Here is a 130,010-nt window from a genome sequence, read left to right on the forward strand (position 1 = left end):
TCAGGCCTATAAGATATTATCAGAAGATCAACTAAAGGATTTTGAGAATAAAAACCCAGAACTCTGCTGCACCAAGAACGAAGAAAAGGAGGAGCCGGAGGGGGGGGGGGAGGAGGAGAGCATCGCAACAGCAGTTGCACAGAGAGAATTGCGTCCGGGACCTAGAAGGGGGAGGAAAGTTTAACCAGAATTTGAAATGTTTATTCTCTGTATGATTAACCACTCCATCATTATTTTATGGAGCTATTTTTGTACTGACAGTATGAAGGGAAACATTGAAGTGTAGTGTTTAGTGTTTGTAGTTCATTTCCCTCCTTTTCTTTTTCCACCCCCCCCTTTGTCCCTTCCCTCTCCCCTTTCCTTGTGATAGTTTTGTGTAGTGTTTTGTAGTTATGAAAAATAAAAAAATATAAAAAAAAAAAAAAAAAAAAAAAAAAAAGTACTGGTTTCTTTGAAGTCAGATGCCCTTGGGCTGCATCCTCCAGGTCCTTTTCCAAGCAGACAGTCACCAGAGCCTTTGTTTGTTTGTTTGTTTGTTTGTTTGTTTGTTTGTTTGTTTGTTTGTTTGTTTGTTTGTTTGTTTGTTTGTTTGTTTGTTTGTTTGTTTGTCTGACTTCCTCCCTGAGACTCAAGGCAGATTACACAGGGCACAGGCTTTCTCTGTGGTGGCCCCTATCCTGTGGAATGACCTGCCTGAGGAAGTCAGAAGAGCCCCCACTCTCCTGGCTTTTTGTAAATGATGCAAAACCAAACTATTCAAGAAGGCTTTTTACTCAAATGGGAGGGCTGTATTGTAGGGATGGAGTCTCAAATGCTTCGCTAATGAGTTAGGGACCATAGACTTCATCACTATATTGCCTTACATATTATCTGTTGCTTTAAATATGTACTCCTATGTACCACCAGTGCTCCATGTTGTCTAATGTTAGTCCTAGAATTGATTATGTTCTTCAGTATTTTTTCTACTCTGTATTGGATTCTTGCTATTACTATGTCTTTTAAACTTGTATCTATTTACTCTATGGCATTTATGGAAATGTCCTTGATACTGTATTGAAATGTACCTGATACAGATTGTACTAATCTCATACTGTTTAATTTGCCTTAATTCATAAGACAGATAATAAATAAATAAATAAATAAATAAATAAATAAATAAATAAATAAATAAATAAATAAATAAATAAATATCAACGGCTGGGTCATTCAATAAACAATACAATAGAAATTTGAAAACTAACAGAAATCTGCTACAGGGCTGAAACAATGCTGAAACTAAACTTAAGGAAATCAGCTGGGCTCAGCCATTCCCTGGTTTTTGGGGATGGGCGGATCTTTGAATCCTTTTCTCCCCTTAGCAAATGCAAAAAGAGGCAGGAAGTAAGCCCGAAACAGGAGCAGAAACCTCTACACCCCACTCCAATACTGAAGAAGAAGAGGAAAGTCCGGCCAGCACAAGGCACTATAAGAACATGAACTATCCAGTCTGAATTAAGAAGTTTTTTCATCATTTCTCTTATTTTACATAATTTTGCTAAAACTTTCACTATTTTATATATTATTTATTTTAACTTTGCCATTCATGGGAAGGAGCAACAAGCTATCCAAAGAAAAGAAAGTGTGATTCAGCAGACATTGCCCACACCACTTATTCATCCATAAGAAATAGAAACAGAAATAAAGACATTCCTTGCACTTAAAAAATATAAGTTACACAATAAAAAGATACTAGGCTGAATTCTTTACCACATAATTAGTTCTAATTGCCTATTGGATTTGTGCTCGGGTTAAATGGCAGCACGCCATTCTGCATGGCAAACTTCCTTTTGAAACTGAGCGGAGTTTCATTAAGTGATGATAACCTATGGTTTTAAAATGTCCTAAGTCCCACTTCACATCCCCAAGATATTTGTCGTAAATAAAGTAGTTCGTTCTTTGGGTTCTGTGATTTTTTTTTATACTCCTAAATGTTGGAATACAGGCTGCAAGGTCAGACATTCAGTCATTATGGGGTTAATGTGTTTACTCAGAGCCAAGCTACAAGTGATGCCTGACACAGGTTGGACAACTGTCAGCTTCCTTCAAGTTTTGAAGGGAAATGTCTTGCAGCTTGGCTCTCCGACTGCTGTCCAATGGACTTTGCAACTGTCACTTGTCCAACGTTCCACCAAGCTTCCTACATTTCCCATCAAAACTTGAGGGAAGCTGATAAGTGTCCAATCTGTGTCAGGTGTCACTTGTAGTTTGGCTCTGTGTTCTATTGTTTTTAATGACCTGGAAGGGAAACCTGACAGAGTCAATAGCCTTAGCTATATCAAAGCTAGGGAAAATAAGATGTGTTCATTGGTCAATAGGTCAGGTGATTTCCTCTCTGAGATCAAGAAGAAGGACAAGAATTTCCATTACTCATGCTGTTTAAGTTTGTACTCCATAGTGTTAAGATGTAGGGGATAGAGTTCTTTGTTTTGTAGGAACTCCATGCGCCTTTTTTCCTTTAGAGTAAATGTTTTCTTAAAAAGCAAACAATCTTCTGACTCTCTATTGATTCAAGATCCATTGCAATTCTGTATTTAAACTATTTTAAACCCTTTTCCCAACACTAAAGACTCACACAAAGGCTGGTCTCTCTGTATGTTTTACTATGATGTTAAGATCAAAAGCAGTGGCTTATCTCATTTTCTTTTTGCATGTATATTCCTCAAGTTTACCTCCTGGAATTCTGTTCAGGGTCAGGTAATAGCCATCAGCTGTAAGCACTTCATATTCTTCACAAGGATAACCCCAGTACTGGATTCTCTCACTCTGTAACAACACCAAGACAAAGATCAAAGCTACTTCTGTTCACAAAGTTTAAAGAACTTGGTGGAAGCTGAAGGACTGTTGCCCCTGATGTCCAGTTTTCAGTGTGATTCAGAAAAAAATCCAGATTTGACAACCCAATGAGCTAACTGCTGTTTCCTGTAGGGCAATACATGCAAACCAATATACATACATACATACATTCTCAAGTATTTGAATCTTTGGGGCTCTCTAAGTTGGTCAGCAAAAAGATGACAGCACAAAACAAGGGGGGAAATGGGATCTCAAAATTATGTGGTTTTGTTTTCATATGGCAATTCATTTTAATAGTTTTTAAAAAATTGATGAGGTCAATCCAGTCTCTGTGTGGATCAACCCCAAACATACTGTTCATTCATATGACAAGAACTATCAGCTCACAACAATTTATTGTGTGTATATATGCAGAGGTCCAACATGTCTCGACTGTTTGAACACCCAGTCACAAAAACTTGAGACAGCTCACATGTTCAAGTCTAGCAGCACCTTAAAGACTAAAAAAAAAAAATTCCAGGGTACGGGCTTTCACGAGTCAAAGTTTACTTTGCCAGATACAGAAAGCACAGGAAGTATCTTTTGTATCTAACAAAGTGAGCTTTAACACATGAAAGCTTAGACATTGGAAAAAGTAGGTTTTTAATGTGTTACTGGACTTGAATTTTGTTCTGTGACTATATACTAACATGGCAACCCACATGAAACCACCTTATATATTTGCTCCCCAAAGAGTGGAAATCCCAGTTCACATTCAATGCTAGCTGCGTGGTTGAAGGGAACAACTCACAATTGTTCTCTACTGCATTTCTCCTCCTCCTCAACCCCCAACTGAATCTTTAAACTGGTGCCAAATCATCAGTGCTTTTATAGTGTGCGTTTGCGTGAGCATTTCACTTACAATGTTCATAAACTTTTCAGGATTCACTTTTGCTTCATTTTTAATTTCTTCCAGACTCACAACTCCTTGTATAAACATCATGATAAACAGTACTAGCCACATTCTCAATAACCTGCAAGACAACAGAACATTTCAGGTGTACGAAAGAAACACTGAAAGTTTCAAAGAAAAATGACACCTCAAAACAATGTGCTCTCAAAGGAGGATCCTTAAAAGAAATTCTTTTCATTCTTTATCCAGTTTCTCCTTGAAGGCCAACAATCCTTTTCTTTTTGACTTTTTATTAATTCAGAATTAGTTTCTAATCAATTCCTTTTTAAAAGAGATATTTGGAGTGAAGGAGGGGCAGAAAGGGATGTTCTCCAAAATTTCAGAATTTTACTCTGTAGGTGCTCAGAGGCAGGCAAAGTCTTCCCAAGACTTCCTGTCTTCCTGCTAGAGCACCACCCTGGGGCGTATAACATAAATCAAGTACAGGGACTGAAGTTACAAAAGGGAGCCTTGATTTCTCTTCAAAGAGAAATGAAAGAGAAATCCCGCTCTTCAAAGAGAAAAAAAGACAGTAAGAGGAATCAATAACTATATCTAAAAGAGTGAATTTTAGAAAAAGACACACACACCCCAATAACAAAGCATCATGTAGAAGTAGAGAAAGGAACTTTGGACAACTGTGAATGCGTACTCTAAAGAGGAACTAAAGTAATGTGTTTGTTGCTGTTTTCCTTAGCTATTTTCTTGCCCTACATAATTACACACAGTGACTTAGATCTAAATGTCAAAGGACATGTGCTTGTCCCCAACAAGACAAGGAAACTCTTGCTAGAATTTCTGTTTCTCAAGCAACTGTCCATGATGCCACATGGCAAACCACTTTTTGAAAAGGATGAGACTTAAAAAAATGTTTGTGATTAGATTTTCACAAATAAGTTTTTCACAAATTTGATCTTACTTTGCCCACAATACGAATTTCCTATCAAGCCAAGCAGTCCATACAATTACATCAATGATTTGCTCAGAAGGTGTCAGCATGGCAGCTAGCCAAGTAGCCACGAATGGCACTTGGTTACAATTTGCTGCCTTCCTAGGGTCATTATAGATAGCTCATGAATTTTTAAAAACCAAATACATTTCAAGTGCAAGTCCTGCTTTTGTGCTTGCAACACCAGCAGCATTCCCACGGTGGGACGTGCCTAGAACTTCCGGGATTAAAACAGAGCTTTTCTGTCCAAGCTCTACTTCCTCACCTGTGACTGCCATCTGCTCTTCCTTCCATTTCCTACCAGCCCCGTCATAAGGCTTAGAGAAGGCTGCTTCTCAAACTATCTAATATGGCAGACTGGCACCATATTTGTGCCATATTACTATCATATGTGCGTAAGCCAGTAGCACATCAGATCAGAAAAACTAACATTCTTCACTGTATTAATTGGAATGGAAGAGAACATGCCAAGTAGTATAAAGCTGTTCCCATTTAAATATATCTGTGCAGATAGTATGAAATGACTATTATTATGAATAAAGACATTAACCAAAATATTTACTTTATAATAATATAAGTACTTATAGTCTCAGATCAGTGGGTTCAGATGGGTTCCCAAATGACAGAACGCACAAATGTGAATGCAAGCAGGGTCCCACAACAAAATGTTACTGATTGTGAAGAAAGTTGTCTCCACAGTTATCCCAGCCCCCCTTCCTTGTTACACAGACCCCCCCCCTTCCCTGTTGCTTGGCTCTTCTTTCCCAAGCACCCTTCATTGTTACTCTTGTTACTTCCCAAATTCTTTGGTGCTTTACCCCCTCCCTGCCAAAGAAACTTACCCTTCACCCCCCTTCATCTCTAAAGAACCTTTCCCTTTACTCTTGTCCCTGCCAAAGAGCCTTAACCCTTCCCCCCCCCCCCGCTTCCCTGGCAAAGACTCTTACCCTTTGCCTCCTTCCTCCAAAACACCCTTCACTGCCTCCTCCAGAACACCTCGCCCCATAAGTCTTAAGTCATAAGTTTTATTATTACGGCACTGTGTCAGTATAACATGCATCTAAAAATCGACAGACAATAATATTAATAAAATAGATAGATAAAAATAGATTAAAATTATATGATTATATTCAGAAAAAAGGGTAGGTACATACATCCAGATGTGCTAAAATACCCAGAAGAGAGTTGCAGCTAGGCCTCATCCATTAGCAAACATGAGGGAATTTACATAATCTTTTTGAGTTATGTAACAAGCAGTCAGAATTTGGCTACATTAATGGTAATAATCTGAGATAGATAACAAGTAATTGATATAATTTGATTTTGACCAGCCTGGCCATGCCTTTGTTAGCAGTGAAATATGTTTGACACAAGCAAACTGATACAAGGAGCACCTAAAAAACATGTGCTCTATGGTTTCGACTTCCCCTGTGTCACACTGGTACATCCTCTGCACCCATAGGATCCCCTTGTACTGACCCTCTAGCACTGCCGAGGGAAGTGCTGAGCATCTAGCTAGTGTAAAAGCTCTCCTGAGCTTACAGTCCTCAATATGGGTTAAGTAAGCAAGGGGAGTCAAGCGAAATCTAGTTTTCTCAGGAGCTACAAAGGCCAGGTATCTAGCCAGATCAGCCTGTCTCACTATATCAAATAGTCTTTGTTTCAGGACAGACTTGGCCTGGTCCCAGTTCATAGCCAAAATAGCTTGGGGCGAAAAACCAAGAAGGTGTAATTTATTATGGACTGCCTTCCGCCATTTGGACTGGAAACTGTCCAGTAGAATCAAGTGGATCAGACGCTGAGAGTTGAAATTGATACTGAACTAGTATCTGAGTAAGGCAAGGGTAATTCTGGCTCCAATCATTATTGAACCAGTTTCCAAGCAAATCAGAGCATTTGGGACCCCCCTCGGAACTTGGAGGGCAGCTCTTAAAAATTTAGACTGAACCCTCTTCCGTGGGGAAAAACTTGATGCAGGGGAGCCCAGAAAGGTGCCAGGTAGCAATTATGATATTACTTTCACCTGAAACAATTTTTGAGCTGCCTGGACAAAATGAGCCCCTTTTGTATGTAAGACTTTAAGTATAGTGTTTGCAGCTCTTTCTCCTTGTGCCACCACGGATTTATTATGGGCATTCCTTGCCCCAGAGGCTTGTAGAACCATGCCCAGGTACCTAAAGCTAGTTACCTGCTCAAGAGAGTAACCATTAATGAGCAATAATGACCCAGGAACTCTTCTTTTGGTGTTTTCCAGAAGCCATGACCTTGGTCTTGGGATAGTTTATCTCTAGCTGGTTCATGTTACAAAATTCTGCAAACTTTGAGAGAGCTCTCCTGAGGCCTATTGAGGCTAATAAAACCGCATCGTCCACATAAATGAGGATGGAGATGTGCCGATGCTGGATTTTAAGGGGGTGTAAATCAGACAAACCAAGATAGGCCACCACATCATTTATATAGAAGTTAAATAGCATTGGAGCCAGCAAACATCCTTGCCTGACTCCTTTGTGGGTGCTAATTGGTTCAGAAAGGCAACCTCTAGCATTATACCTGACTCTTAAAAAGGTCTTCTCATGAAGTGCTCTCATTAGTAAGAGCAGTCTTCTGTCTTATTATCAGGTTGCACAACAAATTGTATACAACCGTGCCCAACTAACTAGGTAGTATATATTGTACTAGTTTGTATCATCCAATTTTCACAAGTGCAATTTATTCCAACCACTAGGATATATTGTTTCTCAGTGCAAAATCGCATACAATAACATTTCACAATTACAAATCCTTATTATAATAACATTCCACGTAACTGCTGACGGGTACGCCAGCAAAAGGTTCCCGTTCCGGATGCCCCTTTCTCAAAGCAGTTACTGAAAACCACCTTATTGGGTCCTTTTTGTCACAAAAGTTAATGTAATCAATTTAAGAGTCAAAATTCAAAGTGCATAATGGCTATACGCTCAATGGCGTCAGTTCCTTTGCATCATTCCTCCCCACCCCCTCAGTCCAATGCTCCTCTGATGGACTCAGCTTCAGATGCTGAGATTTCCAGAAGTGAAAGTATGATTGACATGTTTCCTTCCCCCCACCCACCTATGTGGCTAGCCTGAAATGGCAGTTGGGGGTGGAATGTTGGGGAAGCTGTCAATTGGAGTTGGAGAGTAAACAAGAGACTGAAAAGGGAGTTGGAGCCTGGCTTTTGACCAGAGAGGGTCAGCCAGAAAATCCTCTGTGTGAAGAAACGTTTGTGAAGCACTGTTCATCCTCCGACTAAAGTGGGAAAAACCAGCACTAACTTCTGCTTAGACTTGAGAGATCTGGGAATTATAGTGGGCCAAGGAAGTCGGGAGAAAGGAGTCTCCCCTTCAGTGCCAGCTCATAACTATAACACCTGCCCAGTATCTAGTAAGAGTTTGTCTCACCCTTAAGTCTGGAGAGGAGGGGAAGTCGTGCTATGTCTGTGCTTTAAAGGGGAAACATTTGTGAAGCGGTGTCAACCTCAGAAAGAAGCCTGCAACCTAGTGTTAAACCAAGTGTTTTGTACCTCACACCAGTGAAGTTGCTGTATAAAAACCTTTCTGTTACTTAAGTTCAAACACCTGCCTTTTGATTTTAACCTTCCATAAATAAACCTTCAGTTACATTTTGAACCTCCCCAAGCCTTGTGTGCCAGTTCCTGCTAAAGGAAAATGCAAACCCCTGATCTGTCCCCTACTAAGACTTGGCTGGGTAACCATTTTTAATATTTCTTAAGAGTGGGACAAGAAGGAAAGTTGAAGCTTAACATCAACCACGCTACCAGAGGCTTCCCAGCCCAGTATACAGCTCCATAGGCTTAAAGAGGAGAAGTTTTACCTCAGGGTAGGCAGGGCTGAATCAAGGGGGGCAGGGGGTAGTCTGCCCTGGCACCGCCAAGGAGGGGGTGGAGAGTGCAGCTGCCAGCCACCAGGAACACGCGGGCGGCCTCCCAGCCCCCCATGCTGTCTTTTGCCTGCCCCGCAGGACAGAGGGCAGCCAGCTTGCCGCGCACCTCCTGTCCTGTGGGGCAGGCAAAAGGCAGCACGGGGGGCTGGGAGGCTGCCCACACCATTCGCCTGCCCCACAGGACGGGGCGGCTGGCCACCCCGTCCTGCAGGGCAGGCAAATGATGTGGGCAGCTTCCCAGCCCCTCGTGCTGCCTCCGCCAACTCCGCAGTGTGCTGGGGCACCCAGCTTGCCGTGTGGGCGGCATGCTCCGCCCTGCCTGATGATGTCATGGACTAGATCCGGCCCTGACAGTAAGGGAAGGTAAGCCTAAGCCTGAGTTGGACGTGGGTTTGTAGCAGCTCCAGTATCTCAGAGTTACCAAGAGATTATTTAGGGGGTTATTTTCATGCTCTGTAGTTTTCCCTTGCAGAGTTGAACCTGGTCAAATTAAGGAGTGTTAAAGTGGAAGAGGCTTCTTGGCAAGATTGGTGGCTAGTATCTGCTTTCTCTCCTAAGTGTCCGAACCACACTAACAAGGCAAGCAATAAATTACTGTAACTATCTGGCTTGCAAAAACCAAATACGACCTTGCAAGTATGTGCAAAAGGCTTGGATTTCTAATTGGCCATCCTTGTACTTAGGTTATCAAAAGACCAGGCTTTTCAGGACTCTGTCAAGTCAGTAGGAAGTAATTAGCCTTCCTGCTGCTGCTTAGGGAAGAAAAAAGAAAACTGTCCACCTGGCCAGCTGTTCAAGTTAAAAATTACATTAGCAAGGTCTTTAGGCACAAGATAACAGGTTCAAAGATAGCAGTTCTCAAGACAGGAAAGTTATTTAGTTGTTAAAAACCTTTAAAACTTTAATATCATCAGAGCTCCTGAGCAGCTGTCCTCCTGCCCTCTCTGGAAGGAGGAAGCCCCTGCATCCTTAACTTTCTCCTGGACCAACACCTTGTTATGGTTCGCACTGACCAGGTCTCACTGCAGCTCCGAGTTGCCCTGACATAGCTCTCCTCACCTCACCATTGCAGTGGCTGGACCTAGGGTGGATCACCTTACTGAGGTGTGGTGTTGGGCAGCCCAGAACAGCTTGTCTTGCTGAGGTGTGGTGATGTCTGACATCAGAAGCCAGGCCTGGGGCAGCTCACCGAAACATGATGTTGGCTTGCCCTAGAGAAGCTTGCCAAGTCACAGTGCTGGTTCAGCATGGAGTTGCTTGCCATGGTGCAGCACTGGCTGCTCCCATGATAGGGATCCCATTCCCCTGATGGTGGGGGTGGGGGAATCCCTCATTCCCAGCCTCCATCCCCTGCCACTGCTCACCTGGCCTGCTGGAGGGAAAATTCACAAGGAATGGGCCCAGGAGACCTGCAGTGCCCTCCCTTGCACTCTGGAGCACTTTCTTGTCATGCCAAGAATGACCATTCCCGGTAGAACGATCGAAGGATTCCACACCGGGCTGATTTGGTAAAAATTAGTCCTCTGTCGACATTTTGATCAGCATCTTAATGAGTCCTATTAATCTTCTCTGCATCAGATATCCATACATAAATTCAGCTGCATCAGTCCCCCAAATGAATTCTCACCAGTTCCAGTGTTTGTAATGGACGAAAAGGGAAACTTGTTTTCAAAAATGCTATAAACTAGGGATGTGCATAATGGAACTCCTGAGCCAAAGATATACATGGAAATTACTCTTTTAAATCATTGCCTTGATTTTCTGGAACAACAACACAAATCCAAAATCCTTGAGAATAATGAAACCTCCTCATTGAAAAGATTCATTGCTTTTTTCAAGTTCCAATGCTTACCAGTCATGCAGCATGCAGCTTACCAGTCATGTAGAGCAGGTGTATGTGTGTATACAGAGCAGGTACATTTGTAATTTATACATAATAGTTGGGACAGCATGCAACATGTGTATGCAGAGCAGGTACATATTGAATTACTGCCTAATAGTTGGGGCTCACCTCTTAATTATATCTGCTTTAGAGGGCATGTTCTTATCTGATGTACAGCCCAAGCCTATTCATTACTCCGATTTCAGAAAGCTCAATTAAACTTACATCCTAGTGTAGGATAGTTTCTACTGATGGCTTCCCCTAGATGTTCATCCAAGAATGTCTCATGTATCCCATACAACATCACATTCTGTTGCTGTTAAATATTTTGGTAATGTTTCTTAACAATGCCTAGGCAGAGATTTGGTGGAATAATGGATCCCCAGAAAGTTCTCCACTAACCAGCCAGACTTAGTCATGTTCATGTTGTCATGGATGAGAGCAGCAGAAAACATTTCATCTTAAGAAGGGCACTCATTTACAGAGATAAGCTATTGTTGTTAGAAACAATCAGACTGAGAAATCCTCATTACTCCTAAATTCATATGTTTGTTTTGTTTTATTTTATTTCTCTGCAATAGGGGCACAAGTTGGCTTACATCATTTTCCTCTCCTCCATTTCATCCTCAGCCACAACCCTGTGAGGTATGTTAGGTTGAGAGTGTGTGACTAGTTCAAGGTCACCTAGTGAGCTTCCATGGCAGACAGGGAATTCAAACCTGGGTCTGCCAGATCCGAGTCCAACACTCGAACCCCTGTGCATCCAGTGGGGAAAATATAAATCCCTCAGAGGTGAATAGCACCTGGCTATTGGCTACAGTGTTGTCGCAGGATTCTGGAACTAAACCACACAAGATGAATTACACAAAGACACTCAAGCGAAGGGAGACATGACGTTAGCCGGGAAGCGTAGTTTGAATTTCACCTCACTCTACAGAGTTGCCTATATCACTCTTCAGAGGGTTTGTTAATTTCTTCTTTGCCTCCCCAAAGCTCTGTCAATTATTAACAAACTCTCTGAAAAGGATTTTTGCTGGCTCTGTAGAGAAGTGAAATTAACAAGAAGTGAAATGACTATCTCAATAAAGAGATAGAGACTAACCTGATTCCTATCTACAAGCCCTGCCACCTCCAGTTTAGCAAGCAGTCTGATTTGATGGCCTCCTGGCATCAAACTGGTGAGAGGGTTGGACTCCAAGAGATGGTGGTGGCTACTGAAGTGGTAGTCTCCCCCCAAAAACTCCTAAGAGAGTTGGGAAACAATGAAAAATCCTGCTGGGAAGGTTGGGTTTCCCTCAAACGAAATTAATTCCCTCCTGGCTTCTGGTTGTCGTTTTGGGTGGGAAACATTGCACATGCCACCTCATAGGTAATCTCCTCACCCTGCTATTTCCAGCTACTCATGAATTTACATGTAAACTTTCTAGTCACTTTTTTTTGAGAGACAAGGCTGTGAATCAATTTCTGAAAAGGAGAGCTCTAAGTTGGAAGAAATCTCCTAATAAGAAAGGAAAGTTTAACCTAACAGGGTCAGAAGCTGGGTGGACATCGTCTTCTTGCATGTAGGGAAGGCCTACAGCTTGGTTGGTGGGAAGCAAGCTTGCTGTGAAGGGTCTGCTGCCTGATTCAGAAAACTGCAACCCCCTTATGGAATGGCCTGCCTAAAGAGAACAAGAAAGTTCCCCCCCTCTCTTTTTTTAAAAAATATTTTGTATTATTTTCACACATACATATACAGACATGAGACAATTATCATTTTACTTGTTGATATCTGTTGTCTATTTCTTTACCTCTTATATTTCATCTTGTTACATCTTTAATTGTGAGTTCTATTATGTCATTATACAGTTAGTCTTAGTATCATATTTATGTTTACACATTGTAATTATTTGCCATCCATTTGTAGAAGGGATCCCATGGTACCGAGATGTTTTCTTCCATTTGCCCTTTCATTAACAATGTTAATTTATCCATTTCCGCCGTCTCCATTACTTTTGTTATTAATTCTTCTTGCTGAGGGATTCTTTGTTGTTTCCAATAGATTGCTAGTAAGATTCTAGCCGCTGTTACTATATTGATTACCAAGATGCATTTCGCACTAGGAGCTTACCGCGCCTTTTTTGCGCAGCAAATGCGATCGCGTCTGCATCGCATTTGCACCTGCGCTCTTCACACTTATACAAAGTTTCGAGTTGGCGTTTGACAAATCTTCTCACCCACCGCTTTCACACCCGCCTCAATTGCCTCGCATTTGTTGCGCTCTTTTTTGGCCGGCATGCTCAGTGTTCCGATGGGAGGGGAATGTTCCCTTTATTTTTTTTTTTTAATTTTGCGCAAGCGTGGTAACGTTTATGCGTTTCCGCGTCTCGAAATTGTGCAACGATGTTTGCTGTGAAAGCTCTGATTTTGGCCTGGCTTCAAATAATCCTCATTTATCTGAGGCGGTCGATTGAAGCCACGAACAGCTTTTGGCTCCGTGTGGTCAAAAGAAGGAGGACAAAGCATTCCTCGTGGGCTCTGCATGACATACACCAACAACCACAGCGAGTCCACCGAAGCAGCAGAGCACGAGCACGATGGATCGCGCTGGCAGGTATCCGTGTTCCAAGACGCTACTGGGTCTATCCCAGAAGCAATGATTGGTGGGACAATTTTGTCACCGCTATATGGGATGACGAATTATGGATACAGAACTTTCGCATGGCCCGGGCCACCTTCAATGAGCTGGTGGCATGCATTGGCCCAAGACTGGCAAGGCAGGATACCAGACTTCGCCGTGCAATCCCCGTGGAGAAGAGAGTGGCCATTGCTATCTGGTACCTGGCCAACTGCTACCACTACCGGGGCTGCATGAACCAGTTCGGCGTGGGACTGTCTACAGTCGCAGGGATAGTTCTGGAGGTTTGTTTTGCTATCGAGGCAGAGCTGCTCAGCAAACTAGTCTGCTTGGGACAAGATGTGGCAAAGGTAAGTTTCCCCCTGTCTCATGCCTGGACCTTGGCGGCATGTTTTGACCTGTTTAAGTTTCGCCTGTTTAAAACAAGGAATATGAATATGATATGATGACTTTTAAATTTATAAATATGATTGAAAACAATACTTGAGTTTAGATTTTCATGATTCTGTCTGACTGTCTGTGTGCTGATTGAAACTTTCTAGATGCTTTAAACTTAACTTTCTTTACAGATCATGTCTGGGTTTCAGCAGCTTGGATTTCCACACTGCATTGGGGCAGTGGATGGCACGCACATCGCCATTTGCCAATTCAAGGGAAGAGGTCATGAGTATAGCAACAGAAAAAAATTCAACTCAATCCTGATACAGGGAACAGTGGACCATACAGGGCGATTCATTGATGTGGAGGTCGGTTGGAGTGGCCGCAACCATGACGCCTTTGTTTTTGCCAATTCCGCCATCTGTGAAGCCATGGATGCTGGGGCATTTGTGCCTGGGAACCCATGTCTTACTTTGGAAGGGGTTGCTGTTCCTCCACTAATAATATCGGATGCGGCATATCCCATGAGAAGATGGCTGATGAAGCCTTACGGCACACCATCCACCCTTGCGGAGCGGCACTTCAACAAATGTTTGACCCGCTCCAGAAATGTGGTTGAACATGCTTTCGGTAGGCTGAAGGGCCGTTGGAGGTGTCTCAGATCATGCCTGCTGGTTGCAGAGGAGAATGTCACCAGCATTGCCGTAGCATGCGTTGTCCTCCACAATCTGTGCGAGCAAAAGGGACATGGCTATGTAGAGGACGATGCACCATTGCAGCAGGTGCAACTCACAGAGGACCAACCACCAGTCCCTGTGTGGCCTAGACGTCACCTGGAGCAGGGAAAGGTGGTTCGCGATGTCCTAGCCAGGCATATGTTGAGTCAAGTGCAGCATCAGTAATTCACTTGCCATTGCATGTTCCCCAGGTGTGCTTTGTGTTTTTCTGGATTGGTGCACCACTGAAGCGTCGGATGTCATGTGTGCAATCTCAATTCCTCTTATAACCAAAATTGTTTTTACAGCCATTTATGTTTGTGTGGCTGAGCTTTAGTTTGTTTAAGAGCATCTTGTGCCACCTCCAGGTTTGCTCCGCATGCTTGGATGAGGGCTTCAGTTTGTGACATTCGAGTGATTAATGTTCGCCAAGACATCACGCTGTGGTGCTGAGCAATCATCAAGAAATCGATTACAGCAATAAATGTTGACTCGTGCTCCTGTGAAGTGTTGAATTCATGTACTTTAACCTCACCAAGAAATGACAAATAAATTTGATTTGAACATTTTAATTCATGAGCAATCTGGTCTGGTTCTTTCAGTTTAATGTTGATTGAATTGAGTGTGTGGTTTTTCTCTCACATGCAAAGATTGGCAGGAGTGATGTTGAACAGTTTTTCAAAACTGTTTGCTGTTTTTGAGTTCCCACCACTGAATGCACGTTCTCCTCAACAATCAGGACAAAGCAAAAAGTTTCAAATGACGCTTGAACAGCAGGTGGATTGAGCGGAGGGCAAGTGAACTGGGAGAAACACACTTGCCCTTCAAGTGTCATTTGTCAATTGTGGCTTAGCAGTGGCAGACACGTGAACAAACTTGAATGGGTTGCCAAGTTTCTTAAACTGGTCACCTGCCCACCAATACACACACCGAACCTGCCTAAATGCGGTGGCAAGCAGAGGTGATTGATAATTGTGGGTGACAATTTGCAGCTTGCCCAAGAGGCAGTTTAAATGGACTGCAGCAGTCACCCCAAATTTGCTTTTCAGGGCAGCATTACTGCACTGCTACAAAGATACATTTTGGGGAGGGGACCATAGCAATACGGTCCTAAATGTGATAAGAAAAAGAAAAACCGCATGTCAAGAGTATTCCTTGCCACGAAAAAATGCTTTGTCCATCCAGACTGCCTGTAGTTGTTATTTGATCTTGATATTCAACAAATTGGTACACTGTGTTGGGCGGTTTTTTGGGCCACCAGCGGTGGCCTTCAACAAAGCAGTGGCAGCATGAGAATATCAGGTTTGGATTGACAGTTGGCCTTGTCACCCAAGGTTGCTGAGCAATCACCTGTGTGGTTTCCTCCATTCCCCACTGCTCAAGTTTTGCCCCATAGTTCCCGCAATGTTCATGGTTTTTTCCCCTACGATCGCACCCCTGTCTGCATGACATATTTTCTGGGTGTATTTGGACTTGTATGAACCATCTCTTTTTTAAATCTAAAGGGATAAACGTTGAAACGTTTAGTCTCAAGGCCAGGGAGGTAAGAAAATGCCTGTCGACGTGTCCACGCCCAGATCCTGGACGGCCAATGACTTTCGGCCCAATGTTCTGTGCGTGCGTGCGTTACTTCCTGCGGGTGATCGGTAATCGATACTCGAGGGAGTGTCCCCTCCAGATCCTTGCTGGCAGAAACTGTTTTCGGGGAAGGGGCAAGGAAACGTCGAAGGAGCCCTCTGCAGAGACGTTTCAGCGTTGCTCTCTTCGGTTTCAGGGACGTGAGAATGCCGTACAGGAGAGGAAGGGGAACCTTCTGGCAGCACGAAGAGGTGTGCTTGCTGCTGGATATTGTGCTCCGTCTGGGCTTCGCGCCCAACCTCATGTCTAGCACGCATCAGAGGAATAGATCAGCATACGCTGCCATTGCGAGGGAGCTCCGGGCAGAAGGCTATGCTAGGACACCAGACCAGTGCCGCACCAAATTTAAACGACTGAAGTGCGACTTCTACGACTCACTCGAGGCTTGGCAAGGTCTGCCGCGCCGGAGCAGGCAGATACCTCATCACCGTTCCCTGATGCGGCTCTGGGTGGCTGCTGGCCGTCCTCGTTGGGAGGACCGCCATCATGAGGGTAGGTATCATCATATGTTGGAACATTGCTTAATTTTTTTTTGAAAAAAAAAAAACCAAATCAGGAAAAGTGGTAATGTTGCAATGCTGGCAACCCTCCCTCCTTTTTTGGAGGTTGAAGTCTTCTTGGCAATGTAGGAGGAAAGTGATGGCAGAGTTGTTTGGGGGGATATGTGCCAAAGTCCTACCCTGGCAAGTAGTGCATATTTGCTGATGAATCCCCTCCCTTTAAGCAGACCCTTGTTTCCCATATAGAGGGGTTGGATTCCAGACACATGCAAACCCACTGAAATCGCAGCCACCAACTGCTGGTCGAGAACAGTGATTGCATTGTTGGATGGATGATTTCATAACTTCGCCCATTCATTTTGGGGGCTGACCCACACCACACATTTTTTTTCTGCAGCAACATCATACTGCAGAGAGGATGAGGTGACCATCGTGGCCAGCGAAACACACCAGCATGAGGGGCACGAGGAAGAGGAAAATCAATCGATGGAGGAGGAAACCAGCAGTGAAGGTGCGATGATGGGAGGTCCTTCTGAGGTTTCATCGTCTGAGGACCAAGGTGGGCCATCAATTATGCTTGGTGTTACCATTGTTTCTCTCATGCGTGGAGGGTGTATGTTTCCTCTCACCCACAATTACAGCCATTGCTTACAGATCCAGAGGAGTTAGCCGTGTTAGTCTGTGGTAGCAAAACCAAAAAGAGTCCAGTGGCACCTTTAAGACCAACAAATTTTATTGCTGCATAAGCTTTCTAGGACCACAGCTCTCTTCATCAGATGCCTGATAAAAACAGTTTTGATCTGGCATCTGATGAAGAGAGCTGTGGTTCTCAAAAGCTTATTCAACAATAAAATTGGTTAGACTTGAAGGTGCCACTGGACTCTTTTAGACGTTGCTTGCTTTTTCTCCCCCACACAGAGCAATGCAGAACCACTGACGCGAGAGAAAGCCCGTCAGAGGGCAGCCCGTCCTCCCACAGCATTGATGCATTCATAGATCTCACTGTGGAGCCCCAAACCACCGTGGCAGCAGATAGCCCTTCAGAAGGGACTTCCTCCACCCACGGAATGGAACCCTTCATTGACCTTACAGAGGATTCCCGCAATGATGATGCCGGGGACAGCCCTTCTTATGGAGCCACCTCCTCCCACAGAGTGGAACAGCTAGCCGTGCAAGCGGAGGAACCCCGAACCACTGCACTCAGAGATAGTCCCTCAGAAGGCACCATATTCTCCCGCATAGCTGAACAGTTCATGGAGCTTGCTGAGTGTCCCCAAACCACAAGGGCCAGAGACAGCCCTTCTGAAGGCACTTCAGCAGCCCACAGAGTCAAACATCTTCCCGAGCTTTCTGAACAACCACAAGCTTCGGGTGCCAGATGTGACACATCAGAGGTCACTTCATCCTCCCACAGAGCGGTAGAGGTCACAAACCTTTCTGAGGAACCTCAAACCACCACTGGCAGAGATAGCCCCGGTGAAGGCACCTCATCATCCCACACAGTGGATCCGGTAACCTTGCTTGCAGAGGCACCCCAAACTTCCGCTTCAGATGGAACCTCATCACAGCACAGAGTGGCCGAGCTCGGTGACCTTCCCGAGGAACCCCAAACGACCACAGACAGCCCGTCTGCGGGCGCTTCCTCCTCCCTCAGAGTGGATCATGTTGTCGAGCTTGCTGGGAAAGTGAAGCAGGTGGTGGCAACATGTCTCCGTGTGTGTGAGTTTTTATTTTAAAGTTAAAAAAAAATTTAAAGGCACCATAACAACCATGACTTATCCAATGTGTTGGGCATTGTTTGCCAGATTTAAATTGGGGAGGAAAGGGAAATGGCTGGGGAAGAGTAGAATTTTTTCCTCGCCTTAGGAACAACCACAAATTTCCCCTGACACATGCCATTTCAGTCAAAGGATTGCACTGCAATGGTGTTTGCTTTCGGCAGTAGTTGCCATGACAAAAAGACCAGCTACTACAAATTACTGTGCTGGACACCCTCCAAAGACAGGGTTCAATGGGAGGTGATGGTTAGTGATCTACCTTTCAGTGACTGTAATTTTTTTTTTCCCAGTGAAAAAGACCTACAGGAGGATTGACGGCCTTGAGAGGCAGCTGAGGATTTTGAGACAGGAGACCAAGGAGGATATTGGCAAGCTGAGGAATGACCTGGACAAAATAATCCATCAGTCAAAGGAACAGTGATCATGTTTTAATGATTAACAGTAAAAAGTTTTAAACGGCACAAACAATAAATAGTTTGGTTATGTTATAACAGTTAACAGTAAAAACTTTTCAAAAAACACACACAATAGATATGGTAGTCTTGATTTGAAATTTCTCAGACCAAAAAATACCTATCCACAGTCAAACTGTAAAGCCTATCAGAAATGTTTATTTGTTGCCGAAGTCAACTTTCACATGAAGTGACTGGGACCAAACAATCTCCCTTTTCTGATGACCCAATGCTATTGAGTTGTTCTTTCCCCCCGCCTCTCCTCCTCTTCTCTCCTCCAATTTTGTGTCCCTGTGGCTGTGATGGGTTGATCCTGGCAATTCCACACTCTCAGCGGGTGTGGGGGAGAGTGAAAAAAGGTAAATGGGAAATGGATTTGGTCGTGGCCCATGCCCTGTTCAACTTTCCCAGAAAGGAGTAATATTTCAAATTTCAAAGGTTTATCACAAATCAAATCTCTTGCTGGGTTTAATCACACGGCACCTCTTTCTGGGTGGGTTCTCCTGTGGAGATCTATGCACACTTCCCCTTCCAGATGATTGTCCAGGCACGGCTTGGTGTCTCAGCTCCCGGTTTCCCCCCAGCAATATTTCGGTTAGGGAGCTCAAGGCACTGACCGCTCTGTTGATGCCCTCACAGTTCTGCTGCTGCGCCTCAATGAAAGCCTTTCTGTCTTCTTGTGCCTCCCTCATTGTGTCTTCATGCCTTCTCTGCTCCGCTTCCAGAAACTGCATGCGCCACTCTCGACTCTCCGTCAATGTCTGTTTTCTCTCCTTGGCATTGTTGTTCTCCTCTCTCTCTGCCTGAGACAACATCTTTTCTGCCACGGTGCTAAGCAAGGCCACACGTCTGCTTCGGGTTCTGGCTTTTTCCAGCCTAGATGCAGGCGACATCTGTGCCGTGGTTTTTGGTGCGGTTTCAACGGGCTGATTTTCAGCGACTGAAACCAGGAATTGAGAAATTGGTATGATTGTAAGAGAGAAATTTGTTTCTAGAAAGGGTTGAAGGAATCGCGACTGCAACAGCTCACTCACCCACATTTGGACGACTGCCGTCCTCATGCTCCTCCGTGATTTCATCCACCTGAGTCAAGTCCGAATCTGTGGGAATTAAAAGGAAAAAAATTTTTATGATGACTGTGTCAGAATGGAGATGCCAGAGGTTGAATCTGGTTTTTCAGTTGAGAGCGGCAACCAGAGAGAACAGACAAAACTAGAGCGAGGTGGACTGAAAGGGCACGTGCGGAGGCGAGTCTCACAGTGTGTGGATGATGCCACAAATCAGGCCAAATTTTTATAGTTAATGCTGCACATGTGAAAGGTTCCAGATCCTATCCCTGGCATCTCCAGATAAAGATTCTTGTAGACATAATTTGGGGCAGACGTTTCTCTGCCTAAGAACCTCAAGATATGTCACCAGCCCAGAAAGCAAAATAACTAGTGACAGGACTTGGGGTTATGCCACTTCACATGTCAATGAACCAGCATTTGTGGTTTCCGGGGACACCGTCCGCACTCAGAAGAGGGAACATCACGAAGTTAGTGTACATGTTCTCAAAGGCAATGCAAGATATATTCAAGCAATAAAACATGCATGTTTGGCCCAAGCAATAGTTCTTTGATTATGAAAAAGCAGGTTTTTTTCCCCCCCAAAAAAGGTGGGATTGGCAAGCCACCCAATTCCGCCTACGGTCTATTTTCTTAAAAAATGAGGCTGTGATGTAATCAAAGAAATTATTGCTTTTGCCAAACCTTCATGTGTGGTTGCCAGCTCTGGTTTGCGAAATCCATAAAGATTAGGGAGCAGTGCCTGTGCATGGCAGAAGCTCAGCCACAGCATGCGATGTTATGCCATAGAATCTGTCCTACTTAGATGCCATAGTGCCCAGGGAAAACCCCCTTTGCAGTCCCGAGATCGGCTGTAATTCTTGGAAGATTCCTAGCCCATCTGGAGACTGGCAACTTTAAATGCTTGAACAGTTGAAGTGGCATACAAGTAAGAGCAAGGTAATAGAAAACAATTCAGTTCTTTGACAATGAAGAACTTGAGTTATGTGCTTTGTCGGTGCCCAACCTTCCACTGTGAATGTTGGGTGCACCCATGTGCACCGTCAAGCGAGAGATAGTTTTGAGGCTTTCTTTCTGTAATGACTTTGGCAAACATCATTTTTTAGCTGACTGTCTTCTCTACGGTGGAGGCCCTCTAAATCAATCACCCAAAGTAATTTAAATCAATTAAGTTAATTTATTGACAGCATGATCCTAATGCCCTTCTAAGACCACCTTCAGCTAGAAAGAACAGAAATCCTCATGCCAACGGTGTCTCTGCCTTATGCACCCCGTCCACTCTGCCAAATAGGATCATGGCACTCGATCTTACCTTCTTCTCCCACCTCTCCCCCGTCACATGCTTCCATCAATTGTTCCTGGTCAGATGCAGCCCCTGGAAGAAACATAAGCGTAAGTAATATTTTGGAAAATTTGGATATGCGAGTATGAATGGAAGACCCTTGTCAGAATAACATGTATTGTCCAGTGATGTGAACTCCCAAGTGGCTTGACGATGTCACAGGATAACAGGTTCCCACACGTCTAATGTCACCGGTGCATGTCCAAACTTGTAGATTACTCTGACTTCAGGGTTGCTCCTGCTTGAGTTGTTTTTCACGGAATGAATCTGCAGGTGAGCAAATGATCACTTGAAAACTCCATACCCACCACATCCCCCCACCCCAGGCCCCTCTTCACACACCCACCATTAAAAGTGCCAACACAGATAGATTGCTTTGCCGGCATGACACCGGCAAAGTTCATAGGAAGAATGGGCATTATCTATCTGCAACGTTATAACGTTTAGCCTAGTGGTCACATCTCTCCTCAGGATTCCGCCGCTTGACCCACAACAGCAGGAAACATACTTACCTTGATCGTTTGCTGTGACATCCACAGATTGTAGATTCAGGGTCACCATCGGGTGGCTAAACAGTTCCTCAGACCCCTCAAATTGAACTGGTCTCGGTGTGTCGGCGCGCGGAAGGGAGAGGCTTCTGGCCACCCGTTGTGGCCTGATGCTGGCATCGCCCCTGAAGATACGATGTAGCTGGGCATAATATGGGCACGTTGTGGGTGCATTTCCGGATTTGGAGTTGTGTGCCACCACTCGTTTGTATTCTTGGCGCATTGCTTTGGTCTTCGTCCGACATTCCAAAGCCGTGCGCTTGTGCCCTCTTGCCGCCATCTGCTCCGCGATCTTTTCGAAGACGTCTATGTTTCTGTGGCACATTGACAGCGACTCCTGGACCTTCTCCTCTCCCCAGAAGTCGATGAGATCCAGTGTCTCCCTCTCCCTCCACGACACTCCTCGTCCAGCCATTTTCTGCATCGCCATCTGAGCCGTTAGGTAGACCAGGAATGAACTTCTCCCGCCCAGCAGTGCTCGAGCTCTCAATGGTCAGGCCTGGTCACATGACCCAATTTCCGTGTCTCGCAGCACACAACCCCCTCTCCTGATGACGTTTCTGTTGTGTGATGAACGTTTAAACGTTAAAATGTTCAGTTTAAAGGGCAAGAAAAAAAAAGGGATTTTGAGGCCATCGGGAGTTTGATTGTTGGAAAAAACATGTGCGCACTATCACGACATGAACAACTCTCCCGCCAAGCATTGCTCGAGCTCTCACTGGTCCGCCTCGGTCAAATGACCCGATTTTCGGTTCTCGAGCAATGCCCCTCAGCAAAAAAACCCCCCGAGAAAATGGGATTTGTGGCTGTGCTGGAAGGCTGCTAATCGGAAAGAGCACAATCGTAGCATCAGGGAAAATAGGTCAGGACTGGAATGAAGTAAACGCTTAAACGTTACTGCCCCCACTGAACCGGAAAAAAAAAATGGCGGAATAAAATTTTTGAGAGCTGCGGCTGGTGGGAGTGGCTAGACCGGCAGACTGTCCAATCGGGGGTTAGGGAAGCAAAAAAGGGACAAACGCTTTCACACTAGCATACTGCGGACCAGGAACCGTTTTGCAGCGAATGAACGTTAACTTCGCAGTATGTCCGCAGGAGGAAAAATCGGGGAAACCACTGACATGCTGCGGATTGGCATTCCATGACTCCTTCCTGAGTGTGAAATCCACAGAAACATGGGATGAAATACAGGTGCAAATGCGATCTAAAAACTGAGTGCGAAATGTACCCAAGTGTTCTTGCTCTCTCTTTATATCCGGCATACAGTTTAATTTTAAAAAATTCTGGTTTCAAAGGAATTGATATCTGTAAGATACTTTGTAATAGGAAATGTAAAGAAAGTATAGGGACATTTTTCCACATTTACATTTCCAACACTTATTTGATATATTTTTAAACATTTTTGCCAGTCTATCTGGCGTTAGATACCATCTATGGAATATCTTATATAAATTCTCTTTAAACACAGCAGATTTAGTTATTTTGATATTAACTTTCTATATCTTATTCCACTGTACTTGGTCAATATCATTACCTAAGTTCTATATCCATAGAAATTACAAAAAAATTACAAAGGAAGGGTAGAAGTATTAAAAATATTCCATAGGTTAGTAAACCTTACAAATAAAAAGTTCATAAATCCTTTCCCATGCTTGCAATACCCAGTAGGATAAGAAGTATGAGAATTACATTTTACTTTTTTAAAACAGATATTTAAAATCCAATCCAATTGTAGCAACAAATCAAAGAAATTGAACAGCAGAAATCACTGAGATATTTGCATAAAAAGATTTCAGCATTTATGACTCACAATGAAACTTTAATTTAGAAAAGGGAGGAGGAATCAAGCACCAAAAAAAATGTGTATTTCTCTCTTCAGGGGAGTTTTCTGTTTAATATTAGGATTTCAAAACAAATGAATGGCAATGAAAACAAGACAAATGGCCAGGGTGGGAATGAATATGTCAACACAGAGAGAAGAAGGGGGGTGAACCAGAGGCCACTACCCTCCAGCCTTGGATAGATGCTTCCCTCAAGCAGCTGGCTCAAGCAGAAAGACTTTTGAATTTCCTCACCACCATTTGATTTACATCCAGAAGAGTCAACATTTTCTAACTCAAATAAAAGTTAATTCTATCAACAGAAAATCACTGAATGTTGAAATATGAGAGAGATCTGTTTAAAGACAAGCTTCAAAATGGACAGATGACAAAATACAGCAGCGATGGAAAATAATTATTCATTTCTCTTCATCATAATAATAACAACAACATTCAATTTATATACCGCCCTTCAGAACAACTTAATGCCCACTCAGAGCGGTTTACAAAGTATGTCATTATTATCCCCACAGCAAAAAGGAGAGACGCCGAAAAACGAGTCAACAGACCGTATAGAACAGCTTCAACTGTAATTGTATTTGTTAGAGGCACAAAAAAAGCCTTGGGCAAAGAAAACAAAGGGAGAGTGCCTGGATTTCCCGGCTGCTCTCAACAGCAATTAAGCGAGGACAAAACAACACAGGGAGAGTACTTAATTTTCTCAGCTACTCCCACAGGAATTAGATAAAGAAAACAGAAAGCAAGGGGAGAGCACTGGGGTTTCTCGGCTACTCCCGACGGGAAAATGGCAACGGGCTTGCCAGGCTATACTTTATCCCGTTTCGCACAAAATTAAGCTTCTTCAGCAGCCAAAATCATAAGTTCCTGAAAACACACAAAACACAGTACTTTACATAGTGAGCCTCAATTAAACAGTAAGAATATAACAACATCATGAAATTATTTTGTGTACATATTTACCATTACATCATATGGTACTTCATAACAAATAAAAGTTGCTGGCCGGCAGACAGGAAATAAACGTTTCTTCTCAATTTCAAAACAGCTGTAGTTTCTCCCATCCATCTGCAAGCCCTAGTACGTGGGTGTAACCTAAATAGAACGCCCAGCATACCTAATAGAGACTGCCCCAACAAATTAAAGGGCACATAGCACCAATACACAAAACTTAATGAAGAAGTTGGACAGGAACCAAAAATCAACAAAGCCAGTGAAAGATCCCATCATGCCAGAAATGGAGAAAAATCTATCTCCTGATTGAGACCGCTGGGTGCCACAGTCCTAAGGTTAAAAATCCATTTGGCTTCCAAACGAAGGAGAGTTTTACGATCTACATTGCTCCCTCTCATGTCTAAAACTTGGAGTACAGTGTAACAAAATTCACGCTCATTTTTATGATGTGCCATAAAATGTTCGGGAGTTTGGTAATATCAAATTTTACTAGGTAAAATTCCATATTTGTAACTGAATACTGAACCTGAATCACACACCCCTACTGATCAACATCTGATTTTTCAGGCAGGAGTAGAGATAAGTGCAGCTGCACAGAGAGGGACCTACTTTGGGGGGGGTCTGTAAATTTGACCCCTTTGTTCGATCTGCTTGAAATTTAGAAGGTCTTTTGATTAGAGGGAAGGCCATGTTTTGTGCAAATTTGGTTCTTTTAACTTTATTTATTTATTTTTGTTTCAACTTCAATTCCGCCCTCCCCGCACAGGCAGGCTCAGGGCAGATTACCCTTATAAGACATTTCAATAAAATTTATGAATAACAATTTAAAACACAATATCAAACAGCTGACCCAGGCCCTTGAATAGATTTCACATTGAAAATAATCCCAAAGGGGGGGACCATGGATTTAACTCTCTAACTTTATCTAGTCAACTCATGTTCCTTAAACAAATTCTAAATATGAACTACATGGGCTGAATTCACTTATCTTTTCACTTTTCTTTAAAATATTCCTGTTAAATCGTCAGGGGTATGTGTGATTGTATATGATAAAATAAAGCCAGTTTCATCAGGCTTTATTTTACCGGTGCAATACCGTGCTATGCTACAGGTCTGGGAGGGAATTAGTTGAGAGATATCAACAGTATGCATTCAAATTCTGCATCATTCAGTTCTGAAACAACTGGGTGTGCAGCTTTTAATGCCCCGTGTTAAAAGTAAAAAAGAAATGCTTCATCATATTACATTAATCTAATAGAACTTAACATTGACACAATGTACATTCCTGCCAACAAATTCCTTGCAGAGACTTTTAATCAACATCTTTAGTAAAACAATAACATGGGTTGTTCAACTGACATGGTAACTTTTCATACTAACATCAACTCAGAGACAAATTTCATGTTGCTATTAAAGTTACATGTGTTTTAGTCTTTGATTTATATACATAGTAATACAAGAGGAGTGAGTTCTATCAGTGAACGCAGAATGTGGGTTACAGTGCCTATTTCTAGTAGCCAAAATGATGACCTTGAAGAAGTGGAAGCTAAAATTACTCAACCTGGAACTCTAACTACTATACTACAATGTTTTTGTTGGGTGGCTGCTGTTGAAGCACGCACGTCATATGATATTGGAGTTGCCTGGTGATTGCTGCCAAACCAAACCCTACTGAGTCTTCCTACTCAGAGGCCAAAACAGTCCTGGAAAGGGCCGTTCGCTGTACCTGCGTGTTTTACTGACAAGCTTGAAAGCTGGCAGTACTCTTGGAATTGCCTAGCAACCCCCACAATGGCCACTGAGAGGATATTATTTTCTTAATCTTGCTTCTATTATTGAGAGGGTAACTGCCCCTTTTTTAATTTCAGTTTTTTTCTGCAAACTTAGGGGGCTTTTTCACTTTGCAGAAAGATCTGTTCATGGCTTCAGTCTATGGATTTAACTATCCACAGATCTAGGTATGTTGCGATTTAGATAAAAGTGATACTAAAAACTTATTGGGGTTGATTTTTTTAGCACTATTTTAGTCTGGGAATTGTTCTTTTAAGCTGTTTGTGGCCTGTCTTTGTGATCTATGTTTTATGGTGGGCAGAGGCTTTTTTAAACGCTGGATTTTAATTAATCTTTTAATTTTAAAAAAAATATATTTTATGTTCAGCCTCGAGTGGATTTCTGTAAAGGTGGCATAAAATGTTCTAAATAATTATTATTATACCAAAATGCACTTGAAATTATGTATTTTTTTTTAGTTGTTATAAAAATACTACACTTTTCAAAGTAGCAGCTTCTTTCAAAAACCAGAAGAATCACCAAAAGAATCAGGGGAGGATAGCAACACACAAACACACCCTGCCTTGAGTTCTATAAAGGAAGAGAGGTGAAACATAAACGTAGCACACATAGACCAAAAAGAAATACCCAGGGACTGATCTTTCATGTGTAACAGAATTAGCCCATAATTATTAGTCCACTTCATAACTTCCCAAACATGAGGTAGAGTCACACTTTATCTGCTGGAATGTAAACTGTGACCTTGACTATAAATAGCTTCTGTGACATAATTTAGTGTTAGAATAAAAAGGCTTCTGAGAGTCCATAGCCTTGAATACACATACAGAAAAATAGCTTTTAAAAAGCTTTTGATAAGGGTGACATCTGGTGGTTTTAAAATTAACTGCAGTTACTAGTTTTTTAATTTCTATTTTTTCTAATTTTTAAAAGTGTTTATATTATTATATTATATTTAGTTAATTTTTATTGTCATTTATTGTTATTATTGGGCTAGAAGAATAGTTAATACAATATCTAAATGGGCTTTTGAAGGGTTATAGCAAATTAGTTTTTTAAGTAGTAAAAAAAAATTCAATTCCTGTTATATTGCATTATTACTGTGAGGTGTTGAAATATTAGAGGTGAATGGTGTAGAAATTATATTCAAACTTATATCCAATGAGAAAAAACATATAATATTTTTAAAGAAAGAAGAAAAGACAGGAAGAATAAGATGACAACAAAAGGGACACAAAATGACACCAAAAAGTTAAGGGAGCAACAAGCAATATTGAGGGTGAGGAAATGGATTTATCTCATCACTGAATAAAATATCAAATGATTTATCAAAGAAGATTGAATCAATAGCAAAACAATTACGACAGTGAAAAGACTGATTCAACATTCAAAGGAAAGGATACAGAAGAGTTTAAGACAAGAAATAACAATCAGACTACAAGAAGTTAAAAGTGAGCTATTAACTGGGAGTACAGAAATTAATAAAGCTATACAAAGCAACACAATTGAGACTGAAAGGATTAGGGAAAACCAAAAAGAAACCAATATATGTTTAGATATGCATCAACTGGGAAAAACAAGACAGAGATTGGAAATTCTAGAATTGCAAAATAAAAATGCCAGACCCCTACTTACCTGGGGGATCCATTTGCGGGCCTTCAGTGAGTGGAATCAGGGTGCATGGTGGCCACCATATTCCGTGGGGCGGGGAGGCTCCTGGCAGTGCTTGCCACACTCCAATTAAAATTCCCTACCAGCCAATCGGGGCTAGGCTGATTGGGGAGGAGAAGGCAGGGACAGGTGACTGACCTGAGAGGCACAGTTCCCTTGCAATGACTGTGCCTTTTTGGACAAGACTTACCTTGAAACAGGATATCAAGGATCTAGACAACTCATTAGAGGATACAGGATTAATCACAGCCCCTCCATGAGAATCACCATGTCAAGATTTATTTATGGACTCTCTGCTACTACTGGGATACGGTGCTTATGAGGATCCTTTGAGGATACAGACAGTAAACAAGAAAATGCCACTGCAAGTGATGGCATATGTATTGAAGACGAGGAAGGTTTTCACCAGTCCTTTTATCTATCCTAACAACACAGGAGCAAAAGGACAAATCTCCCAGCCCTTCAGGGAAATTAACCATAAAGTCCACTCCACAAAGTTGGTTTGCAAGTATACTTTCTCAACAAAGTTTCACCTGGGCCATTTCCAGACGGCTTACCTGCCTCCGGAACGTCACGCCATCTTGTGGGGAAAACGTGAAATATCGCGTTTTCCCCGCAAGATGGCGCGACGTTCCGGAGGCAGGTAAGCCGTCTGGAAACGGCCCTGGTAAGAGTTTTTGTGTCAAGACACTGTCTTCAGCCTTTTGAGGTTTAGGTGTCAAGAACCACAACAAGTTAAAAAAATATAATTATTTATTTGGTGAAAAGATATTCAAAAAGACAAGACAAACTGTGGGGAGACATAACAAAGGCTTAGCAGTTAACTCTAAGTAAACACTCCACAGTAATTCAGAAGGCAGTCACAATTAGGCACAGGTTCAGATTCTCTTCCATAGAGACAAACCGGACCATTGCTCCAAGTCCAAAACAGCAAACAAGAGGATGGCTGCATTGGGGTAGCCATCTTCAAAAGGAAGCTGGATTCTCTATCTGCTTAGCTTCTCCTAACCTCTAATTTCTGGTATTGCTAACTAACTTTAAGTGTAAGGGTTTCAATTGGCTCAGGCCTGTTTAGCCAATAAGAACCTCAGAAATTGATGTCACTGTTGCTAGCATAAAACATGTGAGTGGGAAGAAAATGAGCCTATTTGCAGCTTAGGTCCACCCTTTTCCCACAGGTGCAAACGATATGTGTTCTGTTCTCAGGAATGTTAATTGGTGCTCAGAAAGCCTCCCCAATGAGCAATCTCTTATCTCCAAGGTCACTTTGTACTTGTCTTTTAACAAGCTCTGTAAACTAGGTCTTTCCCATGAACCAAAGATTCTAAGATGGTTACAGTTTGAAATTAAGAGGGCAAATGCACAAAAACCCACATACAGCACACATAGGAGGCTAGCTAAAGGGAAATTAGGGAGGAAAGGGGTAAAACATTTTCGGGGCAGGCTATAGTTGCCATTCTCAAAAACAGAGGTCCAAGGAGGCAGCAGCAAAATGACCAACATTTCACGGCGAGGGCTCAAATGGATTTGGGGACATAGGGATGGATCCAGAGCGCACCTGGGTGACTAGGGAGTCCAGATACAGGGCAAAATGCTCCCTGGGGTTAGCTGACATCTTTGACCCCAAAACAATAACTTGGTGGTTTTCTCTGGAAGTGCACAATGGAGTTAGGCTTAATGGATCTACCTGAGGGGGACTATAGTTGTAAATGGTACTTGATAACCCTGTAAGTATCAGATGGAAAAAGCTATCAGGTTTCTTCAATAGCATTGCTAGTTTAGGGGCCTACATGCTCCAGGGGTCTACACAATGATGTCCCTTCCGGAAGTGATGTCATCACATCATGCTGGGAGCATGTGCATGCTTTGCATGTACATGAAGACGATCTAGAGAAGAGGGCTGGATTCCCCCCCACCCACCCACCCCACTGGAAAGGTAAGGGACCTGGAAAACCTGGTTTCCTCTGCTATGCAACAGTGTACTCACTGACTGGAAGAGTATCCTCTGTTAGTAAATAACTACTCTGCAGTTTCTTAAATTTGGGCTATATATACTTTTATATGTGATGTGGCTGAATAAAACTGCACTGTACCCTTTCCTCATGTGCTCCCAATTTCTCTTGCACTTACACAGTTCTTTGAATATTGAAATAAGCATGTTTCACACAGTTAGATAAGGCACTGAGATAAAGGATTACCTCCTTAATCTGAGTACTAAGTTTCTGCAAAAAAATATACCTCAATGCAGCATATGGCAGGCTAGAATAACACATGATCAGGTCCTCAGGGCAGCCACTGGGCCAGGAGAAAGATATAATCTTTATCATTTCTCACCCTGCCCTTGAGGGTGTGGCCATGTCTCTCTATCTTTGGGCTGGATCTAGCAATGTGTAAGTGGAAAGGAAAATATGCAAAGAGAAATTCTGCTTGCTTAAGCAGCAGTGCAAAGGCTGCAGCAACACAGTTTGTTTTATTAAAATATTTTTACCCAATCTTTCCTCTTGTACACCATCTTGCAGTTATGGAACCATCAAGTCATAGAAACATGAATCAGTGTGGCCAAATTGGCTACATCTAGGCAATGAGTCAGTGAACCAGATACAGCTGATAGAAGCCACTCATGGTCACCATGCCAAACTGCTTTTTTAAAGAACAAGGTAGGGTCCATGAACACTTCCAAGCTCTTGACCTGCTCTGAAAAAGCCAACTTCACTCCATCAAGGACAAGTGAATTCAGAACCTCTAGAATATCAGTCTTTCAATTCATCATGACCTCTGGATTCAGATTCAGCTTGTTCTTCTTTAGGCACCTGCCCACAGCCTTGAAGCATCATTTCAAAACCAAGACAAACTCATCTGGAGGCTTTGATAATGACAAACAGAGCTGAGCCTCATCCAGGGCCAGAGCTTTTTCAGTTCTGGCACCAGCCTGGTGTAACATGCTCCCAGCGGAGATCCAGCCCCTTTGAAACTTACTGCAGTTCTGCAGGGTCTGTAAAATGGAGATATTCCATTGGGCCAATGGCCGGGGCGATCTGTCCTTCCTGGCCTCCCTTGCTCTGCCCTGCTTGCCCTAGATTTCTTTGGCAAATATATTTATGCATTGTTTGTCTTCTTTCCAGCCATGTTATTTAGATATGTTAGCAGACACCTTCAGCTGGTTGTATTTAATAGCTTATTTATATTGTAGATTATTGCTTTGATGTAATTTTATGCTGCAATTTATATTATTCTTTGTATAACATTTGACATTGTTGTAACCCACCCTAAGCCTGCTTGTGGAGAGGGCAGGCTATAAGTTGAAACAAACAAAAAACAAATGTGAAAAGAGCACAGTTAATAGATTAGAATCCTGTGGCACTCCACAAAACAAATCCTACTGAGTTGATTCTGCACTTCTTGTGGAGACTCTTGGTATCCAGTCAGACAAAAAAGCGTGAACACCAATCCATATTCAAGCCAGTGGATGAGAATGGAGAGGTCAACTATGTTAAAGGTCTAGTAGTATTACCCGTCCCCTGTCCAAATTTAAACAAATATCATCCATCAGTGCAACTAAACCTCTTTCAGTACCAAACCCTGGGCAGAAACCAGACTGAAATGGGTCAAGGGCAGATATGTCATCCAGAAAGCCCTGGAGCTGTTCCTCCACCACACACTCTATCACCTTTCCTAGAAAGGTAAATTGGAGAAGGGCCTGCAATTAGTACCCTCATCCCTAGCCAATGAAGGTTTTTTTGAGCAGATTGCTCTAATATAATATAAAAGAAAACAATAAAGTGCATATGGAGCAATGAAATGTGCAGTACAATATGTTTACATTCAACTTAGTTTTGAAATTTCTGGCAAACCAGAGCATTCCAGTCATGCTAAGTGACCCCAGGGTAAGGATCCCATTCCCCCGGTGGGGTGGAGAATCCCCTGCTTTCACCCCCCACTCCCCACTCCCCACCTCCACTTACCAGATTGGCGAGGGAGGAAGGTATGGGAACTGGCCTCCTGGGCTCACTCCCAATGCAGCGCAACAGTGTCACTGATATTATCATGCGACCACAAGCTGATTTGGGCCCCAAACAGGCCAAATTGGGCCCATTTGAGGCACAAATTGGCCCGCTATAAAGTGCACGTGAACTCCTGCACCTGCATGGTGACATCACCAGAAATGACATTACTGGAACTGGCATCATCGTGCAGCCATGGGGAGAAGAGGGGAAGAAGAAGGTAAGACCCAGGTCTTACCTTCCAGGGTACGGGCTTTCACGAGTCAAAGTTTACTTTGCCAGATACAGAAAGCACAGGAAGTATCTTTTGTATCTAACAAAGTGAGCTTTAACACATGAAAGCTTAGACATTGGAAAAAGTAGGTTTTTAATGTGTTACTGGACTTGAATTTTGTTCTGTGACTATATACTAACATGGCAACCCACATGAAGCCACCTTATATATTTGCTCCCCAAAGAGTGGAAATCCCAGTTCACATTCAATGCTAGCTGCGTGGTTGAAGGGAACAACTCACAATTGTTCTCTACTGCATTTCTGCAGCAGCCCCTCCTCAACCCCCAACTGAATCTTTAAACTGGTGCCAAATCATCAGTGCTTTTATAGTGTGCGTTTGCGTAGGCATTTCACTTACAATGTTCATAAACTTTTCAGGATTCACTTTTGCTTCATTTTTAATTTCTTCCAGACTCACAACTCCTTGTATAAACATCATGATAAACAGTACTAGCCACATTCTCAATAACCTGCAAGACAACAGAACATTTCAGGTGTACGAAAGAAACACTGAAAGTTTCAAAGAAAAATGACACCTCAAAACAATGTGCTCTCAAAGGAGGATCCTTAAAAGAAATTCTTTTCATTCTTTATCCAGTTTCTCCTTGAAGGCCAACAATCCTTTTCTTTTTGACTTTTTATTAATTCAGAATTAGTTTCTAATCAATTCCTTTTTAAAAGAGATATTTGGAGTGAAGGAGGGGCAGAAAGGGATGTTCTCCAAAATTTCAGAATTTTACTCTGTAGGTGCTCAGAGGCAGGCAAAGTCTTCCCAAGACTTCCTGTCTTCCTGCTAGAGCACCACCCTGGGGCGTATAACATAAATCAAGTACAGGGACTGAAGTTACAAAAGGGAGCCTTGATTTCTCTTCAAAGAGAAATGAAAGAGAAATCCCGCTCTTCAAAGAGAAAAAAAGACAGTAAGAGGAATCAATAACTATATCTAAAAGAGTGAATTTTAGAAAAAGACCCCCCCCCCATAACAAAGCATCATGTAGAAGTAGAGAAAGGAACTTTGGACAACTGTGAATGCGTACTCTAAAGAGGAACTAAAGTAATGTGTTTGTTGCTGTTTTCCTTAGCTATTTTCTTGCCCTACATAATTACACACAGTGACTTAGATCTAAATGTCAAAGGGCATGTGCTTGTCCCCAACAAGACAAGGAAACTCTTGCTAGAATTTCTGTTTCTCAAGCAACTGTCCATGATGCCACATGGCAAACCACTTTTTGAAAAGGATGAGACTTAAAAAAAATGTTTGTGATTAGATTTTCACAAATAAGTTTTTCACAAATTTGATCTTACTTTGCCCACAATACGAATTTCCTATCAAGCCAAGCAGTCCATACAATTACATCAATGATTTGCTCAGAAGGTGTCAGCATGGCAGCTAGCCAAGTAGCCACGAATGGCACTTGGTTACAATTTGCTGCCTTCCTAGGGTCATTATAGATAGCTCATGAATTTTTAAAAACCAAATACATTTCAAGTGCAAGTCCTGCTTTTGTGCTTGCAACACCAGCAGCATTCCCACGGTGGGACGTGCCTAGAACTTCCGGGATTAAAACAGAGCTTTTCTGTCCAAGCTCTACTTCCTCACCTGTGACTGCCATCTGCTCTTCCTTCCATTTCCTACCAGCCCCGTCATAAGGCTTAGAGAAGGCTGCTTCTCAAACTATCTAATATGGCAGACTGGCACCATATTTGTGCCATATTACTATCATATGTGCATAAGCCAGTAGCACATCAGATCAGAAAAACTAACATTCTTCACTGTATTAATTGGAATGGAAGAGAACATGCCAAGTAGTATAAAGCTGTTCCCATTTAAATATATCTGTGCAGATAGTATGAAATGACTATTATTATGAATAAAGACATTAACCAAAATATTTACTTTATAATAATATAAGTACTTATAGTCTCAGATCAGTGGGTTCAGATGGGTTCCCAAATGACAGAACGCACAAATGTGAATGCAAGCAGGGTCCCACAACAAAATGTTACTGATTGTGAAGAAAGTTGTCTCCACAGTTATCCCAGCCCCCCTTCCTTGTTACACAGACCCCCCCCTTCCCTGTTGCTTGGCTCTTCTTTCCCAAGCACCCTTCATTGTTACTCTTGTTACTTCCCAAATTCTTTGGTGCTTTACCCCCTCCCTGCCAAAGAAACTTACCCTTCATCCCCCTTCATCTCTAAAGAACCTTTCCCTTTACTCTTGTCCCTGCCAAAGAGCCTTAACCCTTCCCCCCCCCCCCCGCTTCCCTGGCAAAGACTCTTACCCTTTGCCTCCTTCCTCCAAAACACCCTTCACTGCCTCCTCCAGAACACCTCGCCCCATAAGTCTTAAGTCATAAGTTTTATTATTACGGCACTGTGTCAGTATAACATGCATCTAAAAATAATATTAATAAAATAGATAGATAAAAATAGATTAAAATTATATGATTATATTCAGAAAAAAGGGTAGGTACATACATCCAGATGTGCTAAAATACCCAGAAGAGAGTTGCAGCTAGGCCTCATCCATTAGCAAACATGAGGGAATTTACATAATCTTTTTGAGTTATGTAACAAGCAGTCAGAATTTGGCTACATTAATGGTAATAATCTGAGATAGATAACAAGTAATTGATATAATTTGATTTTGACCAGCCTGGCCATGCCTTTGTTAGCAGTGAAATATGTTTGACACAAGCAAACTGATACAAGGAGCACCTAAAAAACATGTGCTCTATGGTTTCGACTTCCCCTGTGTCACACTGGTACATCCTCTGCACCCATAGGATCCCCTTGTACTGACCCTCTAGCACTGCCGAGGGAAGTGCTGAGCATCTAGCTAGTGTAAAAGCTCTCCTGAGCTTACAGTCCTCAATATGGGTTAAGTAAGCAAGGGGAGTCAAGCGAAATCTAGTTTTCTCAGGAGCTACAAAGGCCAGGTATCTAGCCAGATCAGCCTGTCTCACTATATCAAATAGTCTTTGTTTCAGGACAGACTTGGCCTGGTCCCAGTTCATAGCCAAAATAGCTTGGGGCGAAAAACCAAGAAGGTGTAATTTATTATGGACTGCCTTCCGCCATTTGGACTGGAAACTGTCCAGTAGAATCAAGTGGATCAGACGCTGAGAGTTGAAATTGATACTGAACTAGTAGTATCTGAGTAAGGCAAGGGTAATTCTGGCTCCAATCATTATTGAACCAGTTTCCAAGCAAATCAGAGCATTTGGGACCCCCCTCGGAACTTGGAGGGCAGCTCTTAAAAATTTAGACTGAACCCTCTTCCGTGGGGAAAAACTTGATGCAGGGGAGCCCAGAAAGGTGCCAGGTAGCAATTATGATATTACTTTCACCTGAAACAATTTTTGAGCTGCCTGGACAAAATGAGCCCCTTTTGTATGTAAGACTTTGAGTATAGTGTTTGCAGCTCTTTCTCCTTGTGCCACCACGGATTTATTATGGGCATTCCTTGCCCCAGAGGCTTGTAGAACCATGCCCAGGTACCTAAAGCTAGTTACCTGCTCAAGAGAGTAACCATTAATGAGCAATAATGACCCAGGAACTCTTCTTTTGGTGTTTTCCAGAAGCCATGACCTTGGTCTTGGGATAGTTTATCTCTAGCTGGTTCATGTTACAAAATTCTGCAAACTTTGAGAGAGCTCTCCTGAGGCCTATTGAGGCTAATAAAACCGCATCGTCCACATAAATGAGGATGGAGATGTGCCGATGCTGGATTTTAAGGGGGTGTAAATCAGACAAACCAAGATAGGCCACCACATCATTTATATAGAAGTTAAATAGCATTGGAGCCAGCAAACATCCTTGCCTGACTCCTTTGTGGGTGCTAATTGGTTCAGAAAGGCAACCTCTAGCATTATACCTGACTCTTAAAAAGGTCTTCTCATGAAGTGCTCTCATTAGTAAGAGCAGTCTTCTGTCTTATTATCAGGTTGCACAACAAATTGTATACAACCGTGCCCAACTAACTAGGTAGTATATATTGTACTAGTTTGTATCATCCAATTTTCACAAGTGCAATTTATTCCAACCACTAGGATATATTGTTTCTCAGTGCAAAATCGCATACAATAACATTTCACAATTACAAATCCTTATTATAATAACATTCCACGTAACTGCTGACGGGTACGCCAGCAAAAGGTTCCCGTTCCGGATGCCCCTTTCTCAAAGCAGTTACTGAAAACCACCTTATTGGGTCCTTTTTGTCACAAAAGTTAATGTAATCAATTTAAGAGTCAAAATTCAAAGTGCATAGTGGCTATACGCTCAATGGCGTCAGTTCCTTTGCATCATTCCTCCCCACCCCCTCAGTCCAATGCTCCTCTGATGGACTCAGCTTCAGATGCTGAGATTTCCAGAAGTGAAAGTATGATTGACATGTTTCCTTCCCCCCCCCCCCCACCTATGTGGCTAGCCTGAAATGGCAGTTGGGGGTGGAATGTTGGGGAAGCTGTCAGTTGGAGTTGGAGAGTAAACAAGAGACTGAAAAGGGAGTTGGAGCCTGGCTTTTGACCAGAGAGGGTCAGCCAGAAAATCCTCTGTGTGAAGAAACGTTTGTGAAGCACTGTTCATCCTCCGACTAAAGTGGGAAAAACCAGCACTAACTTCTGCTTAGACTTGAGAGATCTGGGAATTATAGTGGGCCAAGGAAGTCGGGAGAAAGGAGTCTCCCCTTCAGTGCCAGCTCATAACTATAACACCTGCCCAGTATCTAGTAAGAGTTTGTCTCACCCTTAAGTCTGGAGAGGAGGGGAAGTCGTGCTATGTCTGTGCTTTAAAGGGGAAACATTTGTGAAGCGGTGTCAACCTCAGAAAGAAGCCTGCAACCTAGTGTTAAACCAAGTGTTTTGTACCTCACACCAGTGAAGTTGCTGTATAAAAACCTTTCTGTTACTTAAGTTCAAACACCTGCCTTTTGATTTTAACCTTCCATAAATAAACCTTCAGTTACATTTTGAACCTCCCCAAGCCTTGTGTGCCAGTTCCTGCTAAAGGAAAATGCAAACCCCTGATCTGTCCCCTAAGACTTGGCTGGGTAACCATTTTTAATATTTCTTAAGAGTGGGACAAGAAGAAAAGTTGAAGCTTAACATCAAGCACGCTACCAGAGGCTTCCCAGCCCAGTATACAGCTCCATAGGCTTAAAGAGGAGAAGTTTTACCTCAGGGTAGGCAGGGCTGAATCAAGGGGGGCAGGGGGTAGTCTGCCCTGGCACCGCCAAGGAGGGGGTGGAGAGTGCAGCTGCCAGCCACCAGGAACACGCGGGCGGCCTCCCAGCCCCCCATGCTGTCTTTTGCCTGCCCCGCAGGACAGAGGGCAGCCAGCTTGCCGCGCACCTCCTGTCCTGTGGGGCAGGCAAAAGGCAGCACGGGGGGCTGGGAGGCTGCCCACACCATTCGCCTGCCCCACAGGACGGGGCGGCTGGCCACCCCATCCTGCAGGGCAGGCAAATGATGTGGGCAGCTTCCCAGCCCCTCATGCTGCCTCCGCCAACTCCGCAGTGTGCTGGGGCACCCAGCTTGCCGTGTGGGCGGCATGCTCCACCCTGCCTGATGATGTCATGGACTAGATCCGGCCCTGACAGTAAGGGAAGGTAAGCCTAAGCCTGAGTTGGACGTGGGTTTGTAGCAGCTCCAGTATCTCAGAGTTACCAAGAGGTTATTTAGGGGGTTATTTTCATGCTCTGTAGTTTTCCCTTGCAGAGTTGAACCTGGTCAAATTAAGGAGTGTTAAAGTGGAAGAGGCTTCTTGGCAAGCTTGGTGGCTAGTATCTGCTTTCTCTCCTAAGTGTCCAAACCACACTAACAAGGCAAGCAATAAATTACTGTAACTATCTGGCTTGCAAAAACCAAATACGACCTTGCAAGTATGTGCAAAAGGCTTGGATTTCTAATTGGCCATCCTTGTACTTAGGTTATCAAAAGACCAGGCTTTTCAGGACTCTGTCAGTCAGTAGGAAGTAATTAGCCTTCCTGCTGCTGCTTAGGGAAGAAAAAAGAAAACTGTCCACCTGGCCAGCTGTTCAAGTTAAGAATTACATTAGCAAGGTCTTTAGGCACAAGATAACAGGTTCAAAGATAGCAGTTCTCAAGACAGGAAAGTTATTTAGTTGTTAAAAACCTTTAAAACTTTAATATCATCAGAGCTCCTGAGCAGCTGTCCTCCTGCCCTCTCTGGAAGGAGGAAGCCCCTGCATCCTTAACTTTCTCCTGGACCAACACCTTGTTATGGTTCGCACGGACCAGGTCTCACTGCAGCTCCGAGTTGCCCTGACATAGCTCTCCTCACCTCACCATTGCAGTGGCTGGACCTAGGGTGGATCACCTCACTGAGGTGTGGTGTTGGGCAGCCCAGAACAGCTTGTCTTGCTGAGGTGTGGTGATGTCTGACATCAGAAGCCAGGCCTGGGGCAGCTCACCGAAACATGATGTTGGCTTGCCCTAGAGAAGCTTGCCAAGTCACAGTGCTGGTTCAGCATGGAGTTGCTTGCCATGGTGCAGCACTGGCTGCTCCCATGATAGGGATCCCGTTCCCCTGATGGTGGGGGTGGGGGAATCCCTCATTCCCAGCCTCCATCCCCTGCCACTGCTCACCTGGCCTGCTGGAGGGAAAATTCACAAGGAATGGGCCCAGGAGACCTGCAGTGCCCTCCCTTGCACTCTGGAGCACTTTCTTGTCATGCCAAGAATGACATCATTCCCGGTAGAACGATCGAAGGATTCCACACCGGGCTGATTTGGTAAAAATTAGTCCTCTGTCGACATTTTGATCAGCATCTTAATGAGTCCTATTAATCTTCTCTGCATCAGATATCCATACATAAATTCAGCTGCATCAGTCCCCCAAATGAATTCTCACCAGTTCCAGTGTTTGTAATGGATGAAAAGGGTAACTTGTTTTAAAAAATGCTGTAAACTAGGCATGTGCATAATGGAACTCCTGAGCCAAAGATATACATGGAAATTACTCTTTTAAATCATTGCCTTGATTTTCTGGAACAACAACACAAATCCAAAATCCTTGAGAATAATGAAACCTCCTCATTGAAAAGATTCATTGCTTTTTTCAAGTTCCAATGCTTACCAGTCATGCAGCATGCAGCTTACCAGTCATGTAGAGCAGGTGTATGTGTGTATACAGAGCAGGTACATTTGTAATTTATACATAATAGTTGGGACAGCATGCAACATGTGTATGCAGAGCAGGTACATATTGAATTACTGCCTAATAGTTGGGGCTCACCTCTTAATTATATCTGCTTTAGAGGGCATGTTCTTATCTGATGCACAGGCCAAACCTATTCATTACTCCGATTTCAGAAAGCTCAATTAAACTTACATCCTAGTGTAGGATAGTTTCTACTGATGGCTTCCCCTAGATGTTCATCCAAGAATGTCTCACGTATCCCGTACATCACATTCTGTTGCTGTTAAATATTTTGGTAATGTTTCTTAACAATGCCTAGGCATTGTTTGGTGATTTGGTGGAATAATGGATCCCCAGAAAGTTCTCCACTAACCAGCCAGACTTAGTCATGTTCATGTTGTCATGGATGAGAGCAGCAGAAAACATTTCATCTTAAGAAGGGCACTCATTTACAGAGATAAGCTATTGTTGTTAGAAACAATCAGACTGAGAAATCCTCATTACTCCTAAATTCATATGTTTGTTTTGTTTTGTTTTATTTCTCTGCAATAGGGGCACAAGTTGGCTTACATCATTTTCCTCTCCTCCATTTCATCCTCAGCCACAACCCTGTGAGGTATGTTAGGTTGAGAGTGTGTGACTAGTTCAAGGTCACCTAGTGAGCTTCCATGGCAGACAGGGAATTCAAACCTGGGTCTGCCAGATCCGAGTCCAACACTCGAACCCCTGTGCATCCAGTGGGGAAAATATAAATCCCTCAGAGGTGAATAGCACCTGGCTATTGGCTACAGTGTTGTCGCAGGATTCTGGAACTAAACCACACAAGATGAATTACACAAAGACACTCAAGCGAAGGGAGACATGACGTTAGCCGGGAAGCGTAGTTTGAATTTCACCTCACTCTACAGAGTTGCCTATATCACTCTTCAGAGGGTTTGTTAATTTCTTCTTTGCCTCCCCAAAGCTCTGTCAATTATTAACAAACTCTCTGAAAAGGATTTTTGCTGGCTCTGTAGAGAAGTGAAATTAACAAGAAGTGAAATGACTATCTCAATAAAGAGATAGAGACTAACCTGATTCCTATCTACAAGCCCTGCCACCTCCAGTTTAGCAAGCAGTCTGATTTGATGGCCTCCTGGCATCAAACTGGTGAGAGGGTTGGACTCCAAGAGATGGTGGTGGCTACTGAAGTGGTAGTCTCCCCCCAAAAACTCCTAAGAGAGTTGGGAAACAATGAAAAATCCTGCTGGGAATGGCCTGCCTAAAGAGAACAAGAAAGTTCCCCCCTCTCTTTTTTTAAAAAATATTTTGTATTATTTTCACACATACATATACAGACATGAGACAATTATCATTTTACTTGTTGATATCTGTTGTCTATTTCTTTACCTCTTATATTTCATCTTGTTACATCTTTAATTGTGAGTTCTATTATGTCATTATACAGTTAGTCTTAGTATCATATTTATGTTTACACATTGTAATTATTTGCCATCCATTTGTAGAAGGGATCCCATGGTACCGAGATGTTTTCTTCCATTTGCCCTTTCATTAACAATGTTAATTTATCCATTTCCGCCGTCTCCATTACTTTTGTTATTAATTCTTCTTGCTGAGGGATTCTTTGTTGTTTCCAATAGATTGCTAGTAAGATTCTAGCCACTGTTACTATATGGATTACCAAGTGTTCTTGCTCTCTCTTTATATCCGGCATACAGTTTAATTTTAAAAAATTCTGGTTTCAAAGGAATTGATATCTGTAAGATACTTTGTAATAGGAAATGTAAAGAAAGTATAGGGACATTTTTCCACATTTACATTTCCAACACTTATTTGATATATTTTTAAACATTTTCGCCAGTCTATCTGGCGTTAGATACCATCTATGGAATAGCTTATATAAATTCTTTTTAAACACAGCAGATTTAGTTATTTTGATATTAACTTTCCATATCTTATTCCACTGTACTTGGTCAATATCATTACCTAAGTTCTATATCCATAGAAATTACAAAAAAATTACAAAGGAAGGGTAGAAGTATTAAAAATATTCCATAGGTTAGTAAACCTTACAAATAAAAAGTTCATAAATCCTTTCCCATGCTTGCAATACCCAGTAGGATAAGAAGTATGAGAATTACATTTTACTTTTTTAAAACAGATATTTAAAATCCAATTCAATTGTAGCAACAAATCAAAGAAATTGAACAGCAGAAATCACTGAGATATTTGCATAAAAAGATTTCAGCATTTATGACTCACAATGAAACTTTAATTTAGAAAAAGGAGGAGGAATCAAGCACCCCAAAAATGTGGATTTCTCTCTTCAGGGGAGTTTTCTGTTTAATTTTAGGATTTCAAAACAAATGAATGGCAATGAAAACAAGACAAATGGCCAGGGTGGGAATGAATATGTCAACACAGAGAGAAGAAGGGGGGTGAACCAGAGGCCACTACTCTCCAGCCTTGGATAGATGCTTCCCTCGAGCAGCTGGCTCAAGCAGAAAGACTTTTGAATTTCCTCATCACCATTTGATTTACATCCAGAAGAGTCAACATTTTCTAACTCAAATAAAAGTTAATTCTATCAACAGAAAATCACTGAATGTTGAAATATGAGAGAGATCTGTTTAAAGACAAGCTTCAAAATGGACAAATGACAAAATACAGCAGCGATGGAAAATAATTATTCATTTCTCTTCATCATCATAATAACAACAACATTCAATTTATATACCGCCCTTCAGGACAACTTAATGCCCACTCAGAGAGGTTTACAAATATGTCATTATTATCCCCACAACAAAGCACCCTGTGAGGTGGGTGGGGTTGAGAGAGATCCAGGGAGCTGTGACTAGCCCAAGGTCACCCAGCTGGCTTCAAGTGGAGGAGTGGGGAATCAAACCCGGCTCTCCAGATTAGAGTCCTGTGCTCTTAACCCTTTTAAGTTTGGTAATATCAAATTTTACTGGGTAAAATTCCGTATTTGTAACTGAATACTGAACCTGAATCACACACCCCTACTGATCAACATCTGATTTTTCAGGCAGGAGTAGAGATAAGTGCAGCTGCACAGAGAGGGACCTACTTTGGGGGGGGGGTCTGTAAATTTGACCCCTTTGTTCGATCTGCTTGAAATTTAGAAGGTCTTTTGATTAGAGGGAAGGCCATGTTTTGTGCAAATTTGGTTCTTTTAACTTTATTTATTTATTTTTGTTTCAACTTCAATTCCGCCCTCCCCGCACAGGCAGGCTCAGGGCAGATTACCCTTATAAGACATTTCAATAAAATTTATGTATAACAATTTAAAACACAATATCAAACAGCTGACCCAGGCCCTTGAATAGATTTCACATTGAAAATAATCCCAAAGGGGGGGACCATGGATTTAACTCTCTAACTTTATCTAGTCAACTCATGTTCCTTAAACAAATTCTAAATATGAACTACATGGGCTGAATTCACTTATCTTTTCACTTTTCTTTAAAATATTCCTGTTAAATCGTCAGGGGTATGTGTGATTGTATATGATAAAATAAAGCCAGTTTCATCAGGCTTTATTTTACCGGTGCAATACCGTGCTATGCTACAGGTCTGGGAGGGAATTAGTTGAGAGATACCAACAGTATGCATTCAAATTCTGCATCATTCAGTTCTGAAACAACTGGGTGTGCAGCTTTTAATGCCCCGTGTTAAAAGTAAAAAAGAAATGCTTCATCATATTACATTAATCTAATAGAACTTAACATTGACACAATGTACATTCCTGCCAACAAATTCCTTGCAGAGACTTTTAATCAACATCTTTAGTAAAACAATAACATGGGTTGTTCAACTGACATGGTAACTTTTCATACTAACATCAACTCAGAGACAAATTTCATGTTGCTATTAAAGTTACATGTGTTTTAGTCTTTGATTTATATACACAGTAATACAAGAGGAGTTCTATCAGTGAACGCAGAATGTGGGTTACAGTGCCTATTTCTAGTAGCCAAAATGATGACCTTGAAGAAGTGGAAGCTAAAATTACTCAACCTGGAACTCTAACTACTATACTACAATGTTTTTGTTGGGTGGCTGCTGTTGAAGCACGCACGTCATATGATATTGGAGTTGCCTGGTGATTGCTGCCAAACCAAACCCTACTGAGTCTTCCTACTCAGAGGCCAAAACAGTCCTGGAAAGGGCCGTTCGCTGTACCTGCGTGTTTTACTGACAAGCTTGAAAGCTGGCAGTACTCTTGGAATTGCCTAGCAACCCCCACAATGGCCACTGAGAGGATATTATTTTCTTAATCTTGCTTCTATTATTGAGAGGGTAACTGCCCCTTTTTTAATTTCAGTTTTTTTCTGCAAACTTAGGGGGCTTTTTCACTTTGCAGAAAGATCTGTTCATGGCTTCAGTCTATGGATTTAAGTATCCACAGATCTAGGTATGTTGAGATTTAGATAAAAGTGATACTAAAAACTTATTGGGGTTGATTTTTTTAGCACTATTTTAGTCTGGGAATTGTTCTTTTAAGCTGTTTGTGGCCTGTCTTTGTGATCTATGTTTTATGGTGGGCAGAGGCTTTTTTAAACGCTGGATTTTAATTAATCTTTTAATTTTAAAAAAAATATATTTTATGTTCTGCCTCGAGTGGATTTCTGTAAAGGTAGCATAAAATGTTCTAAATAATTATTATTATACCAAAATGCACTTGAAATTATGTATTTTTTTTTAGTTGTTATAAAAATACTACACTTTTCAAAGTAGCAGCTTCTTTCAAAAACCAGAAGAATCACCAAAAGAATCAGGGGAGGATAGCAACACACAAACACACCCTGCCTTGAGTTCTATAAAGGAAGAGAGGTGAAACATAAACGTAGCACACATAGAAATGTAGCACACAAAAAGAAATACCCAGGGACTGATCTTTCATGTGTAACAGAATTAGCCCATAATTATTAGTCCACTTCATAACTTTCCAAACATGAGGTAGAGTCACACTTTATCTGCTGGAATGTAAACTGTGACCTTGACTATAAATAGCTTCTGTGACATAATTTAGTGTTAGAATAAAAAGGCTTCTGAGAGTCCATAGCCTTGAATACACATACAGAAAAATAGCTTTTAAAAAGCTTTTGATAAGGGTGACATCTGGTGGTTTTAAAATTAACTGCAGTTACTAGTTTTTTAATTTCTATTTTTTCTAATTTTAAAAAGTATTTATATTATTATATTATGTTTAGTTAATTTTTATTGTCATTTATTGTTATTATTGGGCTAGAAGAATAGTTAATACAATATCTAAATGGGCTTTTGAAGGGTTATAGCAAATTAGTTTTTTAAGTAGTAAAAAAAATTTCAATTCCTGTTATATTGCATTATTACTGTGAGGTGTTGAAATATTAGAGGTGAATGGTGTAGAAATTATATTCAAACTTATATCCATTGAGAAAAAACATATAGTATTTTTAAAGAAAGAAGAAAAGACAGGAAGAATAAGATGACAACAAAAGGGACACAAAATGACACCAAAAAGTTAAGGGAGCAACAAGCAATATTGAGGGTGAGGAAATGGATTTATCTCATCACTGAATAAAATATCAAATGATTTATCAAAGAAGATTGAATCAATAGCAAATCAATTACGACAGTGAAAAGACTGATTCAACATTCAAAGGAAAGGATACAGAAGAGTTTAAGACAAGAAATAACAATCAGACTGCAAGAAGTTAAAAGTGAGCTATTAACTGGGAGTACAGAAATTAATAAAGCTATACAAAGCAACACAATTGAGACTGAAAGGATTAGGGAAAACCAAAAAGAAACCAATATATGTTTATATATACATCAACTGGGAAAAACAAGACAGAGATTGGAAATTCTAGAATTGCAAAATAAAAATGCCAGACCCCTACTTACCTGGGGGATCCATTTGCGGGCCTTCAGTGAGTGGAATCAGGGTGCATGGTGGCCACCATATTCCGTGGGGCGGGGAGGCTCCTGGCAGTGCTTGCCACACTCCAATTAAAATTCCCTACCAGCCAATCGGGGCTAGGCTGATTGGGGAGGAGAAGGCAGGGACAGGTGACTGACCTGAGAGGCACAGTTCCCTTGCAATGACTGTGCCTTTTTGGACAAGACTTACCTTGAAACAGGATATCAAGGATCTAGACAACTCATTAGAGGATACAGGATTAATCACAGCCCCTCCATGAGAATCACCATGTCAAGATTTATTTATGGACTCTCTGCTACTACTGGGATATGGTGCTTATGAGGATCCTTTGAGGATACAGACAGTAAACAAGAAAATGCCACTGCAAGTGATGGCATATGTATTGAAGACGAGGAAGGTTTTCACCAGTCCTTTTAACTATCCTAACAACACAGGAGCAAAAGGACAAATCTCCCAGCCCTTCAGGGAAATTAACCATAAAGTCCACTCCACAAAGTTGGTTTGCAAGTATACTTTCTCAACAAAGTTTCACCTGGGCCGTTTCCCGACGGCTTGCCTGCCTCCGGAACGTCGCGCCATCTTGCGGGGAAAACGTGAAATATCGCGTTTTCCCCGCAAGATGGCGCGACGTTCCGGAGGCAGGTAAGCCGTCTGGAAACGGCCCTGGTAAGAGTTTTTGTGTCAAGACACTGTCTTCAGCCTTTTGAGGTTTAGGTGTCAAGAACCACAACAAGTTAAAAAAATATAATTATTTATTTGGTGAAAAGATATTCAAAAAGACAAGACAAACTGTGGGGAGACATAACAAAGGCTTAGCAGTTAACTCTATTAACAATTAGGCACAGGTTCAGATTCTCTTCCATAGAGACAAACCGGACCATTGCTCCAAGTCCAAAACAGCAAACAAGAGGATGGCTGCATTGGGGTAGCCATCTTCAAAAGGAAGCTGGATTCTCTATCTGCTTAGCTTCTCCTAACCTCTAATTTCTGGTATTGCTAACTAACTTTAAGTGTAAGGGTTTCAATTGGCTCAGGCCTGTTTAGCCAATAAGAACCTCAGAAATTGATGTCACTGTTGCTAGCATAAAACATGTGAGTGGGAAGAAAATGAGCCTATTTGCAGCTTAGGTCCACCCTTTTCCCATAGGTGCAAACGATATGTGTTCTGTTCTCAGGAATGTTAATTGGTGCTCAGAAAGCCTCCCCAATGAGCAATCTCTTATCTCCAAGGTCACTTTGTACTTGTCTTTTAACAAGCTCTGTAAACTAGGTCTTTCCCATGAACCAAAGATTCTAAGATGGTTACAGTTTGAAATTAAGAGGGCAAATGCACAAAAACCCACATACAGCACACATAGGAGGCTAGCTAAAGGGAAATTAGGGAGGAAAGGGGTAAAACATTTTCGGGGCAGGCTATAGTTGCCAGTCTCGAAAACAGAGGTCCAAGGAGGCAGCAGCAAAATGACCAACATTTCACGGCGAGGGCTCAAATGGATTTGGGGACATATGGATGGATCCAGAGCGCACCTGGGTGACTAGGGAGTCCAGATACAGGGCAAAATGCTCCCTGGGGTTAGCTGACATCTTTGACCCCAAAACAATAACTTGGTGGTTTTCTCTGGAAGTGCACAATGGAGTTAGGCTTAATGGATCTACCTGAGGGGGACTATAGTTGTAAATGGTACTTGATAACCCTGTAAGTATCAGATGGAAAAAGCTATCAGGTTTCTTCAATAGCATTGCTAGTTTAGGGGCCTACATGCTCCAGGGGTCTACACAATGATGTCCCTTCCGGAAGTGATGTCATCACATCATGCTGGGAGCATGTGCATGCTTTGCATGTACATGAAGACGATCTAGAGAAGAGGGCTGGATTCCCCCCCACCCCCCCCACTGGAAAGGTAAGGGACCTGGAAAACCTGGTTTCCTCTGCTATGCAACAGTGTACTCACTGACTGGAAGAGCATCCTCTGTTAGTAAATAACTACTCTGCAGTTTCTTAAGTTTGGGCTATATATACTTTTATATGTGATGTGGCTGAATAAAACTGCACTGTACCCTTTCCTCATGTGCTCCCAATTTCTCTTGCACTTACACAGTTCTTTGAATCTTGAAATAAGCATGTTTCACACAGTTAGATAAGGCACTGAGATAAAGGATTACCTCCTTAATCTGAGTACTAAGTTTCTGCAAAAAAATATACCTCAATGCAGCATATGGCAGGCTAGAATAACACATGATCAGGTCCTCAGGGCAGCCACTGGGCCAGGAGAAAGATATAATCTTTATCATTTCTCACCCTGCCCTTGAGGGTGTGGCCATGTCTCTCTATCTTTGGGCTGGATCTAGCAATGTGTAAGTGGAAAGGAAAATATGCAAAGAGAAATTCTGCTTGCTTAAGCAGCAGTGCAAAGGCTGCAGCAACACAGTTTGTTTTATTAAAATATTTTTACCCAATCTTTCCTCTTGTACACCATCTTGCAGTTATGGAACCATCAAGTCATAGAAACATGAATCAGTGTGGCCAAATTGGCTACATCTAGGCAATGAGTCAGTGAACCAGATACAGCTGATAGAAGCCACTCATGGTCACCATGCCAAACTGCTTTTTTAAAGAACAAGGTAGGGTCCATGAACACTTCCAAGCTCTTGACCTGCTCTGAAAAAGCCAACTTCACTCCATCAAGGACAAGTGAATTCAGAACCTCTAGAATATCAGTCTTTCAATTCATCATGACCTCTGGATTCAGATTCAGCTTGTTCTTCTTTAGGCACCTGCCCACAGCCTTGAAGCATCATTTCAAAACCAAGACAAACTCATCTGGAGGCTTTGATAATGACAAACAGAGCTGAGCCTCATCCAGGGCCAGAGCTTTTTCAGTTCTGGCACCAGCCTGGTGTAACATGCTCCCAGCGGAGATCCAGCCCCTTTGAAACTTACTGCAGTTCTGCAGGGTCTGTAAAATGGAGATATTCCATTGGGCCAATGGCCGGGGCGATCTGTCCTTCCTGGCCTCCCTTGCTCTGCCCTGCTTGCCCTAGATTTCTTTGGCAAATATATTTATGCATTGTTTGTCTTCTTTCCAGCCATGTTATTTAGATATGTTAGCAGACACCTTCAGCTGGTTGTATTTAATAGCTTATTTATATTGTAGATTATTGCTTTGATGTAATTTTATGCTGCAATTTATATTATTCTTTGTATAACATTTGACATTGTTGTAACCCACCCTAAGCCTGCTTGTGGAGAGGGCAGGCTATAAGTTGAAACAAACAAAAAACAAATGTGAAAAGAGCACAGTTAATAGATTAGAATCCTGTGGCACTCCACAAAACAAATCCTACTGAGTTGATTCTGCACTTCTTGTGGAGACTCTTGGTATCCAGTCAGACAAAAAAGCGTGAACACCAATCCATATTCAAGCCAGTGGATGAGAATGGAGAGGTCAACTATGTTAAAGGTCTAGTAGTATTACCCGTCCCCTGTCCAAATTTAAACAAATATCATCCATCAGTGCAACTAAACCTCTTTCAGTACCAAACCCTGGGCAGAAACCAGACTGAAATGGGTCAAGGGCAGATATGTCATCCAGAAAGCCCTGGAGCTGTTCCTCCACCACACACTCTATCACCTTTCCTAGAAAGGTAAATTGGAGAAGGGCCTGCAATTAGTACCCTCATCCCTAGCCAATGAAGGTTTTTTTGAGCAGATTGCTCTAATATAATATAAAAGAAAACAATAAAGTGCATATGGAGCAATGAAATGTGCAGTACAATATGTTTACATTCAACTTAGTTTTGAAATTTCTGGCAAACCAGAGCATTCCAGTCATGCTAAGTGACCCCAGGGTAAGGATCCCATTCCCCCGGTGGGGTGGAGAATCCCCTGCTTTCACCCCCCACTCCCCACTCCCCACCTCCACTTACCAGATTGGCGAGGGAGGAAGGTATGGGAACTGGCCTCCTGGGCTCACTCCCAATGCAGCGCAACAGTGTCACTGATATTATCATGCGACCACAAGCTGATTTGGGCCCCAAACAGGCCAAATTGGGCCCATTTGAGGCACAAATTGGCCCGCTATAAAGTGCACGTGAACTCCTGCACCTGCATGGTGACATCACCGGAAATGACATTACTGGAACTGGCATCATCGTGCAGCCATGGGGAGAAGAGGGGAAGAAGAAGGTAAGACCCAGGTCTCCCCACTCCCACTGGGAAGCTAAGGAGACCTGACAACCCTACCCCAGGGCAACCACTGGGTTGAGGAAAGGTGGGGTAATTGAAACCAGTAGTATATTATTACATCCTGACTATTGTACCAGAAGAAATACCTTGTGCTATTTCATGATCACACAGAACAGACAATAGGGATAAAATGGCTTTCACTTAATGCAAGGAGACTGCAAGGAGCCTAGCACTTCTGCTTGCATAAGGGATCTAACCCTTTGATTTTACTGTTAAGAATGTAGACATCCAATACCTTCACTTGGCAAAGCAAAGACGTGATTGTGATGTGATAGGAAACACAGCAGTGACAGCACAACCATTTCTGATGTGGTCACAGGCCGTTGTTGTAGTAATCACTTTGAACTCAAATGAGGCACAAGCCACTGGTTTGCGAGGACAGTTAACTGTTTAGCTATGTAGGATGGCAAAGACTGTCTCGCTACTTCAACCCTCAAGCCTCTTTAATGTAGATTTAGTCCTGAGCAATTAAACACCCACCTAATCTTGTTTCCTGAAGTATACCCCCCCCCCATCATTTTTAACAGTGGGATGAGGATTTTCCACAAAACCCCAGGAACATTACTTTCTAGAACTTCTTGGAAATAGTTCCAAAAACATCCTTTAATTTTTTTTACAACTAAAACGTAATAAAATGTACTCATGAAGCAAATATACATCAGAAAATAATGGAGAACACAGCACATCTTAATTTATGTGATTTATTTTGCAACTAGAGCCTGGAAAGACAGAGAATTAGTGTTCTAATCATGACAGCTCTTTCCGCATTAAATAATCTTAATTTTTTAAATGAAAAGGAGGTGAAACACCACACTGCCATTTTGAAAAAAAACAAGGAAGAAACAACAAAACTGAGTTCACAATTTCAAATTATTTCAGTTATTTCTCCATCAAACGCAGGATTTCCATGTACAGTCGCTGTGGGGCATCAAGGCCCCAAATGAAATCCCAGTGGTTCCAGTCAGGAAAATTCTTGTAAAGAATAACATTTTTCAGCCGAGAATTTAACTCTTCTATTTCCTTTGACTGGCAAACCCAGTCTTGTCCTCCACTCCATATTGCTACTGGGACAGTGACCTCTTCAATCTTGTACAAGGGAGGAGTAGTCTGGGAAATGATAAATAGTGTAAGAAAATAATATAAGAATGAACTGGAGACAATACTATCCAAGGTGAATCTTCTGTGTGGAATTTCTCAGAAAGCCAGAAAGGATTTGAAGTAATCAGCAAAATGTCTCAGGGAACTTCCATACATTCCCCAAATGATTCCTTCCAAACTATTTGGAAAAAATGCGGAAGTTTCTCTTTAGGTGAAACTGCATCAAAGTAAGACTATAGAGAGTACAAGACATGACTTAGAGACACTGTCATACCTCGGGGGGGGGGTGAGCCACCTTACGCTGCCACTACTCTGGGATTTAGAGTCCCTTGAGAAGGCCCAGAGTACCCTCCCAACCCTTCTGACCTCCGTAGCTTGGCCAATAAACAGGCATGAGGAACCAGCAGAGTAACAACAACAAAATAGTTTATTTACAAGGAGGTCTGTTAATATCAAACAAACAAGCAAACAAGAAGCAAGGTGCATTAGCAAAAATAGATGGGTGAAAGCAAAATAAACAAAAGGCCCTAGCGTGACTGAACTCACTGTCCCTCTGTCTGCCAGGCCTGTCTTCTCACCCTACCTGGATGAGGGCCTCTCTCCCTGGCAGAAACCTCCTCTTGCCTGCTCCCTGGGAGAAAGAATGTAGGCTTTTTTTTCCTCCCAGACTTATATAGCACTAGCTCCCTGTGTTCTGATTGGCCAAAAAGGGCACCAAAACAGCCCAGGGGCTCCTGGGAATTGTAGGCAGGCTGACTCACACTGCCAACAGGCTTTTGAGGCCTTGCTAGGCCTTCCTGGCACAGCCAGATCATCACACACACACCCCACCAGACCAAATCATGGGGTCCAGCCATCCGGATCCCCATTGATGCAGTCTGCAACCAGGGATCTGGGCTGTGCTCTGCTAACCTTTAAATCAACATTAACATTTTACAAATCAACATTAACATTTTCCATCAACAGGTGATAACAACTGAACCACATCCAATTACTCATTCTGGGAGGCCCTCCTGGACAAGGCATCTGCAACCTTGTTCCCAGAACCTGCAATGTGCTCTACTCTGAAGTTAAAGTCCTACATGGCCAGGCTCCACTGCAGGAGTTTTGGATTGGTTAATTTGGCCATCTGAAGCCACTGTAGGGGAGAGTGATCTGTTTGAAGCAGGAAATGTTGGCCCCATAAGTATGACCTGAATTTCCCCAAGGCATAAACAATAGCATAACACTCCTTCTCAGGGATTCCCCAGCCACTTTCCCTCTCAGTGAGCTTCTTACTCAGGAAAGCAACTGGATGTGGCTCCTGATCTGGCCCCTCCTACGACAAAACGGCCTCCACACTAGGATCAGAAGCATCAGTGGTGACAAAGGGTTTGTCAAAGTCTGGAGCCCTCAAAACTGGTCCTGTCACCAGCAAGTTCTTCAGACTGTCAAAGGTGTGTTGGCATGCCTCTGTCCATTGCAGTTTCTCTGGCTTTTTCTTGCCAAGGAGATCAGTTAGTGGCAAGGCCAGTTTGCTGTAGTCAGGGACAAACTTTCGGTAGTGGCCAGCCAACCCAAGGAAAGGCCGGACCTGAGCCTTGGTCTTAGGAACTGGCCAATCCCGGATAGCCTCAACCTTGGCTTGCCCAGGAGAGACAGTACCCGCCCCTACCTTGTGTCCCAAATAAGTTACTTGGTTCAAACCTATCTGACACTTTTTTGCCTTTAAGGTAAATCCAGTTTCCGTGATTCTCTCCAGCACCTGGCGAAGATGCTCCAAATGCTGCTCCGAGGTTTGAGAGAACACAGCCATGTCATCCAAATAGGCCACAGCAAACCCTTCCAGCCCTCTCAAAAGTTTATTAATAGCCCTCTAGAAGGTTGCTGGGGCATTTCTGAGCCCAAATGGAAGTACATTAAATTCATACAGCCCTTTGTGAGTCACAAAGGCAGACAGTTCCTTGGCCTGCTCATCAAGCTCCAGCTGCCAGTAATCTCGGGTGAGGTCCAAGGTGATGTACCTTGCTGGAGCCAACTGGTCAAGCAGGTCGTCGATGCGAGGCATTGGATATCGATCAGGCCTTATTATCTTGTTTAGTTTCCATTAGTCAACACAAAACTGGATCTCCCCATTCAGTTTAGTCACAAACACCACCGGTGATGCCCAGGCACTTTCAGAAGGCCTGATGATTCCTGCTGTCAGCATCTCTTCTAGCTCCCTCTCGATGGTTTGCTGCTGGGTTTGGGGAACTCTGCAAGCTCTTTCAGCTATGGTGGCTCATCTCCTGTGAAGATGGAATGTTTTGCAATTGCAGTGACCTGGTCGAGAGAAAAATTGATCTGCAAACTCACCACACAGTCGCCTAGCCTCTTCCCGCTGGTCCTTAGACAGTACAGGAGAGTAGGTGAGCTCTTCAACCCCGCCATCACTGGGAAGTCCCACACACATGTCCTCAGGACTCCCAAATTCCTCTGTCAGCTCTGGGATAAGATGGCAAGCAATAACTTCCCGAGAATGATAGGGCTTCAAGGAGTTTGCATGATAAACCTGGGGAGGAAGGTCTGTGTCTGGTGACTGGACTACATATTTCACCTCCCCCATGCGGTCCTTAATCTGGCAAGGCTCCTCCCAGGAAGCGTCCATTTTATTGCTCTTTATAGGCTTCAGCACCATAACTAAGTCACCAGCTTGGTAAACCCACTCCCTGGCCTTATTATCATACCAGGTTTTCTGTTTACCTTGGGTTTTGTGCAGCTGATTATGGGCTAGTGTTAAAGCTTCCTTTAGGTAGTTCTGAAGCTTGTCCACAAAGTCCAAAACATTAGTCTCTGGGGAAGGTAGGGAACCCTCCCAGTGGCGTTTCACCAATTCCAAAGGTCCACGGACTTCCCTTCCATAGACCAGTTCAAACGGGGAGAATCCCAAGCTGGGATGTGGAACTGCCCGGTAGGCAAAAAGGAGCTGAGGCAAAGCTAAGTCCCAGTTGTTGGAATAGGCAGTTACAAACTTCTTAATCATCTCCTGGAGGGTCCCATTGAACCTTTCCACCAACCCATTTGATTGATGATGATAGAGGAGAGTCACCAAGTGCTGAACCCCGTGGCTGCACCACAGCTTCTCCATACCCCTGAAAGAAAATTGGTCCCAGCATCTGTGAGAACCTCTAGGGGCCAACCCACCCTTGCAAATATATCTGCCAAGGCTTGGCAAATAGCGTTGGCATCGATACGGCTAAGAGCCACAGCTCCTGGCCAGCGAGTTGCAAAGTCATAGGTAATCGGTACCTGGGCAATTGGCAACCTTCTGCTTCATGCAGGCGCCTTACCCTCCTTTCTTCTCCCAGGAGGAGGTACTTGGGATCGATAAGAGAGCGATGCACAGTAGTCAGGAGAGAAGCAGTATCTCGCCAAGTAGCAACTTCACAACCATCCACCATGACCTTCTTCCAGTGGCGCTGGGGAATATACTCTGGATCAAATGCAGGCAAATTAGTCTGAGGCCTCTCTGGGATCATGTGGTGCATGTCAGTCCTGGCCTTGGGGCACTTATTCCAAAAGTGGCCCAACTGGTTGCACGTAAAGCACCGTGGCACCTTCTTCTCCACCGTGGGTGACTTCCCACCAACACTCGGGAAAACAGGTTGCTTTTGCTGGGACGGCTATCTTTTTCCTTCTGGCTGCTTTCTGGACCGGGGCGGGGACTTAGGAGAGTCCCTCTTATGCCAGTCCCAATGAATGCTGTACCTCTGCCCTACATAGGCTTCAGCCAGTCGCTCTGCCCACTGGCCTGCTTCTTGAAGGGTAGAAGGACTCTTGTCCACAAGTGGGCACCAAATGTGCTCGGGAAGAAGATTCAGGAACCGGTCAATGCACATCAGAGCCTTGACATCAGCCAGGGTTTTGGCTTCTGCAACTTCCACCCACAAGTCATAGGCTTGTGTATTAACTGTGGGTAGGACTCTTTACCTTCAAGCCTGATCTCTCTGAAGCACTTTCGGGCCCCTTCCTTGGTGAATCCCACTCTCTCTCTCACTCTTTGCTTGAACAGCTTGTAATCTGTTCTCTCTTTGCCTTCCATCTGGCCAGACACTGAAGGCAGGACACCACTCAAGTGTGGTCTCAGCTTTTCCATGTACTGCTCTGGGGGGACCTTGTAGTCAATGCAGACATGTTCAAAATTCTGCAGGAAGGCCTTGATGTCCTCTCCTTCCTTATACAAGGGGTACTTCCAACGGTCTTCTTTCACTGGGGCATCTGGAGGAATCAGACCCTTTTCAAGCTTTGCCATCTCAAGCTTATGCCTCATTCTCTCTTTTTCCAGCTCTAAGCAAGCTTGGTTCTCAAGCTTCATTTTCTCTAGCTCAAGGTCTGCCTGCTTAAGTTGCAGCTGGAGACGCAAGACCTCTTCACTCAGGGAATCCATTGTTCTGGCTGTCTCTTCCTTCTCAGACATGGGTCCAGCAGCCCTTGCTTGGGTCTTGCTTCTAGGAACAGGCGCATCCTCTGATTTTGTCTTCCCAGTCCAGAGGAGCATGCACCTTCCCAGTCCAGAGGAGCAGGCTATTCTAGCCTCACTATCTGGTTGACCTGACAGCTAAAACATAAACAAAAACCCCTTTCACCACATCTTTATCAGACCTTTACTTGGTCTTGCAAGCACCTTCAGCAAATGTGGCTTTCTTAAGCCAAAAGCAAAAAAAAAAAAAAAAAGGTTTTGGGGGGTTTTTTGAAAGTCAAATGTCACTCTGCCTTACCAGGGTCCAAAAATTAGTCCATCCCATCGCTACAGCCACCATGTCATGCCTCAGGTGGGGTGAGCCACCTTACGCTGCCACCACTCTGGGATTTAGGGTCCCTTGGGAAGGCCCAGAGTACCCTCCCAACCCTTCTGACCTATGTAGCTTGGCCCATAAACAGGCATGAGGACCCAGCAGAGTAACAACAAACAAAATAGTTTATTTACAAGGAGGTCAGTTAATATCAAACAAACAAGCAAACAAGAAGCAAGGTGCATTAGCAAAAATAGATGAGTGAAAATAAACAAAAGGCCCTAGCGCGACAAAAATCACTGTCCCTCTGTCTGCCAGGCCTGTCTTCTCACCCTACCTGGATGAGGGCCTCTCTCCCTGGCAGAAACCTCCTCTGGCCTGCTCTCTGGGAGAAAGAACGCAGGCTTTTTGTCTCCCAGACTTATAGAGCACTAGCCCCCTGTGTTCTGATTGGCCAAAAAGGGCGCCAAAATGGCCCAGGGACTCCTGGGAATTGTAGGCAGGCCGACTCGTACTGCCAACAGGCTTTTGAGGCCTTGCTAGGCCTTTCTGGCACAGCCAGATCATGACAAACACTCATATGTGTGTGCCAGAAGCTACATTTTTACAGCAGGATATCTTTTCTTGTTCTGTGTGGCAGCATCTGTTTCCCTTGCTCCATTGTTTCCTTATTTGCTCTATAAAACATAGTGAGTCTCCTCATTGTCTTTGGGATAAATTGCTTTCAGGTTCTGGGAAACAGTGCTGACGAAATCCTTAAAATTTCCAATATGATAAACTCCAAATATACAAAACCTTTAATATATGTTGTAAACACAAAGTACGCATAAATAATTCATTAAGAGTGAGACATTAATAACATTTCAGCATATTTCACAACTTTCCAGAATAGTAACAAGTCATGATATGGAGAAATCAAAGTACCTTCCCAGATTAATTTATTCAGATAGGGTAATCTCTTCTGTAACAATTAACAGCCTCCAGAGCAAATCTCAATGAGGTAATCTCTATTCCTCCGCTACTATCTTTGCACAGGGAAAAGTTCACAAATTTAGAAGATAAAAGGTCAATTTTCAGATTGGTAAACTTATGTTCACGTTTTATACCACATTCTGCCATCCCACTGCTGCAACACTTGGTCAATGGATCAGACTTCAGGGTCAGGCAATGTATGACAATTTTCCTTCAGACCTCTTTCTTCCTCATTCCTATTGTTATTGCTCCTCATGGCCCATCATTCCCTCCTGAATGATGCTTTGCTCCAAAGCCACTCTCCATCATTCCATCCTAACTGACTCATTCTGTCTTTTGGAGTTCCCCTTGTTCAGACCTATACAGCACAGCTATAACCTGCCCCCCCATCCTCTTGTCAGATTTTGGTAGTCAATTAAATGGATCTTCTTGCTTAGGAACTGTCTTTCTGAATTATTAGTACTACTTCCATATATAGAGATATACGTCCTTAGTTTTCAAACATGTTTGTTTAGGAAAAACATTGTAGGCTAGAATAGCTAGATGCAGTCTAATAGAAACCACAAGAAAATAGAGTTTGGAAATGCTGGACACTAGAACTACAATTTTAGATTACATGTTTTTGGAACAATGGATTTGGGGGGAGCAATCTATGAATAGAGAGAGGTGCAGACAACTTTCAGAAAAATTAATGTGCCTTAAAATAATTTAAGTGCAACACAGAATACACAGGAAGGAGGGACAGGAACTCCAGATGGTCCATAATCGTTCAACCCAACAGAAACAGCAGTTATATTTGCAGAATAGCACAAAACTTAGAATACATTTAAGGGCCCCAACATTCATTTATTCCTGTTGGGCATTGGGGGGGGGGGCAACAGAGCCTGTGAACCCAGTTTCCCCATACTTGGTTGTTCCCTTAAGGGTTCTTAGGGGTGATGTATTGCAGAGGCAAGCGCATCTCAGAGGCTGCTGGGGCATGCTCACTCCCATGTAGCAGAGGGATCCATGCAGAGGTTTTGCCCATGTGGAATCCCACAGTCCCCTCTCCCCAGCAAGCAGGCTAAGGGTGATAAGGTCAGTCATCAGCTGGCAGGCAGACCCACAAATAGCAGAGCAGCACAAAACCCAGAATACACTTAGGGGCTCCAACATTTATTTATCCCCTTCAAAGCCCATAAACGATGAAGTCAATTGTATTCATACCTGGTTATATATATCTTTGTTACATGAGCCATAGTCAAACTTTCTGGGTTTTCCCATTTTAGCTACCTAGAAAATGAAAGAATAGAAGGACTGAGTATAAATATTTGGTTCTCACAAAATGAATCAGTGAGACAACTGGAAATAATTAACAAAGAGGTAATGACACATGGAATGCTGAGCCACTTCATAACACTATGATGGATTCAACCTCTTCCTCATCATTTCTTTGCTAATGTGTATGTTTCCTAAGCACAGACTCTTGTCATACCTAGCACACTAAACCTGCGAGTCACAGGACCTTTCAGGTGCTATTTCAGTAGAAACAGTGCGTTGGTTTTTCACTGCCCCCAATGCCAGTCTTATTATATAGTGCAATGAACAAACTTCAGTACTTAATAGTAAGAATAAGAATAACAGCAAGAGTGTGCTTATATACTACCCTTCTGGACAGAGTACCACACACAGAGCAGTGAACAAAATCAGTATGACTATTATCCCCAGAATACAGCTGGAGAGCTGGGGCTGGGAGGAGTGGCTTACCCAAGGCCACTTACAGAGTTCATGGCAGGAGCAGAAGTCGAACCAACAGAGTGCTGACTTGGAGTCCAGCCACTTAACCACTATGCTACAGCAGCTCTTGACAACCAAAGTCACATGAACACATGAAGCTGTCTTATACAGAGACAAGCAGTGGTCCAGCAAGGTCTTTTTAGACAGGCAGCAGCTCTCCAGACTCTCAGGTAAAGGTCTTCCACATCACCTATTATCTGATCTTTCTAACTTGAGATCCAGAGGTCAAACTTAAGACCACCCCATACATTCTGTAAGTCAGTTCATATCACTTTTTGTGTAATAATAAATACATTTTTTACAGTCAGGTATGTTCAGCAGATACACTTTCTGTAACTCTACCTGGCTCCAGTGGATTAAATTTTTCACAGAAGTATAATCTGGAAATCCTGACATATACACATCAGTCCGGCTCTGCAAGGAAAAAGTTACATTTAGAAGGCATTTTTCTATTGTAACAGATGAGAAGCAACACACTTTTGGTCCTTACAGCATGGCTTCATGAGGGAATGCAGATGTGCAGGTCAAATGTAGCCGTGAAACATTAGTTGCTAAGGTGTAAAATGCTCATCTTCATTGATCTGTGCTAAAGTAGACATAGCAGGGGATTTATTTAGACTTCCCTCTTTAATCTGGAAAGTGTGAAATAAAGAGAGGTAGTTAACTGAGTTATGTAGAAGAAGGGGCCATGAAGGGCTTTGGATGTGTGTCATGATCTTGAATTGAGCCCGGTAACTGATGGGAAAACAATGGACTGACTACAAAGTGGAAGTGATATGCATACTCCACCTAGTTCCTGAGAAAAAATGTGCTGCAGCCTTTTGTACCAGTGCAGTCTCTGAGTCAGCATTTAGGGGAGACCTATGTGGAGTGCATTACAGTAGTCTAGTCTTGATTAGAGATGGGCACAAACAGGAAAAAAACCCCGAACACGATGTTCGTTGTTCATTGCCATCCATGAACAGTGATTCACAAACATCAATGATCATGACCTGTTCATGAACATGTTCGTGGTTGGATGTTAATTGGGGCCAGAACGGCCCCCTTGGGACTTAGAGAGCCCATATTCGCAGGGAGTGTTCAGAAGGCACTCCTCCAGCCATCATCCAAGTTTGGTCAGGAAACCTGACCTGAGCAGGCAGCAGGCAAGGTAATAATAATAAAGAATAGCTTGGCCCCCAGAGCCTGGCAGCAGCCCTGGAACCTGAGGGAGTAGAGCCCCACTCCACCACACACAGAAAAAATTCAAGCTCCAATGTATTCTCCCTCTCTCTCTCAAGTGCCAGCAACAGCTATCTCCCACTCCACTGTCTGCTAAAACTGAAAGCCAGAGCTGGAAGCACAGTGCCTTTTATAACCAGAGGTCCCACAGAGAAATACAGGAGGTCTGTGGTTGGCGGTCAGAACTGCCTAACAGGGTTTGGAGTGATGAGATTGGTGTTCCCATGGCTACAGAAGACCCCCCCCCTCCCCCTTGCTCTTTGCTCCAATGTAACAACAGAAGGAGTTCACACAGTGTTCAGACAGTCCCTGTCTACGTTGCCAAGGGAATTGATTGAAGATGCCAGACTGTCTGGCTTTATGAACGGCTGATGAATGCCATGAACAGGGCTTAGAATGAACTCATGTTCGTGGGAAATGGGGCCTCATGAACAGCTTGCTCACAAACAGCAGATTGGGCTGTTCATGGCTTTTTTTTGTCCATATTGCTGTTCGTGCCCATCTCTAGTCTTGATGTCACTACCAAGGTAGGGGGCCATCATCAAGGCTAGTTTGAATTGGGAGATGGCTTTTTTTGCAGCTACATTTATTTGCTTCTAAAGCAGAAATGACGAATCTAGTATAACCCCTTGACTCTTAACTGAGTCAGCCAGGGTCAACTGAACCCCATCAAAGATTTTAAAAAGTGTCCTTCAAGAACTCTTTGCTTGAGCTTTTTCCATCTTTTATAGCTGTTTCATGGTCTTTTTCTAGCCAGAGGACTGAGTTTTTAAAATATCATTATATGCCGTTCTGTTTATACGTATTATTCCTTAGCTTGTGTGATTTTTATTCATGTAGTAGTAGTAGTAGTAGTAGAAGTAGAAGTAGAAGTAGAAGTAGAAGACGAAGTATTGACCTTTATTATTTTATTAGGTTTTTATGAAGATTTGTTTTGATTGGTTTTTGTTGTATGCTTTGTTTCTTCATACTCTTGGATGTGTTCTATTGTTGTAAGCTACCCTGAACAGGACTGGAGAATTTTCATATAAATTCTCTAAATAAATATATATGTAGGTAAATAAAATGTAGGAAGCACAGAAATTCTAGAAGTTCCAGAGGATTTGCTAGCTTATTTTATTTTATTTATTTATTATTTCATATTTATATCCCACCCTCCCCGCAAGCAGGCTCAGGACAGCTAACAACATTTAAAAACAATTTAAAACATTTTAAAACATCTTAAAACATTTAGAATAATTTAAACATTTTGTATTGTGCGGCGGCAGCATCAGGAAGACTTATAATATTTTGCATACTGCGGCAGAAAGTTTTTCACAGGGGGGTGTTTAAATTTCCTTTTTTTCCCTCAGGCCAGCAGAGGCCCAACCTTAGCCATGAGCCTGGCGGAACAACTCTGTCTTACAGGCCTGGCGGAAAGACAATAAATCCTGCCAGGCCCTGGTCTCAGTAGACAGAGCGTTCCACCAGGTAAGAGCCAGGGCCAAGAAAGCCCTGGATCTCATCATGGCCAGGCAGACCTCCTTCGGACCAGGGACCACTAATAGCTGTTTTTCTCCCGATCGGAGAGTCCTCTGGGGAATATAAGGGGAGAAGCTTAGAAGCAAATGTGTTGTGCAGCCAGAACTAGAAAAACCACTGTTAAGTGAGTTAACATTGACTAAAGAAATACAAAAATCTGGATGTCCAGAGCCAGCCCACCGGCTCCCACCGGCCCAGCCCACCATGTCTCCCAGGCACAAACCCCTTACCTGGCCTAGGGACGAGGCAGAGAGAGCTGGGAGAACAGGGCCAGGAGATTCAAGCAAGTGGTGGGGGCTTGAAGATGCCACGAGCCAGATGAGCAGTGAGGCAGCAAGGTGGCAAGAGCCTGCCCAACAGCTGATCTGTGTAGCAGCACAGCAGCAGATCTGGGCCTTGCTGAGCCTGGCAGTGGGACAGCTGCCACCACAGGACATGCCATCAGGGCCAGCGAGGGTGGGGCAACCCCCGCAGACACTGAGGATAGGCCGAGTCCAGGCGAGGCAGTGGGCAGGGTGCCCAGCATAGGAGGTGGGGTCAAGGGAGGACAGGAGGGAACGCTCCATTGGGTGCTGGCTCAGGGAGGTAGGGGACTCCCCCATGATGGGCAGGTGCAGGACTGGTTGGGGGAGGTAGCACAGGTGATGGTGGTGGGATACAGGAGGGAAAGGTAGAAACAGGGGCAGATTGGCTACTCCAGGGTGGAGGTGGGGCGGAAGGGTGCTATAAAGCGAGGACTCCCCAGGAAGCCAGGGAGAAGAAGGTAGGCGTGACTAGAGAGCAGGGGCTGGAGCAGTTCACAGCTCTGCCAGCAGGACCCACGTGGTCCTCCCCTGCCAACTCTGAGGCTGAGGGAGACCCCCCAGCCTGGGAAGTCAACCGAGGGGCGGACAGGCAGGTCAGGCAGTGTGGTGGCTCAAACTGGCAATGACATGAATTCCCTGCCAGGAATTGAGCTAATGGTATGTCTTAAACCTTGGAAGTAGTAGGGCAAAATGTTGCCTGGGTATCTTGCTATGAAAAGGAAACAGCCCAAGGGAGAGTTCCAGTAACAAAAGAACAACACCATAACAGCCTAACTAATACAATTCAAGCCAATGTTCAAAATAATTACAACAATCATGCAGAGCTAACTTATGAAGACACTCACAATTCAGTTTCATCAAGCCATGTTACTAATTCATAAACAGAGTAATAAGCAACAATTTGCATTGTATTAGTTAGGCTGTTACTGTGTCGTTCTTTGGTTAATGAAAAGGAAGCAAGCTGCAGCAAGTTTAGCCACATCCGTCAAGGAAGCCTCCTTGTTCCAGCTGCTATTTCCTGAGGCCCACAAGAGATCCAAGGCAAAGGGTGATGCCTCCAAGCTGAGGCTTTGCATGGCTGCAGGGCTTTTCTGAGTGACTGCGACCCAAGGGAATGGCGCTTGTGAGTCCATTCCTTCACACACTAAAAATACATATTTGATTTAAAAATACCTCATTTAGATTTTTCTCATTGAATCCACTATTAAGAAGAAGAACTTGCTTGCAGACTACATCTAGTAGTTGGTGGCGGCAGCTTTGGGCCACAAGTGCTCTGGTTCTTGGGCTCAACAGGGAGAACTCTTTTGTGCCAAATATAATCTGCATAAAAAAGAAATTTTCTTCACAGTCTGCATCATTCAAATATTTAATACAGCAGGAGATGCATTCTTGTGGCCAAGTCATAAGGGCTTTTTTCATAAAATAATGATTTGGTTTCTTTCTCTGATGCAATATGTTGGCATATTCTGGGGCACGTATGCAGCTGCATGCAAGAGGGCTGTCCTCCCTGGTGTTTGGGTGAGCTTTTAGCACACTCCTCCATTGCACATATTAAGCTGTCTGGCTACTGACATGAAAAGTGGAAGCCCTTATTTCAGAGTCCTTAACTTATCAAGGCTGCTCTATATTGCCCCTAAGAGCCGGACTACAAGTGACAAAAGGCACAGATTGGACACTTGTCTGCTTCCCTCAAGTTTTGATGGGAAATGTAGGCATCCTAATCTTGCAGCTTGGCTCTCTGACTGCTGTCCAATGGACTTTTCAACTGTCACTTGTCCAACATTCCGCCAAGCTGCCTACATTTCCCATCAAAACTTGAGGGAAGCTGACAATGTCCAATCTGTGCCTTTTATCACTTGTAGTTCCGCTCTAAGAGAACTATTAGCAGAACTTTGCTGTTACTACAGCTCTGCTCATTCTCTGTCAGGTTACTTGAAAGGAGAAATCAATCAATCAATCAATCAATCAATCAATCAATCAATCAAAGGGTTTATTACAGTCACAAGACCAGCCAAGTAAAATACAGATAAAAAGAACAGTTTTTAAATACTTAAAATGGGTAAATACATAAAAGATACAATTATATATATACGTATATATATCTAACAGTAAAACCTCACTCACTTCGTAAATTCACTTCCCAGCAATTGACGTTTCCTTCATCAAATGATACCGCTTTCGGAGTGCTGTCACACAGAATTTTGCAACTGCATAAGATACAGTTCTCTGGCTATCCTCTAAAAGATATACCCGAAGGGTTTCGGGACTAAAAGCCATGTAATACTCTAATGGTTTAAATCTATAGAGTAGTGGGATAATTAATTGTATCCTTTCTTCTTGATAGAATTCGCAGTGCAAAAGTATGTGTGTGATATTTTCGACCACTTTATTTGAACAGGGACAACACTGCTGCTACAAAGGCAGGCGGGAGAATCTCCCATACAAAACTGCAGAGGGGAATGCATCAAATCGTGCTCTAGAGAAGGCCCATCTACATCTTTCATTTGTAATGTCCAAAAGATATGGGGATATGGTGTAACTCAGTCCTTTTTTAAAGCTCTTATAGCTTAAAGGAAGAATTGCCTCATCATTTTGGGACTCTATATTAACTAGTCTTTGGGTGATTAAAGCTTTTGCTTTGTTGAGTCCCATATCAAACAGGGCTACCGGGTCCAAGCCAATCAGTTTAATTTTATCAGCTATCTTTGAGCACCATGTAGGATAAGGGTCAGAAGCTAACAACAAGGGAATTAAACCCTTTGGCTCAAGATGAATTCTTAGCCAGTAATAGATGACATGTTCCCAGATTTTTATTTCAACTCTGGGCAAACCAGCTTCTTGCCTAAGAATGATATTAGGAGTACATCTAGGTGCATTAAATAGAGATCTGAGAAATTTAGATCAAACTGTTTCTAAGATCTTAACATTAGCAGTTAGTCCCATTTGTGATCCGTATAAGAGTTGCGCTAATGATTTTGTTTGGAATAGTTTCAGGGCTGCAGGTATAAAGCCCGCACCTTCTCTTCTGAAGAATCTAAGGATGGCATTCATCATTAATTTGCCCTCCACCAGATGAGAAGATTTTGAAGGTTCAGGTATGTAGGCCGGAGTAGGCATGCCACACAGCCTCCATTAATTGCTCTTTACATTTCTACATTCCTGATCTCCTGGTCAGTTGGCATGCCACAACAGGAGTCAAGAAGTAGTTGTAATATGTTTCATCTTGTTCTCTCACCCTTCACAGAGCACAACATTCCCATACACTCTAAGTAACATTCTCCTATGCTCAGAGGCTCATGATGTACCTTTCTTTCCGTTATACTTCCTAGATAAGACAAAAGTCTGATCACAGCATATTTTGCTTAGTTGGCTGAGAATGGAATGTGTAACTTGTAACTGTTGCTATAACCATATTTGGGCATCCGGGACTTCCTGAATACAAACTAATAAAACTCTCGCCTCCATCTTTGGAGGGACAGACTTTGCATCCAGATCCTGTCTCGTGTCGTTACTACACAGGTAGGATTTCTAAATTGTCCTACCCTCCTTCATGTACTGGTTAGGATGCGCAAACTCATGCCAGTTTATCTCATATCCTGTTCAGTAGTCCGGAACAGGGAGCTGATTGTTGTTTAACAGTTGGTTCAACTGTTCATGGAACCATTTGTGGTTGTTTGCATATTGCTTAACCATATTCCTACAACAGCACACAATTAGCTTTTTGCACTAGCATGTTCTCACATAACTGTTGTCAGCAGGCAGGCAATACAGATAGTTAAATCAGTCACAAATCATATCCATCAGTGTTCATCTAAGTAGGCCCTAGAGAGAGTAATAGGATGTGCAGTTTTGGAGAAACCTGATGCAAACGTGTTTGGCAGACCTTGGTTCATGTCTGACTGACACCTCCAAACAAAGCAAGTTCAACTGTCAGCTGGCAAAAATCACAGTCTCCTTGGTCCTTATGGTTCCTCAGCCTATCCACCTATTAAAGGCTCCTTCTGTCATGTAATGTTATCTATCAGTGATGGCACCTTAATTCTATGGAACTTCAAATGCAATGATTTGGGTTTTTTAAATGCTTGTCGATATTCAGGAGTTTCGAAAGAATTGACAGAAGATCACTCACGGTAGTGGAGAAGATGGCTCCCTACATACATACAATTTGTCTTTACTATAAAAAATGTTATTCACACAAACCTTCAGCCATGCTTCTGGAGAGCGTAGAAGTTGTAAAATGGGACTCATAGTGTGTTGTAATGTATATGCAGGTCCCAGGGCAAAAAACATTTTAATTTTTGAAACTAATTCAGGCTTTTCAGAAAATGCCACAAGAGCTAGAAAAGGAGGAGAGATTCTTGAAAAGCAAAACAATGATAATAATAATATCCACTACAGAACCAAAACAAGACTATGGTTATACAATACCATAACACCAGAGCAAGAGTATACATTTTTACATAAGGTGGAATGCTATCTTTGAATAAATGCTTACTTCTCCCTCCCCTTTGAATAACTAATAACTAATACCAATTCTGTTACTTGATGAAGTTATTATTCATTTTTACTTTTTAAACGAAGAAAGAATCCAAGATATTAGAAAATGAACATAAATGGTCAAACCATGAAAGAAATGTTCTGTCATGATTCATCACCCTAGCACATATTTTTCTGTGATGAGGTAAATGTTCTCCAGTAAAAGACGCTGGCTTGTGCCAGACTCTGACTCCTCAGTAAAATGCTTTCCAGGATTATCGATCAAGATGGGTAGCTGTGTTAGTCTATCTGTAGCAGTAGAAAAGAGCAAGAGTCCCATAGCACCTATAAGACTAACAACATTTGTGGTAGGCTATTAGCTTTCATGAGTCACAGCTTGCTTCTTCAGATAGAGCTGGAATGTGAGTCCATCTGTGAGCAGTCCACCTAGCCTTCTGCTATCTAATACCCGCTTATGATTGTGAAAAATCATAAAGCCTTAACTGATGTGCTTCATGCTACAGTACCAAGCTGTCCAGCTGGGCAAAACATTGCTGGCTCCCAACCCTGAAACTGGAATGCACATGACATGTGAATGGAATGCCGAGTGATTAGATGCCATTGTCTCCTACCCACCCAGGCTCAGAATGTACAACCTCGTTGACAAGAAAGGTGCTTGAGGGTTTATCTCAACCGCCCCCCTCAGACATTTTAAATTCCTTTCTCCCACTTATTACAATCCCGGTTAAAAACCTATTCAGCAATCAAGGAGCATCAATCAACTCTGGTAAGTTTAAGCTCTTCCTGGGAACATTTAATCAAAACTCTAAATTTATCAGCTGGTCCCAGAGACACTTTATTAAAACTACAGGGGTTTTTTTGTCAGGCATCGGGAGGAGGCAAGCTAACTCTTTTGACACACCCTGGCCTGCCAATCAAAGCTAATCAAGCCTTTTGTCCATCCCAGGGGACAACCATTAAGATCTTTGTTTCACAGGCTGAACTCACTCTCTTGCCTCAGGACCCATTTTGTCCAATAATTACTTTGGCTTTGCCCCAGCCAAATTGTACAGTGCATGCTTATTTGGATTCAAGTGCTGTGCCCTCAGAACCTGTCTGAGTCTCCAACAAGGCACGCTGACCATCCGGGTCTCTCTTCCTCCGCCAACCTCTCTACTCCTCTAACAGATAACTGTTACCTGAATCCTACAACTATTCCCCATCTTCTCACTGCCTATCCTAGGACTATTGTATGCCTGTGATTTTTATACTTACCTCTTGCTGTGTGTACTTGAATTTTCCCTTTAAATAAAAATACTCTTTGTTTTAGAATTTTGTCGGGTACGGGATTTGGTAAAAATTGGTGGAGAGTAGGGGTGTGCAAGCCAAAAATTTTCGGCTAATGCCGAAAGCAGAAAGCCGAAAGAGGATTCTCTTTCATATAAGCCGAAAGCCGAAACGGCCAGCCCTTTCGGCTTTCGGCTTTCGGCTTTTTCAATGGGAAAATGCCTCCGGCGTCTTCCCGGACGTCTGGGGGAGGCATTTTCCCACCGAAGCAGCCCAAAATTGGTGGGGATCTTCCTCTAACCCCTGTCTACAAACCGCCCAGGTTTCAGACCGATTGGACTTTGGGGGGCCATGTTATGGCCCCCCAAAGCAGGTCCCCCTATCCTCCCATAAGAAAGCGAAGGAGCAGCATATTGTTAGCATGCTGCTGCTCATCTTCTTCATTATTTCCTATGGGGAAAAATGAAGAAGCAGGCTTCCTTTGCCAGGGGTGGCATTTTGCATGCAAAATGCCCCCTTACCCTCAGGGGCCCTTCTCCCACCCTTCCTCCCACCCCCCACCAAGGCTCAGCCTGCTCCCACTTGGGGGGGCCATTTCATGGCCTCCCCAAGTAGGTGCTCTAATCTCTACCACTGACAGCTGGGGGAGGCTTGTCTTGCCAGGGGTGGCATTTTGCATGCAAAATGCCCCCCAGCCCTCTGGGACCCTTCTCCCACCCTTCCTCCCACCCCCCACCAAGGCTCAGCCTGCTCCCACTTGGGGGGGCCATTTCATGGCCTCCCCAAGTAGGTGCTCTAATCTCTACCACTGAGAGCTGGGGGAGGCTTGTCTTGCCAGGGGTGGCATTTTGCATGCAAAATGCCCCCCAGCCCTCTGGGACCCTTCTCCCACCCTTCCTCCCACCCCCCACCAAGGCTCAGACTGCTCCCACTTGGGGGGGCCATTTCATGGCCTCCCCAAGTAGGTGCTCTTTTTTCTACCACTGACAGCTGGGGGAGGCTTGTCTTGCCAGGGGTGGCATTTTGCATGCAAAATGCCCCCCAGCCCTCTGGGGCCCTTCTCCCACCCTTCCTCCCACCCCCACCAAGGCTCAGACTGCTCCCACTTGGGGGGCATTTCATGGCCTCCCCAAGTAGGTCCTCTCAGCCCCTAAAGTCCACCCCTTACAGCCCCACACAAACCCAATTCCTCCCCAGCTGCCACACACAGACCCAAATCCCCACATTAGCCCCTCACAGACCCAAATCCACCCCCAGCAGCCCCACACCCATAACCCCAGGAACAGGCTGGCAAAGGCCAGCCCTCTCCCTTTGTTCCCTATGCTGGGAACTTCTAAACTCTCTTTCCCTGGGCAATTCTGCACAGCCCAGGGGTGCCACAATGTTGGGCACACTTCTGAGTGCCAGCTGGTCCCTGTGAAAGAGCACCTGAACCACAGACACCCTCCCTCAAATTCCCCCACCACCTACAGAGATGGCTGGCCAGCCAGCCCCATTGTTCCCTATGATGGGAACCAACTGCACAACAAAGAATAAAACAAGAACAACACAAAATAAAGTTTTTAAAAAATTATTTTCTCCCTTCCAAAGTACAAGTAGGCAAAGCATTATGACACATTACACCAGCAGTCCCCCACACAGAAAAATAACACAACTCACTTAACATCAGAGAATCACAAAGCACGATTCCTGTCAAAAACACTTTATTTCTTGAACAGCTTTAGGTTACTCAGCAGGGGGGAACACCAAAGGGCATGGCAGCACTATCTTACACAAAAATAACACAACTCACTTAACATCAGAGAATCACAAAGCACGATTCCTGTCAAAAACACTTTATTTCTTGAACAGCTTTAGGTTACACAGCAGGGGGGAACACCAAAGGGCATGGCAGCACTATCTTACACAAAAATAACACAACTCACTTAACATCAGAGAATCACAAAAACACAATTCCTGGCAAAAACACTTTATTTCTTGAACAGCTTTAGGTTACACAGTAGGAGGGCACAACAGGGCATGATAGCAATGTACTACAAAAAATAATACAACCCACTTCACCGTTTTTGACAGCAATTGTGTTTGTGTGATTCTCTGATGTGAAGTGAGTTGTGTTATTTTTGTGTAGTACACTGCTTTCCTGCTCTGTTGTGCCTTCCTACTGTGTAACCTAAAGTAGTTACAGAAATAAAGTGCTTTTGACAGCAATTTTTGGGGTGATTCTTTAATGTGAAGTGAGTTGTGTTATTTTTGTGTAAGATACTGCTTCCATGCCCTTTGGTGTTCCCCCCCTGCTGTGTAACCTAAAGCTGTTCAAGAAATAAGGTGTTTTTGACAGGAACTGTGCTTTTGTGATTCTCTGATGTTAAGTGAGTTGTGTTATTTTTGTGTAAGATAGTGCTGCCATGCCCTTTGGTGTTCCCCCCTGCTGTGTAACCTAAAGCTGTTCAAGAAATAAAGTGTTTTTGACAGGAATCGTGCTTTGTGATTCTCTGATGTTAAGTGAGTTGTGTTATTTTTCTGTGTGGGGGACTGCTGGTGTAATGTGTCATTATGCTTTGCCTACTTGTACTTTGGAAGGGAGAACATAATTTTTTAAAAACTTTATTTTGTGTTGTTCTTGTTTTATTCTTTGTTGTGCAGTTGGTTCCCATCATAGGGAACAATGGGGCTGGCTGGCCAGCCATCTCTGTAGGTGGTGGGGGAATTTGAGGGAGGGTGTCTGTGGTTCAGGTGCTCTTTCACAGGGACCAGCTGGCACTCAGAAGTGTGCCCAACATTGTGGCGCCCCTGGGCTGTGCAGAATTGCCCAGGGAAAGAGAGTTTAGAAGTTCCCAGCATAGGGAACAAAGGGAGAGGGCTGGCCTTTGCCAGCCTGTTCCTGGGGTTATGGGTGTGGGGCTGCTGGGGGTGGATTTGGGTCTGTGAGGGGCTAATGTGGGGATTTGGGTCTGTGTGTGGCAGCTGGGGGGGAATTGGGTTTGTGTGGGGCTGTAGGGGGTGGACTTTGGGGGCTGAGAGCACCTATTTGGGGAGGCCATGAAATGCCCCCCCAAGTGGGAGCAGTCTGAGCCTTGGTGGGGGGTGGGAGGAAGGGTGGGAGAAGGGCCCCAGAGGGCTGGGGGGGCATTTTGCATGCAAAATGCCACCCCTGGCAAAGGAAGCCTGCTTCTTCATTTTTCCCCATAGGAAATAATGAAGAAGATGAGCAGCAGCATGCTAACAATATGCTGCTCCTTCGCTTTCTTATGGGAGGATAGGGGGACCTGCTTTGGGGGGCCATAACATGGCCCCCCAAAGTCCAATCGGTCTGAAACCTGGGCGGTTTGTAGAGAGGGGTTAGAGGAAGGTTCCCACCAATTTTGGGCTGATTCGGTGGGAAAATGCCTCCCCCGGACGTCCGGGAAGACGCCGGAGGCATTTTCCCATTGAAAAAGCCTAAAGCCGAAACGTTTCGGCTTTTTTTCTTTCGGCTAGCTGAAACGTTTCGGCTTAGCCCGAAACGTTTCGGCTAACCTGAAAGAAGCCGAAACACTTTTGTTTCGGCTTTCTTTCGGCTTTCAGAAAGCCGAAATGCACATCCCTAGTGGAGAGTCTCACCTGTTACTGCTTCTTGCAGCATTCTCCTTGTTTGTTAATTTCCCCATACTCATGAGGAGACCCTTCTAGGTAACTTATCTGTCCTTAAATCTTGGAGAGTGGAGTGATTTCTGCTGAATTGCAACTGGTAACAAAGCACAAGAAAATGTATCCACCTAGATTGAATCGAGACTTAGGCTCCCTGTCTCATTACTAATGCTGATTTCTTTACACTTACTATTCCTCCCCAAATCTCACCTAATCCAATCACACCTGCTATTGTCATTCACCAGTTAGTGTCATTTCGCATATGAAATCACTCCATTCTCAAAGATATAAGGAAAAATGGACTCACATTCTAGCTGAATCTGAACAAGTGAGCTGTGATTCACAGAAGCTCATACCCTACCACAAATTTTGTTAAGTCTTATAGGCGCTACTGGACTCTTGCTACTTTCCAGAATTAGTTTTCCTTTAAATAAATGCATGGGACTTTTTTTTTAACACCAACGGCTGAGGATTAAAAAAAAGCACCTCAATATATTTCTGGGGTTGTTTTATGTCACATGTGACTTTTTGTTTACAGAAGGCAAGCTGTAAATAAGAAGTGGCTGCATTTTGGAGAATTGTTAACTAATGGGGAGCTCATATCCTAAAAGAACAAGTTGAAGATTACTTGTAGTTTGCGTAGATCTCCAGGTCCCACTAGGAGGTTAGCAACCCAAATTTCCCAGGCCTCACTAAATCTGATATTCACAGTGGAACAGACCTCATAGCCCTTCCTCTCTATTACAGCTGCCTTTGCTGTATTTAAATAAAATAGACATAGCCAAGAACCAAAGATTTATTATGTTTTTTACTTAAATGCTTTCCATGTACCTATGGTACTTCCCTGAGAATGGCCAACATAATAGATTTTCTCCTGTCTGCTCTTCTGAAGAACAAAGTCTGTTATGGCAGGAAGGTCATAAATACCCATTTCATGAAAACTGAAAAACAAAGCAAACAAACACACACGCCTCAGTGAACGGAGTTCCTATTTGTTTGTGTAAACTGTCTCTGTCTCCAGAAAACACTAGTAGAAATATTAATGAGCAATATTCAAACGCCTAGGTATCTGTCCTTATGTAAGGCAAGGATCCTCTTCATATACTCAAACCCCGAGACTTCGAACAAAGAACAGCTCAGTTGACTTAATAGGACTTTTCCTGTCCCACAGGTTTACCAAGACTCTTTAAAAACTCCTCCCACTGCAGGGGTTATGTTGTCACATCTCTTGTCACACCTAGCTCCTTCCCAGTTTCCCAGGAGGCCTACTTGCTCTTCTTCCAACTGCTTGCTTTTCCCTCTTTCTCCTTAGCAGAGCAACAATTAGAAAGAGCTGGGGAAACTCTGCAGTGGGAAACAGACAGACTAGCAGATATGAGTCTGCTGACATGTCTTGATCCTAACTTGTTATTTATTATTTATCTATTTTTCAGTTTTCTAAATGTAATTTCCAGCAAGGCTTATTCTAAGTAAGCAAAATCAGAAATAGGAAATAGGGAACCTTTTTCCACCAAAGGCCTTGACGTTCCCCTACTTTATTTTACACAGAAAGAGATTTAAAATTATTCAAAATTATTCTCACAAGGATTACATTAATTTTTATGCTAGCTACCAAGCAGGAGTAAAGTTTGTCAAAGAAAAATACATTTTGAATTAAAACTGGATTGTCCCTTGAATGCCACATTTCAGTTAATCCTCACCAAATGAACATACCTGAAATCCCAAAATTCCTCTTGGTCTACCGTAAGGAATTTGTGTCTTCTGGACCAGGAATTACCCCTGCCATTTCCAATCCACACATCATATCCTGCATCTGCTAGCATGAATCCCAGGCTACTATTGGGCAGATTTGCTACCCAGATGCTGCCTTCCATATTCAGACCGTGCACCAGTACTATAGCAGCCTTTGACCCTGAAAAATAAAATAAGTTAAAAGCTCTACAAGAGAACACATAAAATAAAAATTCTACAGGAATCCACAGATTCTTCATTCAAGCCTCACTTCCCATGACATGTTGACTACCAGCACAACTCTGGATCAAGGACTGAAAGAAAAAATGCAGAAAGTGAGGGAGAAACTGGCTGCCAAAATAAAGCAAAAGCAGAAACTATCAAAGGAAGCAGATATAACCTCTGATTGAGGCATTTTAAGGCTGAAACTCTGTATGATATTGTGCGTCCTGTTTTTGTTTCTAATGCATCAGAATCTAGAACATACACACACAGGACTAGACCAAACAAATGTTGTCTTTAATGCACAACATGACAAACTGGAAAGGGAGCTGCTAAAGAATACAATAGAAATGTGAAAACTTGAAGAAATCTGCTACAGGGCTGAAACAATGCTGAAACTAAATGTAAGGAAATCAGCCGGGCTCAGCCTGGTTTCTGATGATGGACAGACCCTTTGAATCCTTTTCTCGCCTTAGCAAATGCAAAAAGAAGCAGGAAGCAAGCCTGAAACAGGAGCAGAAACCTCACCCCAGGCCCAATACTGAAGGAGGGGAAAGTACACAGCACGATAAGAAGCTGAACTATGCAGACTGAATTAAGAATTTTTTCGTTATTTCTCGTATTTTACATTATTTTGTTGAAAGATTCACTATTTTATTTATTTTAACTTTGCAATTCATGGGAAGGAGCAACAAGCTATGCAAAGAAAAGAAGCCCTGGAAAGTGTGATTCAGCAGGCATTGCCCACATTACTTATGCATCCATAAGAAAACAAGGGTCCCCAGACTTACCTCGGTGGCCAGGTTGTAGCCTGCAGGGTGGCGGTGGAGCGCACGACATGGTTGCTGCCATTTTTGGGATTACCCAGCAGTTCCTGCTGGGAAGCCCATGCTCCTGGGAAATTGAAAATCCCAGACTGGCCTATCAGAGCCTGGCAGGTGGGCTGCTCCGGGATGGCGCCAGGTGCTGGACCTGTGAGGTACAATTTCCTCTTAGGTTCAGCATCAGGACTTTTAAGTGACTGTGCACCATGCCCCTCATCACTGTTCACACAGCTGGCAGGCAGTCTGGAGCTGTGGGTGCATTCCAGAGGTGTTTCAACGGCGACTCAGAGCGGAACTACAAGTGACAAAAGGCACAAGTTGGACACTTGTCCGCTTCCCTCAAGTTTTGATGGGAAATGTAGGCGTCCTGGTCTTGCAGCCTGGCTCTCCGACTGCTGTCCAATGGACTTTTCAACTGTCACTTGTCCAACATTCCGCCAAGCTGCCTACATTTCCCATCAAAACTTGAGGGAAGCTGACAAGTGTCCAACCTGTGCCTTTTGTCACTTGTGGTTCCGCTGTCAGTAGTGACTTGGCAAAGGCTCAGCGGCGCTCCAGCAGTGGTTTCAGGAGCAGATCAGCGGTGGATCGGCAGCAGCTGTAGCGGCAGCACATCTTTGGCTTGGTGGCGGCCTGGTCGGCAGATCGGCAGTATTTTCTGCTGAGGATTGCTGGTGGAACCCACAGGAGAAACCATGGCAAGAAGTCAGCAGCAGTGGCTGAAGGTGGGGTGGCATAGCAGTGAGGCTTGGCCTCCTTACTTAGGGGGCGAGGGCCAAGCCTTCCAAGGTACAGGCAGTGGTTTGGCCATTTGGTGGGGCCACTGAGGCTGGAAGTTGGCTGAAGGTGTACCCTGGTTCCCAGGCCAGGCAGACCCAAGCCTCATGCCCTGAACACTGCCTGGCTTGGTCTGGAATAGGTGGGAGCAAATCCGCGGAGGTATGGGCAGCAGGAAAGGCTGAAGGTTCCCCTCCACCTGCTTCATCCTTCATGGATGACTAGGATCCCCCAGGATTCACCTCGCCTGTAAAGTTTGGGAGCGGATTTTGAATGGCTATTACATTATGGATGTCTTTTCGTTCATAAAACCCAAGGTGGAGGACTGGAGGAGTGCCCCCTCTCAAGAGGGTCTAGAAGGGGTACAAGAAGGAAGTGGCAGAATGCACCTTCAGCAACTGATTGGAGGGCTACACTGTTTCATGGAGGTTGTGCAGGCGGCACATGACCAACAATCTGAGCAATATGCTGTAGGTGCAGGCCCTTGCAGGAGATAATGAGGCCATGGAGTATGATGAGGCCTTCCATAAGAGGGTTCCAATAACCTTAAGGCCATTTGGGACCTCCTCAGCCAAAAATTGTGGCTGTGGCTGGTGGAGCCCCACATCAAAGGGAGGGGCAAAGCCCTGAAAGAAGGTAGTCCATCAAGCAGGATAGGGCCAGAGAGTTGTGCTGGGAGTATAATCAAGGAAAGTGCCAACACCCATGGTGCAGATTCGATCACAGTTGCAACACAATTTTGGCCCCTATCTTTGGCTTTCTTGCCCCCGCAGCCCTTCCAGTGGCCCCTGCTGCCCAGTCCTCAGGCACCAGCAAATATCCCGGTACCGGGGGCTTGGGGCTGACTATCACTCCTTTCAAGCTTGAGACCATGCATTCCCTTCTGCTTTGTTATTTCAAGAGGCCTGCTGCCCACTACCTTTTAGAGGTTTTTTTTCCTTCAGCCCCCATCCTTGGTTTTCTTGCCCTCACAGTCCTTCTGTCCCATAGTCCTTTCAGGCAGGCCAGTCCTCCACTGAAAGCTCCCACAGGGAATGAGTGTCCAATGGCCCTACTGCCCAGTCCTCAGGTACCAGGAAGTTGCCTTGTGCCTGGAGGTTTGGAGTTGGCTTTCATTCCTATCAAGCTTGAGACCCTGCATCCCCTCCTGCTTCGTTACCCCGACAGGCCTGCTGCCTGCTACCTTTTAGATGGTTTTTCCTGCAGGTTTTGTGTCCCCTTAACCGGCCTTCAAGTTTTCACCACGTCCAGCAACCCTAAGTCCAATAAGGAGTTGCTGGAGATTGTGACAGCCAAGATTGCTAAAGATGTGGTCACCAGCCATAGTGCAGGCCCATTTAATTTCCCCACCCCTTGCCCAACATGAGGATTTCTCCACTTGAGGTGTTCCCAAAGAAAACTCACAGGGAGTACAACTTTATTCATCATCTGTCAGACACCCAGGGCTCTTCGGTCAGCGAGGCCATCCCCCAGTTTTGTGCTCTGTTAAGTATGCCTCCTTTGATCATGCAGGCCAGCTGGTCCAGTCTTGTGGTACTGGGGCCCTTATGGCTAAGTGCGATGTGTAGTCTGCATTCCAGCTACTACTGGTTCATCCCAATGACTATTGTCTGATAGGCTTTAGGTTCAGGGGCAAGTGGTACGTGGACAAGGGGTTGCCAATGGGATGTTCAGTAGCCTATTTTGCATTTGAAACCTTTAGCACTCTCTTAGAATGTGCAGCAAAGGAGCGCATGGGGTGCCTTCACATCATGAACTATCTAGATGATTTTCTGATCATGTCCTCCCCCCACCCCCGGGCAGCATACTCTACATCTACTGCCTGCTCATCTTCCAGGTGCTGGCCTAGGACTTGGGGGTCCCTTTTGCCCAGAAGAAGATGGAGCGACCTGCTACTCAGCTGGTCTGCCTGAGCATAGAGCTGGACTTTGTGGCCGGGCAGTCCCACCTCCCCCCTGATAAGTTGCGGAACTTGCAGGAACTTTCAGGGAACTCCAGTCCATCATAAGGCACTTGAATTTCGTGTGCAGGATGGTTTCACCAGGCTAGGCCTTTTGCATGAGTCTTGTGCATGCCACTGGTGGGGCCTTTGCACCTCACCATCACATTCTGTACCAGGTACAGATAACAGTGTTGTGGATGCCTTGAATCGATTCCAGATGGAGAGGTTCTTCAGCCTGTCACCATCCACACATCATACTCTGGACCCATTTCCAGAGGATCTATGGGAGCTTGAGAGCACACCATAATGCAGGGAGTACTCAGCTCCATTGCCCCATCCACCTTGCAGGCCTACTTAGCAGCATCTGCCAGCTCTGGGGGATCTGTCAGGTGGCCTACCTCATGGATCTTGGTTCTGCACTATTTGGCCTACCTGAGGGAGCAGGGCTTAGTGCTCAGAACCATGTGTACCCACCTGGCTGCATCTCCTTCTTTAGCAAGGCCAATGGTTTCTCAGACCTGTGTGACTCCTTTATGGCCTGTCGAGTCATGGAGGACTGGAGGAGGGTGTTTCCCACTTCTCCGGACTTGAGGCACCTTATAACCCTGGCCAGTCCAGGGTCTTGCTGCAGCTCCCGGGCATTTGCCTATCCCAGTTTGAATCTCAGCTCTTTCAGACTGCTTTTCTGCTGGCCTTTTATAGGGCCTTCTGTGTGGGGGAGCTGGTCTCCATCTCCATCTGGGACTCGTCTTGGTGGGCTCTGGGGATCCAGGATGTTTCCCTGTCAGCAGCTGGGGTCTCTATCACCTTTCAACATTCCAAGACTGACCAGAGGGGGTGGGAGGAGAACATCCACATGACGGCCATGTCTAACAGCGCCCTTTGTCTGGTCCAAGCAACCAGGGCCTACCTTGCAATTGATCTGTGGCATTTAAGCCCTTTCCTGGTACATGCAGATCTTTCCCCCATGACACTTTATCAGTTCTCTTGCCTCCTCAGATCCTGACTGGCACTGGCCAGCCTACCCCCTAAGGAATTTGGTACCCACTCCTACAGGATAGGAGCCACCACTGGGGCTGTTGACCTGGGCCTCCTGGCATCACAGATTCAGGCCATAGGACGTGGAGGTCTCGCACTTACAAGTCCTATATCCATCCAGTATCCAGGGAAACTCACTAATGGCTTTCCTGAGATAGTTCTTACAGGTCGGTACAAGTTGGTTTGGATATGTGGTCACTGGGCTGGCAGTAATGTGACATTATCTGGATGGGGGCAACAGCTCAGTTTGGACAGTTTTGTCAAGGTCACATGGATAGGTGTCAAGAAGATGTTCTGGAAAGCACTTGTGCCAATTGTGCTTTGCTAGGTCAGGCCCTTCGGCCCTCCACATGCTCTAGTCATTCAGCTTGGGGACAACAACCTGGGCTGGTGACAGGGGCTGGACTTGAAACATTCCATGATGGTGGACCTTGGACGCCTTCACAAACTCTTTCCTTGAACTCATTTTCTGTGATCAGACTTGCTTCAGTGGCGCTCCTGGCACAGGGTGTCTTGCCCAGACAAGGTGGAAGCTGGCCAGAGTGATGGAGCAGTTTGTGGTAGCAACAGGGGGCACTCTGATTCCTCACCCAGACATTTCCTTCCAGATGGAGGCCTTATACCACCCAGATGGCATGCACCTGTCCAGCTGGAGACAGGATGTCTGGTTACAGGACGTTTGTTGGGTTGCTTGCAGCTTTAGGAACTTTGGCAGGACTCATTTTGTGGCTCTTGTGGCTGTTTGGGCATTGGGCTCAGATCCTTTTGGGGAGAGATGGGGCCTGCAAGCCCAGTTTCCCCGGTAAGGGGATTCCCATAAGGAATCTTGGGAGTGAGACATGGCGGGTACATGCTCAGCTCAGGGGCTGACAGGGTACACTCACTCCTAGGTGGCAAGGGATCCACACAGCAGTGTATGCCCATGTGGCATCCCAATTAGCTGCCACTCCATGGTTCCCCCTCCAGCAGGGGGTCTAGGGGGTGTGGTGGTTCATAGGCTGTTAGGCATGTCAGCCAATGCTTGGATCTGACCCCTATGTTCCACAACCTGTAATTCAATAAAAGTTGTGGCCTCTTTTACTCCAGCTAACTGTGTCTGTGCATTAATGCCAGGATCTCATCACTTCCCCGCTGCAACAGAAACAGAAATAAAGACATTCCTTGCACTTCGAAAAATATCAATTACAATAAAAGGATACTAGGCTGAATTTTTTACCACTGAATTAGCTCTAACTGCATATGGGATTTGTGCTTGTGTTTGTCAAATGGCAGTGCCCCATTCTGCAGGGCAAACTTCCTTTTGAGAGTGAGGGGTATCATTGAGTGATGGTAACCTATGATTTTAAAATGTCCTAAGATATTTGGCATAAATGAAGTAGTTTATTCTTTGGGTCCTGTGATTTTTCTATATTCCTAAAGACTCCTAACACACAGGTTGATCTCTCTGTATGTTTTACTATGATGTTAAGATCAAAAGCAGTGGCTTATTTTCTTTTTCCATGTATGTTCCCCAAGTTTACCTCCTGGAATTCTGTTCAGGGTCAGGTAATAGCCATCAGCTGTAAGCACTTCATATTCTTCACAAGGATAACCCCAGTGCTGGATTCTCTCGCTCTGTAAGGACAAGACAAAGATCAAAGCTACTTCTGTTCACAAAGTTTAAAGAACTTGGTGGAAGCTGAAGGATTGTTGTTCCTGATGTCCAGTTCTCGGTGTAATACAGAAAAGAATCAGGATATGACAACCCAATGACCTTAAGTGCAGTTTCCTGTAGAGCAATATGTGGAAATACATATACATATACATATACATATACATATACATACACATATACATATACATTTTCAGGTATTTGGATATTTGGGGCACTCTAAGTTGATCAGCAAAAAGATGACAGCACAAAACAAGGGGGGAAATGGGATCTCAGAATTATGTGTTTTGTTTTCATATAGCAATTCATTTTAATACTTTTTAAAAAGATGATGAGGTCAATTCAGACTCTGTGTGGATCTATCTCCAAACATACTGACCATTCATATGACAAGAACTATCAGCTCACAACAATATATTGTGTGTATATATATGCAGAGGTCCAACATGTCATGTGACTGTTGGAGCACCCAGTCGCATAAAAGCTTGAGAACAGTAGCACCTATAATACTCACAAAATTTGTGGTAGGGTATGAGCTTTTGTGAGTCACAGCTCAATCAATCAGTGTTTATTACAGTCATTGACCAGCATAACTTAGAATCAAACAATTCGGTTACCATCAATTGTTAAAAACAATCACCACCAAGTTGGACTAGAGAAAATAAATTACCTCTAAATGAATTAAAACAGATAGGGGATATCCAGTTGTGATAGCTATTCAGCTGAGTCAACAGTATATTTAGTTTGTACTAAATATACTGTTGATTGGACTCACTCTTGTGGTGCAAAATAGGGAGTTGTTGGTTCACGTACAGTTCCATACAAAAGTTGGGTGAGCATTTTAGCTTGATAGAGTTTAAATGCTCTACTGGGGTCTTGAAAAGGATGACTGTATTGTCTGCATACAATAATACCAATATTTTATGATCCTGGAGCTCGGGGGTATGGCAATTTATACTGTCTGTATAACTTAGTATATTATTTATATAGAAAATAAATAGCATTGGGGCTAAAAGGCAGCCCTGCTTCATTCCCCTGGTCTTTAAGGTGCTACTGAACTTGAACATGTGAGCTGTCTCTTTTACGCAAAGATGGGTAACCTTGTTAGTCTGTTTGTAGCATTAGAAAAGAGCAACAGTCAAGTAGCACCTATAAAACTAAGAAAATTTGAGGTAGGGTATGAACTTCCATGAGCCACAGCTCACTTCTTCCCTTTTCTTCAGCAGCCTCTCCTCATGCCCCAACTGAATGTTTAAACAGGTGACAAATCATCAGTGCTTATATAGTGTGTGTTTGCGTGAGAGTTTCACTTACAATGTTCATAAACATTTCAGGATTCACTTTTGCTTCATTTTTTATTTCTTCCAGACTTACAACTCCTTGTATAATCATCACAATAAACAGTACTAGCCACATTCTCAATCACCTGCAAGACAACAGAATATTTCAAATGTACAAAAGAAACATTGAAAGTTTCAAAGTAGCATCCTTAACAGAAATTCTTTTCGTTCCTCTTTACCCAGTTTCTCCTTGAAGGCCAACAATCCTTTTCTTTTTGACTTTTTAGGAATTCGGAATTAGTTTCTAATCAATTCCTTTTTAAAAAGAGAAATTTGAAGTGAAGGAGAGGCAGAAAGGGAGACAGCCTGGTGCCGATCAATTTCCTAGGCAACAAGGGATGGACTTCCCGCAAACCTTCTGCTGACCTGGAAGTGACCTTCTGACCCAGAAGTGGTGATTTGCTGGCCTGGAAGAGACATTTTCACGAACCAAAATGAACCGAATCGTGAAGTGGGGCAGATTCGTGAATGTTCGTGGTTTGTGAAATGTGCCAAACCACGAACCACATGGTTCTTTTTTTCTGTTTCATGCCTGTCTCTAAGATGCATACAAGCAGGCAGGGTCCCACAATAAAATGTTACTGATTGTGAAGAAAGTTGTCTCCACAGTTGTCCCAGCCACCCTTCCTTGTTATACACCCCTTCCCTGTTGCTTGGCTCTTTTTTTCCAAACACCCTTCACTGTTACTATCATTACCTACTAGAGTCCTTAGTGCTTTACCCCATCCCTGCCAAAGAACCATACCCTTTACCCCCTTCATTTCCAAAGAGCCTTTCCCTTTACTCCTGTCCCTGCCAAAGAGCCTTAACTCTTTACCCCCTTCCCTGCCAAAGAGCCTTAACCCTTTACCCCCTTCCCTGCCAAAGACCCTTACCCTTTGCCTCCTTCCTCCCAAACAACCTTCATCCTCTCCTCAAAAACACCTCCTCCCCATTCTTAACCTTTTCCTGGAGCAACCTTGTCATGGTTTGCACTGACCAGGCCTCACTGTAGCTCTGAGTGACCCTGACATAGCTCACCTCACCGTTGCAGTGGCTGGGCCTAGGGTGGATCACCTCACTGAGGCATGGTGTTGGGCAGCCCAGAGCAGCTTGTTTTGCTGAGGCATGGTGCTGTGTGGCACCAATAGCCAGACCTAGGGCACCTTGCCAAGGCATGATGTTGGCTTCCCCTAGAGAAGCTTGCCAAGGCACAGTGCTGGTTGGGTCTAGGGTGGCTTGCCAAGGTGCAGCAGTGGCTACTTCTAGGGTAGGGATCCCATTCCCTTGGTTGGGGGTGGGATCTCTCATTCCCAGCCATGATGCCCTGTCATTGCTCACCTGGCCTGTGGGGGGAAAGGCACTGGGAATCGGTCCAGGAGCCCCACAGTGCCCTCTCTTGCACTCTGGAGCACTTTCTTGTCATGCCAAGAATAACATCATTCCTGGTGGAACAAGGAAGTGAAGGCCCCCATACCGAGCTGATGTGGTAAAAATTGGTCCCCTATCTAATGTTTTTAATTATTTTCAATATTTTTTAATTTTTATTTTTATTAAATCAGCACCACACAGGGGCCTTCACTTCCTTGTCATGATGGGAATAACATGGCAAGGCATGATGGGAATAACATGACAAGGAATTGTTCTGAAGTGCACATGTACAAAGGTGAATCCTCCCACGGTGAGCTCCACCACAACCACCAATGTCTGCTGGTTTGAACTCCAGGGAGCCTAGCAACCCTATCCCAGGGTGACTTGCCAAGGCTCAGCGTTGGCCAACCCTGCCTCAATGGCTGTGCTGGGTGTGAAGGAAAAGGTACTTTTTTCTGCACCTTAGTTTGGGTTTTTTGTTTTGGGGGGTGTCACACTTGAGTTCAATGGAGCCTCAGGGGGCACGGGCACCCATCACACAGAGCCTCCCCCCTCTTTACCCATCGTCATGTTAAGCTGCCATGAGCACTTTATTTCTTCACTTTATTTCTTCCCACACACAGCTATAGAGTGCTTTAATTTTGAATCTGCAATCCCTTCCCTAGATTTGGAGCCTGCTTGTTGGCCCCACCGCTCCTAGGGCCATGTTGTTGTCTGCTGCCTGACCCTCTCTCTCTCCATCCCCAGAGCCTTTCCCTTCCTTGAGAGCTATCTCTGTTCTTCCCTTGGGCAAGCTGCTGGCAAGAATGTCTTCCCTTGCATTTATCGGAATCAGAGGAACACTTAATGAAGCACCAAAAAGTGGTGTTCAAATCAGAGAATGAAAGAAAACTAAGATGGCTATACAGGTAAGGTGAAGGGTATGAAAAATGAAACAAGCCTTTTTTTTAATGGTGGGGTAACTAGTTTACCTGACAGAAAAATATTTAGAAGGATAATAAGAGAGAGGGGTAGGTTTGCCAGCCTTCTGGTGGGAGAATCATAGGAAAAAACAGGACAAGGAAGCACAAGGCGCTATGATCAACTAACTACACAACAAAGTAAATTTCAGTTTAAAAGATTTCAATAAAGAATGGATTATATCATGTCTTCAGTCTCATACATTCATTTTACATACACAATGACTGCCAAAAAGTACAGAAAAACTCAGATGCCAGCACATACAATCAACTAATGAACAATAACAATATTGGTCACAACTAACAGTGAAATATTATAATAAAGTGCTAAATGTTTATATACAATAAATGGTAAGAAAGTGACCCGTGCTTATAGATGTAAAGTGACAGTGCCTTGAGTCATAAATATTTTTGCAAAACATAGATTATGCCATAAATACAAAATTCACAAAGGAAAGTCCATTCAATCCAAAGAAGGGGGGATATTACTCCAAATATGAAGCATAACTGCAACGGGGGTACTAGTATTCACATCCCGTTTCTGTTATCCTTCTTTCAGGCAGTTACCAGAATAGAATAGAAATTTACAATTCAAGATAAAGAACATCTCCAACACATCAGGCTGCCTCAATGGCAGGAAACAGGAGATCCCATAAGAGAAATGTAACAATTACATTTTCCTTTTCAAAGACAGACATTTCAAAATACATCTAAAATCCATTCCAATTGGAGTAACAAATCAAAGGATTTGGACAGCACAAATCACTGAGATCTTTGCACACAAAGATTTCAGCATTTATGGGTCACAATGAAACTTTAATTTAGAAAAGGGAGGACAAATCAAGCACCAACATTTCGGATCTCTCTGTCCAGGGGAGATTTTTTATTTAATTTAAGGATTTCAAAACACGAATGGCAATGAAAGCAAGACAAATGACCATGATGGGAATGAATATGTCAACACAGAGAGAAGAGGGGGCGAACCAGAGGCCACTGCCCTCCAGTCTTGGATAGATGCTTCCCTCAAGCAGCTGGCCCAAACAGAAAGACACAGTCTCTCCTCTTTCGAAATTCCTCACCACCATTTAATTTACATCCAGAAGAGTCAACATTCTCTAACTCAGATAAAAGTCCATATTATCAACAGAAAGCCACTGGATGTTGAAATGAGAGAGAGATCTATTTAAAGACTGAAGCTTCAAAATGGACAGATAACAAAATACAGCAGTGATGGAAAATAATCACTAATTTAACTTCATAAGTATAAACACTTTATGTACCTTTGTCTCATAACACCAAAATAGTGACTGTAGTTGTCAAGATTCCCCCCTCCACCTTTTCAATATCTATAACAGTTACATAATTTCTGCTTTCTGTTGAAGCGAGACAATATCTACATTGCATTGCTTATTCTTTTCTCAATTATAGTTCCTTATTACAGATTTCATTACATAGCAGAACATATCATGTAAATAAGGCCCAACTACACATGACAGCATCCATGGATTGGACCTGTGAACACAGCTGCCATTTTAAAGGGGTAGAAAAATTCCACGAGGGCCTAATCCAGATCAAGCCCACAACGTAACTGGTTGAATCACTCTTGTCTTTCCCCCTGCACCCCGGGACCTTTTCAAGTGCTGAAATGGCTGCACACCCTGTAGCCATATCCCATTAAAATGGTGGTGGCATTCATGAGTCAGACTGTTGGAGGCTGCCATGTCTAGCTTGGCCTTAATTCTTACTATTGTAGAATTAGAGTTAAGCCGCATCCCTTTAAGAATTTCATATACTCCTTTCCATCACCATTTCTCCATTACAAAAATCTTCAGCTACAGTACTTTCCAAATAGCCCTCCCAATAACTTCACATAAAAGATTAGATGTTGATCAGCATCCAAATGAGTCCTATTAATCTTCTTTGTGTCTGATATCCATATATAAATTCAGTTGCATCAATCCCCCAAATGAATTCCCACCAGTTTGTGTTTGTAATGGATGAAACGAGTAACTTGTTTACAAAAATGCTATAAACTAGGGGTGTGCATAATGGAACTCCTGAGCTGAAGATATACATGGAAATTGCTGTATCGAATCATTACTTTGATTTTCTGGAACAGTAACATAAATCCGAGATCCTTGGGAATAATGAAACCCCCTCCCTGAAAAGATCTGTTGCTTTTTTCAAGTTCCAATGCTTACCAGTCATGCAGCATGCAGCTTACCAGTCATGCAGAGCAGGTGTATGTGTGTATGCAGAGCAGGTACATTTGGAATTTATACATAATAGTTGGGGCAGCATGCAACATGTGTGTATGCAGAGCAGGTACATATTGAATTAGTGCCTAATAGTTGGGGCTCACCTCTTAATTATATCAGCTTTAGAGGGCATGTTCTTATCTGATGCACAGGCCAAACCTATTCATTACTCCGATTTCAGAAAGCTCAATTAAACTTACTTCCTAGCGTAGGATAGTTTCTACCTGTTGCTTTCCCTACATGTTCTTCCAAGAAAGTCTTACATATCCTGTGCAACATCACAAGTAGAGTCCCTCCCTTCACATTATGTTGTTACAAACATTCAGACTGGGAAATCCTCACTACTCCCACAACCATATGTTTGTTTTGTTTTGTTTATTTCATTTATACCCCAGCTTTCTCCGCAATAGGGGAACAAATTGGCTTACATCATTTGCTTCTCCATTTCATCCTCACCACAACCCTGTGAGGTATGTTATGCTGATAGTGTGTGACCAGCTCAAGGTCATCCACTGAGCTTCCATGACAGACTGGGGATTCGAACCTGGGTTTCCCAGATACTAGTCCAACATTCTAACCCCTGCACATCCTGTGGGGAAAATATGAGTTTCTCAGAGGTGAGTAGCACCTGGCAATTAGCTAATGTGTTCCGGCAGGATTTAGATCAGAATTCCAGAACTCAGATTGGCTAGAATCTTCTAGGCACTTGCAGCAGGGAGAATTGAAAAGAAGCTGTTCTCTCTTTATTTTTCTGTGTATGGAGAGTGTGTATGACAGCTGGAGAACATCATTTTATTATGTGCCCATTTGCTCCTGCCAGAAGGGGGGAAAGCAAATGGACAGAAAAAAGCAGAGGTGACCCATCTACCAGCCATGACCCCCTCACCCCTTTGGCCTGCCTGCCGAAGGGGGACACTGGAGGATGATGGTGGAGGGGACCACACTGGGCAGTAGCCTCTGTGTGGGTCCCTCGTCACCTGGAAGCAGGCATGCCCTGGCAGCCCCAGAGCTGGGCCTGCCACTGCCGTGCCTGATCCAAGATCCCTTGTGGGGAGCCCCATCTATGGGGAAACAGTGCCCACAGGCCCTGTTTCCCCCCAAGGGATTGGTGCCCAATGTCCCAAACTACCACTGGAGCCACAAAATGGCTCCCCGCCAAAGCTCCTAAAGCTGCAATCAACACAATAAACTATCCCGGATATCCTGTAGCCAAATGTCCTGTCCCCAGCTGGACAGGTACACACCATCCGGGCAGTACAAGGCTGTAATCCTGAAAGAAATATCAGGGTGACATATAACCAGGCCCCCATTATCCATGACAGATTTGCCCACCTTTTTGGATAGCCACCTGTGGGCCAGGTTCACCCTGGAGTTATCCCTTGCTCCCTGCCAGGTGCAGCGCTCCAGCAGTGCCAACCAAAATATCGTCATATCTGAATAACGAACATTTAACCAACCCAAGTCCCATAACATGTCCTGTAACACCTCCAGCTTGGTTCTTCTGGACAGGTCATTTTCTTCCAGCTGTAAAACAACCACATCCGGGGTCCCTCACACTCAGCAAGACGTTGAAAATGAGGCAACAATGAGTTCCAGGTCATCCCTCTCGATCCAATCCACTTGATGGCAACAAATTATCCCAAGACACAAGTCATATCCCCAGCCAGATGCTTTAGCATAGTGGGCCGCTCAGAAAACGATGCTGTGACCCATGATCCAGACCAGCTTCCAATGACCTGAAAGGGGCACAGTCCGGAGTCAGAAACGCCCAAGGAAATCTGGGTCCCCTTTACCCACTGATCCATCTTAGAATAACGGAGATGGATCACAACACCATTGTTAAGCAAAGAGACATCCCCAAATAATAGCCTGACCCACTACCACTTGACGGGAGCCCACCACCAGCACCCCCACCCAGAATGTGCCAAAAAAGGCCAAGGTAAATGCGGCCTCGAATAACAATGCTTCGAAAGCTGGATGGCAGATTCCTGAAAGTTGTTGAAGAAGCCCCTTAAGAACTGAATATGTAATGGGCTGACGAGAATCCGGGGGGGGGGGTGCAATGCACCTCCACCCTTCAATTGCCCTGCAAGCTGCAAAAATTGTGTATGGGTCAGGAAGGCCACGCGCCTTACTAAAAAAGGAAATGGCAGCTAGGTGGCTTTTCATGGTTCTGGGGGCGAAACCCCTCTCATGGAGGTGAGCAAGGTGGCGAAGCATCAGAACCTCCAAGGTAGGCAGCCTACCCGACCCTCCCCATTTAACAGAAATGGCCAAGAAACTAGACACCTTATGGTACTCCCACAGTGAAGATGGAGCAACAGATGCCAGTACTCCCTGCACTATGGAATGTTCCCAAGGTTCCAGAGGTCCTCCGTGAATGGAACCAGGTCCTGACATGCTTCCGGCACCAAGGCAAAGAACCTCTCTGTCTGGAAGCGAGATAATGCATCTGTGGTGCCGTTATCTGTGCCTGCTACGTGTTTTACAGAGAAAAAGATGTTACTTTCCAGGCACGCCAGGACGAACCTGCACACCAGACGCATAACCTGCTCAGAACTTGAGGATTGCTTATTCAAGACCTTGACAACGGCTAAGTTGTCACACCAGAATACCACATGTTTATCCCTGAACTGCTCTACCCAGATGATGATGGCCACCAGAATAGGGAAAAGCTCTAGAAACATACGGTCACGCAGTAAACCAGACCCACTCTACTGGGCAGGCCAAGGCTGGGCACACCAATGGCCGTTAAGGTAGATCCCAAAGCCCCCGCTGCCAACGGTGTCAGAATGAACCCACAGTTCAGGAGATACAATCCCTGTGTCTTGCCGGGAGGACACCCCATTATAACGGGATAAGAAGTCTAGCCAAACCCAAAGATCTTCCTTCATGCCCTTAGTAACCCTGATATGGTACCGGGGGGAGAAGGCCCCACTCATAGCCTGAGCCAAGCGAGCATAGAAGGGGCAACCCAGGGAAACCACCCTACAGGCATAATTGAGATGACCCAAGAGCAACTGCAGCCCCTACAATGTGGTTTTAGGCCGATCTAGCGTGCCAAGAATAAGCTCCCGCAACCCAAGGAGTTTATCCTGAGGGAGCCTGGAGCATCCCGCCACAGAGTCCAACTCAATCCCCTGATAGGTGAGCTGGGAGGCAGGACTCTCCATCTTTTCCCCAGCCAATGGGACCCCCAGCTCTAAGGCGAGGGCCTGGAAACCTGTGAGTTTGTCAGCACATGCTTGACGGCCCCCCATGGACCCACCAGGAGGAAGTCATCAAAGTAGTGCATGACCTGAGGGCAACCCAGATGACCCTTAGCAACCCATTCAAGGAATGTACTAAAGGCCTCGAAGGCCTCACAAGCAACAGAACAACCCATAGGCATGGCTTTGTCCACATACCAAAATCCCTCAAACTTGAAGACTAACAAGCAATAGTCGTCAAGGTGAACAGGCAACAACCAGAAGGCAGACTGAATGTTGCACTTAGGCATAAGGGCACCAGGGCCACAAGACTGAACCAAGCGCACAGCAGGATACGTAGCATGTAGAGCAGAGCTCTGGTGGAATGGCATCATTAACAGAGGAACTCTTTGGGTAAGAAAGATGGTGAATCAGGTGGTATTCACCCGGGGCATTCTTGGGGACCACCCTCAAAGGTGACACCTGCAAATTAGGCAATGGGGGCGTCTCAAAGGGACTAGCAATCCTCCCAGCTCTGAGTTCCTTGGCCAGCTTAATGGCTACAACCTCAGGCATATCCCTGGCAGACTTTAGATTGCAGGAAATAGTGGGTACCATAGGACCCGTGAAGGGGATGTGAAAACCTGAAGTAAACCCAGCCCACAAGTAAACGGCTGCTGAGCTGTTGGGGTAGCGGTCTAAGAGAGGGCAGAGGGCCTCCTTCCAAATGGGAGAGGGAGCAAGAGCCAACCCTAATGATGCCATGCTACTTTCCACAGGCAGAGAGCTGAGATGCGGTGCTGTTGGAGCCGGCAGAACCTTGCCCCGCATGCTCAGACCGACCAACCATAACCATAACTTTTGATTGATCAAATCCCACCATCTTCAGGCGTTAAGCGAATCCTCTTACAGAAGGCTTCATCATAATCTATTGCCGCCCCTTCCCCAGCCAAGGCCCTGGCCTGCAGTACATTAGACATATGGTTAGACAAGTGCCACCCCCTCTCCGGGTAAGCCAGCTGGACAACCCCCATGAGAACCATAAAGCCTTCCATACAGTTGGCAAAGTTTCTGTCCACCTCTCCTTTCTTGTCCTTTTCCTTACGCTTCTTGGAAGGAGGGTGGGTGAGACCATCCTCCGCCTCTTGACATATGAGTGAAAAAACATCCACGTAGTACCCATCCAAAATGCACCAACGCATCTTGCAAGATAAATGGGCTCCAGGGGGGTCCTCCTCTTCCCCACGGCTCCCTGTGGAGTAAGCCACCTTCTCAGCATGACCCTCCCTCCATATGGACCTGGGGCCCGATTTACCAGATCTCTTATCAGAACGCCTCCGGGCAGCCCAGGTGGGATCATAGGAACATGAGCAGCCACCCCCCCCCCCCGTAATCCCCATCAGAGTCCCTCTCCTCCTCCCCTGAGAATGACTCACTTGAGGATGTAGTTGTATCCAAGTTGTCCCTGTTCCTCAATGCCCTTCGGGTCTTTCGCATCTTTCTCCTCTTTTTTGCAGCTGGACATTTCCTGGTCTCTGGGCTGGATGACTCTCCACTTGATGGGGGAGAAGCCCATCGTCCGCTCCTGGAAGACCCCTTCCGTGCCAGACGCGTGCTTGCTTCATGACCAGGTGAGTCCTCAACCTCAATGGCAGAGGACCCCCCCCCCCCTCATCTGAAGAGTTGGAAGCCTCCATCAAATCTACCCTTTCCTGCAACTGTTGAAGTGCCCTGGAAATGCTCTGCAGTGAAGAACCCTTCCGCAAAGTGGCTTGAGGCCCCAGTGACCTAGCAAGGGTGGCCACCCACACCGCCTGGGTAGCAGTGGAACACCCATCAGCCCCTCACTGTGGCTTGGCCAACCGGGCCCCTGATGGCACCTGGGAGCACCTCAAAGTCCCTGATGCAAGCCTGGGGGCTGGCCTTTCCCTGCTTGCAGTTGGGCTTGCAACTCTGGTTGCCCTGGGTGCATGAACGTCAACAGCCCTGCCCCTGTCAGGGGCCTGTGAGGCAGGTCATCTGGCCACCTTAAGCCAAATATGGGACCCATCCCCTTGTGGGCTGCACCCTGTGCCCTGCCTTGTGCAGAGGCTGGCGTAGCAACCCTATGGCCACTTTGGGCTCTTACCCCATATTGGGGCTGGCCCTTATCACTTATCAAACTTCTTCCCTCAGGTCCAGCAACAGCTCCCACATTCAAATACCCAGCCAGCTTCACTGATTGGCTGGCTGGGTGATACAATCACTCGGCTCAACTTGGAGCCACGCACAACAGAGCCAGGGCCGGCCGAGGGAAGGAGCCACTCCTGCTCGTCCCTTCCCTTGCAAGACCCGCAAACGCCAGCCCCAGTAAGTATGGGGCTGGGGGCTTCTATGTTTCTGTTTCTTGGTAAGTGACTACTGATTTTGTTCCGTGACTTTGGAGGAATCCAGGTCACATGCAAACATGCTGCTTCTATCTACTGAACAAAGAGGGGAACTGAGGTGGGCAGCAGACCCTTAAGTGTGCTCTCTCCACCTCATACCCCAACATTGTGTGCTAAGGACTCCCTGTCAGGTTGGCTGGCTCTCCCTTTTCATGCACTGTAGCAAACCCTGCCCTTTCCTCACCACCTCTGTGAGGATGGGTCCAGAATGGCCTTGTATATGCAGGTCCCATTATTCTCAGTATGACTGATAAAACATAATTACTTACATACTATTAGCAATCTCTCTGGAAATGTAGCAGGAAACTTACACTGTAAAGGATGTGTAATTTCCAACACAGAAGACATGTTAATGTTCTCAGCCAGTTGAAACATTACAGAAAATACTACAAATGACATAGAAAAACCAAGAGATACTTAATTTAGTATCCTCTGTTTATGATAGACACTTTTTTGCAGAATTTAAAACTCTAGCTTAATAGAATGCATTTCAGATTTCAATTGTTGTTTATGAAGAATGAGTCTTGGAAAAAAACCCATGCACTTACTGATGTACAGAGCTTCTATAGAGCAAGATTCAGGACCTTAAAGCACCTTAAAGACTGACTAGATTTCCAAGGTATGAGCGCTTGGGAGTCAAAGCTCTAGTCTTTTGGTGCCACCTATTGGTTTCAACAATTTCTTAAAGAAAGTCTGCAAGGATGGAATTAAAAATGAAAGACAAATCTGTTGAGTGTTACCAAATAGACAGTTTTCAAAACAAAGCATACTTTGTCTGATCAAGATGGGTAGCCATGTTTAGTGTGTCTATAGAAGTAGAAAAGAGCAAGAGTTCAGTAGCTCCTATAAGACTAACAAAATTTATGGTTGGTATGAGCTTCCATGAGCCACAGATCACTTCTTCAGATACAACTAGAATGTGAGTCCATCTGTCCTTATATCTTGGAAAGTGGAGTGACTACAGAAGCCAAATGATAATAGCTGGTGAATGACAATGGCAGGCATGGTTGAATAGGATGGGGTATGCAGAGGTCAGGCTTTTTTGTGCTGATTTCTTCATCCAGACACTGCAGACCCGCACACACCACATCTCACCTGGTACTATTCCTAGTAATTTCCTGACCAACCTAGGGTCAACATTTATGAATGCGGAAAAAATTGACTCAAAATTGGCTACCAGGGGGGAAAAAATCAAAGTAAAAGTGGTCCCCTAAAACTAAAGGCAAAAAAATGCATGCAGAGCTTATGGGATAATAAAAGCTGTCTGGGGCCAAAGCCAATGGAAAAAACCCATTTGGAAAACCCCAATGACAGACATCTGGGGGGTGGAAGGTGGGGGGGGTTGTTATTTTAATTTGGTTTTAACTGTAAATGTGTTTAATCTACTATTGTTAGCCACGTTGAACTACAAGGAAAGGGGGGATAAAAATGTTTAAATAAATAAATAAATTCCAGTATTAAAGAATTAAAAAAATCTGTCTCCCTCACTGTCTCTTACCTGACCAAAAAAAGAGAGTGGAATCCTTAATGGTTTCATAATTTCAAAGGCATTTTGTACTTTTCTTTATTACTTACAATATTCATTAAAGCTCTTGGCTTATTTCTTCCATCTTGAGGAATTCTTTGAATTGCCAGACTGGCATACAGACAGCATATTGCAACTAAAACCAGCAACATCTTCAATCTACTTATGGCAAAGTTATCATATATTATTACACAAGCTAAATCTGTATTTCTCTTTCCATATGTGCTGTTCTTAACGCAAAGAGCTGCGCCCAGAAAAGGGGGCAATGTACTATGGCTCCTTTTAGCAACGTATTTCTGTGTAAGATAGTCAACTCAGCACCTCTGTCTAGTTTTAATCAAGAGCAGGACATTACATATCTCCCAGTAGCTGTTCTCCCAATTTGTCAATAGACAAACTAGATGTCTATGACCAAAACCAGATGATCCTGTCAGAACATCACCAAAACTTCACCCAAACTGCTCAGTTCTGCACCAGATACTCAGGAAATATTTCCTCAGCTCAATTTCACTCCCAGTCTTTGAGATAAAGAGTTCAAGAAGGACAGAGTTCAGATTTCTCCCCTGACCATCTGTTTTTGACTTCTTTTGTACAAATAGGTTGCAATTGGAAGCAATTTAATGGCTGGACAAGTTACAATGTATTAGTGCATTATGACCTGTAGGGACAATTTCAATGGGAAATGGAGAAATGATTTTCAAATACTTCCCAAATTTTATAAAGATTTTTATTCAGATGAAAGCTAGAAAAGATCAAAAAGGTTTTTGAGTCTCATGTTTTGATTTTTGCTGCAATATGGGCTGGTTGGCCCATAGAAAAAACCCGCAATATATGTATAGAATTTTCAGTGTTCAAGTATCCAATGCCTTTTTCTAATCAGCTTTTTCTAATATTTAAACAATGCTTAGAAAGATGATGGAGAGGAGAAATGCTAGGGGATGCTATTCCACGGTCTCCCTAATGAATTTGTCTTTTGTCCAGCAATATTTATATTAGCCCTCAGTAAAAAATCCTTGCATGGTACAGGTGCATTGCCATAGTCTTGTAGAGGCGCAGAGGTATAGCATTTCTTTCTTTCTTTCTTTCTTTCTTTCTTTCTTTCTTTCTTTCTTTCCTTGATTGATTGATTGATTGATTGATTGATTGATTGATTGATTGATTGATTGATTGATTGATTGATTGATTGATTGATTGATAGTCCATCTTTCTCACTGAGACTCAAGGCAGATTACATAGTGTGAGATTAGTACAATCAGTATCAAGGACATTTCCATACAGTATCAAAGAATTTCCGTAAACAATGCCATAGGGTAAAATAAATACAAGTTTACAAAGACATAGCATTAGCAAGAATCCAGTACAAAGTTGATGAAATGGGAGACTAGAGTTTAAAGGGTGTTTTTTTAAAACACAAAGCCTCAATGTCAACCTTGCCCTGGAACTTGGGAAAGACTTCTGCACCTTCTATATTTGATTATCGACCAATATGAAGCAGAAGGCTAATTGCCCATTTTCCATGAATGCCAACAGAAATAATTGTAGGGGGTTGGCAAGGTCACTCAGAAGTCACTCTAGACCTGTTGCAAATCAGTTGGAAGTTTATTTGTATTAGGGTACATGAAAAAAACCAGTAAAATTTAGGATTTTAGTGGGATCACAAGCCCCCTCCTCCAATAGATACCCATGTTATTTTCAAAAGGATTTTCACTAACACATTCACTGATGGCTCTCACTGAAATGTGTACATCTTCCTTTTATAAATGTTTTAGAATATCCTTGTGACCCTATTTAAACCTTACCAGGATCAGCTCCTGCATGGTTGCCGCCACATGGCTCCAGGTACCATTTATATCTTCCATCCCCATGTTTAGGGTCAATATTTGCCATGCTGGCAATGCTTGCTCATGAATATAACTGTTGTCAATGTACTATGTAAACCTGCGGTCCATCTTACCTGCAAAAGTGGAGATGGAGCAGTCCAAAAACAACCAGAGTGGCTGGAATAACCATGCAATTCCTATTAGAATGGGGCTTAGGGCTGTCAACCTCCAGATGACGGCTGTAGATCTCTAGGAATTACAACTGATCTCCAGGCAATGGAGATCAGTTCCCCTGGAGAAAATGGCTGTTTTGGAAGATGGATTCTATGGCATTACACCCTGTCGAGGCTCCTCACCTTCCCAAAATTTGTCCTTTCCAGGCTTCACCCCCAGAATCTCCAGGAATTTCCCAATCTGCAGCTGCAGCCCTAATGCAGATACAGATGCATCTTGGATAACTGCATTTTAATAACAATTTATTCATCATCAAATCAAATGTATTATACGGTCAAAAACCAGCATAGAGGGAATACTACAAAATTACAGAGTTAACATTGTTAATAAAAATAGCACAACATTAAAATAGTTAATTAAAACAGTAATATAAAAGGGTGGTATTTACATACACCCCAATAATGAGAGCATTTGACAGATGATGGTGATGAATAACAATTTATTGGTATTGTAGTCTGAATGTAACAGCCAGCATTCATAACTTTCATAGAGTACTTTTTAAAGAAATCAGATGTTTTTAAAAAAGAAATCAAACAGGCAAGAAAAGCCATAGATGAGCAACCTGATCAGAATGACAAAGTCTCTCAAGGATTCTGCTTTAAGACATTAAGCAAGTCATGGTACAATTGATTAGGGGCATCAAGACCATACAAAAAATCTAAATGATTCCAATTTTCAATGATCTTGCGAAGAATTAATCTTTTGATTTTGGGGAATAACAAGGCATTATCAGCAGGATTAGAAAGCCAATCATTTCCACCCTCCCATATTGCAGCTGGCACATTCATGTTTGCTATATTGTATTCAGGAGGCTGAATCTGGAAAGAAAAATGAAAAAGATAATTAGCTCAGGTACATGGCTATGTGCAACCAGGCCTTTATGCATAGCCAAACCTTATTTTTTTTTCCCCTTGTCAGCTGCAAGCAATCTTTTAGAGTGAAACCAAACTTGACGTTTTTAAGAGCAGTAGAGGCTTCCTGAAAGCAGTGCTTTTTTTCTGGGGGTACGCAGGGGTACACATACCCCTGAACATTTTGTGAATCTAATGGGAGAAAGTAAAAATTTTAAAATGTTGGAATTCCAGCTACACCAACTCCAACTGAGAGTACCCCTAAACATTTTTTTAGAAAAAAAGCACTGCCTGAAACCATCTGTACATCAGCTGCAATCCTAAACCCACTTTCCTAGAAGTATGCCTCAATAATTATCATAGGACTTACTTCTCAGTAGACATGTCTAGAATGTATCTTTGTCTATCTTGTGGAAAACTTTAAAAAACAGTTCTATAACATTTACAAGTTGTTCAGTTTTGAATCAGGGAAAATCTGGGCGCAGAACGCATCTATTGGCTATTACCTGTGATATCACTTCCCATCCATCTATTGAGCAGAAGGGGGGTTCTATTTTTTCATGTATTTTTAATAAAGCAAAGAAGGAAGAATACACATACAAATATATATCAGTGTTCATCACTTTGGAATAACCCCCAAGAGAAGGTGAGGAAGGTGCATCCTTAGTTGTCTTTTTAAAAAGTAATAATCTCCACCACCACCACCCCCAATTTGCAAAGCTTTCCTGTGGGACTGTTACTGATTTGACTGCTGATATATCTTCTAGTTTTGACTGTGTTTTATGATTCATTGGCTTTAATTGTTGATATTGTAAATCTCCCTGAATTTATGGGCAATATACTTTAAAAATATTTATAATACTTATAAATGATGGACAGCTCACTTGTAGCATAGGGAGGAAGAGAGAGAGATTACAACTGAGTCAATGTTTGACTTCTCAGCTGTTTATACACATAAACAGATTTCAAAGCCAAGATCACTTGAAGAACTTATAATGGCCACCGTTGTAATGTAATGTCTATTTTCACCTAAAGTTTCCAGCAGTCTAGACTTGTTTTAACTGCTAGGGAATTAAGCGCTACCAAGGATCACATGATTGCAGAAGGCAATCCCAAGGCTTCTATGACCTCTACAATTACATAAAGGAAAGACTGCTACACCATTGGAGGCAGAACAAAGCATAATATCCTAGAGAAATATTTACCTGATTATAATGAAGCAGGTTTCCTATCTGCCCATAGTCATAAGCTTGGAGTTTACCATATATGACTGCCTAAAAATACAGATGGATGTCAGCTATATGCCTTTTTTATTACAAACAGTAGCACTGGAAAAAATATGAAGGTCGATAGAGAATACTAACATTTCATCAATGTGTTAATAGTAGCAGAATATGTTCCCAGATATGTAATCAATACTCATTTCTATAATTCCCCCATCTAGGTTTGCCAACCTTCAAGTGGAGCCTGGAGGCCCCTGAAATTACATCTGATCTCCAGACAATGGAGGTCAGTTCCCTGAGAGAAAATGGCTGCTTTGGAGGGTGGATTCTATGGCATTATACCCTGCTGAGGTACCTCTCTTCCACAAACCCTGCCCTCCCCAGGCCCCACCCCTAAATCTCCAGGCATTTTCCGTCCCAGAGTTGGCAACTCTACCCACATCTCCCAGGAACTGTATATTGAGTGGCATTTTGGACTGCAGCAGGAAGGAGGAGATGAGAAACTCTCGCTCTGCAGGTGGAAATCCTTAGGCCCATGGAAAGGTTCCAGAGGATCCAAGCTTGAGAAATCTGATAACTGACTGAAGATGAAGAAGCTGGGCATACAGAACGTCTCTCTCTATCACTTTCTGTGGACCTAATATGAGGCAACAGATTGACTGCCCTTGAGATATGCCTCTTTGCCCCCACCTGTATTCTATTTACGTAGTTATAATTATTTTTTTTAAAATTAAATTTTACTTCATTTATACTCTGCCTTTCTCCCCAATGGGAACCCAAAGCAGCCTACATCCTTTTTCTCTCCTCCATTTTATCCTCACAACTACCCTGTGAAGTAAGTTAGGCTGCGAGTGTATGATTGGCTAAAAGTCACCCAGCAAGTTTCCCATTACAGATCTCCAGTGCTTTCTTGCCCAAAGGAAACCAAGCCTGGGATGGGGAACTGGGTAATATACCACATTATGTATAAAATTGGATCCAAATTAACCTTGGACCAAGAGGGAGGCATTTCCACTCACATGGGGTGGGGATATGTGATTTCTGTGGATTTGCACTTCAGATGCACCCTCCTAAGCTACATCTCTCACTGTTCTAAGGGTGCCCTGCATTTCAGGAGCTGACTTTCCAGGGTGCAGGAAGAAGGGAGAGGTGGGAAAGGAATTGGTTCTGCAAGGAGCATGAAGCTAATGGCTCTTTGGATACAACCCATTTATGCCAATAGATAAATTTTGTATCTACCTGTTTCCAATGGATCATATTTTGTACAGATGTTCCAGACGGGACATGTGATAGATACACATCTAGTCGGCTCTGAAAGGGGGAAAGTGGTTATTTTAGTTGCCTCCTTCATAGTCCAAACCAGATATTATCAAGGAAAAATCTGCGAACTGCAATAGTAATATCTATAGAATTGCCAATATGTCCAATAAATCATGAGAATGTGCATAAAATGGGATCCCAGGATATATAAATAGCAAGAGCAGGCTTTGTTTTTCTTTTTCCCCATTCTTCCACAAAACCATTGAGAATGTATCGCTATTTCCCCCAAGTCATGTATTCTTCACACAGTCCTGTTTTCCAGCAGCTCTTTAGCATTTTCTTCACATTTGCTCGGCACAATGTCCCAGAGGTCAGTTAGAGGGCACATGATACAACAATGATAGTGAAGTTAGGTATGACTGAGAGCCAAAACACACGTTAAGAAATACCTAGGTTCAGCACGTGTTCTCTTACCTCAAGGTTTGCTGGGATCTGTAGGCGTCCTGGAAGTTTAAAGTTTAGCATTTACAGAGCAGCAGGGAGGAAAATACAAGTGTCTGTATTTCCCTTCCCCTTCCTGCTGCTCTGTAAATGCTAAACTTTAAGCTTCCAGGATGCCTACAGATCCAAGCAAACTTTGAGGTAAGAGAACAAGTTTAGCATTTACAGAGCAGCAGAAAGGGGAAGGGAAATACAGGCGCCTGTATTTCCCTCCCTGCTGCTCTGTAAATGCTAAACTTTAAGCTTCCAGGATGCCTACAGATCCCAGCAAACCTTGAGATAAGAGAACACGTGATGAACCTAGGTATTTCTTAACGTGTGTTTTGGCTCTGAGTCTGGTCAGTGCCCGTCCAGGAGTCCTATGTGCCTTGGCTTGAATTCTATGGAAGGGAATGGCAATTCTGTATAGCAGAAGGATCAAGAATCGTGTGTACTCCCATTAGAATGCCAAAATCAAATGTCTGAAAGGGAATTTGATTTCTCATTGGTAAAAGCCAACACAAACCTATGAAGCCCTTCTGATCTTCAATGCATATATTACAAATACAGTTTCTGGGAGTTCCATGACCTCTCAGGCATGTGATGGGTTCCATTTAAATCTTCTCCATCTTTTCCTAACCTAAAACAGTCCAAGGAGCCAAGATATGCCTCACTGGAAAAACTGACATGGAACTCCCAGAACACATTTTGAAATGTGAAAATTACTCCTGTGTCCCAAAACTATCTTGGCTACCCAGGCTGAGAACAGGGTGCGAGTTGCAACAGCGTTTAAAATGCAGATCATAATACGGAAAGATTCTACTCACCATATTTAAGTTATTCACATTATATCCACACAGTAGGAACAGGATGTTACTGCAAAGTTTTGAGCCTAAGTCCTGGTTGCAAACATGAGCAGCAAGATAATCAGTGATATTCTTAGTGGGCAAAAATTCTTTTTTGCCAAAGATGAGCTGAAACATTTCAGAGAGGTTTGTATTAGTTTACTCATCATCTCTATTATTCCTATTTTATATCAAAAACTATTAAAAACAGTTAAATTGAAAAAGCACTTATGTAAAGTATATATCACACAACAAATATCTCCAGTTTAAGTTAAATGGAATTTCAATCATATGACAACTTGGACTTTGAACTATTTAACATTTAACTGTTTGCAGATTCTATTTGATGAGATGTCTCATTCTACCAAAAGATTTAGCTAAACTTGGTTGGGAAAAGACATATTAAAAATGACTTAAATAAATATATAAAATAAGCCACCCTCTTGCTTAGTAAATGTGGTGAAACAACACATTTTTGCTGGCATGCATTCACAGCCATTAAGGTCTGGGATGGTGCTGGCCCAGCCCCTTCAAAATTGAATAAGGTGCTGGATATTATTGGTCGGGCTGCTAATTGCCTCGCCAAGGGAGAAAGCACTTTGGAAGCTTTCTAAATACACTCTACCTCTCCCATACAGATATTTCCTGTATGCTGTTGATTCTACCACCATCCCTTCTACAAGGCAATGTGGGATAAGTTGGTCACCTCAAGGCCAAGCAGGAATATTTGGATTCCCATGACTAACCTTTTAGGGGACTATTTTTCACTAGCCTTATGTTGTTCTCAGGGGTGGTGTAAATAGGCCTGGCCTTGGATTGGTAAGGTCATACTCATAACTAGACATAGGCACGGACAGAAAAAAAATGAACATGGTGTTCATTGTTCGTTGCCATCCACGAACAATGAACAACGAACATTGATGAACATGACCTGTTCACGAACAAGTTTGTTGTTCGTTGTTCGTGAGGGCCAGCAGGCTCTCCTCCAGCCATCAAGATACCTACCACACCACTCCCAGAAACCCTATCTGAGCAGACAGCAGAAAATGTACCAATAATAAATAATTGCTTGGCCCCAGAGCCTGGCAGCAGCCCTGGAACCTGAAGGGGTAGATCCCTACTGCACCACTCCCAGAAATCTTACCTGAGCAGGCAGCAGGAAAGGTACCAATAATAAATAATAGCTTGGCCCAGAGCCTGGCAGCAGCCCTGCAACTTGAAGAAGTAGATCCCTATCCCACCACACGCAAATAAAATTCAAGCTCCAATGCACTCTCTCTGTCTCTCTCTCAAAATGCCAACAGCAACTGTCTCTCCCTCACTGTCTGCAAAACCAGAGCTAGGAGCCCCTCTCCCCCCTGCTCTTTGCTCCCTTGTAATAAATTTGGAGCTCCACACTTAAAAGGAAGACCTGCCTATCAAGCTAAATTGGTCTTAGATTGGGGTTTCCAGGGCAACAGCAGGAGTTCAAACAGAGTTCAGGCAGTCCCTGCCTCTGGTTGCCAAGGGAATTGATTGCAGGTGCCAGATTGTCTGGCTTGACGAACAGCAACGAACAGCAATGAGCGAGGCTTGCAATGACCCCCTGTTCATTTAGAATGGGGCCTCATGAACAACTTGTTCGCAAACAGCTGATTGGGCTGTTTGTGCCTTTTTAAAGTTTGTATTGCTGTTCGTGCCCATCTCTACTCATAACTAGTAATGTCAGTAAAAGGGCAGATTGGTCAATATAGATATGGAAAATCAGTAAGCACCCTCAGACAACATAAAATGAAGGCCTGTCTATGTAACCGCCCATCATTCATAGTACATCAGGATAGATTGGGAGGGGCAACGTTTACCCTTTGTTGGCTGTGTGACATATTTGGGGAGGAGCAAGAAGTTTGGCACCTGTCGGCAAACCTGATGCGCAGGCAAGGACAAACAAGTCCAACAAAATTTCTGGCCAAGTTTGGAACTAGGATGAAGTTGCCCAAATGATGGTTGCTGCCAGACTGTGGCTGATCTCAACAGATGGAAAAGTTCACATGAGACCAGACAGTGCATTGTGATCCAAAACTAACTCTAGCAGCACTGAGTAAACAATTACTCAATACAAAGTAATCACATACCTTGACCGTTAACTCGGGAACATATGCAAACCTGGCTGCTGGAGTTTTGGCATGTTTCACTGTGGCTACAGGAGCCAAGGCTGAGAATACCTTGATTTTTTCAGCCCATTGAGGCATGGTAGAAAAACATATAAAACCTGAAGGAGGAAATGTCAAACAAAGCAAGCATGTCATTATTATGGAAACATCTAATATTAATGTTTTTTAACATTTAGCTTAATATTCATGCGGCACTTTCAAAGTATTCTTGACAGTTTCTCCTGATATAACAGCAAGTATTTTTTTTAAAAAAAATTACAAACCATCTGTATGTGCCAAAAGAGATATATACCCAACAAATATCTCTCTACAAATTTTGAAATGGAATTTGTTTGGAAATCCAAGGTGTTTCACAGTTGTTTCCAGTTCTCCTGCACTCCCCTGTCTTCTCTGCTCCATCTCATGTCATAACTTTGGTAAATCTTTCTATCTACATTTTCCTCCTGACCTTCCTTCAAAGAGCTCAGGGTAGCTCACATGATTGACCAGTCCTGCAGTTTATTCTCACAACAACCCTGTAAAGTAGTATTGGCTGAGAGGGAGTGACTGGTGCAAGGTCACCTAGAGAGTTTCATGGCTAAAATCTCAGTGGGGATTTGAACTGGGGTCATTCCAGTCCTAGTCCAAACACCACATCCATGGTGGGTCCCCCAATGGGGAAGATGTCCCTGGTCTTACACATTAAAAGGGCCTCAGTGATAAACAGTGCATTCAGTAACACCCTGAGAACACTTCCCTGGGTCTAAGATCCACTGAATAAACCTGAGAAGGATTCTGATTAGACCTGCTTAGGAATAGGATAACACTGTTTCTTTTTGTGTTGAAAACATTAGATCAATTCCTTCCATGTTAGTAACATTAATGTGTGAAAATGCAACCTCTGGGTGAATTTCAGTACAACAGGCTGGAAGCATCAAGCCAGCCAATAGCAGCAAAGATTACTCATTGATTCACATTCCTACAGGAAATGTTTGCGAACTTTGTTTTTTTCAGAATTCCACTTATTTGAGATCCAAAAGCCAATAAAAAATAGGAGGACTTCTACATGTTGTGAGTCCAATTATATTTTGAATATTTCTACATTGTAATGATTAACATTTTGCTATATTAACTCTAAGGTCAAAGTTGCACTGAGATAAACTAGCTACAAGTGAACATATCTAAATTAGAAGCATCTGTTTGTTAAACTGCAAGGCTCTGAACTTACCTATGGTGGTTCCTTGTGAATGGGCAACATAATGTAATTTTTGTTGCCCAGTTTTCTGTAGAATAAAATTGATACTTGCTGGAAGATCATATTTAGCCATATGATCATAACTGCAAAGAAAAGATTATTTTAAGCTGGATATATGCGAATACTAAAGCAGGTGCCTCAGATGTAAAATATCAGTTCCCAATTTCCGTGTTTAAAAAAATTGAGTGTGTCAACTGAATGAGAAATTTTTATTTGTTTACTGATTTTATTTAATCTCTTCTGGCTTCTATTGGCATTCTTCAGATGTTCTGCCTAAAGAACTTCCAGAGCTGCTCTGCAAAACTGTTGTTTCCTTAGTCATTCACTTTTTCCTTTACCCACCGGGGCTCAAATCAGAGCAAAAGTTCCATTTGTTCAAAGTAGATATGCCTCTATCATATATAAAGCACCGAGGGTAGCCCTAATTTTTAGGGCAAAAAGTACCCATGGCTGGGAGGCACAGTACTGTTCCTCTACCCATAGCTTACTTCTGTGCAGATGTCAAGTTCCAAGTTGGGCTCCTAATACCAAAGGCTTTGAGAGAGATGTTGGGGAGGAGGCTATAAGGAAGTAATTGGCAGGTGACGAGAGACTTCAGCTACCCCATGGCCCTTTTCTGTAAACATCAAACTCTCTATCCCCTGCTTTAGATGTGATTGGGGTGGGTCTCCATTTATACAAATGGATCTGTAACTAAAGAGCAAGGGAAGTATTGCTTCAGGACAAATACTATGAATCCAAAACAAGAAGTGTTTGCTGAAAGGAGTATTTTAGATTGAAACTTCCCTGAGTCTTTAAATGCAAATGTTCCATCAAGTCGCAATGCACTAAGTAAGAAGCTGAGGTGGTTTGCCATTGCCTTCCTCTGCAGAGTCTTCCTTGTTGGTCCCCTATCCAAGTATCAACCTTGCTTAGCTTCCAAGATCTGATAAGTTTGGGCTATACCATGCTGCCTTCCTGCCTCCAAAACTCTGGAGGTATTCAGTTTGCATGGGTCAGTGGACATATTCAATGAATGGGTCAGTGGATGAAGGGAAAGTGTTCTCGGGGCAACTAGGCCAACATTTGCATTATACTCAGGAAATACAGACTGTCCAATTGAGGTAAGAGTCCACACTGTTAGGGAAGTTTTGGCACAAGTTCTGCTGACATCAGTTCATAAATTATAAAATCTCTCTACAGCTATGTCAAAGTTCCTAAATATTTTTTACTATTCTGATCTATAGTTCCTTAATTATCTCTTACAGGCTCAAATCAATAATTTTCATAAATGGCTTTGGAAGTACAACCTACCTGAATACCCAGATGTTTTGGATAAAACCTGTTAGGGAAGTTTTAGGACCCATTTAATAAAATCCTATTCTGAGCATACATTCAAGCTACAGCACACAGAAATCTGTAAACAAGTAATAAAGCCTTGCTCTAAATGTCACATACCTTCTTCCTGCTTGTTACATATGGGCAAATCCACACGCCCTTGGCACATCCTGGCATTGTACTAAATGTTTGCTAAACACCTGGAAGTATAGCATCTTTCTAGCACGATTTCTAAAATTGTGCTAGAAAGATGCTATACTTCTAGGTGTTTAGCGAACATTTAGCGCAACGCTGGGACACTCCAAGGGCGTGTGGATTTGCCCTATGTCTCTTCTGATGGAGACAGGTCACTGAGAAATGTGTAAACATTTTGTTGTTTTGGTTATTCTAATTAAATAAGTAAGATTTCAACCTTGAATGAATTCCTTCCCAAGGAATATATCAGATACATGGGTCCAGCTTCTCAAATGTTTGTATAATTCATTTGTCATTGAAGCTTGTCAGATGTTACGTTCTCAGGGAAAATGCATCATTCTTCATCAGTCTGACAAGGGGTATGCATCATTTTTACAGGGTTTCATTCTAACCTTTGATCTTTTATTCTGTAAACGAATAGCAATTATTCTGTAAACAATCAGCATTGAAAGATATATAAGGCCATCCAATGCGACTGGTCTTTACACATGTCTCCCCCTAATGGAGAATGCATCTCGGGTTATTCCATGAAAGAAATAAACCCATTCTTCTTCTGTAACCACTGTGTTTCATGGCTTGAAATATATATGGTTTAGTGGTAGGACATATAAATTGGAAGCAGAGTACTATTACAAAAATCTCCCATAACAAAACCCTGTTCTTAGACTTACTCCTTGGAACAATGAACTCTCTCCACCTCTGAACTGTCGAGACCTAACATCCATTTGACTGAAAAAAATGCCCATAGAATTGCTTTGGAAAATGATCTACCTGAATTCCCAGTATTTGACGTCATCTACTGAAAGAGACACATGTTTTCTGGACCAGAAGTTCCCTCGACTGTTTCCCATCCAAACATCGAATCCAGAATCTGCTAACATGAAACCCAGACTGTTCTCGGGAAGGTTGCTGACCCAGGTAGAAGAATCTACAAGCACACCATGCTGCAAATACACTGGTGATGGATCTGAAAGAAAATGCACCAGATAATCAGTGTTTCGTGTTAAGATTGTGAACATTAAGTTCTGGATGATTTTTAATTACAATAAAAAATGATACTGCAAATATTTTAAAGACGTTTTCAAGCTCTTCACTGTTATCCCCAAACTTTGACAATAACGTCATTTTAGATTATACATTCTTAATATGAAAGATTCTGTATGCTTATTATAACCAACCATGAATAGTCATTTTTGTGATGTGTTCCACTGGAGCAACCTCCCCCCAGGAGAAGTGTAGTCACTGAAATGTTTCTCTAATTTCAATTTCTGTACCTTCAAAATGTGCAGAAAAGGTGAACATAAATAGATTAGCTCCTGAGAGTAAATATTCTCAAAGATATAATAATAGTAAAACTGCATAAATTGTTTTGGCTGAAAACTTCATTCTCTGCTGCAAAGAATATTTGTTTATTGTTTATTCCTACACAGATGTGTAGGAAATAGATTGAGCAATAATTTATGAAATAAACTCATACTTGGGCTTGTACGGTTGACTCTGCCATATGGAATTCTGTGTATGGTGAGAATATAACCGTCGTCTGTCACAATTTCATACTCCTCAAAGGGATATCCCCAGTAATTGATGATCTCTTTCTGCAGTGGGACAGGAGTACAATATAAATATCAAACTGATAACAAACTATGAAAACCAGTGATGGAGCAAGTGTCTTAGTGCATATTTCCTAAGATGTTTCAGGGATAATTGGAATAAGGCACCAGGAGCACATGTCCTGAGGAAATGAAATCCTTGTCTTCCCTTACTCATGCAGCTGTCTCTTTTCCCCCTTCTCTCCAATCCAAGGGCTGGTTCCAGGTTTTTGGGACACTTAGCAAGAAGTTAATCAGCAAGCCCCTTTTCCAGCATAAACATGGATGGAGTAGCAGGGAAACAAATGATGGCTACTGCTCCCAGTCACCATTGCTATTCACACATCTCCCCAGGCAACCCTCTACTAGGAAAGCTACTGAGATGTAGTGGATAAAACATTAGGCTTGAATTAGGAAAACCTAAGTTAAGTCCTTGCTTGGATCATGAAACTCTCTGGACAACCTTGGACCAGTCATTCTCTGTCAGCCTAGTTTATTTCAGTGTTGTTGTGAGGGGGAAACGAGATTACTCATCCAATGTAAGCCACACTGGTGGCTTTGTTACATCTTTAAAAGTCCTCATGTTTATTGGTGGACAACACCAGGACTTTGTGCCTCTGGACTTCTATGCCACAGGCCTTTTTCTGCTTGGAAACATGAGATGTGGAGAGAAGCAACTTCAGCTTTCCCCTCCCCTGCACTGTTTTCACATCCTCAGACTACCCTGTGGAACTGCCACTGGTTAAAATTACATTAAGCCACATAAGAAACATGATCTTCTCAACAGAAACAATAGCAGCTCCACAGGGAAGTCTGAGAACACGAAAAAGCTAGAGGAAGGCTGAAACTGCTTCTCCCCACCTAAACACTATGGCTGCAAGCAGGGCTTTTTTCTTGGAAAATAGGTGGTGGAACTCAGTGGGTTACCCTCGGAGAAAATGGTCACATGGCTGGTGGCCCCGCCCCCTGATCTCCAGACAGAGGGGAGTTTAGATTGCCCTCCACGCCGTGGCGCGGAGGGCAATCTAAACTCCCCTCTGTCTGGAGATCAGGGGGCGGGGCCACCAGCCATGTGACCATTTCCAACAGGTTCCGGAACTCCATTCCACCGCATTCCAGCTGAAAAAAAGCCCTGGCTGCAAGCAAAAAAAGGACCAGCAGGCACCTGAAAGGCACAAAACTCTCATTACTCATCCAATATAAAGACCTTGTGTTTTGCACCAACAAACATGAGGACTTTGTAACATGTATGGAGGCCTTGAGCTGCTTAGAGAGAGAATGGGATATAAATGGGAGAAATGAAGAAAGGAATTAGCAAATGAACAGGGGATGGGCACTGCTTGCTCTCAAGCCCTCTTGGTTTGCTTTGTTGGCTGCTTGGTTAGGGAATGGACAATGCTGCCAGCCAGCTGACTATCTGGTGGAGGAGGAGAAGGGAAGAGGAGGAGCCATCAATCTCCACCTTTCGTAGTGCTATACATGCCAAAGGAGGGAAGAGAGGCACCATGAATGCCAAAGCAAGCAGGTATGACCCTTATAGGGGGCTAATACCGCCACTGCAACCCAAAGAGTGAAGACAGGCTTTGATTGCTGCTGCTATGCAATTGAAGGGCTCCTAAAGACTTGGTCACTGCCAAACAATGCTTACTGGGGCCTGAGACCTTCCCTAAATAGTCAGATGGAAGGGAGGGAGGCAGAAAGAGGAGACCAGGTAATTGAGATGAGAAAGCTCTCCTCCTCTTACTCCCACACACCTTTGTTTGACAGGATCTTTCCTCTTCCAAGCTCTTTCAGTCCCTGTAGAATGGCTTGGGAAGACAGTAATAAATAGAGATGCCTGCAAGCCACTGAGCAATGCAATTAGCCACTACCTTTTACTTCATTATGACATTTCAATACATCACTCTAGAGCAGTGACTTCTTTGAGGCAGAGTAGTTCTAGTTTCTGTGGTTCTTTCTTGTACAAGTTCTCTCGCATTAACATGACTTACCACCAGATGGGTAGCCATGTTAGTCTGTCTGTAGCAGTAGAAAAGAGCAAGACTCTAGTATTACAGTATTACTTACCACAGTCATAGAAACTTCAGGGTCTATCTCTCCATCCAGACCAGACACAGAGCCATAAAGCAAGAACATAAAAACAAGAGCTAGCCACATCTTCAGTTCACCTGTAAGGATGGACCATATTAGCACATTAGTTTTGATTTTTCTGGTAGGATTTCATATAACTATGTTATTTGTATTCTGTGAAGGTCATTCTAAAACTATCAACCTTACAAAATTAAGTGCATTTTTCATAGGGTCATCATTAGAGGCATGCATCTATAACACAGCGTGCAATAGACATACATAGCAGATAAGCAGGGTGCATCTGACAGTGTGGAAGGATAGCCATGTACACAGCCTTGAGCTCCCTGGAAATATAATGAGATAAAAATGTGCTGGACAGAGCAACAAATAGAGAGAGAGAGAATCCATGCTACTCTATATGCCAATATAATAATATCTCTTGGCTATATCATGAACAATACATATACATCTTTTGCATCCCATTACATTTCAGTGTTTTCTCTGCTACTGTTCTGTTTCCCCCCGATCTGTTTAGCAGAAATTGTTTAAACTTAAAATCTAATATGTTCAGAGCATGGTTAAAAAGCCTCCTTGCAAAGGAAACTATCACTATCATATACATTTAACAAGCTAGCAATGATTTTAAAATCTTACTAGAGCAATATTACTTTGAGCAGGTTCTCCTGAATTCTGTATTACTCACCCTGAAATATTTATGGATGAAGTAAATCTCTCTAGAATGTTTGATAGTGATAAAGATATATCTAAGTTAACTAGGAAGCTCCAATTGGTGCAAAATGCTGTGGCCCAACTGTTAGCAGGAGCAAGCAGGAGCATGAACATCACCCCCGACCTGCAGTCATTCCATTGGCTACCTATCAGCTACCGTGCTCAATTCAAGGTATTGGTCATTACAAACAAAGTTCTTCATGGCCTTGGCCCAGCATACCTACGAGATCGCCTCACTCCTTATGTCCCTCCACAGCAGCTTCACTCATCTGAACAGGGTCTCTTGCAAGTGCCAGCCTTCACATGGGCGAAATTAACAGCAGCCTGCACACAGGCTTTCTCTGTGGTGGCCCCCATCCTATGGAACATTCTGCCTGAGAGCCCCCACTCTCCTGGCTTTCTGCAAACGATGCAAAACCGAAATATTCAAAAAGGCTTTTTACTCAGATCAGAGGGAAGTATTATAGGGAGGGGTCTCAAATGCGTCACTAATGAGTTGGGGACCATAGACTTCACCACTATGTTGCCTTGCATATTATCTGTTGCTCGAATATGTACTCTTATACTACCTGTACTTCATGTTCATCTAATGTCATTCCTAGAATTGATTATGTTCTGTTTCAGCAATTCTTCAACTCTGTATTGGATCCTTGCTAATGCTACGTCTTTGTAAAATCCTATGACATTGTTGTGGAAATGTCCTTAACACTGTATAGAAATGTCCTTGATGCTGTATGGAAATGTTCCCGATACTGATTGTACTAATCTCACGCTATGTAATCCGCCTTAAGTCTCAGTGAGTAAGGCGGACTATAAAAAAACAAACAAACAAACAAACAAATAACCTTGCAGTAAAGAGCAAGTCAACCTTGAAATACAGGTTAGCTCACAGGTCAGTATCCTATGTGTAACCTTTATTACTAATCAGCAGTCAATACCATTATCCAATCTATAACTAATAGTTAATGAAATGTCACACAAAATATCACCAACAACATCTTTTTCTCAATAAAAATTTTGTATTATTCAAATAATATGAATCACGTCATAAAGAGTCAGTTGTGTGGGGGAAGGATCTTCCAGCTTGTGTGATGTTCTCATGTAGTTGCCTTGCTTTGTGACTTGATTATCAGGGGCGTGTGATTTGAGTTTCCGATTCGGGATAAATACCTAAATCGGACTCAGCATGCTGGCCCCGATTTGGAAATGCCAAATCAAAGCTTCATGAAGGGATTTGGATTGCTTCAGAAAGCTTTGGGGTGCTTTCAAACGAAGTGACTGGCTTCAGCTGACTGGCAGGGAGCTCCTTCCTCCACTGGTCATCTGGAGCCAGCCTCGGGGTTTGAATTTAAAATGTTTGAAAGGGGCTTTAAACTTCAGCTGGGAAGTGGAGATTTCCCCTCAGCTGAAGCCTGGGAAGCCCCGAAATGGGTTTTAAAATTCAGCTAGGAGGCGGGGATTCCCCCCTCCCAGCTGAAGCCTGGGGAAGTCTCAAATGGGTGCTTTAAACTTCAGCTGGGAGTTGAGCTCCCCCACCTCCCAGCTGAAGTGCAGGAAGCAGCTGCCCCCTTATTTCACCGGATGGAAGGGGGAGAAGGGAACCCCCTCTTCCCCCTCCCATCGGGTGAAATAAGCAGTGGGGGAGGTTCAGCAAGCTCCAAATCTTCACGGAGCATACCAAAGTGGGTTGATAAGCAATTTCTGAAGTGGCTTGCTTCGAAAATTGCTTATTTCTGACTCTTTTTCCCACTTCGGAAATTCTAAAGCAGGAAAACCTAATTGATTATCCATCTGCCCATACATCTGCATACGTAGCCAGTAGTAGTAGTACTAGCAGTAGTTGTTGTTATTTATAGTCCGTCTTTCTCACTGAGATCCAAAGCAGATTACACAGTGCAAATGAAAATACAATATAATGAACAGCTAGGACATTCGCAGAGCAAAGCAGAATAATGAACAATAGTTAGGATGTTCAGTGAAAGAGAGGGCATGGTAGCAGAAATTTGGAAAACAAACATTGTTGTCCCCAAGTTTCAAAGGGATTGCACCCTGGGAAAAGCATGATTCATGGGTCCTTTGTTGTCATTTTCTCTTCACAGTGGCAAAAACGGAACTGCCTGTTGGAAGGTAGCTACTTTTGGAAGGTCACTTTGTAACCCCTCAAAGTAGCTTCCACTAGAGAGTCCCATTTTTGCCACTTTGAAGAGAAAATGACAACAAAGGGAAGAACCCATGGATCATGCCTTTCCTGGGGTGCAATCTCTCTGAATCTTGGGGGGGGGGAGTGGTCTTTGGAGGATAGTGAGGACTGTGTCTCCTGCAAATTTGGTGGGTATTGGACATTGGGAAGGTCAGTTTGTGGGGTTTTTAAAGGGTCCTGCCCCTTGCATGTGGCAGGAAAGGGTTCTTTAAACTATCAGCCAGCAGGCAGCAGGGGGGATTCTCTTTCGAAGCTACCAAGAGCAGTATTTGCTACTTCGAATAACAACAGGAGCTTTCTCCCCCCCCCCCCCCACTGATATACTTTATTTTGCTACCCTCTCTTGCTGATAAGGATGCTGACAAGAATAGAGTAATGAGTAACATAAATTCTCCGTACCTTCTTAGCTTCAGTGGCTGACTCCCTTATTGGAAGGAACAACTTGGGACAACTTGGTGAGTTGTGGCAGACTTTGTTTTGTTCAGCAAGCAGTATTTTTAATCAGTGTTAACTTCCTACACAGAAGACTTAAAAGGAGCACTATGAGCTCTTGATTCAGCAATGGGTAAAAGTAAAAGAGAATGAGAGGCAGAAGAGGTAACACCTCCAGCCTGTAAACAAACTAAGCTGGATGATTCCTTTATCTCTAGAAATAAATTATTGGCTGAGATCCCAACCTTAAACAGATTCACTTTGCTGGCTGAGTTTGTGTTTGAAGAGAATAGTGACGAACAGCAGAGAAGAGGGTAAACACAAAGGAGGTGCTTCTATTACAGGACTACAAGCAAGAAATTATGAGGTTAAGAACAGTGCTATTGTTGATGCTCTAAAGGAACTCTTATATTTGACCACTCAAATGGTTAATACTATATTTGAAAAAATTAATTACTTAAGTGTAAAGCTAGACAAATTGCTCCAGCTCCTAATGAAAGACTCGAACAACATAGGAGTAATGTGTGCAAATGGTCAATAAATATAATCAATTCACCTAGTATACAGAAAAAGTCCCAAATCAGATATGAAGGAGAAAACGAAAGTATTATCATGCAGCAACACTCTGAGGCTAAGAGCTCATCTTTTCAACTCAAAGTTCAGCCCTTTAAAGTATGGCTGGTGGTATGCAGCTATAGGGGCCAGGTTCCAGCTTCAAAATTTAAACACCAGGCCTGATATCATTTAAGCACCCTCCTAAATTTGAGACTTCCCTCTCTAGACCTGATCCATGAAGAGACACTTTATGATCAGAATCAAACATAGATAATTCTGCTTTCATTTGAAAGCCCAAGGATCCCTTCCACACTGCTCCGCCGGAAATCTTTTTTTTTTTTTTTAGAAAATTTTATTGGTGAGTATACTTTTCAAATTCAATACATACATTCCCTCAATATCTAATTAACCCTATCCCCCACCCTTTTCCTCCCCCCTCTCTATCGACTTCCAACAGCTTTCCAACCCTTACCCCCTCTTATTACTTGATAATTCCCTTAGTCTAAGCACATTCTAATTTTTTCCCCCAGGTATTCTATCATATATATCAAATACCCTATCAATATAGCATGCTTCTATCAATTATACTATCAAATATTCTATCAGTATAATATACATCTATCAATTATACTATCAATATAGTATAAATCTTATACCCCTCAATATAGACCAGTATGATATGATATAATATATAACAAAAGTCTTAGTTTAAACATATTCTATTTCTTTTAAACATATATTCTGTCAAATATACTATTGTCATTATAATATGTATTAACACCCCTACTGTGCACCCTGCCACCAATGTGGCACCGCACACAGCACCATACTGCACATTCATTATATAATATACAATCTAATCTACCAACATAATAGTATATATAGTATGCCCCATCAGTATATTTGTTTAACTATTCCCTTATTCATATACTCTGATAAAGGTATTACTTATCATAACCTCCCTATCTTATTCTTTAAAAAATCAGTTCTAAATTTCATCCCTCTTCTGCTATATTATAATCCAAGCTTAGATTAAAATAGATATAAATTCTTAATGGTAAAGTCACTTCTCTCTTCTGTTTAAAATGTCTTGTTTCAAAAGTTCTCAAACTGCCACAGTTCTCCTTTCACATCCCATTTTTTTTCCAAAAATTGTTTCAGTTTCGCCCAGTCCGCCAAATAGTGTCCCGGATCTAGGTCTTTAAGTTTTCTTGTCATTTTATCCATCTCTGCCATGTACAGCAATTTGTAAATCCAGTCCTCTACAGTAGGTACTTCTTGCACTTTCCATTTCTGCGCATACAGTAATCTTGCTGCAGCTGTCATATAAAATAACAATGTTCTATTTTGCACTGGAACATTCTCCATTCCCAAATTTAGTAGCAGCAGTTCTGGGTTCTTATTTATTTGGGTTTGTAACACCTCATTAATTACTTCTATTATATCTCCCCAGTACTGCTTCGCTACTTCACAAGTCCACCACATATGGTATAATGATCCTTCGTGCTTTTTGCATTTCCAGCACTTATCTGACATTTTAGCGTTCCCCAGCGCAATTTTCTTTGGTGTTAGGTACCGTCTGTATATCATCTTGTATACATTTTCTTTAATATTCGTACACGTTGTAATCTTAATTGTATTCTTCCACAAGTGCTCCCATGCCTCCATTGCTATTTCTTTATGAAAATTTATTGCCCACTTCACCATCTGTACTTTCACTGTTTCATCCGCAGTGTACCATTTTAGAAGTATCTTATAGATCTTTGAGATTTGTTTCTTGCCTTCTTGTAGCATTACTTCTTCCAATTCTGTATTTTCCATTCTTATTCCTCCCCTTGAACAGTCCGATTTATAAAGATCCCTTATCTGTCTGTATTGAAACCAACTATAGCAAGGAGACAATTCTTCTTGTGACTTTATTCTTAATGTTGAATATTGTATTTGTGTTATCTCCTTATAAGTTAAACGTTGCTGTTCATTCTCGACAGTTCTCGGGTCTATTACTTCATATGGGACCACCCAAGAGGGGATTTGATCTTCCAGATATATCTTATATTTCTTCCAGATTGTGAAGAGGCTTCTTCTAATATAGTGATGCAGAAACAGAGAGTCCGCTTTTATTTTATCGTACCATAGGTATGCATGCCATCCAAATATTTTCTTATAACCTTCCAATGCCAGAAGCTTGCGATTTTTCAACGTTATCCAATCCTTAATCCATGTCAAACAAATTGCTTCATAATACAGTCTTAAGTTGGGCAGTTGCAAGCCAGCTCCACTGGAAATCTTATCTGCACACTAAAGGAATTATTCCGATTCGTGTATTTAACAATCTAGTTTTATCTCCTTTATTGGAAAAACAATCAAATTTCATAATGTCACAAGCAAATGACAAATTAACTGAAGATTGTTCATCGGAAGACCCTCAACAAGAACCAATAAACTGGAACAACTTGCCCATTCGATCTGCTCAGGATCTAGAAAACTTTGCACCAGATAACACAATCGAAGATTTCCTAAACTCTTTTTCAAACCTTCTGCCTATGGATCAAACAAAAATCACCTCCAGATTAGGACGACTGATACTTAAACCTCTGAGCATTAATGAAGACAACCCCAAACAAAAGCAGATTCTTCAAGAAAGGATGATCACATTACCTGCAAATGGCAACAAATCTTTTCTTCAACTGCTAATCCAACTCAAATAAGCTACAGGAAGCAAGACAATCAAATCACTTTCCATTTTTCACTACTTCTTCAAGCCTGCCTAGACATTAAAGCAATGAAACCTATATATCCCATCAGCATCCTCTCACTAGAACGCCAAGGCCTTCATGTTAGATGGTTCCCCAAGCTTGACCAAAAGGTGAAAGAAGTTCTATCAGCAGAAAACCTACAACTTTTTTGCCAAGCCTTCAAGGCCTCCCCGAATCCAGAAAACCCTCTAAAAATATACGATGACCTGGTAAAATCATTAGGGATTCTTCTGGAACTCACTCCAGAATACACCAGAACACAGTGGACCAACTTAATCAAAGCAGCTAAAAATAAAAATGCATCCTTGTTTTGGAAACTACTGTCCAACCATGCTTCCACAGCTGCTTCTCCTTTAGCTTCCTGTATTCCTCCAGACAGATGGATTTTTTTTTTACAAAAATATATGAAGATACTATACAACTTCCTCCTGCTCTATGGATAGAGAATTTAACCAATTGGCCCCCAGTATAAGCCGAAGAGTTAAAAGCTTACATCTGCCAGCTAAAGAATGCTAAAGCTTCTGGGCTTGGTGGAATCTCAGCAGAACTATTCAAAGCAAATAAGGACTGGTGGGCAACCTTCTTAGCTTCTTTATTTACCTCTGTAGATGACATTGACACATCCCCAAAGATTGGGGTATGGCCGTAGAAGTTCCATTCCATAAGAAGGGAAAGAAAGATGATTTGTCAAACTATAGACCGATTAGTCTATTAGGCATTGTTAGCAAGTTATATACAAAACATCTTCTTGAGAAAGTCTTAAACTGGCTAGTATCTGAGGATATAATTGTAGAAAAGCATGCAGGCTAGTAGCTAGTAGATCAACATGAGACCATTGTTTGATGCTGCAACATCTGGTCGAGAAATAAGCTTATTAGAGGCCAAACCACTCTCTACGCAGCGTTTGTGGACTTAAAAGCAGCTTTTGACACAGACTCCAGAACTAGATTATGGGAAAAACTACAGTCTTCTTCCATTGACAGATGTCTGTTGTATCTCATTCGGGCCATTCACGAGCAAAGAGCCCAGAGTGAGGTAATGGGCATTTGACTGACCCCATAGAAACCTACAAGGGTGTTAGGCAGGGTTGTCTTCTTGCGCCATTTTTGTTTATCTTTTACATTAATAATTGGGTAAACTTTTTGAATGGCCCTGGACTTCACCCTCCCAAGTTAACAAATCAGCACATTCATGTGTTATTATATGCAGATGATGTTGTATTACTTTCAAGAATGCCCATCGGGCTGAAACAAGCCTTGAAGAAATTCTCCCTTTATTGTGATTCTGAACATATCTCAATTAATTACCAGAAAAGATTAGACAATGGGAGCTTCAAGGACACCAGTTAGAACAAGTTACCAGTTTCAAATATTTGGGTGTAGTCCTACAAGCCTCTTTGTCTAAAATTATTCACAGCAGCTGTCACTGATGCAGGAGAGAAAACCACAAATAGCATACTGAAATTTTACAAGTCGCAAGGGGGGCATTATGTACCAGCCGCTCTTAGATTGTTTAAAGTTAAAACGTTGGCTCAGCTACTATATGGAACATTCCTGGGGCCACCATCCTCTTCCTTCTCTCCACTGGAGAGAGTGCAGTCCAAATTTCTTAGAGCTACACTGCAAGTGCCCAAATGTGTGTCAAATTCCTGGGTCAGACTAGAAACAGAATTTGTATTCTCTCAATTTTCAAATGGCTGATGGGAAACATATATCTCCAAGAGCTGTTCCCTCTACTATTTCTGGATCAATTTCAATCTAGTTGGTAAAAGGCAGTTTTAAAGTCTATCGAAACACTAGGTTTATCTCCCCAAGCTCTTCTGAACTGGGGGATAGACCAGGCCAAATCACTCATTAAACAAAGAGGGATAAACACCGAAAGAGACATATCCACCAAATGGATATACTTAGTTCTCAGGCTTTATCTCTCCTATAGACAAGAGATATATTGCAGCTCCTGCCATTTATTTATACTTGAATCAAACAACTCAAAAAGGGCTTTTACGCTAGCCAGAAGCTTGCCCTTGCCCTCTACAGTATTGAAAGGAAGGTTTAAAGCAATTCCTTATTCCTTGAAACTCTGCTCCTACCCATTGTGAGAGACTGACTTGCTAGAACTTATCTTTTTTAACTGCCTGAAACATAGGAAGATCAGATTGGAAACTATTAGCCCATTGATAGAAAGGTTTCCAGGCAGATGAAGCAAAACAAAGCTTGATTACCTCCTGTCAGACCGAAACCATAAGACAATTCAGCAGGTGGGTAGATATTGTGCCCAGGTCTATAAGGAACAAAAATCTGAATATAGCAGCTTGAATAAGTTTTAACTGTCTTGATAGAGAATCATATCTTTTATAGTACAACATTTATCTCTTAAATTATCACTTTTATTACTCAATTTTAAGTGGAATTTTTGGATTGTTTTTACAATATGTTTTTGTTTGAGCTGGTCAATGATTGTAACAATAAAACTGATCGATCGATCGATTTATTGATTGAGTTAAAAACCTTGCAAAGGTGTCACAGCTAATTGTCTGTTCTTGAACCAGAAAAGGTTCAGATTTGGAGGTCAAAAGATGCTGAGATACCTTAAACAGTTGGAATGGACATGATTTAGCTGATGCATGGGATTCCAAAAACTAACTGCTGCTGGCAAACATCCTCCTGCCTACTGTCTACCTCTATTCATTAAATGTGCTTATAAACAAAAAGTTAAAGCTTCATCCAGAAGAGCCAGAAGATGATTATGTTGAACAAGATCAGAAGGACTGGCAACAGCCTTTCCCCTTTTCCTTTCTGGTCTCTTGCTTAAGGTCTCTACCAAGGGTTCAGAAGAAACTGAAACCAGCTCCAATGGCAGAGTTCCATTTCTAAACTGGGAGGTGCCAGGTCTTAATCTTGTCTGGAATATAACTTTGCTCCAAAACCACATGTGTCCATCCACTCAATTAAGGCATCTTACAAATAAGACCTTGTACCCGCCAGTCTTTCTCAGCCTAACCCACCTGAGTTGGAGGAAGGGAAAATTATGTGTGCCAATCTGACCTCCTCACAGAAAAGAACAAAGTCATAAACACTGCTGATTAAATTGACAAATTAAATTAATTTATGAAGCACCCTAACAATATACCCACAATGGATATCAAATAAAATACATGCAACGATATTACCAAGGCAGATGTTCACTCCAGTAGCAAAGAATGCAATTAAGCCAGGCCTTCTCAGGAAGGGCAAGGAAGAAGCAAGCTTAACTTTGCTTCTGATGAACTGAAGAGTGCAGAGTCAAGGGCTCATGAGTGGCCCCTGACTTCTTGGATGATGGTATCACCTCCGAAATCTCAAAGCTTCCTTTGGGCAGATCATCCAAATTTAAAGGGAAACATTCCTATTGCTTTCAACGAAAAAGTCAAAAGGTCAATTGCCCCATCATCTAGAAACAGACCCTTCTGCACATGATTTGGTTGCATCTATTCAAAACAAGCTCACTTTCACGTGAATAGGTGAAGAAAGGGCTTAAGAAAGATGTAGCAATTTTAAACAACTCTCATCTCTTGCTTTATTTGCTTTTTGCACCAAGCAAGCCAGTTCTCTGTTTTAATCATTATTTTGTTTAAGCTGTACCCCACATTGGAGATGGAGATCCTCATAGATGTCTTTGCAGTTTGATTTCAAGTTACTTATCTCTTGCTCCAATATAGCTCTCCAGATGTAGGGGAAAATCCAAGAATGAACTTCTGAACTCTGGTCAGCATAACTCCAAGTAGGACATCTTTCACAGCTGGAACTTTTGAGCTTATAATTCTTCAACATAGTATGTCTGAGAGAACAATGTTGCTACTTCTTCCTTGATTAGTTGTCATTCATCCTAGTTCACCGCACATTGTTTATTGACACTCCATGGGACACTGGAACCTCTGACCACCGTCATCATCAACCTAATCCGTTCCAGTCCCTTACACCGAGGATTACACCTGAAAGCTTTATGACAAGATCCACACCAAGCCCCCCTCTGCCTTGGCGCCTCCACCCTCTGTGATGCCACTGTATCAAATCACTCTAGATCAACATAATTAAAACACTACAACAATAAGTGCCAATGTGAAACTAATATTCCAGCAATAGAGAAGCTAAGACCCCTAATATAGCTCCTAGAATGGGTATGCCTATGGATTTATTTTCTTTATTTAGCCTCCACCAAGGGTAGACATTAGGACAGACAATCATGTGCCACAGAAGGCTATAGAGAAATCAGTGTGCCAACATAGATTTATTTACATACTAAAGAACTACAAGTAAATCAAAGAATCCCATCTGGAACAGACTTGACTCATCTACTTACTTCTTCCCACTCCAGCTTTAAACATTGTTTATTTATTTTGTTATTTTTACTCACAACCAGGCCCATTGTAAAAACAACGGACTCTAGAAAATGGTCTCTGGAGGGCCATGCCACCACACTGGGTCTTTCCAGGCCTCCAGAGGGCCATGCCGCCACCATGCCAGGCCTTTCTGGGCCTCCAGAGGCCCTGAGGAGACCCAGCCCAGCAGCAGGAAGGCAAGCCATGTTACCAACGACTCACTTTTTATCCCCGCAGATAGGCCTATGAGTGTGCCTGTGCAGGATAAAAAGTGAGTTGCCATATTGTATAGTAGGATTTTATTTATTTTTATTTTTAAAATTTAAATTTATTTTACTTCATTTTACTTTCTCCCCGATGGGGAACAAAAGTGGTTTACATAATTTTCCTCTTCTTCATTTTTTCCTTATAACAATCCTGTGAGGTAGATTAGGCTGAGAGTATGTGCCTGACCCAATGTCACTCAGCAGCTTCCATGGCACAGTGGGGAATTGAATCTGGGCCTCCCAGATCCTAGTCTGCCACTACATCATTTGTTTGATCTCTTCATGGTCTTAAATACACAAACAGATCTGTCTTACCTTTCATATACATGTGCCTACTTCTTAGGATATAACTTAACCTTGATGCCTCCCTTCTATGTATCCTTTATTGTATACCAAAGACCAGTAGTAACTCCTGTTGTGTCACTCTCTGATACTCATCCTTATCAAAGAATTCTGAATCTCATCAATCTATACATGTCTATACTTCTGTCACTACCTGTCATCATTTACATCCCCTAACATCCAATAATTTCCCTCCCCTTCCAGGGAGGACACTTCCCTGCCAATCTCAAACTTCCAATCAACTTTACAGTTTCATTGAACAATCCTATCCTCACAGCAGGCCATACACTGGCTTTCTCTGTGGTGGCCCCTATCCTGTGGAACGGCCTGCCTGAGGAGGTCAGGAGAGCCCCTACTCTCCTAGCTTTCTGTAAACAATGTAAAACGGAATTATTCAAAAAGGCTTTTGTATTGTAGGGAGGGGGGTCTCAGATGCTTCATTAATGAGTTAGGGACCGTAGACTTCACCACTATGTTGCCTTATGTACTATCTGTTGTTTTAAATATGTGTTCCTATGAGCTACCTGTGCTTCATGTTGTCTAATGTCAGTCCAAGAATTGCTTATGTTCTGTTTCAGGATTTCTTCAGCTCTGTATTGGTTCCTTGCTAATGCTATGTCTTCGTAAACTTGTGTTTATTTACATTGTTTATCACATTGTTTATGGAAACGTCCTTGATATTGACTGTACTAATCCCACGCTGTGTAATCCACCTTGAGTTTCCATGAGAAAGGCAGACTATAAATGATGATGATGATGATGATGATGATGATGATGATGATGATGATAATAATAATAATAATAATAATAATAATAATAATAATAATACAAAGAAGAGGAGGAGGAGGGAAAAAGACATATACTCAGTATTCCTCTTAATCCACTCATCTCTACCTCACCTACCCCTTTGATGTGTAAGTATAACCATGTGAAATCCCTTGTGTGTGTGAACCATGTCTCAGACAAGGTTGAATTCTTTGCTCAACCATGGCATCCATCTTCATGTTGTATTTATCCCATCTTTTGGAATGCATTCTTTAAGACTGACTTGTATAATTTTGCTTACCCTCTCAAACCTTGAACCTCCATATTAGAACTGTAGGAACTAGGATTAGACATGGGCACGATCCAAAAAATAATCCCGATTTAGCTGATCGTGATTCCGTGGCGGCGCTGAACCCAGGTACCCGAACCTCACCGATCAAGTCCCGTTTCCTATACAGAATCGGGAATCGGGAATCGGGAATCGGGAAGGCCAACGTGGGAGGGCGCCCCACCACCAACACTCCCCCAGACCAGAGTGACCAGGCACTAGAGTGTGTAATACTGTGTGAGCCCTCACCCAAGGAGGTGCCCACTGAGCTTGGCCCCAGAGCTAGACGGCAGCCCTGGAAGCAGAGAGAGAGAATAGGAATAGAGCCCAACCCCAGCTGCAACACTCCCCCCCCCAGACCTGAGCCCTCAGCCGAGGTGCCCACCGAGCTTGGCCCCAGAGCTAGGCGGCAGCCCTGGAACCAGAGGACATAGCTCCCTATTCCCTAATTCCCTATCCGCTGAAGCCCAAAGCTAAAGCTCCCTCCCTCTCTCTCTCTTGTGTTTTCTCTCTCTAAAAGCGGCAAGCGAGAACTCGCCTCTGTCCCACTGCACCTGCGAGCGGAAAGTGAAACTTTGTTGCGCAGCACATGGCTATTTATAAAGCCTGGGTCTGCTACGCAGGAGGGCTGTGTTTGGCCGTAAGAGCTGCCTCTCCAGCTTTTCAGGGATGAGATTCAAGTGCCCATGGCTACAGAAGAACACCCCCTTCCCCCGCCCTCCCCTCTCTTCTCCCAAATGGACGAGACGGGCACGCGCTTTTCTGGCTGCTCCGTGGTTGGAAGGAAGCCCTGCTGATCAAGGAAAGATGGGCTTCCATTTGCGTTTCCAGGGTGACAGAAGGAGGGCAAACAGCTCCAGCATTCCCCAGGCTCCGTTTCCACGGGGCTCCGTTCCCTCGGGAACAGATGGCTAGCGCAAGACTGTCTGCAGACTGCAATCCCGAACGTAAACCGATCAATCCGATCGAGACCCGATAGAGTGCCCCACCCGAGCGCTGAACTGGGAGCCGTGGACGGAACCGATCAGCCCAGTCCCGATGGCGCAAACGCCAAAATCGGGGCAATTTTCAGACCATAATTCCGATCGTGCCCATGTCTAACTAGGATTACTTAGGAAGTTAGCAATGTTATTTTTGTATCGATGTATTGTCGAAGGCTTTCACGGCCGGAGAACGATGGTTGTTGTGGGTTTTCCAGGCTGTATTGCCGTGGTCTTGGCATTGTAGTTCCTGACGTTTCGCCAGCAGCTGTGTGACACTGAGAGATCTCTGTCTTTTGGTGCTACACCTCTGAAGATGCCAGCCACAGCTGCTGGCGAAACGTCAGGAACTACAATGCCAAGACTACGGCAATACAGCCCGGAAAACCCACAACAACCATTATTTTTGTATCCTTAATATTTTACTATGGAGTATGTTTCTATCAATATCCCACTGTTCTTTATGTCTTTGTTGTCTATTTCTCTGTAGTGGTTGCTACTCCCCTAATCCTTTATTTAATTGTAATAACACCTCAGTTCTGTATTTAACTCTTGTCACTTATTTCTGAGGATCTTGAACTCAAGCATTTCAAGCATTTACTGCAGTATACAATAGGTGCTGATCCCCTTTGCACTGGTTTGCACTCTGAGCATACCCAAGGGGATGCTCCTGGTATCAGAGGATAAACACAAGTAAACTATTTGGGTAACACCTCTACCCACTTCTGTAATTTTCCTAATAAATGTGTGCATATCAATATCAAGAAGTGAGCTCTGGGTCACAAAAGCCCATGCTGGAATAAATGTTGTTAGTCTTTATGACTATTCTCCACAGAGGGGCCCATCTACTGCAGTGTACAGAATGGAAGTACACAAATGCAGACATCAGAGACACTTCAACAAACAAATGAACATATGATTTAGATCAGAAATATATTTGTTAGGTATTTAGGAAGGGCACCAAGATCTATTAGCTGAAATTGTAATTGGTTAATTGCAGCAGAACTTTATACTTGCTAATTTCTAAACTGTTAATTCTACTGAACAGTCTTTTGGCAGTAAAAGCCTTTCTAACACTTCCTCCTCTTCGTCCTTAATGCTCCCCAACTGTCATTTCCCAACTGCCATTTCTACAACTCTTGCTTCTCTTTCTCCAAGATTCTAAAAGCAATTGATAGCTCTGCACTTAGCTAGAGAAATCACTTTTAGAATCTTGGGGAAAGAGAAGTCAGCTGTAGAAATGACAGTTGAGAAATGACAGTTGGGGAGTGTCCAGTTTAAAGATGAAGAGAAGGAAGCGTTAGAAAGGCTTTTACAGGAACAGGGAAGTATGTATGTTAACTTGTTGTAGTGTAATTCCAAAGGTTCCAGTTAAATGAACTGCGCAATTGAAATTTCAGGATTGTTTTTAAGGCAGCCCCATACAGAGGGTATTACAATAGTCTAATTCAAGTTGCAATAGATTTGAATGGCTGTAACAGAAAGGAAATAGAGGTAGATGGTAGGATAGGGGATCAATGAAATGTGCTACCAGGATCCACTACTCAGCAACCATGGAGGAAGCAGGACTTGCTTCCTGAATCCACCAGTATCCTAACTTTGATAGGTTAGAACAGACTCAATCTCTTCTCTTTCCTATCCTGAGCAGAGTTCCTAAATAAAAGGACTCTTATTTTCTTTACTAAAGTAAACAGCCTCCATGTAAGTTTACTATCTCATCAGTAGGCAGCCTCTTGCTAGCTGTGCTGACTATATTGTGGAGGCGGAAGACAACTTTTTTGGCAACTTGGTTGGTTGTGTAATATATACCCATTCCTTACAGGACCAAGGACTACTACATTCTACCAGTTGGACTCAGTCATACATCTGTGCACTTTACCTATGAAATTCATTGTCTGTTATTTATTGTTATTTATCGGTCATCACTGTATGCATATTTAGAGCACTTTTGCACTTTAAAAGAAAAAGAAAAATAGAAATTTTCTGCAAATGAAGCGTGGAACCTTGAGTTCTTTAACACCGGTAATTGTTTTGCTTTAGCTGTGCTGACTAAGCTACCCTACTAACATTTTTGTTATTGGCATAATGTTTAAGATTAGGATCAGTCAAAATAATGATAGTGAAAAGCAAACTTATTGAAGGAATGTCAGGTGAAAGTCCTCCTTTCTAAAGGGTTAAATCTGGAAGTTTAGACTGTTTCCACATTGAGGCTTTTCCTCTGCTTCAGCTACCAGACTTGAGCATCTGCATGACACTGTGGTCTAACCGTGCTTCAACTGCCCCTTTCCCATCGCACAGGTTATGAGTCCAATGCGCCGTAGAGACCAACAAGATTTTCAGAGTTAAAGCTTTCGAGAGTCAGAGCTCTCTTCTTCAGATACCAAATCTGAAGAGCCCTCTGACTCTAGAAAGCTTATATCCTGAAAATCTTGTTGGTCTCTAAGGTGCCACTGGACTCAGATCCTACTGTTCTTCTGCAAACCAACACAAATATCTACCTGAAACATTCCCATACCTGGTACAGTCTCCATAACCCTAACTTTCTCTGATCTTTTTGGAAGATTGCATTCTCATGCTGGAACCTCTGCACAAGCAGCATGAAAACCATTTGATTTGCCTCACCTGCCCCAGGCAGAGACCTATAGAGCCATATATAAATAATTCATGAAGTGTTCATTCTCATCTACAATGAGAAAAAAGTTGAAGAAAGCATTAATTACATCATAATTTATGTGAAATGTTTTTTATATTACTATGTATACATCAGATCTTGGACTGGGACAGTCTTATGAGTGACTTTTGAGATGACCAGCAAGAACACTGCTGTTTATTTAAGAAGGAAGCTGATAGCTCAAGAAAGGAACTTAACCTCCAATGCAGAATGAATGACCTTCCATGGGATCGGCTTTGAATAAGTGCAGGCCATGTGTACGGGGATAGGAATTCACATGGCATTGTGCTCTGCCATGGTTACTGTTGAGAAATGCCCTATATCCCAGGATTCACATCAAAGTTACAGTAATTTGGTCTGCACTCTTTACATGCTCAAAGTGTTCAAAGGGCCTTTCTACAGGTTAACAGCTAGCAATGGGAAAGCTACAAGGGAAGGAGTCTGATTCAGAGGCCCAGGCAATTCAACGTCATGGATATACAGATGGCTCTGGCCAGAGAAAGACATACAGTTGCCAGCTAACACCTTGGCCAGAGGACTGCAACTAGTAAAGAGATTTAGGATCCCATGATGGGAAGATGATGAGATGGCAGAGAAACTAAATGATTTATTTGCATCTGTGTTCACTTTGGAAAGTACGAGGCATGTACCCACACCAAAGCCACTGTTTTCAGGAAGGGTGTCTGAACTGAAGAACTGAGTCAGTTAATTTCAGCATACGAATGTGTGCTGAATAATCTTCATCGTATTGCTATAGACTTCCTTTGGCTTCCTTTAGGGGCTAGCTTTTATTTATTTTCCCATCCAGGAAAAGGAAGCCAGATTGTATTTCGATCCACAGTAAACAGCTGAGTGTTTTCATTTGTGGTTATGGATACAGACTACGGCAGAGAAGACTAAGGACAGGATCTGTGGCATGAATGGTGGGAGTTGCAGCATCACCTTTTAAGGCTGAAGCCCATAGCTGATATGAGAGTAGTAAAAGAAAAAAAATGTAACTAGAGCCATCTAGGAGGTTGAAAAAACTATTTTCATGCTAAAAGGCAGGAATAAGTAGTGGGAAGTGGGAAGCAAACTCTTCTTGATGTCAGAAGATTTTAAGCAAGCCCAGCCTTCTAACAAGAGAGCTTAGAAGTTAAACCATCCCTCCCTGCCTTTGCTCAATTGATGGGAATTTAAAGTCTTTATAGCAATATTTCCCAAACTGAATTGGTTAAAACTTTTCCATTTATTAATTATGAGATAAAAGCTTTCAAATTTTTACTTCCATTCTACCTGCCTTGTTGTGTACTAGGGTTGTGCACCAAGAAAATTTTCATAATAACTTCAGGGGAATTTTTTTTACCATGATTGCTAATTTCCAGGTAGGACATTGCAGGTTTGGATGCAAATCTGGGGGGGGGGGCATGGTTCTGGAGTGCCAGTACCATTATTTTCAAAGGGGAATATATATGAGGATCTAGGACAGCTTTTATAAAGATAATGGTACCAAATTTGCACAGAACACAGTCCTCCCTCTAATCTAAAGTCCCCTAAATTTCAAGAAGATTGAACAAAGGGGGTGTATTTTACAAATCCCCAAATTAGGTCCCTCTCTGTGTAGCCACACTTTCTCTCTATTTATTCATAAAATGCCACTGAATGACAATAGTTTTTTTTACCTTTCTGCTGAAAAATCTGCATTTGCTAACCTTCCTTTTGTGGTCTTCCATTTGTTTTCTTGTACACAGTGAGGAAAGCTTCCTCTGCAGAACCCCCTTTATTCTCTATGGGGGACTATCGGGGGGAGCTGGAGTTGTTGTTTTTCAACCCACTGTCAAAAAAATTACAGCAGAGCTTCTTCTGCCTGTCCACCAAACCGTCCTCAAGTTTCAAGCAAATTGGACAAAATGGTTGAATTCTACTGCCCCTGAACAAGCTTAGGCTTTCTACTTTCAGAAGGAAAAAAATATCTCAACCCCAGGAAGGACAAGGAAAGGAGAATGGCAGCACTCCGCAGCTTGGAATTTGCTAGTAGTGCTCTTTGCTCATCCCTTGCAAGGGTCTGATTGGAAGGGAAAAACCAAAGAAAAATATGTGCTCATGCTGCATGCATCAGTACTTGGGGGAGAAAACATATTGTTAAGGGAGTGTTTCATTATTCTCAAGCATGTTGGATTTGTGTTTCTGTTCTAGAAAATCAAGGTATTGATTTGAAACAGTGATTTCCATGTATAATTCCATTGCCTGCCACTGCATAGCTATCATAGACTTCTTTGATGGTCTCCCATTCAAGTAGTAACCGGGGCTGACCCAGCTTAGCTTCTGAGATCTGATGTGATTGGGTTAGCCTGGGCCACCCAGGTTAGGGTATGACATAAAGTAAGGCCCAAAATATGTAATGGTTTAGTTTCCCTTACGCGTGTCCCTCAGTTTTGCTTAAAAATAGACCACCCTCCACATTATACATACAAAGAAGTATCATTTAGTTTGGCACTGAACCAAAAAGTTGTTTTGCTTTCCCACGTACCACCACACAGCTTTTTAAAATAAAAGACATCAGGAAACCTCAGATCCCATTATCAACAATTCTGTCTTTATAGAGAGATCTGATATTTCCTCTGTGCTAAACTCTTGTATGTTGTGTGTATTTACTCATGAGTGGACAGTCCTTAGTTTGTATTTCTATTTTCCTTCCCTTCTATAAAACAGGAAAGCTGTCTTTTATAGAAAGTAAAGCTTAGCCTCTGTCTCTACCCATCCCAAATATGCTAAATAGGTGAGATGCCAGTCAAGAAGGGAGAGAAAAATCCTCTATTCTGTCCCACCAGTCTGCACTGCCCTGACTGACTTCCAGGAAGTAAGTGTATACCTATGTCATCCCCTACAGGGTAGATATACTGTCTATTGCCTGGAGGGAGGGGGTCTGAGGTGCTCTGCCTGCCTGCCTGCCAGTGTGTACAAGCAAAATAGCTGCCTCTGTGCATAGTTGATGCAGCCCCAGACAACAGAAACACTCACACAAACAGAACCTGTGCCAATACAGAATAAAGTGGCTGCCTAAATTAATTAAACAGTACAGTGATTAGTAGAAATGCTGTGCCCATAAATATCAGCTTAGATTATCCGGTTCAGTAGAAACTTCTGATAACTGTTGTGCTTAAATAACCATCCTTATCACATGCATAACTGCAGAGTGATTCTTATAGTAGGACAATTACTCAGATTCCTAATTCTGACTTCAGGGATTCATTTGGTTAATAAAAAAAATATATACAGAATGGACCTAACTTCCATTGCCAAAGAGCTTCCAAAACTAACTGAACTAATACAGTAGCTAGTAATCAAGCCAATTAACAAATTATGTCAACTCAAAAGATGATCTCAGAAGATCATAACATTAATAAATAAAAATGTTTATGTTTTTGGTACAGTTCACAATAGCTAAATTCCACTGACTGAAGCACTGTAGAGGCTAGGAGATTTTCTAAAGACCAATACTCCCCTCTACTGGCTACTTTTAAAATAGTAGTATACACTTTATGAAATATATCATATCATTGAAAGAGAGTTAAGTACAACCATAACATGTCCATTCTGGTCACTGGGTAAATTTTGTTCAAAATCATTAATCTTTTCCCAAGATTAATCTTTTCTGTATTTTGTATCTTTTTTCACTGTGTACTTCCACATAGTTCTAAAAACACATCATTAAATCTCAGAGTTAACTTTGTTTGTGCACAAAACAAAGTAAGTGATTTCAGAACAGTTTCTTTTGCAATTTCTTACTAGATTACTAACATGATAGCACACATGAGCCTGTTCTCATCTGATCTCAGAAGCTAAGCCGGGTTGGCCTTGGTTAGTAACCTCCAACAACGACCAGGATTGAGGAGGCAGTTAATGGCACCAAAACCAGGGTCTCTAAATATGACTGCAGTGGTCAGGTAGGTTCATAAAGGAGTCGGTGGTCCTTCAGGTATATTGGTCCCAAACCATATAGGGCTTTAAATGTCAGTGCGAGCACCTTGAATTGGGCCTGGAAACAAATTGGAAGCCAATGTAGATGAGCCAGCACTGGAGTGATATGTTCCATGCAACCTATTCCTGTCAGCATCCTGGCTGCAGCATTCTGCACCAATTGATGTTTCCAAATACATTTCAAGGGCAGCTCCACGCAGAGTGCATTGCAGTAGTCTAACCAGTGCATGTCTGAACTTTTCCTGTTCAGGAAAGGTCACACTAGAGTTGGGCATGAACCAGGAAGATTCCAAACTGTGCGGTTCATGGGTCGTCGGGTTTCACAAACCACGAACTTTCACGAACTTACTCCAGTTCGCGAACCGGTTCATTTGGTTTGTGAAAATGTCACTTCTGGGTCAGCAGAAGGTCTGCAGATCCAAGACCAGCAGCTTGGACTGGGCCCAGAAGCAAACTGGGAGCCAGTTTAGATGGAACAATACTGGAGGGATATGGTCCCTTTAACTACTCCAGTCAACATTCTGGCTGCAGCATTCTGTACTATGGCTTCCAAACAGTATTCAAGGGCATCCCCACAAAGAGCTTATTGCAGTAATCTAATCTAGATGTTACCAGGGCATGCACCACAGTAACAAGATCTTTCCCACTCAGGAGTGGACAAAGCTGGCTCACTAGTTAAAGCAGGCTCACCAACTGAAGCTGGTGAAAGGTATTTCTGGTCACCTCTGGCATCTGTTTATCCAATAAGAGGCTTGAGTCCAACAGCACACCCAAGCTACGAACCTCCTTTTAGAGGGAGTGCAACCCTATCCAAAAAAGGAAATATCTCAATTCCTGTGTCAGACCATCCCGCCCACACTAGCACTTCTGTTTTGTAAAGATTAAGTTTCAGCTTGTTCATCTTCGTTCTTCTGTGCAGGCACACATGGGACTGCGCACATGCAGGCTTGCTGACCTGAGAAGTTTTTATCGCTTCCATAAAGCTCCACTAGGGGGCAGCTTCTCCCAGTCACATCTCAGCCCATTTTCCTGCCAAAACAGTCACATGACTATGTAGGAGGAGCGACACCTTCCCCGCAGTTCTCTCTTAGCCACTGCAATGAGAAGAATCTCGCTCATGAGCACCATTAATTTTTAATAGCCAGCATTTTATTTGAAGAGAAAATTAATAAATTTTGGAATATCTTCACTCCTCCTTACATCTTCTGTGTTTTGTGAAGGGTTTGAACCAGCTAGTTTGACTTTGCATGTCATAACTGCCGCCCCTCAGATTACCTCAGAGTGGGATGTTTCATGAGATACACTGGATATGGTACTAAGGGCCAAACTACAAGTGATGCCTGACACAGGTTGGACACTTGTCAGTTTCCTTCAAGTTTTGATGGGAAATGTAGGCAGCTTGGCGGAATGTTGGACAAGTGACAGCTGAAAAGTCCATTGGACAGCAGTTAGAGACCCAAGCTACAAGACCAGGATGCCTACATTTCCCATCAAAACTTGAGGGAAGCTGACAACTGCCCAACCTGTGTCATTCTTCACTTGTAGCTTGGCCCTGAGATGGCTTACACTGAGGAATAATTCCAATAGGCTCTGTTCCTCTGGCAGCTATGCCAACTGCCATGATGGAGGGTCTGCTCAGCTCTGAGATGTAAATAATCCAGCAAGCTACAGACCCAGGCAGTGAAATAATCTGCTGTTAATGGGCGTACAATAAGTTCCATTCCTCAGGCAGTTAAGTCATCTGCCATAAAGGAGTGCCCATCTGGGGCTGGATCAGTGAGGTTGGAGCCTAGGGTGAAAAGTACTGTGGTCCGAAACCTCAGACATCTCCCGTAAGGAGGCATTCAAGGAGCTATGACCCCCGGTCAGTTAAGTCATCTGCCGCTAAAGGGCGTCCACCAAGCTCTGATACTTTGGCAGTTGAGCTGCCTGCCATAAAGGAGCAACCATTTGGAGCTGGATCAGTGAGATTGGAGTCTAGGGTGAAAAGTACCATGCTCCAAAACCTCTTTGGATCTGAGACCTTTCTCAGAGCTGAGACTCTTCGGATCCGAGATTTTTTCTTGGAGCTGAGATCCTTTGGATCCGAGACCTTCCTTGGATCCAAGACTTCCTTTGGATCTGAGACCTTTCTCGGAGTCAAGCCCCTTCAGATCCAAGACCTTCCTTGGATCCGAGACATTCCTTGGAATCAAAATTTCCTTAGGATCTGAGACCTCCCTCTGAGTGTGTTAGTTTGTTTACGGTGTACTCTTTGATACATTAGTTTGTTTATGGTGTACCCTTTGATACTAGACAGCCTCGTGCTATTCCGACAACTGATGCTTCGTTGCAGAGTTGTAGTACACAGTGTGATGATATTATATAGGAATTAATGGTCTGACAGTGAAGGGATATTATATATTTATGTACTGGAATTCAGAGCCATACATTATGCTCTTGTTTTGTCACAGATATGTGTTGGGGCAAAAATATTCAAGCCCAAATGGGCAACACCAGAAATTGTTACCACTAGTGGGAATGCACAGCGTCATTAATCCTTGGGCAGAGACTAGGGTCTTCTGTAGTTGGACAATTCCTGACAGAACTTCCATGCACAGCGTCTGTACCCTGGGCTCAGATAACTCCAGACCAAATAACTTGAGCACCGTCTTGAGTTACTGTGTTGTAAACAATAACAACTTGCAGTCAATATTCCTGCG

General features: G+C 43.0%; 4 protein-coding genes across 6 annotated transcripts in view; all 4 read right to left on the bottom strand.

Annotated features, from left to right (window-relative positions):
- LOC129331686 (lipase member M-like) overlaps window positions 1–45,169 on the bottom strand; it is a 59,759-nt gene extending 14,590 nt beyond the window's left edge. The window contains exons 1-4 of one of the 3 annotated variants that reach the window (XM_054982116.1): window positions 45,152–45,169; window positions 32,436–32,547; window positions 3,734–3,845; window positions 2,709–2,802 (exon numbers count right to left, since the gene is read on the bottom strand). In XM_054982116.1, coding sequence (XP_054838091.1) covers window positions 2,709–2,802; window positions 3,734–3,835 — 196 coding nt within the window. In that variant the 5' untranslated portion in view covers window positions 3,836–3,845; window positions 32,436–32,547; window positions 45,152–45,169. Of the gene's footprint in view, window positions 1–2,708; window positions 2,803–3,733; window positions 3,846–10,485; window positions 10,526–27,766; window positions 27,852–32,435; window positions 32,548–45,151 lie in introns of those variants that run through there. The other 2 variants (XM_054982117.1, XM_054982115.1) reach the window with 2 other exon arrangements.
- Window positions 18,556–22,704, bottom strand: LOC129331687 (zinc finger and SCAN domain-containing protein 29-like). The gene is made up of 4 exons (XM_054982118.1): window positions 21,516–22,704; window positions 20,974–21,036; window positions 19,629–19,694; window positions 18,556–19,534 (listed from the first exon to the last, which is right to left on the bottom strand). Exons 1-4 carry the CDS (start codon window positions 21,979–21,981, stop codon window positions 19,038–19,040), a joined length of 1,092 nt encoding a protein of 363 aa, XP_054838093.1. The 5' UTR covers window positions 21,982–22,704; the 3' UTR covers window positions 18,556–19,037.
- A 4,952-nt stretch (window positions 45,170–50,121) lies between the features above and the next one.
- On the bottom strand, window positions 50,122–84,557 carry LOC129331689 (lipase member M-like). Its single transcript, XM_054982121.1, has 10 exons — window positions 84,504–84,557; window positions 79,968–80,079; window positions 78,523–78,616; window positions 72,182–72,380; window positions 71,300–71,409; window positions 65,279–65,415; window positions 62,252–62,398; window positions 58,374–58,445; window positions 57,462–57,527; window positions 50,122–50,541 (listed from the first exon to the last, which is right to left on the bottom strand). The coding sequence occupies exons 2-10, from the start codon at window positions 80,067–80,069 to the stop codon at window positions 50,314–50,316; spliced, it is 1,155 nt and encodes a 384-aa protein (XP_054838096.1). The 5' UTR covers window positions 80,070–80,079; window positions 84,504–84,557; the 3' UTR covers window positions 50,122–50,313.
- A 9,477-nt stretch (window positions 84,558–94,034) lies between these two features.
- On the bottom strand, window positions 94,035–110,563 carry LOC129331688 (gastric triacylglycerol lipase-like). The gene is made up of 10 exons (XM_054982120.1): window positions 110,296–110,563; window positions 106,965–107,065; window positions 104,786–104,903; window positions 104,080–104,275; window positions 101,770–101,879; window positions 100,524–100,660; window positions 98,395–98,541; window positions 97,067–97,138; window positions 95,810–95,878; window positions 94,035–94,571 (listed from the first exon to the last, which is right to left on the bottom strand). The coding sequence occupies exons 2-10, from the start codon at window positions 107,052–107,054 to the stop codon at window positions 94,338–94,340; spliced, it is 1,173 nt and encodes a 390-aa protein (XP_054838095.1). The 5' UTR covers window positions 107,055–107,065; window positions 110,296–110,563; the 3' UTR covers window positions 94,035–94,337.
- Window positions 110,564–130,010: the final 19,447 nt, after the last annotated feature.

Source organism: Eublepharis macularius, chromosome 6, assembly GCF_028583425.1.
Source record: "Eublepharis macularius isolate TG4126 chromosome 6, MPM_Emac_v1.0, whole genome shotgun sequence".
In the NCBI taxonomy this organism is placed as follows: Eukaryota; Metazoa; Chordata; class Lepidosauria; order Squamata; family Eublepharidae; genus Eublepharis; species Eublepharis macularius.

Bases quoted from the DNA above. Each gene is read 5' to 3' on its own strand.
- LOC129331688 (XM_054982120.1), bottom strand. From the start codon at position 107,054: ATGTGGCTAGCTCTTGTTTTTATGTTCTTGCTTTATGGCTCTGTGTCT. The intron at 100,661-101,769 runs GTAAGTTCAGAG...TTCCTCCTTCAG, and splicing joins TTCACAAGGAACCACCATAG to GTTTTATATGTTTTTCTACC. The intron at 97,139-98,394 runs GTGAGTAGAATC...TCCCCCTTTCAG, and splicing joins ATGTGAATAACTTAAATATG to AGCCGACTAGATGTGTATCT.
- LOC129331687 (XM_054982118.1), bottom strand. From the start codon at position 21,981: ATGGCGATGCAGAAAATGGCTGGACGAGGAGTGTCGTGGAGGGAGAGG. The intron at 21,037-21,515 runs GTAAGTATGTTT...TGTTTCTTCCAG, and splicing joins TGTCACAGCAAACGATCAAG to GGGCTGCATCTGACCAGGAA. The intron at 19,535-19,628 runs GTGAGTGAGCTG...TCCTGGTTTCAG, and splicing joins CGGCAGTCGTCCAAATGTGG to TCGCTGAAAATCAGCCCGTT.
- LOC129331689 (XM_054982121.1), bottom strand. From the start codon at position 80,069: ATGTGGCTAGTACTGTTTATTGTGATGATTATACAAGGAGTTGTAAGT. The intron at 65,416-71,299 runs GTACATGGAAAG...CTCCTTTTCTAG, and splicing joins TTCTCAGGGAAGTACCATAG to CTCTTGTGGCATTTTCTGAA. The intron at 62,399-65,278 runs GTTTGTGTGAAT...TTTTTTATGCAG, and splicing joins CTCCAGAAGCATGGCTGAAG to ATTATATTTGGCACAAAAGA.